This window comes from Stigmatopora nigra, chromosome 19, assembly GCF_051989575.1.
Source record: "Stigmatopora nigra isolate UIUO_SnigA chromosome 19, RoL_Snig_1.1, whole genome shotgun sequence".
Classification (NCBI taxonomy): Eukaryota; Metazoa; Chordata; class Actinopteri; order Syngnathiformes; family Syngnathidae; genus Stigmatopora; species Stigmatopora nigra.
In genome coordinates, this window is record NC_135526.1 from 4046144 (window position 1) to 4156550 (window position 110407).

Genomic DNA, 110407 nt, shown 5'->3' on the forward strand with positions numbered 1-110407 from the left:
CTATTGAGCTAATAAATCATTCATTTTATAAAGAATATCAGATTGCAAACATGGAATTGAGCATCTCCTTCTGAATGCATTATGCACCAGTTGCCCGCAACTGCTTGGTTTAATTTCGAAAAATGTCAAGGACAAACTTGTGCACGAATAGAAACTACTTTTTAAGAGACTATTTTTCTCTTTGTGTAAGCCACAAAAATCATTTATTTCCAACCAATACATGTTGTATTTTTTCCCCTTCCTTTTATGCCCACATAATTTAATACAGTCTTTGTGCAATCCTGTGAGATTTTGAAATAATGGAAAGCAAAACAAGGTCTGATCTACACCATTCCCATTAATTTCCTTGCTTTTTTTTTAGGCTGCTGCATAATCGGCCTTCAGAGATAAAGAGTAAAATCATTTTCAGGTCATTGAACACAGTACTGCAATGGTAATCATAATTTGGAGCACATTGTTTTCTGGTCATTAGAAAGTCACGTAATTACCTATACTATTTTTTTTTTAAAAACATGCACAGTTTAATCGCAAAAGAAAATACAAAATAAAGCTACTCTTAGTTCAAAATGACCAAGAGAGTAAGTCAACCTTCACTTAAATGCAAAACAGTTAGGTAACCCTGTCTGGGCAAGATTTACAAAATCCTTTCATAAGCACACTGTTTATAAAATGTATTCAATTTCTGATTGCCTTTTGTAAAATTCCGCTACTATCCTTGCCTTCAGTTCAAACTTCCACAAGGCTATAGCGGTATTGAGGGCCAATGTATAATTTGTCTTTTCAGATGATTTAAATAGCCAAATCGTCTTGTCCAATTTCAAATCTGAAGAGCTACCACTTTAATGTCTCTAACTCCTTTTGTTTGGCCAAAAAATAAAATAAAATACACATAAATCTCAAGAAAACAGCAAACCCAATTAAAAAAAGAACTATGATTTCAATCATGTATACGCTCATATTTGTATACATTTCTTGCATCATTATTTTTCTATATTTATAATTAATGAACTTCTAACCCAAATTTTTGGTCTGTTGTTTCAAATATGGACTGCTGTTAATTTTATGCAGGGTGAACTACTTAAATCCTAAAGTTGGGAGGGGTAGACTCCAAAAAAATGAATGGGAAATGAATAAATACAAATGCATATGATAAAACACTGTCTGGAAATACTAAGTGAAACTTCTCTATAGTTTCTTATATTTTTACTGTCCATTCTTTAATACCCCAAGTTACAAAACATGTTGATGTCTGATCCATTTTAACTGCGAGAGCAGGCAGTGAATGCTCACGTGTCAGTGCCACTAATGGCAATTAATGTCAAATCCCATTTGACTATCCTTCCCATTAAGCCATTTTTGTATTGTATTTAGAAAATCAATACAGTTTTTAGTTTGACAAAATGCAAAAAAAAAATGGTTTCCTTCTAAATATCGGGGTCATTGTGTTTTAAATCCATCAGCATAAGGAAGTCTGTTGCATATTAATATAAAATATTCTTAATTGCTCATATTTTGAAAAACATTATTACATAGTAGAGAAAGACCAAATGAAGTAAGAATCATGAATTAGATATACATAAAATCAAATTATTTTCATCTCAACTAGACAGCTGACACAGAAAGTGAGGCTTGGGCACACTGAAAAGACAACAAGAACAAGCCTATTAATCATTTAGACTACTCGGACACAAAAAAAAAAAACAGCAGCGTGCCAGCTCATTTCAACAAGACTGAACAAGAACATGCCTTTTTTTTGAGGGGGAGGGGGGTGAACTTGTCATCTTTGATCATTTTTTCGATTAATGTAGCTTCGACCTAGACTGAGCCACAGTGACATAGACCAATAGCAATAATCAGAGTCTGAAAATGTTATTCAAGCACAACATTTTTAGTTTGGCTTACCACAAGTTCTGTTTATATTGATTTAAATAAGTATAACATGGAAGTATATACAGTTACCCAACTGAACATAAGTGTCATTCTTTTTAAACAATAGAAATAAAACACAAAGAAGAAAAGTGAAAAGGTATTGGAAAAGAGAAAGTCCTTTCAGCCTCTTAATTTAGTAGAACAATAAATTTTCCATAATTTCCCCAATGAGTCACAATAAGTGAAAGACATTTTTAAAAGAGAAAAGTGGAACATTCCAATCACCAAGTCAAGTATGTTAGGAAGGTGAATAATAGGTAATTTCCATTTAATGACTATTATTTTCCTTGCTAATGTTTAGGCTTGGTGATTGGAGATTTTAACGTTATATTTACACTGAGTGAGCCAGCGAGGATTATTCCAAGTAGTGAAATGAAAATGGATATTTGGTTGATTTCTGTAGTTGCTCAAATTGGCTTTTTCAGAAGAATTCAATCCTAAAATCTATTCAAAATGGACAAAGCCAAAACATACGCAGGATTTTAACACTGATCAACAGCCGTACGGAAACCGTCAAACATCTTGAAAGTGGCATTCTAATGTTTGAATTCCAAAAAGAAATTTTGACTTATTGTTTGGTTTGATCACTTGATCTGAAATCCCCAAATGTTGCATAAAAAACACAAGCCACAGTCACACATGAAACACAGCAGAAAATAAAATATAGTTTTATCATTTTTGCGGAATCAACAACAAAGTGGTGCCCCAGACCAAAAAAGGAGAAAAAAAAAAACAGAAAACATTTGGCAGTAATGTGAGGAGGCCTTTTACTCTGTCACATCTACCACGTCTGTGATCACTTCTTGTTAGACTCAGTGTAACATGTAATACCAATGTTGTCACTGTGCACTGGCGCCCAAGTTATTTTCAGCCCGATAATTGACAAATTAAAACCAAAAATACGACCCCCTCCTCCCAAAAACCTCAAACCAAAAGGGAGCCAAGCCATGTTATTTTGTGCACTTGTCTTTTGTGAGTGAGTTTAGAAGATGAGAAGCTTTTGGCACAATGTTTAATATCTCGGGTTTACTTGCTATTTTAACTTTAATGTCTCTCAAAAACAAAACTACAAATACAACTACATGTTATTGTCCTTACATTAGGGAGTGCTTCTTTGTGAATGTAACAGTTGGCACATACAGTGGAGTATTGCAGATGGTTTTCCGGTTAGAGAAACTGTGGTTAAACATCCTTTAATGTTAAGTGCATTGCTGCAGGGACAGAGAATTCAAATTGAATCTATTATTAAGCCATTCATCTTCAGTATTGCTTATCCTGTTCAGGGTCACAAACGGCACTACTAAACCCTGAACCGCTTGCCATAGACATAAACTAACAAACAAGTTCTTCCATGTACATCCACACTGACAGTGTGTGGAAGTGAAATGAATTCAGGTGAGTGCACCATTGTTGACAATGAAATGTGTCTGGACCAGGATTGAGGTAATACTGTCATCAAAGGCTATCAAAATGTCATTCCAGATGCGGAGAAGGACTATTTCATTGTAATACGCAAAATTCAGTCATTCCTTTCAGCTGTGTGACTAACTGTCTAAGGGGAAAATGGGTGTATGACGATGTACCCAGAGATATGCATGAGAGAGACCGGCACTTCCACGTAAACTACATGCAGTTGTGAGGGTTAAACACCCAGAATAAAAAACTAAACAAAACAAAAAATAATGAATGGAGGAGGTTATGGCAGAGAACCACCCAATTGGGGGTGAAACAAGTGTGGTTCAGGCAGAGATATAATACAACTGAAAAACTAGATCTAGCTAAAACTAGCTCTGCACATGATCTAAACATGAATATTGGACCCAAATTGGTTTCTTTTGAGGCAAGAGGGAGACCAGGTCTGAGCTTCAAGCAGGATTATTTGCCTCTTTTATTCTGATAGTGAATATCCTAATTTAACCCTATTCTTAGGTAAAGAAAAAAAACTAAGGGAAGGAAAGTCCAATACGTGAATGGAAAAATAAGATTCAACATAATCTTTATCAATGCAGCTCAACGATCCATGATCCAGGGCCCCCAAGGACGAAGCCATCAGAGTTGTGAAGTCCCATTCATTGGCATGGTTCGTCGACGGATACTCACAATTGTGGTCGTGTGCCTTACTTTTGAAGTGATTGAGCTAATTTTCCAATTGTCATCATTTTCAGAAATTTCTGGAATCTGTTGCCTTTGGAATCACATCTTCAAGTAATTTCTTGTTAGCTTTTAACAGCTCGACAATTAGCTTTGACAATTCTTATCCCAATCAAAAATCTAATTAAGGATGCGGGTGGCATTTAATATTTAAATTTGACTAAACATTTGAAAAGTACAGATTGTTGCAGTCCTCTGAAAAATAAGTGCATTTTTCCGCATGAATATTCCCTTTCAATTTAAACCTGTTGCATTTTTAAAAACAAAATAATTGCGCAGGCGGAACTAGACACTGAAAGTCTAATTCCACCATTAATTGAATAAAAACTAATCTCATTTGTTCCAAACAAGTTTGAACATTGCAGGTTGGAATCTAGCTTTTGATGAGTTATATTGACCTTGTAAAATTAAAAAGCTTGTGGCCACTTTATTTAAAAGAGAAACAAGCAAAACAATCAGTCAACGGACATTGACAATAACACTGTGACACTTAGTATTAACAAGTTCAAGGGACTTCAATATTTTTCCATCTATTTAAAATATTCTGGACAAATTAATAGTGAAATAATGAGCATGTTTTTCATATTTTAACGAAAAGGCCAGAGGTCACCAGATTGAATGCAGAAATACGGAAAACAAAACTCCTAACAAGTTGGTTTCCTTATCTGTATTTACGGATGTGAAAATAGGCTTGACCTGCCAAAAACTTTCAGCTCATACATATGGGTGAGTCAGTGTTTGTGTACACGTGTGTGGAAGACGTTTCAAGGGTTATTTTTTTAATTTCATTTATTCATTTAGTACTTTGGTATTTAATGATGATCTGAATTAATGAGGAATTCATCAGGCGTAATTTATTCTTTATTTTTTCTTCAACTTTTGGTGTTTATTTTAACACTGGTAAAAAAAGTATGGACTAATACAATGAAGGGTCCAGGTTTCAAGGTTTGATAGATTGATTTTTTTTCTTTTGAGCATTTAGAGAAACATTGAAGCAATAGTGTGGCAACTTTGCAGTATTGTATTGTTAACATTTCAATGATGGCAAAAAAAACCTTGGAAGTTGCCAGATACTTGGCTTTTTTTTCTTTCAAAATCAATCACACCAAGATCCCCAGTGACCCTTGTTAGGGTAAGAGGTTCAAAAATTAATGAATTAATGAATGTAAGATTACTCTAATATCTCCAACTTTGAAAAATAAAATAAAAAATCTGCATATACCATAGCAAATTTCTGTGCTATTTCCTATGTTCAAGGGGAAGCAATGTTCATTTATTTTGATACAGTTGCAACAATTTGCATTGAGTGGAATTGTGAGTGTAAATATTTGTTTGTCTACACGTGCCCTTCTATTATCGGTCAACACACACTCGCAAACTTTAAAATTACATTTACATTTAAAATCTCTGTAATTAATTCCCAAGCTGGAGAAAATCAACATTAATTTACAATAAGGCAGAGAGATCATGTTTTTAAAAAACACAATTGTTTGAAGGGGTTGGAATTTTTTTTTATTGATTAAAAAGCCATGTAAATTGCTGCAAGTTGGTTCATTTTTAATATTTTCTATTATATGCTCTGCTTATTCATGCTTAAACACAACTAAGCTAAACATTTTAAGTGTGGGACAAATCCCTTTTGAAGTATAGTTCAGTTGAATTTAATTTTAAAAGATAGAATGCATTACATTTAAAATCTTACAAATTGTTTTTCTGAAACATTTTCAAGTTTTATTTATCCTATATGTATAATTTAGTATTCTCCAGGTGTAATACGTACTGGTAGCCCCTGCTGTACTTGGACTCATGTCACTGTTTTCTTTTTTAATGAATTTCTGTCTATGTACAGGTGGAGGGTTGTAGGAATGAAACATTTCCAAATCAAAAGAAGAGAACCATGTTTCCAAACGCTGCAAGTGAAGAGTTCAAACTGTGAATATTTTGGTGTCTTAAAATAGCGTGTATCATTACTTTTGAAAAAGATGATAGTGTGATATGTTTGTGATGGATACTAAATTAATCTATTAAAAATATGTGTCATTGTGGTTGTACTCGAGCAACCATGCGATTTTTCAACACATTGCCAATCATTGGTGGCCCGGCAGATAAGTGGTGAGAGCGTTATTGACTAGCCACCAATTTAGGGTGTCCCTCCCAGATGTTGGTAATTAGCTGGAATAGGCTCCCGCACCCCCGCGACCTTTGTGAAAATAGGCGGTTCAGAAAAGAAAAAAAAAATATATATATATATTTATAAACATATATACATATATACATGTATGCATGTATACATATATACATATATACATATATACATATATACATATATACATATATACATATATACATATATACATATATACATATATACATATATACATATATACATATATACATATATACATATATACATATATACATATATACATATATACATATATACATATATACATATATACATGTATACATATAAAGAGACATGCATTCCAGTGAGTTCAAAAGTGACAAAAGGTCAAACACAAATACTATAGACGTAAAACCAAATTGAGCACAGTATTTTTCTATGGAAGGGATCGCTTGACAAAAGGAAGTATTTTTTATGGAACGGACAGCTTGACAAAAGGAGACTGAGGGAGTGAAGTGAAATTTAGGAGGGCGTTCCTCGTGCATGTAATGATGTAGGTCAAAGCAGTGGTGGGAGGCCTGTCCTCCGTTGAACCCGTGCCGTGGAGCCACTTTGGAGGCCTGCAGAGGGCGCGCACATCCAACCCACACCAGCATGCACACGCAACCCCTATCCCGAATTGAGGGCTCCTCACGCTCCTAACACATCTCGTAGATGGCGATTGTCTGACATTTTTTTACCTCCCGGTGTTACCCGTTAAAGTTTTAAGACTTTGGTTCGTGACGGGTGGATGATGGCTTAGCCACCATGAACCCAAAACCCACGATGCTTCGCATTGAAGCAGTCGTAACCTTAGCTGACCTCTCCGTCAGGAAATGCTTTTTTTTTCCAGTCATGCTTTTTCTAAGACGTGTCAATCCTTCGTTTGAAATGTTCTCCGTGTGTATCCAAAGCACGCTTTTCACACACGAATAATACACGAACATTAATTATCACGACCCACCGCGTGCTTCATTATTCTGATGTGGACTACAAACACGCGTGTGTGCGCACACACGCACACCTGTCACTGTCTAGACAGCGAGGGAGGGGGGACATTAAGGCGGGGAGTGGGGGTCCGGGGGGGTTGGTCCCACATGACCCATTTGCTTCATTCTATGCCAGCCAAAATCTATCTGAAGGCGCCTGAAGAAGAGAAGAAAAATCAACAACAAGACGATCGGGCGAGAGAAAAAAGCAATCTCTCAACTAAATCTGATTGGCCCGACGAACCGGCACCGTTTTCCCCCCTGCTCCCAAACTCGAGGTCAGTTCGGGACGTTAAAAAATAAATAAATGCGAAAATAGAAATGCGTAGAAAGTGGAAGACAAGGCAGACAATCTAGCATGTTTGGTGCCCGGTGCTCGACTGACGGCGTAGTCAGCCAATCGGGAGACGAGTTGCTGCTGCTTTCTTTGAGTGACGGGCTCGGCGTCCAATTGGAAGTTTGTTCGTGTGATGGACACATGGCTGATTCCTCCACCGTCCTTGTGATACAGACGAGGAAGAGAGCGAGGAGGGGGCAAAAGTGAGAGTTCATTCACATTTGTGTACGAGCTTCATTCTATTAGTCTGCCTTCCTTCTGTTACGATCACAAATCCAGATTTTGGTCCTGTTTCTAACACACGTTTAATAGCAATCACACCGAGCGATCGCCGTGTCACCATCGCTCCTTATAGTTTTAAATATTGTCGCTCCTCAGCGAGTAGGAGGCACATTATTACTACTAGTAGTAGTACTATAACAACTCCCACTGCTTGGACATAATGAAGCCTCTCTCATTTCCCTCTCTCTCTTCCATGGGGGGGCTCAGAAAGTGACGAGGAACCCAAGACGGTGCACTGTTCTCCCCCAATGGCAGCTTTAAGTGAAAAGGCGTGCCTGTACCCTCTCACACCCCCCCTCCACCCCTCTCAAAGTACCCGATGTATAGTTAAAAAATGGGAGGGCACATTTGAAGCTAGCGGCTTCTATGAAGGTAGGCTGCAGCGTGTGTTTATTGATGAGATGAAAAGAAGATGGAAGTGAGAAATGAAACAAAGTAAGAGGTACACGTTAGACATACTCTCGTTCCGACGTCGTCTATGCCACTTTTTGTGACGGGCAGCGAGCTTCGAAGTGGAGGTAAGAAATGGGTGTTTTTCTAAGTAAGTATAAATGGAGTGGATGGGTATTTGCAGTAGGGAAGGGATTTTCCAATATGTGTGGAGTTTTTGTTTAAGGGGGGGCACTTGCGTGCACTCTCGTCCTTTTTTTTGGTTAGATCGCGGACTTAATTATGTTAATGAAATAATGTCAGATGGCGACACCGAAGCTTGCGCCGATCGCGCTCAGTCCACGCTGTCACCGCGCTTGCATGTCCATTTATATTCAGTGATAAGAAGCGAAAAAAAAAACAAGCTGGACATGACGCAAGTTTCCCCATCTGTCACTATTCGCAACCTGCCCACCTACCTAACATGACCCAACCTAACGTAACCCTCTTTACTTTTTATTTATTTATTTATTTATTTATTTGAAATCTTTTGAGAACAATGGTGCGTTCAAGTGTCCGTCAGTCTTGCTTTCGTTTTACACGCTGGTGCGCGTTTCGTGTTTTAGGTCACTGTAGATTGGTTTTCTCGAGCATAGCACGAAAGGTCCCACTTCTTCTCCACGCGATATCACTTTGTGGAACTTAGCCTCGATCCCAACCAAGCACATGCCCGGCCCACATTTTTTTGGGAACATGAATTAATATCAATAGAGCTCGTGGAGATGGTGATACACCAAGACGTGCTCATCGGAGCGGAGAAGGAAGGCTGGCTTAAGATCCAACAATACAGTTAAGCTTCGAATCGCTTGTGTGTGTCACCAATTGACTTGTGTACCTTTTATTATCTGCCAGCGATATGTGAAAATGTTTTTTGGGTGACGGCTGGCCTAGATTTTGGAGCCGTGCATGCTGTAGTGTAATTAAAGTTGCAAGAGGAGATTTTCAGTGCGCCTTTAGGGCGTTTTGTTGAAGGGAGGTAGATCACAAGCTTCTACCCCCCTACACCTCCCATGCATATATATCTATATATATCTGTATCTATATATATCTATATTTAAAAAAACCTAAAAAAAAAAAAAAATATATATATATATATATATATATATATATATATATATATATATATATATATATATATATATATATATATGTATATATATATATATATATATATATATATATATATATATATATATATATATATATATATATATATATATATATATATATATATATATATATATATATATATATATATATATATATATACACTGCATGCATGGGGGGGTGTAGGGGGGTAGAAGCTAAGTATAAATAAATATATATAAATAAATATATATGTATGTATGTGTGTGTGGATGCAGGCGGGGCCTAAATTGGAGCAACATGTCAGTTATTACGGCTTTATGCGTTCGAGCTCCTAAATTCATGTATATCCGTGTGTACTAAAAGGGACGAAGCAGAGGGTGCGTGTGTGTGACTTGCTCACAGATGTTGTCTCACAGTCCATGTTTTGGTCAGATTCAGAAAGAATGATACAGCATGTTGTTGTATTAACACGGTACAGGCTGCAGCAAGATCCAGGTTGGGATCATTGTGGGTCAATGCCAGAGGTCGATCCTGGTTTCGTTGCTAAAGTAAGAGCACTTCTGATTATTTTGTCATTTTAGTGCTCTTGTTTCATTTTTTTTATACATGTATTTCCACCCTAGCAGGAATGAGTTTAAGTCTCTTAATGGAATGAATGGCTCTTATGTGAGTTGACACATGCGTAGGGAGACTATTGCTGCCTGATGTAGCACATGTTATGTGAGATCACTCCAAATGTGATCGTATTGATCGACTGGCTGGCATGAGGGGGAGTGCAGTAAAATGTGCATGTGGGATTGAGTCCTTTTATCTGTAAAGCCTAAACTCAACACCTGTATTTTTGGACATTTTATTATTTGATGAATAGAAGAGGTCTTGTCTTTTGTGAGAGTGTGTATGTGTGCAAATGTGTGTGAGCTCTCACCACAGCTTGATGTCCAAAAGTGATTTCATCAACCCAGAGGAAGCGAGATAAGGCCTCAGTGTGACTTGTTTCATCTCAGTGGAATCACTATTTATTATATGCATATATTCCACATGTACATTAATATGCACAGTGTTTGTGCATCAACGTGCGTCTGCTTTTTGTGTCACTGCTTAAAATCCTACCCATGACTAATGAATATTTAAGAGCATGTCTGCAGACCAAGGAAGCTCATTATTATATGAAGGAGAAACTGTAGAGGTAGGGCTGTGTGCGGCTGTGTGTGAATAGGGTGATAATCCACACCCAGCAATCAATCCCAATTTTCTTTTGGTGTCACTATTCTTCCCTTCTTATCTGTTTCCATAAAAGTATTTTTTACACAAACAAAAAAAATGCAGATGTTTACTTGTATTGGACACAAAATATGTGAACATTCCCTTAGTAGCACATGGATTATTGCAAATATTTTACAAATATTCATTTGGTACAGTGCACCAAAATTCTGTTTTTACTAGATGTGAACACAGACGGCGGGTTGATGCCAAATGAAGTTAAATCACTGTGGCCCCAGGAGGAGACCCTGCAGTGTTGCCTCTCAGTAGTATTTTTTTTCCTCTTTCGTAAATATTTTCAAGATAGCAACAGGGTCAAAGGGCATTTAATACTGTATTATGTGCTCCCGATTTCAGTTCCCACTGACAAAAAAAAAAGTGCGTGATTACAGTTGTTAAATTAAGTTTCAAAATTTTGCTTTATTGTGGATTTGGCTGCAAAATTTAGCCGTGCCACATGTATTTTAACATGATCATTTTATTACGTTGTGTGTTTAAAAAGGAACAGTGAAATCATGCACTAGAGTCCTTTCCTGGCTGAGCCACTGCCTTAACAACCATTTTGGCAATGGAGTTTGTATTTGCTGTTGAAACAAATGATACACACCAAAATGCATTTCTTGTCCTTTCGGTGAGTCTTTATGGACAATTGCTGTATTCTTCCAATATACTATTTGATAGAATATTCTTCACTCTTGAAGAAAAGTAGCATTTAGTCAGACGGAAAATTGTAGCACATTAAAAGGCATGAATTTGGTAACGTAACTTTTCATTGAGATTAAAAAAGAAAAAATACACTACTAATGTCTTGTATAACACACCACTAATAAAGATGGATTTTCCTTGTATGATAAGTACTACCCTGTATGTGTATGAGCTACTGAATTTTTAAAAAATAATATTTTTACATACTGTAAAAAGAACAAAAATGTAAGTGTTGTTAACAAAAAAAGAGTATGAATGTTTTTATGTGCACATAAAAACAGACGGATTTACCAGACATGCACTCATTGTATGGTTGTCAGATTTGAAAAAAATAATTGATAAATGCCCAAATCCTTTTTTATCTTTTGGTAAGAGATAAGCCAAAAGCTTGCAGTAGTTGTTTGACCGCAAGGAAATATTTAGGGCTGAAAATATAATCTTTTTTACTCATAGATTTATTCTTTTACCCCACCAGTAACACTATAGAATGTACTATTGTGTATTATTATTATTGTATAAGTCAAATTATAGATGGTGCTGCCTATCAGGATGAAAACAACATTGGTTCAATGTTAATTAACAAAAATAATGATATCACTAATTATTTGCACATAGATTTAGAAAAAAAAAGAAATGACTGCAAAATACTGGTAATCCTCCCAAATATTGTGCCAAATGGGAATGTTAGATTGCTGCCATTGCAAAACACACAATTTTAGCCGTACCAAAAAAAAAAAAAAAAAAGAAAAAAAAAAAAACGTGGCCCATACTAGTAACAACAGGCAAATGTGCTGCTGGTGCATGTTATTAATGAGAGTTGTCTCCTGTGAATGCTCATTGCTTTCATGCAATTGAAAAATGCTGCTACATGAATTTTGGTGATTTTCCTCTCAGCAGCAAGACAAGGAAAGAAAGTAATCTGGCTGGTTTGGGATTGTGTGTGTGTTGGGAGGGGTTGGAGGGGGGATCTTTTGTAATGTGGTGGTGATTTTTTTTTTTCTCCAATCAAGGTCAAGCATGGAATAAACAAAATGTTTCCAACCACTTTAATTCAATCATGTGATGCCAATTTCGTATAACAGTTCTTTATTTTTTTTTTAAATTTAGTAGCCTCAGCTGCTCCCAACTTTAACAGAATATGCTTCAGATTCTTAGAATTTGTTGGGTTGTAGAACAAAATTTGGAAGCTTTTCAAAACCTTTGAATGCCATAGTGAAAATGTCAGGGAAAACTTGAAGGCGTATTTTTACTTTTTCAGAAGACTTCAGCTTTGGAATCTCTGCTCTCTGCCATTATCATGGAAACATATTGAGGGTCAGAATTTGATTTTTTTGGGTCATAACTGTCTAAAAGTCAGTCTAATGAAGCACAATGTAATTTCCGTCAATCGGTGTGATAATAAATGCAGCATTTCTTAGATTGTATATTTTAATATTGTCTACACTCTGAATACAAAACAAACATTCCAGCAAACTTTTAAAACTGACATTAATGTATTTTCCTTTTAAATGTATAATAACAGCAAAGCAATATCATTTCAAGATTGACCCATTAAAGCTTTCACGTCAAACCATTTCAATATTTCCCAGGCTTTTGCAGTTATTTTTAAATCCATGCACCGTAAACCATTCTAATGTAATTACTATACAGTGTTTATCAGATTCTTATGCTGCATGGGTCTTTGAGTTTCCAGTACCTTGACTCAACTGCTGCGATTCTCTTTTCATTTGTGACTCTCAAAGCCTCTTTTGTTTTCTATAAAAATAAGACAATGTCCAAAAGCTTTTTGGTGTCAACGAGTAAAGGTCTTTATAACACAGAGAGAGCACTGCTAAACTATTCAAATCTGTGGTGTTAGTTTGGAGAGAAAAAAAAACCCTCCATTTGTGTGTGTGTCTGTGTGTGTGTGTGTGTGTGTGTGTGTGTGTGTGTGGCTGCACAAAAGATATAAGCATTGAAACTGATTTTGCATTCTGTTGCTTTGAACACACAAGCAGGTCCTGGCATTCAAATCATGTGAAAAATGTATCCTGGATTCTAATAGTGAAGATGTGAGTTTGCCAAGAGGCATGTGTGTCCTCAGTTCACCCTGCTACCCATATGGTTTGCTACAAGTCATGGTGAGCTGGGCCTGGCTGCATGGGAAAATAATCTAAGCAGAGGTTGAACATTTTGGTATGTTGCTTTGTTTTATTTATTTTTTTCTAAGACTAGTTGCTGACTTTTCAAACTAAGATCCTGACACTTTTGTATTTTTTTACTTCTATCTTTGCTCAGAAAATATTCCTTCTTTTTCAATGCCTTCAGCCAGCAAATAGAGTGCACAGCGGCCAAAACTGTTAAAGTTGCACACGGCCTCTCCCCAGGTTTGTCTGGGCACTAGGCTTAATTTAAACTCACGATGCTGTTTACATTGTGGCTGTATCTTAGAACGAAGGCATTTTGGAAGTGTTTACATTGAATTTATAGCATTTTTCTTACCCCTCCCCACCTTCCTTTTGATGCCTCCAGAAGAATTTGCATTGTGTTGAAAGAAGCTCTTTGGCAGACATGTTTCTTTTTGAATTCTCATTTTTATTGGAAGTCTGATATAATCGTTCTCCAAATATTTCTTGGATACTGTCTCCATTGTTTATTGCCTGAAAGTCAACCTTGATAAAAAGGCAAGAAGATCGAGATTCCCCCTCCTTCTGGAGACTCGTTATTAATTTGGCCAGTTTTAACGGTAAACTGCAAACTGAAACTTCCTCGTGTTTGTTGCCAACACTTTAAGCTCATGATAAAAGGATGGGTATGCAGTACCTGTTTCTCAACTACCAAATGGCTAATACTATTTTAGGATCTGGTAAAGTTAATGCGACTGTTTCAAAGTTGACGTTTAGGATAGGACTAACAAAGCAAATAGCTTCCTGTTTGTGGAATGTATTGAATTGTTGCCAAACATTATTTTCTCTTTAAGTAAACACCGCAATACTAGTTTTGACAGTTTTTGAGATATATTTAATCACAAATTCATTCAACTTCTGAACAAAATTGTTTCCGCAAAGGGTAGCCTACAAATTTTAATACATGTATCATTTTGAATTATTGACTTAAATTCAAAGGTTGTCGGGATAATTCTTGCCAAACTAGCTATCGAGAGAGTAAAAAAATCTTCATTCAATTATTTTTCTGTCTTTCACGGATGAGGGTGAGTGGATTTAAAAGTCTATACATTTATGTTCAAAGTCTTGTTCTTGTGGGGTAAAAAAAACTGATAACTTGATTTAATTGAAAAAAAAGTGAATTTAAATGAGTAAAAATAGGAAATGAATGAATGAATGTAGTTGCACTACTGTACACACCATATAATAATTTGGATGTAATTCTGGTCAGCATTTACCAATCACGTTAAAAATTGTATTCAACGAGAGTCTGTATAATTTTGACACTATCTAAACTGCAGTTGGTTAACCCTCATGTTACATTTCAATGTACATAGCCAGTACAGTTCATTTCATTTTCAAAAAGCAGCTAAGTAGTATTGGTAGTCTTTCCTTGCATATGCTTTTGAACCTGATAGTTTTTTCAACATTTTGGAAAGTTTGGGACTTTTTGGATAAGTCAAGCACAGTAAAGTCGGGTTTAATTTCAAAAGAAACTAAAACACTTCTGCTAGCACATTATTCGTCTCTTACCTAACCTTTCTCTGTTATTTTTATTTTTTTTTAGGAATCAGTTGAGATGTTGAGTTAATAGGTCACAGAATTCTGAAGCTATATGGATGGCATTCTGTCCCATTTGAGCAGGGGTGATTATACTTTTTAATCTCCACTGTACACGGTTGTTTTTTTAAAACACATTTTTTTCAGCTGAGGTTTGGGAAAAAAAAATCTGTCTCTACACAAAGATGCATTTGCCAGCTGTCAAGCGCTGTTAAAAAAGCACGAGCAACTGCTATGGTCATGCATTCTAATTTGTCAATGTACTGAGACATTTGCTTTCAAATTTGTGTGACATTGATTGCTTATTCAGCATTTACTATGTACAGATTTAACTTTTTGCTTTTCAAAACGTCTCATGTACAACATGTGTGTGTATATATATACACGTATACATGTATACATATATATACATATATACATATATATACATGTATCCATATATATACATATATACATATATATATACATGTATCCATATATATACATATATACATATATATACATGTATCCATATATATACATATATACATATATATACATATATACATATATATACATATATATACATATATACATATATACATATGTATACATATACATATATATACATATATACATATATATACATATATATACATATATACATATATAGACATGTATATATACACACAAACAAACAAAGGATAACTTCAATAGTTTGGAATCTTTTTGTACATGAGTTGAAGTGACCAAATATGGTTCTTTTTTCAGGAACGTGCGAAGCATCCGATCCAGATGCTCTGATGTAAGCCCCATTTGCCATATGTCCGGAGATTGTTATTATATGTTGTGACATGCTGCATTTACTAGCATTATCGTCAATGTATTTCTTGCTCTTCCCAAGAGAAGCACCTTTTAACATTTTTGCTCAATATCCTTCTTTCAAATTAAACAATTCCTGCCTCCATACAGGATTAGGTCTTGTGTATTGCAAAACACATTCAAAAGAAACCAGCGTAAACAGCTTGGCAGGTCAAATGATTGACACCTACAGTAATTTCAGAAACACTCCTATTGATGTGGCAGAAAGTAGTCATTAAAAGGTTGTTTCTAACTTTAGCCTCATTTTGGACAAAATAAAAATCAGCGTTTAAAAGTGAGGCTGAAACTCGCCTTAACCGCAAGTGTTGCGAAAAACATTCAAATAGCAAAGCAATGCCAATGGTCATGTGGCACGATCTTTAACGGAATGTTACCAGAACCAGCTGACTTGTTTGGGTTGCATTATGTCTGTGTGGGGGGGACGACACTACTGTTCAAAGAGAAGAATTCGTCCACATCCAAAGCGACCACACTGGATAGCCATTCATGTGCATTAGCAAGGCTGGTGATTACCATCGGCCGAGCTGAAGGGTGATCATGTGCTATGAGGCGTATCTGTAGTGACTCAGATATGAGACAACAACCATACACCAGTAAATAGTAAATGACAGTAAATCTGTGAAGTGTAGCGCTGAGGAAGGCAGTGTTCTGTTTTGCTGCTAAGATCCAAAATCCATTGCATCTCTTAGCAACAAACAGTACTCAAGTAAGATGTTGGAAATACATGCAAACAAAGTGGGATTTACAGCTCGACTGGCTTTTCTGGTTAGAAACTGTAAACATCTAAGTATCATGTACATATGCAGCTTCATTTGATACATTACTGCTAGTACTTTGAAAGGCTTACAGCTTGAGGCATGTATGACAGTAAACAATCACCCTCCCCTTTTTCAAATTATTCAAATATAAATTATTTTTTTTTTAAAACAGTCTATAAACGAAAGCTTGAATGATTTGGCAGCAAACCATACCGTGTGATAGTATAATGCAGAGTTGTTTGCAGTGTAATTTATAAGCAATACAACTTGTAAAACCACCTTAACATTTTGTTCCGGGAGTCATTCCTGAGCATGACCAAATATTAAGTAATTACAAAGTTACACATAGGAAATGAAGGCCAACTATGGAACTTTACTGAGCCAAACTTCTGTATAGGGTATTTCCATACAATCAGCTGGGATAGGCTCCAGAACCCCCCTTGACCCTTGTGATGATAAAGTGGTTCATAAAATGAATAAAAGCTCTTTTTGTTGGATATTAGAATTTTCTTTCCAACCTTAATAAAAAAAATCTTAAACGGTATTAATCATTTGACCATTTTACAGAATGTCCAATTGCGAAATAGATTTTATTTTTGGAAACTTTGTGACCGAGCTTGCTTAAGAGATCTGCCTTGTAACAGTATTGTATGGCTGTTTTTTTTTTAAATACTTGCACAATGCAGCTCTACACTGCTATGTTGAGCAATAGCTATACCTTTGCATTAGTAATTCTAACATGTTTTAGTGTATGGTAGAAGTTGCATTACATAAGACTAAATTGTTTAGCTGGTCCACAGAGCACTTGGCTAGAGTGCATAAGGTGTCACGTGGTTGAGCACGTTTCAATGTGTCAGCATGACACTTTTGGATAGGTCATATAGTATGTCAAGTGAGCTGATGAGGTATGTATTATATACATGTATTTACGACACAAAGCCCATCCAAACTATAAATACATACACACGTTCTTGTATCTTATACATATGACCTACATGTGTAAATGGTGATCAATGATGACCTAAGAAACAGCATTCAGTGTTGTACATCATTATTTGTATGCACCCCATTTCTTTGTTATATTCGTGTATTTTTCACTGGCGGTTTTTCCCAAAGTGTGTTGTTGAGCTGGCCACAGTTTACAAGAGGAGCTCAATTGTAGCCCTTTGAAGCACAGGCCAACTGACAAAAAGTGCACGGTCAAGTTGAACAGCTTAAAGCACCCTAGTACATACTGTATGCCAAATTTGTAGATGCTCACCTCAAAAATCCTGCAAAATCAGTCTATGTCATTCTATTTATCAGGATAATCACTGCCTGTTTATTATTGTGGTTGCATCGTTCATGAACTTTAATGCATGAGACAAACAGTGTCCATTATATACACCGCTCCAGATTGCGCCAATAGCTTTTAAAATGGCACGTTATTAACTTTTGAAATTTCTGACTCGGCCCCCCGGTCTCATTGGGTTGTGCTTTCCTATCTAATTTTGTGTCCAATAAATGTATCATCATGATGAGATCCAAGTATTCTATGCCAAAAAAGCTCAAACCCAAAGGATTTAGTGTCCATGTAGGGAAGAAGAAGCTTGCTTTTGTGTGTTTCAATGCACAGATGGATGTAACATGTAGGTCACCGAGCTGGAAGTGTTTAAACCATTCAGGAACACACGCACATGTCCCTACATATGTCCATACACTTACACATACACAACACGATAACCTTAAGTGATGAAATACTCTCACTGCTACAACTGCAGATTTTTTTTTTAAGACAAGGCTATAGTGAAGAACATTCCGGCCAATTTTTGTCCATGACAAAAGCCTTGCTTTTATTTGTTCCAAATATATTTTTTTTTATGTTACTGTGAAGTTTTTCTTCCCGGCAAATGTCTGTTCTCTTTTCTATGGATACTCAAGGCATAAAATAGTAATTTCATTAAGACCTATATTCGATCATGAACAAAGGACATTTGTTTTTAACACATAGCACATTATTATATTACTGAGTTTTTGTAGTTTACTTTGTTAGGCATATGCTGAGCATAATGGATCAGAACACATAGTTAACTACTTTTTAATGTTGGGACATTTTTGTAATATTTATAAATGCTGATTTTATTTATTTTTCTTACAAATTGTCCTTGACATAGCTATGGAGAGGCTGCTACTGATGCTTGCCTCCAAATGAAGACTCTTGAAATGAGCATTACCTGCTTTAGAGTGAAGGGGGTAAGGACTTCAGGAGACGATCATGTGAGTTGTCAGATGGTTCTTTTGGGTCAAATGCTCTTTAACAAAAGCACAGCTCATTGACAATTTTTGCCATTTTTAATGAGGACATGCAGCGTGTGATTTTGCCATGGAATTGAATATGCTGGGTACAATACACTCACATAAAATGTCTGTGATAACTTTGCCTGACCAAAAAAAAAAAATGAGCGAGAAAAGATATTTAGTGTAGAATTTGCTCCCATCTGTAACTGGACAATGGATCTGCTGTGGTTAACGGGTGGTGGTGGGTGTGTTTTTTGACAGAAAGTTGAGCAAGCTGTCCTGTCAAAAAAAAATTTAGACTGTCCTGCAATTGTGTTTATTGTATGTTGTTCTCTGCAGGGATTTATTTCATTTCACCACATTCGATTTTTTTCCCTGTTGTTGGACTAAATGTCTTAACACATTCATCTTCTTTGTTATTTTTCAGCCCGAACTTGTACTTAGTGCTGCGTGCACATTATTAGGTCCATTTCCTTGACCAAATATAATAATGTAGTTATTCAAGATATCTCAAATACTTTTCATGTTACTATACAATGTGATTGACTAAATAAGCAATCCTTTTGAACTGAAATGTTATTTTCTGTAATTGAACGAGTGGCATTTTAAAAGGGGGGATTTATTTCGGTTATTTTTTTGGGGAAACAGCGGTTAAGGAAAAGAGTGTCTCTCGATTAAATTGTAAAAGCAAAGCAACCGTGCCTCCGATGTATTTCAAACATTCCATAATAATCAAACGTCATGACTTACTAGAAAAACATGAATTGGTGAGGATCCGGTACGCCTATCAAAGTCTTACTTGAAGAGACGAAAACTGTTTTTAGCAGTGGGCTTCCCGACACATACCTGTTAATTTCCATGCAACGCTATAGACAAATACCTAATGAATTCTTTAATGCCTTAATGAGCGGCTCAGTGAGGAAAGAGAAGAAAACAGGGCCTCTTCTATTGAGGTCATTTTCACCTGTCTGATCAATGCTCTTTTATTTTCCATTGTTCTTGCTACACATTTACATTGTGTGTTTAATTAAAGGCAACATATCAACGCATGCACGGCGCAGTGGTTTTCAAATAAATAATTACACCGATGAATGGTATTCATCAATCAGTCAGGGTTTCAAACAAACCCATAAATGATCCCTTAAAATCAGAGCGATGTAGATACTGTAGTATGGCGTGCACGTGCGTGGTCCACAAATCTCTGTGGCCTTTTGTCTCCAGATGTAAATGTGGCAAATGTAGCAAAGGCCTTGAATGCACGGTGTAAGCACTATTAGCATATCTATATTATTCACATGGCTGATACTGCTCCTTTCATACGCGTGCCTCTTGTGTCTGTTCTCAACCCCCATCCCCCAGTCTCGCCACTTCACCCCCTTCCACCCTCACCCCAAGCACCACAGCCTTATTAACTGATGTCCAATTTGATGCAGCATATTACATGAGCTTGTCACGTAATACAGGCAGCTGATTAACCTGAAGTCTGCCTGCCTGGTGGAGTTACAGCCCAATTTTTTTAGTAAGCCCCCCCAGCCCCGGTACCCTCCACCACCACCCTCCTCAGTCTTTGTTGTGGCGGTTGCAATAGAGCATGCATCGCATTGGCGGTCTGAAGCATTGTGTCTGATTTCCAGCAGACAAACTGACCTCTGGGGATTTATTGACAGCAAACTCCACAGAGGCAGACACAGAGCTCGGAGCACGGAGGCAGGCGGCGAGGGGCGGGCTGTGGTGGGGTGGGGCGCTAGGAGAGACGAGGAGTGGTGGGTGATTGTTTCAGACAGGGAGACAGACAGATGGAGGGGGGTAGGCGGCGAGGGGGGGGGGGTGATGAAACAGGAAACAGGTAGAGATACAGAGAACGAGATCAACGCGCTGGGTTGGGTAGCGGGGGCCAAAATTTGGTTGGATTTTCAGAAAGATTTTTTGGGGTGGAGCGTGGCGGATGTGGGAAAGAAAATGGCTGCCACCTAGGATGATCTAATTAATTTTGAAGGATCATCAGGCCCTTTAGTGTGAGGCAGGGTACAGGAGGTAGGGGAGGGGGTGGCAGGCAGACCCCTGGACTGATTAGAATTCACTGCAGGTAGGCGCTGGCTGCTGCTCACCCACTGTGTCACGGCTAAAATGGAATCACTGTTGTGAGTGGCAGTCTGGGCAAGTGGATCCTGCCTTCCTTGGCCTGCTCCCCTTTGTTGGCACAATTCACATGAGTCTGCCCCTAAGGCAGGTGGATTTCCATGTCTGCATGAACTGGAGATATATGTACAGTAGGTTTGCTTTGCCTAACTGTAGCGCCCCTGGCAACAGGATAACCTGGCAGACAATATTTGCCGTGACAAATAGAATTTTGGCACAAGCGTGGATGTTATTCTGTTATTAATTTGACTAGTCAAATTGGAATAAGCAGGGAGGCAGGTTAGCTATGTTCCACCTATATTTTCGGTTCCAGAGTTGGGGGAAGGTCAGTAGAATTTTTTTTCAAGAAGTAGTCACGCTTTTCTATAGCAGTGGTTGTTCAGTGAACTTTTAGTCTTAGATTTTGCATTTCATTTCATTTTGCAGTTTGACTAGGCATTAGGTGGCGTGACCATTGAATGCAACATAATGTAACTTCAGACAGGACGTTTGTATATTGGAAGATCCTTTTACGTAATGTTTCACTATAGTCTTTAGTGTGGGGATACTCAGGGTTTTGTGCTTGGCCCAGTTATGTTCATCATTCGCATGCTGCCACTGGGAAATCTCTTTAAAGTTAACAATTTCCATCTAACGCAGATGATACCCAAATTACCCATTGTGGCTTACAGTGCCCTAAGGACATTTTTACGTTGTTGGCCTAAATTTGTCACAATTCAAATTCAAAAAGACCAGCTCAATGTAAGCTTGAGGTTGTGTAACTTTGATATACTCTCATTCATTCATTTTCTTTACCACTTATGCCAGTGGTCTCCAAACTATTCCACAAAGGGCCGCAGTGGGTGCGAGTTTCATTCCAACCCAGAAAGAGGACACATTTTTTTCACCAATCTGGTGTACTATAAGTGCAATCAGTGAATTGTAGTCGGGTGCTTCTTGTTTTCTGCAGAAATCTAATTGGTCAAAGTGTCTGTGCTGGATCAGTTGGAACAAAAACCTACACCCACAGGGGCCCTCGAGTTTGGGGACCCCTCGCTTATGCTCACAAGGGCCGCGGGGGCTGCTGGAGCCTATACTAGCCAACTATGCACAGCAGGTAGAAGACACCTTGATTTGGTTGCCAGCCAATCGCAGGCCACACTTGGTACTTGAAATTAAAAATCATTATTATTAAAATCTGATTTTAGGTGGTGCCTATCACTTTCAATTTCCCTACCCCCGTCCACAGTTTAAAAAAAAAAAAACAGTGCATATCAGTACAATTACCCCAAAATGAAGCAGCCAGGATTTTAATGGCCACTTGAAAACTAGAGCAAATGACACCTTTGCTTTCGACACTGCACCAACTAACTGCCTGTTCATTTTACAGTCATTTTAAATGTGTATTATTTCAAACTGCCCAAAATGTGTCGACCCAACTTATCTTAAAGCCGTTTATAACTTGTTACCTCCTATCAATGTGTGTGCCTGAGTGGCAAAGGTGCTTCTAAATAGGATCACCTCTTAATATATTAAAAAGGCAATTTTCCGCCAAACATGAAAAGTGCTAAATGAATATTTGTTTTTTACCAAATGAATACATGACCTTCTTTTTAGTTGTAGAAATATTTGGCATGCTCCGGACTTGCTCAGTTGGAGGGGCTTTGTGGAACAGGGAACGGGGGGTGGGCATCCCATGAATTAAGCTTACACTCATAACATGCAAACTGACAAAGGCATTATAAGTGCTGCTTTTGCCTCCATTTACCAGAAGGCTAGAGATATGTGATGCAACTGTAAAGTGTGGAAAATTTGATTGAGACATGCCCATTGAGTGCTTCTCATTGCTTCAAATGATTTTCTCTTTCTGAGTGACCTGAAAGGACACGATATCACTTATTATTTTTTCATTTAAATTCACCTTGTTTTTTTTTTTTTTTGGTTTTACAGCTATTTTATTTTAACTCTCTTATAAAGTCAGATTTTTTTTTTACATTAAAAAAAGCTTGAGTATAAAAAACTTGCCTTAGCCTCTTCCATAGGAAGTCACATGCTTAATGATTTTGAATGGCGTGCTTGTGTTTTGCAATGAATGTCTTGTGTGTTGAAGATTGCAATTCATTTTTTTTATTATTACAACTTGTAAGAACTGCAGGACGTCTTTGTCTTATTTGAGCGGTCGGAGATGAGAAAATAGCGCGCACGCACACGCTCACTCACCCACCCACCCACATACACACACACACACACGAACACACACACTGTGAGTGCATTAATTAATGTGGAATCAAGATCGTTTTTTTAAAGGGTGTGGTTTTGTTGCCCAGTGACTCAGATAACTGCTGGGAGATTCGCTTTCTCCAGTATAATTTTCACTCTTGTTGCGGGATTGCATGGAGGACCATCCTTTTTTGTTTTCTGTTTTAATTTGGCATTGAAAACTCTTCACACATCTGTTGCAGCATGTCAGAGGTAGACGTTCGTGTTGCTTCGGGTCTATCAAGGGAGTGGTTATTGGTGTGATTCTAAAGATTTGTTTTTGTCTTTTTTTTTTTCCCTCCCTATTCTTTCCACTGAAAACACCTTGGCAGAGCAACACATGATTTGGGAAGAGAGGACTGACAGCCTTGCCTAGTGCCCGGCCTCTGTTCAGCCATCTCCACCAGCAAACTGAAGCTTGACCCGCATTTCATCACCAGCCGCTCGTCATCTAACTGTGAGTTTCTTTTACGGTATTTTAATTCAGCAGTTAAAATGCTTGGAATTATGCACCATCACATCATCTCATTGATTCTGGATTTTACGATATTAGTGCTTTTATATATTGTACCCTCACTAATGTAATCTTAAATCTGTATGCAAGTACACACTTTAAGCATTACCCAAAAATGATTTCCTTCGCTCCATGTGGTTATTCTTTTTTTTTTCCCCCCTGTGTAATGTTTCACTGGAAACTCATTTCTATAATTATTGTAACATTTTGCTTAGTGTCATCTAAATATCTTTTCATAAAAAGCTTTGCATTCTAGCAAACGGGGGCCAATGATTTTTGGTTGAAATTATGCATTTATATAAAATATTTTATTTGAAATACTCACCACACTCCCACAGAATAATAAATTCAGGATAAACTAGTGAGTAGTGGAGATGATCAAAAGTGAAGTAATTCAATATTGATGGAGAAATTCCTATTATTTAATAGCGAAATTATGAACCCACCTATAAAGATTTATCTAATCATACTTATCTGCTGCGGCTCTTCCAGTGTTTCTTGTCCTGAGTTTAAGAAGCAACATCATAGTAAGCACATGACCAACAAAAGAGCCCGTTTGTCCTCTGAGCCCTGTGCGCCACCCACTGGCGATTTAAGGTGTTCCAAAAAAACATTGTCTTCGTTAAACCGTGTAAAAAAACATTTAAAACTTTCAGTTTAATAAATATATACAGTTTTATTAGTAGTATTATTATCATTACTGTTACTATCACTTTACATCTTAAATGCAATGAGATATGAAATGCATTTAATGGGCTTTTTTTTAATGAAATAAAGATGACATTTAGTTCTGTTCACCGTCAGTGTTAGTTTAATGTTATCCTGGAATGGGGGCTATATCCTTTAGGTAGAACATTGATAAAAGGACAAATTTAAAAATGCAGCTATTGTATTATGCACTGCACCTCTGAAATTAAGATGATTTATTAATGGACTTTACTCATTTTAAAAAATCGTTTAGAAAATCAAAATGAATTCACGGACATTTTTTTTTAAAACAAGTAATTATAATCATTGGTTCAGAAAATGTCGGACTATTCCTCTCCTTTCTGTGCCATCAAAAGTAACATTTTTATGCCCACCGGTGTTCCTGTCGTTTCTTTTAATAACGCGCTCAAGAAAGGCACTGAAACTACTTTGGCTTATGGCGATGAGCAATTCCAGTATGGTAGCGAGACAAGCGAGGCAAGTGCAGCGTAACTAACGAGGCTAAATAATTCAACGTCTCTGAATGAGGTGTGTTGCTGCCTCGTTTTCAGGTCACATCAGTTGCAAGGGGATGACCGAGCGCATTCATAACATCAATCTCCACAACTTCAGCAATTCTGTACTTGAGACCCTCAACGAGCAGCGCAACCGTGGGCACTTTTGTGATGTGACTGTTCGGATCCATGGAAGTATGCTGCGAGCTCACCGCTGCGTGCTGGCTGCTGGAAGCCCCTTCTTTCAGGACAAGCTGCTTTTGGGCTACAGCGACATCGAGATCCCCTCGGTGGTCTCGGTACAATCCATCCAAAAGTTGATTGACTTTATGTACAGCGGGATTCTGCGAGTTTCTCAGTCTGAGGCCCTGCAGATCCTAACTGCCGCCAGCATCTTGCAGATCAAGACCGTCATCGATGAGTGCACTCGCATCGTATCGCAGAATGTGGGCCTGGCGGGCCCGGGAGGCTTCCCCGTCATATCCGGAGACTCCGGTCAGGACACCCCCCGCGGCACGCCGGAGTCCGGCACTTCCGGGCCGAGCAGCGACGCAGAGTCGGGCTGTATGCAAACGTCCTCGCAGCAGAATGCCGATCGACAGTACACCTATCCCTACTCTGGCCTGTCCAACGGCACCCGCGAGCGCTCCCTTTACATCAACCCCTTGGCCAGCAATTACGATCCGAGTGCCGGCGCTCAGAAAGACCAGCAGTCGCAGGATCCCCCGTGGATGAACCGCATCCAGGAGAGGTCCCAGCAGGTGGATCGCTTCATGTCCCAGGCCGAGTCCACGCACTGCCGTAAGCAGCCCCGACCGGTGCGCCTGCAGCCGGGCGGCGTTCACATCAAGCAGGAGGCCGAAGACGAATACGGCTGCTTCGACGGCGTGAGCGACTGCCAAGTGGAAAACGACCACGTCGTGGGTATGGTGAGCGAGTCCAAGGTAGAAAGCATTGACTCCGGCGTCAGCTCTTCCATCAGCACCGAGCCGGATGCCGCGGAGCAGCAGCCATACTTGAGCTACAACCGGGAAGTGGGCGGCGAAGGCCAGCAAGGGGAAGGCGGGCCGATGCAGATCGAGGTCAACGACTCGTCCCCGGAGCAAGCGCAGGAGCCCGACGAGGTCGACCACGGCCACATCATCAACGATGGTCTCATGATGCAGTCCCTGACCAACCCTATCATGTCCCAGTCCCTGGCCGGCGCTACACACTACCTGCGGCAGGTGGAATCCCACACCAGCAATCTCCGGATGGCGCACGCAGTGACCAGCAATTCCCAAGTGATCGGCGGCGCCGCCGGGGGCACCTTCTTACCCACGCTCTTCCCCCCGCAGCCGACCAGAGATAGCAAGTCGTTCATTTACCTTCCGGGCCAGCAGACCAGCCAGTATGTGGGTGTGCCCCCCAATGCCTTGCCGTCATTCCCCAACGCCATGGGCGTGCCCCCGGTGTCATCACAGCAGCAACAGGCAATGGGTCAGGGGGAGAAGAAACCCTATTCATGCACTCTCTGCTGTAAAACCTTTACTGCAAAACAGAACTACGTCAAACATATGTTTGTGCATACGGGTAAGTCACATTTTCTTATTATCTCTTCAAATACATGAGTTGAACAGATGCTTTGCCAAACAGAATTAGTATAACAAGCATAGACAATCATCATGTCATTTTAGTTCCAACTTTAGAATGCAGCATTTGGCCAAAATCCTCTTCCAGAGGATGTATAAAAAGCAAAATAGTACAGTAGTGTAAAAGTGACTATACATTAATTGAGGGACTTTTTAGTCGTTGGATCACAATGCTTCGACAAATTGTATATTTTACAAAAATATGTGACAATTAAGCTTGCTTGAGGTTCTAATGTATCATTTCTATTCAATGATAGGCAATCATTTGCATTGACAATGCAATTTCATTTAACATATAAAGTAGTTGCTTGGTGAAGCGCTAATGCCAAACATTTCAATACTATTTCATCATTTACAGTTTGATTCCAGCAGAGATAATAGTAGCAATTAAATATTGCATGCTTGCTGCAAATTTTATGAATTACTGATGGAAATGAATTCCAATTGTAGGAAGATTAAATACATTCTTGGAATATTGAAATTTCCCTTTTGGGATAGCTGCGCAATGATACAGCATAAGCTACGTTACAACTTGTAGAAATGAAAAATTAGACAGCTACTGGATTAAAGTGGTTTAGACTTCAATAAAAATCCTTCTTTCTACTATAATGCACTAATATGCAGGACCTTTGTAGACATCACTACATAATCAATGTTTCATCAAATGGTAGACTTAAAGAAATGTGCTTTTTAAAATATATGTTGGGCAAAAAATGACAAATTTAGTCAGTAAAAAAAACATAATCTTGTACTTTTTATTTATTATACTTGAAAACACTTTAGGCGAATTGGTGGATTGAGTGGTTAGTGCGTCTGCCTCACAGCTCTGGGGTGCTGGGTTCAAATCCAGGTCGTTCCACCTGTGTGGAGTCTGCATCTTCTCCCTGGGGTTGTGTGGGTTTTCTCCGGTTTTTTTTTTTTTTAAATTCCCCTGATCCTATTTAATATACACTAGTGTCAAGTGACAAATGACTTAACAGACGTGGGGAAAGATTTTTCCGTCATTTAACCAGACCAAACAAGTCTCAATGTAATAGAATTTTGAGTGCCCATCATTTCAATTTAGGTAAAGTAAGTCTAGCTATAGTGAATGTGTCTCTAGCCAGACACAAAGTGAGTTTTAATGCTTCCCCGGCAGTGGCCTTGAGGCGTCCACGAGATAAAGGCAGCAGGAGCAGTTAACTTTGAATTGTCAGCTGCTGACGAGCTCATATTCTTTAATGAAATGGGGACCGGACACCTTCTGTTCGATTCCTACTGCCTAACACGCGCGCGTAGTGTCACAGATTTGCGGGAATGACCAATGTTGGCTTCTACATGTGTTTGTTGATGCCTTTAACAGATGGAGCAGCTTCAGCCTCAGATAAGGAAAGGGAAAACATTTTTTACATTCATGAGTTTTTTTTTTCTCTTCCTCTGCGGATGAGAACACGGTGAGACGTGGTCTCGTGCGCGGCCGTTCAGAATCGGTATTTGCACATCCTGTGCATGTGAGGGTTTACCGCAGGATGAAAGTTTGGTATAATTGTATTGTCTCCCCGATTTTGTTCCTTTCGCCCACGCAGGAGAGAAGCCTCACCAGTGCAGCATCTGCTGGCGCTCGTTCTCCTTGAAGGATTACTTAATCAAACACATGGTAACCCACACCGGAGTGCGGGCCTACCAGTGCAGCATTTGCAACAAGCGCTTCACCCAAAAGAGCTCTCTCAACGTTCACATGCGGCTGCACCGCGGCGAGAAGTCCTATGAGTGCGTCATCTGCAAGAAAAAGTTCTCCCACAAAACCTTGCTGGAGCGCCACATGGCCTTGCATAGCACCGGCAGCGCCATCGTGGGGCTGACGGGGGCCGGCGGTCCTCCCGGCCCCGTCTCCATCCCCATCACCCTCCCCATGGCCGTTCCCGAGCCCGGCGCCGGAGTGGTGGCCCTGGCCATGCCCGTGAGTGGAGGCGCAGGCGAGGGCCCCGTTGTTGGCACGGGAGTGGGCGTGGCCGCCGAGGCGGGCTGCCAAGAAGGGACCACCTACATGTGTTCTGTCTGCCCCGTCAAGTTCGACCAAATGGAGCACTTCAACGACCACATGCGGATGCATGTCTCTGACGGATAAGTACAACTCGATGAACTTCTCCAAAAGAATGACAAACAAATGGCACTAGATTTTCCTTTTTCTTCTTTTAAGGTATGGAGAGTAATGAGTATAGACACTGGCACATTAAGTTTCCCAAAAAAACAAAACAAAACAAAAAAACAACAGATTTTCTTTTTTTTGTTATTCTAAAACAAAAAGATGGTGGCCTTAAGGCTTAGTAGTTTGATATTGATCTACTGGATGGATCCTAACTACAGGCCTCTAAATGTATGATTTCCTAAAATACTGATTTATGTGTTGAACACTACCAAAAGGCCTACGAAAGAAACACATACACACAAACACACTCTGAGTGTAGATTTAGATGAGCGAATATAAGTGTGCGTTGTGCGTGGATCTGCTTGTTCCCCAGTGTGTGTGTGTGTGCGTGAATGCGTGTGTGTGTGTGTCTGTGTGTGTGTGTGAGTGAGATGCCATTTAAAATGGCTCTTGTGAACGCATACTGACCAGTTTGGAAACGATCAATGTCCAAACTTACTGTGGTATAATTTAAAACAACAATAACAACAACAACAAAATTTTCTAAGGTCTTGTTGCATGCTCCCTCAAAAATACTGAGTCACAAGATTGCCTTCTAAAGTCAATTTAAAACAAAGAAAGTACTAAATTTGACACTGGGTTTTATTTATTCTTTTGGTATTAAAAGATTGTAATGCAGCTGTTGTCAAGGTACAAATTTCAATCAGTTCCCGTCAAACGTGGCAGGAACAATATTTCGTATGTTTTGTATTTGTCCATGCATTTTTGATTATTCAGTTTATTAAATTAGATTTTATTGATGAGACAAAGCGACAAAAAAAGAAACAAACGAATAACAAAAAAACAAACGCTTTTTCTGAACTCATTTGCATACACTGCCACTAATCTCCTAAAAGACTGTTAGTCAAGGCTGTGTCAATCACAAAAATAATTTATTTCCTTTCTTTTTAAATATACTCTTTTATTTCTCAGCCATTTTTTCAGTCCCTGTTCGAGCAGCCCGAATAGAATACAAAAATGTCCTTCCTATTTGCTGCTCCTGCCATTCACATCAGACGGTTAAAGGCTGTAGATTTTAAAATAAGATTTATCTCTGAAACTATTGTTGTTAATGATTATCCTACATGGTATTTCCTTTTCTAATTAGTCTGTTCTTTATTGAGGCTTGGAAGTTGGCTGTGGATTTTAACAGTGCACAAGCAATACTAATCAAGCAATTTCAATCCTATTTTTAAGTAACTGAACCTGATCAGGATTTTAGCAAAAACACTCAAAAAAAAAAGCCTGTGACATTTTGATCGGTAGGATTGGAGAAAAGTAAATAGCTCTCTCACACACATACAACCACAATTTGTGGATGTGCTTTCTTCTACATGGTAGTATACATTCCAGTTTTTTTCTTCTAAAAGCTTGGACACACATTTACATTTATTAGATTTGGAATTTACTTTAGATGAGATTTCATACATGAATCATTACAGCATTTAAGACAGATATACTGATTTTAACAATTTCACCAGAAATAGGACAAACACCAATACACACACCAACATATACTGCATGTGTGTGTATATATGTGTGTATATAAATATATACATACAGACACACACACACACATACAGAACTACAGATCACAAGTAGCTGTGTGCAACTGCAATTTTAAGGATATGCTTCCTTATAATGATGTTGCTCACAACTGCTGCAGATATTAAATACAACACAAGAACGTGCTATTTTGCACATTTTCTTAAAATGCCCGTGCTTAATATTTAATCGTATTCGTTAAGAAAAAAACAACAACTATGATTTGATTTTTTTTTGAAAGACTTTTTTTTTTAAATCTTAGTAAGTGGACTGCGTTATTTTCTTGCGTATATGTTGCACTGCTTAAACCAATAAGTGCACTACTGTTAACAGAGATATAGTTTTAGAAAAGAGGATTTTTAAAAAAATCTAACATTTGGTTATAGAGTTCACGTGTTAGCATAGCTTTGTTTCAATTTAAAGTAATTGAGCGGTTCTTGGCTTTCGTTATTGTTTGCGGTTACCTACAGTATATTAACACATACTGTTTGTACAGTACTTGTGCCGTTTTGATGCAAGCATTTATTTAAATGTATAACACGACGTGTGCTCATCAATGTTTTATCTTTCTTTTTAAGTTCATGTTTTATGGAGTCACTTGCCTGTAACTCGATGAATCAATTGCATTTCTTTCGGAGACAGAATTTTCTTTAGAGCCAAACAATGAAATGGCAACAATAATAATAACAGCAATTTCTGTCCAATTTGGTAATCGTGATAAAAACAGCCAATATCACGCTACTAATAGTAATGAGAAAACATTTATCGTGTGTGTGTGTGTGTGCGTGTGTATGTATGTAACATAGATGATATATGTGTCCTAGTACAACTTTTGGGCAGGCGCGGAAAGGTGATGGAATGCAGCTTCTTTGATAATACTGTATGTGTCTGTGGGTTGTGCACCGTTGTGTCCTTTCCTTCCTTTAGTGAGTGTCGTCGTGTCTGTGTGCTTTTCTAGCCGAATCAAACTGTTGATAAGAGAAATATCTTGACCTTGTAGGGCTTCCTTTGCAATACGCAGCGCAGGTACAACACACGGAGCAGCTCCTTGCCACACCTTTTTTTTGGGCTTGTCAAACACCTTGAAAACTGAGTCAAAAGTCAGTTTGCTTTCCCAAATTTCATCGTGGAGATTCTACTGTAGTTTCTCCCCACGTAAAACATCGATATTCGTGTCACCAGTACCCGTCTCATTCTCGGTGTGCGTATCAGCCTCAAAAAAAATGAAAAGAATAAGCGGTGCAGTCCCTGTTTTGTAACTGTTGCTGCCAGGATGGCAAATGTGCTGCATGCTAGTGTTCTATTTGTCTCGACACAGCACGTGGAGGGTCATCTCTTGCCTTAACAGACAATGCACTAAATAGTCTATGTAAGCAAACTGCCGAGTTCTCTTTTCCAACAGTATTGCCACTTTTTTTGGCGCACAGCTTACGGCGCCTCGCCAGTCGAGCGCCGACACTGCCAAACTAATGTCATCTTTCAGCGCAGAGGCAGACATGTTTTAGTGTAATGTACGTATTCAGTGATTTAGCATTCCTTCATGGCACCCGCTTTTTGCATAGTTTGTATAAACACATATATCTAATGCACTATAGACTGTAGCTAGATGAGTAAAACCAGCTTTGTGTTATCAATGGTCTGAATGGTAGGTTAAAGTAGCTTGTCGTTGGCTTTGGACAAAAATTTTCATTTCAGAATTACACTATAAGAGTGTCTCGCTATCATTTTAATGTTGTTGTTGTTGTTGTGGTGGTGGTGGTGGTGGTGGTTTTCTGGAATAACAAGTAGCCAATTTCTCCGGGTGAGGGTAATACCTCCTCCCATCATCAGTTGACTTTTTTGTATGAAAAGATTGGAAGGAAAGGAGCCTTCTTCTTCTACTTTTTCTTCTCCCTGGTGTGCATTAGCTTCCCTCCACTGTTCACAGTTATATAGTACAGTATATATTCTTTATTCTGCTTCAGATACTCGTGGTGGTGCGTCACAATATTTTCTCGCTCTTGCAAAAAGGTAAATCATAAAAACAGGCTTAGAGAGTTTTGAGCCTTTTTCTTGTCGTTTTTTGGTGAAGGGAGATTTGGGGTTTGTTTCTTAGCAATGTGTTGGTGTATTTCCCAGAACAAACCCTTTTGGATACCAACCTTGCAGCTCTGTGCATTGTGCTCTCCAACAATATGACTCTTTTTTTGTTCATTTGTTTGTTTCTTTGTTTATCTTAGTGTAGCGATTCGGGATTCTACAGTACATTGTTCGTCCGTCTCACACTACATTTTGAGTCTTCATTTATTTATACATGAGGCTCCTTTAGTTCATCCCGTTCACTTCATCTGGTGACCACCCCGTATGGTGGTTTTGTTAATACATGCATATAGTTTTCATTTAGCTGGGTTGAGGGTAGTTAAGTAATGGAGTAATATTTACGGTGTATTATACATGTGCATACAGTACAGTACAGGCTTTGCGATGAGGTGAAAACACAGGACTGGAAAGATGAGGATTTGATTGTAGTGTTTGTCTTCCTGGTTGTCTCCATCAGTTGTTTTTTTTTTTTTTTTGTCCATGCTTGAAATAAGTCACAGTAAAGAATTAAGAAAAAAAAAACACTCAGATTATACATAACAGCTTTTTATTTGCTCTTCTACAACACGCATCCGTGTGAAACAGATACTTTCTGACAAAGATATTTATATATACAGACAGTATATATATATAGAAATAGAAATGTAAATAAAATAATCACCATCTCCACACAGTTGAATGCATTTTCCCTCGTGGGATATCGGGAATATGCCTATCAAGTGCCTATCAGTATGTTCAGCAACTATACAGAATAGTTCCCTTCATAGTTTTTGTCTCCTACATTGCACAGATACAATATATACAGTACACGATGGTCTATTTAGTTTAAAATATACTACAGTATTTATAAGAGTGAAACCAGGTGGTTGTGTGAGAGCATCCAAACCCTTTAAAATACCTGAGATGACCTATTCATATACAGTAAAAGCAGTAGTTGTGTTATTTTATATTTACGCTCTATGGAGGATTCAAAGATATCAAAGATGTGCAATCGCTTCCAAATGTCGAACTCATTTACTGCAGTTTTTTTTTCAATTAAATCTTAACAAATTGAAGATGTACTTCATGTGGGATTGTAAACCTTCTATGTATGTAGATTACCAGGCCCCATAGTTCAGAGTGTCAAAGTACACTGGGTGCCCTATGAACCTGATAATAGAATGTTATTGCATTTAAAATCCTTTATTGAGGAATACTTTATCTCATTTGGCAGCCTTACCTTACTATGTCGCTGTACTGAATGTGCCAAAAGAAACTATAGCAAAGATATTTATTCGCAATAACAGATCTTAAGGGAAATGGTTTTGTCATCAAGAATAGAAATTGGAGTGAAAATAACAGGATTATTACACAAAGGTCTGTAAAAAGCGCTTTGTGTCGGACATGAAGTTTTAGGATGGCGATGACGGTGTGGCTGTCAGATTAAAGGTTTTGGACAGGCTCATTATGGTATCCCCTGCGGACTAATTACCACAATTTCATTCTCTTGCCTGGTCAATGTGCCAAATTGAAAATTTTTAAGGGGGTGGGAACAATTCACATTAAAACTACTATTGTTAATTTCTCCAAAGGACTATTAGGGCTAGACTGAAAGGAAAAGAACAATAATTGCACAGTACGGATGAAGTCCTTTCATTTTTTCAAAAGTGAAAGATGCAATCTTATGAGGAAAGAAAGGTCCTCGTAGGATTACTTTTTTTTTTTACTTTTTACTTTGATGAGTTAAAAAAAAATCCCCCCTAAAAAAATGAAAACAACAACAGAACAAGAGTCAAAATGTTGACTTTTTTTGTTCAATGGAAGCTTGTTAAGATTGTTAGTCTTGTAAAAACACTAACAGGTCATAACTAATGAAGTGATTGCCCTCACTTTGGTTCTTGAAGTCCTCCAAGCGTAATAATTACTAGGAGAAAACAGCTATGACTATAAACAGATACTTTTTCGGAAAGCTTAATTCCATTGACTCGCAAAATAAGCATCACTGATATAGGCAACGTGATAGCTCGTCCCTGTCATCCATTATCCACACACACACACACACACACACACTCTTCTTCCACTCACAATTTAATGTCAGTCTTATTTTTATGTCCCCTTTTCTCCTCGAATACACAACTTTTTTTGTTTTAAAGCAGCAGTTACCACCGTCCGATTACCATGTCGTCCCTACAGCAGTGGTTTTCAACCGTACCACCTCCAAAAAATAATTATATTTTCAGTTGAAATTGCCTAAAATCTTAGGCCACACTCCACAGTTTGAACACTAACACTGTATTTATTATAGGAAATCAAAAAACTGTACCTAAAGAAGGATTCTATACAAAAAAAAAAATAAACACTTCAGAGGAAAGCTTTCAGATACAATTGTAATTTAACAAAGCATTTCTGAAAAGCTCAGTTACATTTAATTCAGTGAATTTTAGCAATAGTTGTACTTCTTTCTAGCACACTTTTGAGAATCATTGTTCTGTTTTACTTTCATTTTGGCTCTGCTCACCTCTTTGGCAGCAACATGGCATTCCTGACCCATATCGAACATTCCAGCCAGCATTCACATAAATAAAAATAAGCGAATTAACATACATTTCAGTGAATCGGTCATTTATTTTCCAGCCAGAAAAAGACAAAAGCTGTGAGATTGTGTCGCTAACATTCACAACTGCAAACAGTTAAAAAGCAGACGTGGAGATATAAAGGAAAGATTGGCATGTCTTTGTGATTTGAAGTTCAATTGGCGAGGGAAGGCTGAAATAGACATTGTCGGTTCACATAAACCAAAGAAGGGTTGAGATTAGGGAGTATTTGGGAGAATCGTTTTTTTAAAATCTGGTAATTCTTTGTGTTTTTGGGCAGAAATTTTATGTTGGTAGTTTTGTGCTTGTCTAAATTAGATTTTATGTCAAATATAAAAACAAATCTTCAATTGAAAAAGTACCCCCTGCTATTTGAACATTTGTATCTGTGGTCTTCCCACTTTTAACTCAACGTAGACCCCCTGCCTTGACGTTGAATTTTTTTTAAAATTCCTTTTAGTGTACTCTTTGTATTTGCTTCTATTTTTCCTCTACATTTTTTGAATCAATCCAGTTTGAAGAAAAATCCCTTCAAAATTAAAACTAACATCACAACATGTGAACAAAAGAAAAAACACATTTAGCCGTTTATACTTGAGATGGACCAAGTCATTAAGTTTGCACATATTTGTAGGTTGTAAAGCCAAAAAAAAAAAAAAAAAGGGAGTGGGAGAATAACGACACGGATTATCTTAAAGCTCACGGTAGCAACAATGAAAAAAAAAAAGATTCAATTGAAACCTGCTCCAAATCCTGTGCTCAATATGAAATAATGTATTTTTGTATTAAATAAAAAAAACACCATCAGTCAAGGTCTTTCTCGCAATTTGTAAGGATAAGCGGTTCAAAAAATGAATGAATGAATGTTGGCAAGAATTTGATGTTTATTTAAGTTCAGTCTATGCTGGCTAAATAGGAAATTAAATTATAAACTGTGGTCTAAATACTGAAAACACACAAATTGCTTCAATTCACATGGATGGGCGTCTTTTTGCCCCCTTTTTTTCAACAAAAAAAATATTTGCTGCACTATCTTTTTTTTTGTAGATGTGATGCTATTTTGTAAACTAAGATGTTGCTTATGTGTATATTTTGGTAAACTTTGTTCTTGGCTAAATTAGCTTTCTTAAGAAATGCCCCCCAACCCAAAAAAAAACCCCTCTGAAAGAAACAAAACTTGGCAGAAGTTGAGCTGTTGTAGTAAATTGTAGTTAACATCAAACTAAACAAACCCTGAGATAAATGCTGCAGTAATATGTTTTGACGTTTATTTTAGGTAATTTATCCTCCCTTCAAGGTTGTATTTTATTATTATTCATGTGAGGAAACGAGCTCGTTTAAATTTTTTTTGACTGCTGTTCCGAAATAGGAGGAAAAAAATATTTTTTAATGTAGTAGTATGTGCACGGACGTTGGATTTGTTTTTTTTAATATATACTAATATGATTTGTCAAACACTGGACTGGAGTGAGATTTGCAAGATTTCTAGGTTGAGCAATGTATCGGATAGACATGACTGCACAGGATGTGGGATGGAGAATGTTGTTGTTAAAATACATTGGCTGCCATTGACAGGTATAGACATTCTGTTTTGTGCAGGTAGTGATTTATCTGGCAACCAAGTCATTTGGAATTCACAGCAGAAGTGTGAAAGGAGCCGCATGTGGCTCGGGAGCCACAGTTTGCAATAGTCTATCGATGTCAATGGTACTGAAAGCGTTGAAGTGAGATGTCAAAACATTTTTTTTTATTTTATGATTGGGGTGAGGGTGTTTACTCGCAGATGCGACCCACTCGACCAAATTGTTGCTCGGTAACGGAATAATAATGAATGAAATTTGTTTATTTTCGACAAATATGAGGAATTCCAATTTAGTCCAACTCTTGCATGTATTTTATTGATTATTTATAATGTTTCCATTAGTTTGGTGCCCATCTTATGACTGACCGCATTGACAAAATATAAAGGGAAATTCCTCCATGTGAGAAATATACAAATAGGACGCCGTTTTGCCATGGTACTACGGTAATTGTCATCGTTCCACTTTCTCAAACCAGAAAAGAAATTTGCACTATAGACTCGTTTTGGTCTTCTTCTATCAAAAAGCAATATAGTTCACTAAACACCTTGTTGAAAACCATTGTTGTTCGTAGGCGTCCATGCGCGGTACACCCTATTTTTCCCACATTTTTAGGGGCATTAAAATGTCGTTTGCTCCTGTGGTCGTTTATTATTATTTTTTTTGGACACATCAAAGCAGATGTTGAGGGGAATGAGATGGGATGTCAGTGAATTAAGGGATCCATTTTGAGTCAAAATCAAATATTTTTGTGTACACAAACAAAAACATTGCATATTTGGTCTATTTGGTTATTTGTATGTTATTTTTTTTTTGTTTGTTTTTAATCTAGAATGTTCCAAAAAAAATGAAATGCACCTTTTTTTGTGATATTACCTTCATTGGCTGTATCCACCAAATCAACTTTTTTCTGTCCCATCATCAAAGTCGCAAATTATCATCACCATCGTACGCGGCATAGTAGCTTTTCTTCCTGTTGCCATCACTTTTTTCTGGTGTAGCAGTTTGTCTAAATATCTTGCGTGTCCGAGGAAGCATAAGTACGTGCCTTCTTGTAATCTCCTTGTTATTATTGAAAAGCTGAAGCCAGCCAATTGTGTTTGCACTAAAAACCAAATTGCTTTTTTTTGTGATGTGGACTATTTTTAGTGGTCTTGTCACTTTAAAGCGTACAGTATGCATGAGGGTAGATTGGCTCATCTGTCCACCTATAAAAAAACAAATCCAGTGCAGCTTCTTGAGGATGTTGTGAATATAATCACGGCTTTCGTCGTCTCCCATCTCCTTTTTCTCATCCAGTTTGTGACAATTTCACTTGTAAAAAAAAAAAAGATGAGGAAAATGTGTTCTAAACAAAACAAAAAACAAACACATACAAACGCCATAACTACAATATAGCTTTTTATTTTCAGAAGCCACAAGAAAAGAGTTACTAGCAATTTTTTTTTCTCAATCCATCGGAAAACATGAGGTCGCCTCAAGACTATTGGTCAATTTTATTTAATTTGACTTGTATTTATTACCGATTTTGTCAAAATTCAAGGAAAAAAATGTGTAGTCTTAAAATGCACCTTATCCATGTTAGTCCATATGGGGGGGGAAACAAAAGAATAATGGCTTTTTTTTCTAGAAAAAAAAACAAAGAAGAAAGGCTGGCAAGTGTTATATCTCTAATTTAGCACCTTACTACACAGCATGTTTTCACTTTATGCCAGTTTAGCTTTTCTTTCATTTGGAATCTGATATTTGTGTGACTTGTTTATTCGTGGGATGTGCCAAAGTTTGGAGGCGATCTCCCCCAACTGTTGACACTTATCATTTTCTTTTTTATTTTCCTCCTCCTGCTTCAGTTATTGCAAACTTTCCTATAATAAGTGTGTGGAATCATTTTATCTCAGCAAAACAGTATCATAACTTGCCATTTTACAATAAGCCCTGTATTTCACATATATTTACCAGTGATGTGTATTCGTTATTATAAAAGAAAAATAGCCGTAAAAGCTTCATTATGTTACACAATATTGTGACTTTTTTCGAAAAACTGTGAAGACTTATCTTGCATATACTTTATACAGAAGTATTAAGCCTTAATACAAAAGACTAAAAAAAGTGTGGAAGAATAAACTGATTGTTGCTAAGTAAGGATGATTTTTGTAAATGTTACCAGCACTTTTTTTGTAATTTTCACTCTCTGAGGTATTGTACAAGTTCAAGCTGTTTGTGAAGTTTGATTATGAAGGAATAAAAAAAAAAACTAGTACGTTCCTGTACTTCACACAATGTCCTAAAGGCTTTTCATTTCCCACCCCTTTCTTTCGAACTCCAAATACGATGAAACCTTGAAGAATGATCCACTCCATTCTGACTCATTTTCTCCCATAGGATGTCATGGAAATAGAAATGATCAGATAAAACAAACCATTCTTAACACCATTGACTTTAATGACAAGCGGGGGTGTAATAACAGTAAATAAGAAACACTTGTTTCTTTTTTTTTTTACCGCAACTGTCGCACTAGTACTTCTACACTAATCTAAGATCAATAAAACACTACTACAATTGTACCTCAGAGGTGTTTGAAATCTGAGTTGTATTTTATTTTTTCCACTAAAGCCTCAGCTCGTGACCTCTTGCATAGCTGTATAACAGTAAGCCTGTAACTCATTATACTAAACAAAAGAACAGCCATAAATAATATGCCTCATACAGTTGGGTGTTGTCCCAGAATGCATTTGGCAGCAAAAGTCTCCGGAAGAACCGCCAATGTTTTATCACACATTCATAAATAAGCATATAGTCTTTCTTTGCTTCACACATATGCACATTTGGGATTGGTTTGTTCATTCAAATGCAAGTTCAAATCGACTCTTGAGTATGAATGAAACTGGCTGTTGGAATAAGCCAGGAAGAAAATTTCAGGACCAGTGTCAAAACGATTTAGAGGTTGGGTGAGAAGGTTAGGGTTGCTCTGGCAGCCGTCCAAATCAAGAGATTGGACGTTAAACCCCGTCAATGGTAGACAATGACTTTAATAGGAAGTCATGCATGCATGCAAGTTCTTGCACAAATCACACACCCACGCACGTATCTTGGCCATAAAAGGAAAATAAGGAAACAATTTCCGGACATAAATTGCATTCAAACTTAACTCAATTTATGGCAGCGTTTTGTTTTAATCTTTAACATTATTTTTAAACACTTGAACCATTAATATATAATTTACGTTAGAATTGCTTTAACGTGCATTTTAGTGATCCTAAGTCGGTTTTTGCTATAATATTAAAATGGGTACCTTGAGGTTACTCTAGCTTATTGAAAGTGTTTAACTGCTCCTTAAAAAATAAAATCATCTTTAATCTGAATAATACAAAAAGAACCAGGAAATGTTAATGGGATAGCAAGGAGTTCGTTTGCGATACTTTGTCGCCACCTAGCGTCATGTTCCTAAATTGCCAGTGATACTTAAAAATCCATACATGGCTCTGGTTTGTTCTAATTTCAATAGCTTTCCTATTAGAAGTCCGATCTGATGTAACCGTCTAAAATTAAACTAAAAATGCCCCCCTGCTCGAAATTTAGGATTTAATATTCACCAGAAATGATTTTGTAAACTAAATGAAACTTATCTATTTATCATCATGAAGAAAATAGACATTTGTATGAGACATGACTTTAATGTTCCAAAAAGCAAGTGAAATGCCAAAGGTTTATTATTTATAGTGGTACCAAAACTATCACTGAACATATTTTAAGTATCCACCCCAACAAAACTGAACCATTAATGCAGTCTGCCAACTAAAAAGAACCATTGCTTAACCATTTAAGAATAAAAAGTGACAGAGATCTACTGTGCCTAACTAGCTAGATAGATGTAAGCCTAACAGTGAACACAGAAAGGGAAGCTCAAGAGGAGATAAGCACAGGTAAATATAGCAGTTGAGTGTAATCCACTTTTTCATGAACCAGTGTACTCATGCTACTGCAGTGGAGGAAAGAGAATGGACATTCATACTTGTAGTTTGTTCCCCAGAATGATTTATTGGGTTTGGGACCATACAAACCTATTGAATAACAGGAGGCATTATACTTTTAGGAATGACAAATGGTTGAGAGAGGGGGTGCAGAACGCTTAAAATCAAGATGCACAACTTACAGCCATTTACCCACAGCTAAGTGGACAGGACACTATAGTTTTGTTCCCATAAATAAGGCAGAATGCAGAGTCCATAAGAAATGGAAAGTTATTACATTTAGCCGAATTGGACAGTGAGGTGACGATGTGACGCGTTATTTAGAGGACCTTTTTCAGCTCGTCGTACAAGACCAGCACAAAGGCGCCGCCCATGCCTCGCAGCACGTTGGACCAGGCGCCCTTGAAGAAGGCCTTGCCGCCCTCATCGCGGGCGATCTTACGCCAGCAGTCGATGGTGCCGGTGTACATGATGTCGGCTGTGCAATGAGACAGAGCAGAGTTAATAAGTAGTCCCAGTCGACGGGTTCCTAACCCGCAATAAGTCAAATCGACTCACCTCCTTTGCGTCCGGACTGCATCATCATACGTCTACGGACAGTGTCGAAGGGGTATGAGGTCAGGCCGGCGACGGCCGTCACGCTCTGGGCAATCATCCAGCTCACCAGAATGCTAGTGTTCTTGGAGTCGGGCAACATACCTGCCAATGACATTATACGCTCAAGTCACGTGGCCTTTGGTCAGGATGGAAAAAAAATAGGATCCGAGTGAGTGCGCCTACCTTTGGCGGTGTCGTACATGCCGAAGTAAGCGGCCCTGTAAATGATGATGCCTTGCACGGACACGTTGAAACCCTGATACAAGCCACGCAGACCATCAGACTTGAAGATCTTGACCAGGCAGTCACCGAGACCGTTGAATTCCCTCCCGGCGCCGGCCTTGCCGACATCGGCCGCCAGACGGGTACGGGCGAAATCCAGGGGGTACACGAAGCACAGGGAGGTGGCTCCGGCGGCGCCACCTGAGGCCAGGTTGCCGGCGAAGTACCTCCAGAACTGAGCGCGCTTGTCAACGCCATCCAGGAAGATCTTCTTGTACTTGTCCTTGAAGGCGAAGTTGAGGGCCTGGGTGGGGAAATACCTGATGACATTGGCAAGGTTACCTCTCCAGAAGGAAAGGAAGCCCTGCTCCTTGGGAATACGGGTCACACAGTCCATGATTCCCTTATACTGCTTATCTGCTGTGATCTGCTTGCTGGCATGTTGCACCTGAATGGAGGGAAAGTGAAAAGAAATGAGTTATGTAAGAGTAAAACCAATTAGACTATGAGCATGCGACACATTACAAGGTTATGACCTTGGGACCCATTAAATCTTAACCTTTCACATTTTGCAACTAATTATTCACCACTATCAGCTCACGAGCAAACTAAGGCGGCACGCAGTTAAGAGTCTTAATTGTTGACAAGCATTGATATCCATAACAAAATTCACAATCGTGAGCAAAAATGCACAAAACGTGACACGTATAAAGGAGACATTAGAAAGAGGGGGATAATTAAGTTAAACTTGTCAACCCAGTCGTGAGTATAACAGGACTAGCAGCCATTTCATGAGTCGACTTCCATATTAGCATTAAGCTGTCGGGTGATTTGCAATAAGGTGGAAATGCATAAATGTCAGTCTAACTCAAGTGTGACGAAAAAGGCTGGTAATTATCAAGTTATTAGGTGTTACGTCCATTAGTACACGATGTCCCGATGCCGCTGGAGTGTGTTTGTCCTTTGTTAGCAACGCCTGCTAAGGTTAACGTGGAGTAGAGGGGAAGGAAGCTAGCATTAGCAGCCGGCTCGTGTAGGTCATTGCAATCCCGTGATGACCTTAATGGTTTTAAACGACATTTTCCTGGTCCACACGCTTCAAACACATAAAAAAAGAATCGCATTGATTTACAAGGGACAAACACTTAGATGTCAGTAGTTTATAGATTAGAAACGTGATGTGCCGCATTAAGCAAGTTGCCACAAGCTAGCAAACTAGCGGAGGAAAGACAGCTTTTTCCGGAAGACGTTTTTCACCTGAAGGAGAAGCTTCACTCTCTCAATGGGTGCGACGGCTGTTTTGGAGATAGCGGCAGAAATGCCGCCGGCCAAGAAGTCCTTGGCGAAAGAGATAGCTGTCTCACTCATGGTTCGATGTTCTTGTTGTGCCTTTCAGATAATCAGTACTGCGGATTTCCCCGTTGCCCTGTACGGCTTTGGCCTGAACCGACGAAATGGCCGATTGGAAAGCCGCGTTGCGGATTTATCTGGGCGATAGCTCGCGATATGAAGCGAGAAGTGAGGTTGGCGTCACACACGAGATTGCATATTCAATTCTTTCTACGTCAAATCTGTCGCAGGCAAATGTAGATCAAGAGCTAAATTTGGCCACTCGTTCGTTCAGGATAATACGTTCGCTTAGCCGCCCTAATGCATGTGGCAGTCCTATCTAGAAACCAATTCAAACTTAATAGCAACGTCATTTTGACAACTGAGCTGTAATAAATTGATGTCGATCCAGTAGCAACAAGGGACTACAAATGATAAAAAATAAATGATACTTATGACTGAATTAAGTATTTACGTATTTAGCAATGAAGTGTGGTAAGAACCAGAGGCGTAGCAACAAATTTGAGGGCCTTTGTACAATTCAATCTCAGTGGGCCACCTATCCACCAGTCTATGTTTCAAACTGGTTAATGCTGACAACTACTAATGTTAGCTCACCCAAAATTGTCTTGATATAGGACGCACACAAACAGTTACTTTTAACAATAATCTCATTGTGGATTACGATGAAGTGAAATCAGGATGAGATGGTAAGTCAACATTGATTCTATCTATATATATTTTAATATAGCTCTGCAACTGCCAAAATAAAATAAGATATTCTCACAAACATGAGCAATAGAACCTGTGATCGTGACATGATTGATCTAATTTTGAAAGGAGGATTTAAATGTTTCATTTGAAGCTGCCTCATGCATTAAAGAATATCTTGGGGGAAATGATGTGTTGCATTCAATATATTATTGTGTTGCTATTTTTCACCGTGTCATTTATAGTGCTGGTTTTCTTTGGCTTTGTCTTCAACAATATATTCTCTCAGCCTTATTCAACCTGTCTGATTGTGAAAGTACTAGCTATACCAACGAATGAAAGGCACCTCTATTCCACATCCAATATGGTGCCGATGTCAGCTTATCAAGTAGGACGCAAGATGGCTTCTATTTGCAACTCTGTCTTTGGGGGTTGGACACTTTGTGTGACTACTAATCTGCATAGTATGACCATGGAAATGGCATCCCTTTTTATTCAATATGGTAGTTTGGTGCTGGTCTTGTTTGTGACATCCATTTTTAGACTTGTCAAACATCACTCTTAAACATAGCAGCCATTAAGGTTAGACTTACTGTATGCGTCATTACGTTGCAGCATGTGACTCTCACAGCATTAGGTTACTGAATGTCAGAAAGGTGTCACCTTCACAGTATTCTTATGTACCACTCTGCTAGTTGAAACACATCTACAGACATTTTGTCTTGAGGAATATGGTTTTAAAGCCACTGAAGTGCTCATATTAAAAATGCAACATTAATAAGGCCTGCAGATGAGTGGAATAATTAAAAATGTGTTTGATAATCAGGCCTAGTGCAGTTTCACTGGTATGTGTCCTTGTGGAAAGAAAGCCCACTAGCTCACCACCTTGACAGGTCAACTTATTTTTTGCTTGAAAAAAATAATTATAGAGACAAGATTGTATGTTGCTACCCTATCTGCGTGTTTCATCTTGGATGTTCAAATTCCTGCTTCATTTGTGCCAAAAGCGATGTTGATTACATACAACGTACCACTATTTGACACTCTATGTGTAAAGATGTCTTGTCTTTGGTGTTGACTCCTACAGATGTAATACAATATGGTTCCTCACCCACCACCGGGGGCTACTTTTGTTCTAAATTTAGTCATAAACACAAGACATTTGACTCTACACATATATGTAGTGTATGTACCGTACATTTTATTTGTCTTTGTTTGTTTTGTTTGTTTGGTTACATTATTTATGCGGCTGAAATGAATGTGTCCCTTTGAGATTGCCGTCATTGGCCTACGTCAATGACAAAAATATTGGCAATGCTTAAGACAAGGCAACAACAATAATTCTGGAATCCCCTGCAGAACACCTATTTGCCAGCTGTTGCTGGCTTGCAGTTTTGTGGAATATTCTGGTCGCATATGGAAATATACTAGATATACATCTTCATGTTTGTGTATATATATGCTATGTGTCTCAAGTAGTATGAACATTTAGGCCTACGTGTTACTAATGAGTAAAAAATTATAGAATATTTTTGGTGCCAATAGTCCAGGAGCGTGCCATAGACACTCCTTAAAAACAGTGGGGCCTGTATAACAGTGGTGCAATGTACAAATATAACCACCTGAGGGCAGTGCTGCAACGTAATAGAGTAAAACTTTTAAAAAGAATCTGTTGAATTTTTGAGCGATTTGAACGAAGTATACAAATTAGAGGGTTTAGTGGAAGTGAGGTTTCATAACTTTAATTTGTTTGTGTGTCTTATTTTTTCATGCCATTTCCTGCTAAGATAATATATTGCCACTTAACCAACCAGTTCAATGAGATATGCATATAGATCTCCCTTTTATCTACAGTCAGGCCACATTCTAGTTTAGAATTAAATTAACAGCAATTTTATACTAAAGAAATTACTGGAACATTCATGCTTTATCTTTTTTTTAAGTTAATAAATGCCCTTTTTTTCTTCTGCAAATAGATCATCCAACCAAATCTGTTAATGGCGTTTATTTGCTCCGCTCAACCCTTGATAAATTATCTCATCTGCTTCAATTCCATGTGGCTGCACAATCATTGTCTGAGGTGAGCAAAATGAAAAATAAGTCAATATTTACCGCGCAGTGCAATTCTCTTTGCGTGTCATTCCCTGATGACAAAAAAGCACCCCATCCCACAGGCTAGTTGCAGCAGTGCAGAAAGTCAAAATTTCACAGTCTCAATCCTGCTGCAAGCTGATATGAAAGCGCTCCGTCTGCAGGGTAAACAGTGAGCCAGGAACACGTTTCATTAACATTTAACCACAAAGACTTCTCTGAATGTATTTTATTTCAACATGTGAAACATCTGCATATGACTAAATGTGGCACAATTAGATTAGATTAGATAACTTTATTCATACCTTATTCGGAAAATGTCACTGTAGAACAAGAGGGTGAGAATACAGGCACAAGAAAAGACATTCTAGACATAAATAAATAAATTCATAAGTATACCTACATGCACATACATACACATTCATATACCTACATATATTTTTGCTTATTTAATTGTTTTTATTTATTTTTTGACACTTAAGGTATTTGAATATTTTACCAGGAAAATGACTGTTTTGGTTGTTAAGATTAAACTCCACTATTAGCAGCTATGATTCTACCTATTATATCCAGGGGCAACCCTCCCAGTCAAAATGGATTGGACATCTTGCACGATCAATGGCAATCAATGAGTTAAGAATGCCCAGGGAGAGTTTAAATAAACAAATATTTGTAATTCGTGCATGAAATGACACATGCACTGGGTAGGAAAAGCACATCAACCCACACCAACATAGTTCCTCAGCACAATTCACAAATGTTGCACCCATAAACTTTGCCTGGCTGCAATTATGAGCGCATTAGGGTCATAGCCTAAGAAAAAAAAACGGGTAGTTCAATATCACTCCCCATCTAAGCCCCCTTCCCGTCACTGCTGTCCATCATGCCATGTCCGCTCACAGCTGTTCCCCCCTAGGAAACATTCACAGCCCCTCAGGATTTTCCAGGAGCAGATCACGTGCCCCTTATAATAACAGTAGACGCGATCGGGGCCAATTCCCACTCTCCTCCGAGCGGAGCCACACACCGAGGGATCTCTCTTCTTTTTTTGACATCGCAATTCATCCAAGCGTGGATGGAAGAGACGGAGATGGAGCGGCAAAGATCGCGAGAACTTGCGCTTGTCCTCCTCCAGTAGCGCGCGCGTCCGTGGTGTTGTTGGCCAACTTTTTCAGCCAGCATTTCTCACCTGGCCCTCGGAGTCGGATCGGGGTTTACTGCGTGCGTGTGGGCGCCTCCTCATCGTCACCTTCCTCTCACGACAGGAGGATTGTATGTGGAAGCAGCAGACGGCTTACTAAACTACGGTTCTCCGTGTGCCACTTTGACACTTTCCCTTCACCAAAAGTCTCCGATGTCAACGCACATGATGATGTTAATCGGACTCCTGCTTCAAGTCTTCTCCCACGGTAGGCACTTTTATTATTATTATTATTATTCATCAGAGCTTTTGCACTCTTTGAAATAGACCATGGGTCAAGTCCCCTTTTATTGCACTTAGGTGCATGCCAGTGCAAATATGTCATTTCTGAACTGCTTCATCCTCATTAAGGGTCGCGGGGGGTGCTGGAGACTATCCCAGCTGACTGAAGGGGCCAGAGGCTGGGGACACTCTGAGACGGTGGTCAGCCGATTGCAGGGCACTAGGAGACAGACAACAATTCACACTCACATTCATATCTAGGGGCAATTTAGAGTGTCCAATCAGCCTACCATACATGTTGTTGGAATGTGGGAGGAAAACGGAGGACCCGGAGGAAACCCACGCAGGAGAACAGGCAAACTGGACCGACTTGGACTTGAACCCAGAACTCGGAGCCCGACGCGCTAACCACTCGGGCCACCGGGCCCCCTCATTGCAAATATATCGAGTAATTTAAAAATACAGAACAAACAACAACTAAATGTCTCTTTTTGAAGCTATTTATAGTGATGAAAATGTACTTTCTGCATCACATTACAAAACAACGTATCGCATGTCCGTTGTGTAATATTTTGGGTTTGACACATTCAGGATCATTTAAAGAGAATTTAGAAAACTGGCTGGCCAACAGTACTAAAATGATAGTCGTGTCCACTTTAAAGTAGAATTTTTCGGTCCTGACTGATTTTTTTTTAATGCATTATGTGAACGAGGTGGATAAAACATGCTTTTATTTTAGGGTTGTCTGTTCTGAAGCACCTGTAAAAAGCAAACAGAATTGATAAAAACATAATTAATTACATCTGACCATCTATTTATACGTATAAAACCTAATCTATGCAAATCCAGTGCAGCCCAGGTCGGAACAGAACCTTTGAACTGACTAAATTATCTCATTAAGGCCACTTGCTATCAATTTCAAAGGCAGTTTAAATGTGGATGACATCATGCATGGGATAAAGTCTTTCTTCTTTCTTTGGACATGTTCCAAAGGGGCATGGGTGGGGGTCTTACCCAGCATATATTGATTAGACTGTCCCACATTATGGAGACATTTCACTTATCTGGTATTCCCGTTTAAGAGGAGGATTTTTTTCCCCATTAGCACATGCGTAAATCAGCGACAAGGTACATAACGTGCATTAGATGGTGATTGCAAAGTGCTTTTCATATGATGTCAGGAGTTGCAGGATTCGCCATTTTATGGCAGCAAAATAAAAAGCCACTTTATGGCATGTCATCATTTGGGACACTTGGCTTGATTAAATTAGACAAATACTCTGGGATAAAAAAAAAAATTAAAAAATGATTCAGGATATCTTTTTTCTATCCAAACAGAATTTGGAAAGAAAATGTGTTTGTGTGCCACCATTGCGGAAAAAAAACCCAGTCATCAATTCAATGAAATTGTTGAAGCTGAAAAACAATTCTCCAGTGGGCCATTAATGTTAGCTGATCTGCAATATCAATACAAAAAAAATGGGGTTATTTATTTATTTTGCTTTATGAGTATTCTTCATTGCTCAAGGCAGATCATCAATTTGATGAGTTTATTCATGTGTGTGTGTGTGTGTGTGTGTGTGTCTCATCCTCAGGCTGTCCATTCATTCCTCTGACAAAACCACACGGATTCGAGAATGTCATTTTATTGACCATATGCATATCAATGTAAATGTGAGATATTACATTTCTCTTTACCGGGATGCTGAATATATCATTTATTCATAACCGCCTAGAACCAGAGTTCACGTGAAGTCACAATAACAAAAAAAATTCCAGAACTTTTTAAAGGTTAACTAAAAATTATAAATACTGATACTGTGAGAAAGTACACCCCCCCCCCCCCCCCCCAATTCCTTTCATCTCTGATCTATTTCAACGGGAACGCAAATTGTCAGCGATAGACTTTCATGGCTGTTTTAAAAAGAAATCATCACATTTGAAATTTCCTTCACAGGTATTAGAGAAAACAATGGAAGAGATGGAGCAGTGAAATCACATTTCATGCAATGTTATTTTTAGATTCGAATACATTTGGCCGTGTACATTCCTGTCACCTTAACGCTAGCAGTGTGGCACTTTAGAAGAAGCCTTTCCCCAAAAAAATGTCTGTCAGTGGTGACAAGCCACAGAGCTTGCGGGCGGAAGCTCGCCAAAGTCGTCATTAAAGTGTGTATTCAAGATCGAAGGAGGCGGCGGAGGAGGAGGATTGCACCTGTCTTTGCGTCCTCCCCTATAGAAACAGCATTTGAATTTCACAATAGAAGCAAGCCTGTATTTTTATGCAGCAAGAAAAACACAATGCACAGCAGATTGAAGAATTGGTCAACTGTTTCCTTCAAGGTTTTTTTTTTCTCCACATTTACAATGGAAAAGCATGAATGTGCTCCCATTGGCTAGAAAATCGATTGGGAAAAAGTCATTGCTAAATGACATTAAAGCTAACATTGACCTCTGTATTATTCACATGAGCTGACTGTGACTGTTTTGCTTTTTTATTTAGAGGATGTTGACTGCAGTGTGACATGAATTTGCAAAGGTCCATTTAAAGTTATATTTAAGCTGTATTGCAAATGACCAATTGCAGTTTTTATAGATATATAGGTATATTTGACTATATAACATTTGCTTCTTCACTTTTCCAACAAGACCACCTGTCGTGGATACTTTTTCTACATTGTCTGCTCGCAACTCTGTTATGTTTTGGCCGACTGCACGCAAAGATTGAACTGGCAACAAGCCCATTGGAAATCATGGAGATGAGAGAAAATATTAGAGAGATTTTTCATTTCTAGCATCTGATATTGTAAAAATATTTATAGATTAACACGCGTTTGGCAATTGTGTTTTTTCTTGATACGAGTACATTTTTGGACAGTCCTTGGTCAATGCATTTGAGAGCATTTATATAGTGTTTTGGATGGTGAAACTGTTCTGTGGATCGCAAAAAATGAGTAAGATCAGTTTTGTAAAAAAAGATGATTGTGTAGTTAAAAATTAAGTAGTAAACCTGATAATTGTTCTGAGAAGTTTGGAGTGTGAACAGATGATTTCCAAATTTCACGAGCAGAGTGAAATACTCATTCTTCCATTCACTATTACACTCGCTTATCCTTACAACGATGATGGGGGTGCCGGAGCCTATCTCAGCCAACAACTACGGGCATTAGCCAGGGAGGGTACCTCCAGAATTGTTTGCCAGCCAATCGCAGTGCTAAAACAGTGTTTGAAAGTGATTCAAGAGAGGACATTTGGTTGAGTGGTGGTGACTGATGGTTTAGTGGTTCACCTGCCTGATTTTGGTGTGGGAAAGTGTGGGATTGATTCCCACTGAATGGCGATGTGATTGTGAGTGCGAGTGATTGTCTGTCTTCTTGTGTGCCCTACGGTCGCCTGGTGACCAGCTGAGGGTATTGTCCGTCTTTTGTCTGAAGTCACCTGGGATAGGCTCCAGTACCCCCATGAAGCAGTTTTGAAGATGAATGAATGACATTTGATTGATGGGATACAGTTGCATAGTGCAAAGGGGTTATAGTATAACACTGTTGATGGAACTACCGTATTTACTCGCATTTTAGCCATCTTCGCGTATAAGCGGGAGCCTGCCTTAAAATCGTTGAATGGTAGAATTTCTCTCATGTAAGACATCCATTGATTCACTATTTTCACCTCTACTTCACCCTACTTGACCTTCAATCATCTTGTTTGGAGTTTTTCACTCTCTCATTGAACAAAAACAAAATACTAGAAGAATAAAAGGAAAACGATAGCTTGACCCATATCCTTATATTATCATTTTAAATGTCATTTTGACATATATTGAACAATTAACTGGTTTCCAACTCTATTTGATACAAATGTAAGTCTTTATTCTTGCAAAGACCTCTGCATTTTGATTGCAAGCTGCACAAGCAGAAGCATTTTGCCAAGAAACCATATGGCACATCATAGTTTGGCACTGCACAGTGCAGGAACATGAAATATTGACAATGCTGCAGGAGAAAAGCCCGAGCGCTTCAACGCGACCTCGAGGCTGGCGGTCTGTATACCAGAGGAGGAGTGATGATGTGACGTTGCTACGCTACATTCCAGGGTTCCAGTTCATTAAAACCATACACAGGTCCATGTAGTGCTCTTGTGTGGCAATTGTTGACGTGAAAGCGGTCTCTCGTGGCTTGCCAGGCGGCTCCACTCTGCCTATTCTATCTCTAGCAGGGCTGTCTCTGTTGGCTTTGTGCATGAAAACCGATTAGAGCGAGTGCAACTGTGCTTTACCTCTCACCGCTTTTTCTTTGCTTGATCAAATTAAGGCTCAATCTCAAATCATTTCTCCATTAGAGATGAGGACTTGGGGGTGGTGGGGTGGAACAAACAAATGTAAGTTTGTCTATTGGCAATAGAGTTCTCTCAATGCTTTTGTTGCAATAATTTGAAAGTCCTTTTGGAAAAGAGAGTGCTATTATTTTCGACATATGCAATACAATTGGCCACTTAGTAGTAGGATTTGTTGATATTTTCTTGGAAAAATTGTAAGACTAATTGTACTATTTATCAAAATCCATTTTGTCTATTTAGAATAAGCACATCAACATTAGGATGATTCGGAATGTTTTGAAATGCAGACTATGATTATATCCTTTGTTGTAAGAAACATTACTTCAATATTGATGGGACGTGTGTATGGTATATTAAAATTATGCTTATACTTATGAATTTCCACAAAAAGACTGCAGCAGGATTTTGTGTGTATCATTAACTCAATAGTTGCCACTGTTGCCAAATAGATGTCCATTTTTGAGTGGTTGAAAGGTCACTACCAGTCTCTTAAATATAAAATATGTATTTAATTTAAACATAATTATAATAGACTATACACAGAATGGATCATGTTACTGTCTTTTTGGAGTTTGATAAGATTTGATCCGTTTTTGTTTTTAAATGCATGCATTAGTACTGTAGAGTGACAACCCAGGACAACAATGGTAGACATGTTTTTTGTGTTTATCACTTCCCTTCCATCTAGCTAGACGCATTAATCATTAAAGTTATATAGGAGCATACACGCTGACAGAAATGATTCAAAATAGATCTGGGGAAGACAAGCTGAGAATCTACCACCCCCCTCCCCAAAACTCCCCCAACTTTTGTCATGTGGCGCACGTAAACAAGGATTTAAAAAGTTGCTATCTAGATCTCTGAAAAATATAACCTCCGGAATTTACTCTTTGGTTTTTGTTTTGCCTTCAAATGCCTTGGGAAGAATATAGTCCATAGTCTAATAGTCCATGGTGATGTTCATGATTAGTATTTGTAAAACAAACAAAAAAAGCCCTCAAGCTAAAGAAAATGTCAGAACTTAATGAAGAACTTAAAGTCATGATGACACTCATGGAAATGAGCGCTATGGTTCAAGGTGGGGGCAACGAGGGGCAGCAATAATGGCCCGCCGCATGGGGTTAGTGGTTAAAAGACAAAAATGGACATGGTTGCTGACGGATGGTGATCACAGGATTGCCCCCCCACCCCAAATGAGATTGCTTGTCCCTGGCAGATGGGTCGATTTCAGTATCTATAGCTTTGACCTAATTGTCTCCAAAATCAATTTGGCCACAATGTCCTTCTCTCAGGTGTTATGTTAGAGGGCAGTCAGGCAATCCACAGCATTAAGAACCTCATTACATCCTCTTCTGTACACCGGGCTCATGCTGGGCTCTTTGTTCTGTCAAGGCTGACGGCTCAAAACATCAAGCGAACTCAAACAAAGGCAGACTCTCAAACAGGGTGATGGCCAAAGTCTTTTTAAAAAAAATGAATTCATTTATTTTTGCAAAAAGGCAAAAATAATTGGAGGGCATGATATTTCTTGCCTAGTTTCCCGAGAAAGGATTGATTTTGAAACCTATACGACTCTTTGACTTTGACTGCCCAGCTCCATATGATTGGTGAATTAGACACATTGTCATGGCCATTTATTGATTGTTGGATTTCAATTTGTGGCATTGAAGTCACAGCAGTGACAAATAAATAAATGAATGCATTTAAAGTATAGAGCTAGTCTTCCAATTCATTTGGACTGGGAGTCACAATTCAAATGATTTGGACGTCTGGAGCGGTTCCATCTTAAATCTGTCGTCTGTTTTTTGCTCAAAATAAAATGACTTTATCACAGTTCCCATATATTTGAAGTGTTTTAACCTATAACTCCTCGAGGTGGCAATCTGTACGACAGCCCACTCTAACCATATCCAATTATCTGATAATAATCCCTACTATAGTTCGACATGGTCTGTTATAATTAACAATATATTGCCTACCTAATTTGCTATGATGTAGAAATGCACAGCATGGTAATGAGTTGTTTGTAAATCATCTTGAAACGCTATTTGAATTGGCGCAATGGCAAATGAGATCATGTATAAGCTTTTTACGATGAAAAAAAAAACCCAAAACAAAACAAAAAATTTAGATTCCACTGGTGTAACGATGCCCAGGGCTTTCACTGCAGTCTTCCTGCTTAAGCATATGTTTAATTTTAAAAGATGTTGGATGACAACAAGCTGATTGGTGGAGAAAGTAGGGGAAAAGAAAGGGCTGCATCAGCAAGGACTAACACCAGCCTTAATTATGGCCGATTAACCAACTGTGTCCTTCTTAAGGAAACAACTCTGTCCAGGGGCGAGTGCAGCACACAAGCCAGAATACACAATTAATTCATTCATTAATTCACTCACGGCTTTTAACACAAAGTGAAAAGCCTTCACACACTCCAAAAGTGATGGTGCCATGTTTTTAATCCTTAATTCGGGAGGGAATAAATGCATTTTAAATGTTGGCATGACTCGGGGGTCACTCATGTGCTGATTGGAGAGAGTTTGGACATCTACTAGAGCTTGCTGTTATTTGCCATCTGCTCAGCCCATTTTCTTTCTGAATGTCTTTTAGTTGACTGTGTTGAATGGCATCCAAGAGGCGCACTTTTGGCAGAAAAAATAATCATTACACATTGTAGCCATGCCTTTTTGCTATTTTCCAGTTTGGCTATTTTGCTTGCAGGTCAATTGATTGTCTTTACATTAAAGTACCACTTTCCCTGAGTTTTGACACACTAATTAAATGATATAATCTTGTCAAAGAGTACGCACGGATCAACGACTATAGAAACTGTGCAATAAAAAATAATTTATGTAATGGTTTGCCTCAAAATGAGTTGAAACCAATGGCGTGTTTGCAGGCAAGGATTTCAGTAATCGAAAGTCGTTTTATCAGAAGATGAAGCTGCGTCCCAAAAATTATTTTAATGTCATTTGCTGACATACCCTCATATGTTGTATGTGCCAGTAATCAAAGACTGTAGCAAATGATTGTATTTATACAAAGTCAGCTCACAAAATTATATATTTTTCACATGATACATAAAAGGTATGCATTTTTTTCTCTTGTATAAAAAAAGAAGGGCTTTCTTGATGAAAATTTCAAGCAGAAAAATGAGGGCTTCAGCCCAACTGATCTACTGAAAATGGTTATGACTATCAATGAAAAAAAACGACCATTTTAGTGGCAAAATACAGGCTTTTTCAAAGGCACCTTATACAGGTGTTCCTAATGTTTTGTCCAGCTGTCTAGTTTCATCTTCAGTGTTGTGGGTACCACGCGGGAATTTCTTTCCGTCACACTCCCCGTCTCCCGAGTCCCTCCAGACTTCTCCGCCACACTCTCTCCTCTCATCTCCAATTACTGGCCGCCAGCGTGGATGGCCGGCCATCCATCCATCCCACGCCTTTGAATGGCTAGGAGATAAATTGGCCGCAGCCAATCACTTCCCTGTGAACGTTGGCGTGTGGTCTCCCATGAACGGTGTGAACCTTCATCATCTTTTCCTGCACACACCGTATTAATCACCCCAGTGAGAAATCAATAGAGTTCGTTATGACGCACATATCACAATAATTCAACCCCCGATCTTCTTCTCACTTGCCCCGAAGTCTTAAGAGATCTTAAGTTAATCAATGAGTGAAACTCTGTACTCTGTGAAGCTTTTATGTTTGTCAGATAAACGCTGTGTGTTCATAGATTTAACACTGACGCTCCGCGTGTGTTGTAATGATTTCGGAAGCCAAGCGTTTGGATTAGCGTCGCTTTTCACGAGCCCGTTTCGGTCCGTGGCGTCGTGGCAGGAGCTATGGCGGCTTTCCTGCAGCGGCAATAAAGCTTCGCCTCTGTTTATGATATATTTCATGCGTGAGTGAAACGTGGACCTCGTGCGGCGTCCGAGATTGCCAAAAAACGCGGCAGCAGAACGGGAATGGCGGCACTGCTTGGCCCTGCCGCTCGCCAGCAGTTAATCAAAGCGTGTGACCAATCTCAACACAATGCTGCGTATTTGAGTGTGTCTGCGCGTAATCTATATGTTAATGTACGTGAGCCGACAAACACCCACAGGCCTGTGCGGTTTGTCCAAGCATGTATTCTTATCAACTTTTTTTCCAAACTTGCTTTTATAGTTCGTATTTTCCTTTTACCTGTTCAGGAGAACGGGCAATCTGTGGGTTATCTAAGATTGAACTGTTTTAATGGGCCACCTGGGAGTTTATTTTTACTCTAATTGTGGTTGTTCATATTGTTTTGTTTATTAGAAGAAAGTTACAGACAGGGAGAGGTTTTGGGTGGAAAATAATCTTAACTATTATATACATTGTAATGCCTTTTTTTTCAAGCCCCACAAAATATTTTGTTCTTTGGCTTGATGACCACCAATTTGACAAAAAAAAAAAACAGATTCCCATCTTTTCTCACTGAAGATAAAATGTATTTGTATTAGAAAATCCTTCATTTAGCAGATGCAACATTTCATTGACATAGGCAAGTTTGTTTTCTTAGAGAAACACAATTTGTCACTTTTTCATTGCAATTGACAATAATAGCTGTCTAATCATGGACCTACAAAGTGTGCCTCCAGAGCCACATTTGGTGCTTTTCATCCTCCCTTAATTGTCACTTGCTTTACATCCAGTGCATTTGAACTGGGATTTTGGCATTGGATCAAGAGATCTAATAATAGTTCAATACACAATAATGAGTAGTTTTAAGCATTAAATGGAGTCACAAATAGAATTATGCACTTTTAAAACTGTCTTATCATTTGAGCCCCCCCTTGATGATTTTTAAGAAATTAGTTAGGTGGCAAAATGTAATTAACAATCACATTGAATTTGATTGATTCCCACTCATGTGTTAAATCAAATATACCCACACATAACAGCAAAAAGAAAATGATCATTTATTCCTTTAAACCGGTTGTCACTTGTAAAGATGTCCCCGCAAATATTTCAGTATTCCTTTCTTGAAATATCAAGTATTTTTACGTTTTTTAGGATGCAGAAAGGCCTTTTTCAACTTAGAATTGTTACATGCTTCATTATAATGTGTTGTTTGAACACACCTGTCTGCAGATGACATGATTGAAGCAGAATCAACAAAAGAAGAACAAAAAAAAAGAATTTTCAACGGTTGTTAAATTCCAAACTAAAAAATTTGGCTAAGCGGTGCTTCAGATTTGGCTGTGAAACAACATCCTTTTCCATGCAAGCCAATGTTCTACCTAAGGAATGTGACTCTATTCAACAACCTACACACAAAAAGGTATCTAATATGCACTCTAGGGAGTGACATGAGGAAGGCTTTGCAACTGAAAGCAGAGGTTTAAAAAGAGAAACAATTTAGATGGGAATATATTTTGCTATGCGAGATGTGTGTTTCAACCCTGATAAGAATGAGCTCATACAATGCATTATTGTCAGAGGATTCTGTGGTTGGACAGTGCTTACATTTTAGCTGACTGTTTACTTGGAGGGTGTCCAAAAAAAGATGAATGCCCTCCTTCCCCCCACGACTGTCAATCAATCTAATCAACCCACCCGCTGCGGTGTTTTATGACCATATTGCGAACGAGGAACACTTGCGGGCATTCAATTGAATCTTCCTGCGGGTTATGATAATGAGTACGGTCGTTCTCCGGTGTGTTCACGGAGCACAATTAATTTGATGTGTTGTCTCAATTACAAGCTATTTAGCCTAACGGCAAACGGCGGGACAATTAAGCCTGCAGCTAAGCACCTTCCATTAAGACCAGGTGTCACTGTGTCTCCATCAGGTAGCACTCCGGCGTCAGCCTCCTTTGATTGTCTGCTGGCAGAGCAGGGCTGCGTCCAGGAGCAGTCTTGCATGGTCCTCTACCGACTGCTGGAGTACTGCGCTGCCGAGGAGGCGGTCTCGCCGCTCGGACCAAACGCTCGAGCCGAGTGCCTGGAGGCTCAGAACACCTTGCAGCGCCACCGCCCCCTCCAAGTCTGCAAATGTCAGCGCGGCTCTCGGAGGGAGGAACACTGCCTCAGGGTCTACTGGACTGTGAGGTTTGGAGGTGGGATTGAAGCACGGCCAGCTTTGTAGATGTTTGGCGCTTACCTACAAAACACTTACAGACCATACCAGTAGGCAGCGGCACCAATATAGTATACTGCAATAATATTACGCTTGCATCAAGCACTCTAAACACTAAACTCAACTTTAGATCATTGTTGACATTTCATTCATAGGTTTACAGCAAATGAACGGACAATAGAAAACTGTTGCCGACATCCAGTGGGAAGTATTTTTCAGGGGGTAAAAAAACACATACATGGACAAAAAATGGACAAAATCTATAGTAGAGTGTGGCTACAGTTTATTTAGTACCATTAAGATGACATATCCATTTTGTTCAGCGTAAATTTCAATGAAAAGGAAGAATCAGAAAATAATACATAGAATATTTTAATTTAATGTTCTTATACACTCTAAAATATAGAACAGCCAAAATCTATTCTTTTAAAATATATAGACTCTATATACTTTAAAAGACTAGATTTTTGGCTGTTTTATTACGGTTTGGCACACGGCAAACTTCAAAACATACATTTATGTTTTTTTTTTTGTGCCCTGGCAACCAATGCAGTGTGCACAGTAAACTAGAAGAGACGATAGCTCAAACGTTAATGAGGAGAAGTGATAGAGAAAACAGAAATAATCTGTTTCTAGTTGTTTTAAATTAAATGACCCCGAATGTACGTATTCTGATTTTATACAGCAATGACGCTTTCTATAAATGTAACCAAGCTTTTGCTTCTATTTTTTTAGCTTATGATGAATATGAAGTGTCTCCATATGAAGAACTAGAATTTAGCCTGGTGAGAAACATTGAGATGTCACACATGGCCTCCATCATGGCAGGTACAGCCTTTTGAAATAAACAAATCAATGAAAGGTTGTCTTCTCGCAAGAGACCTGACACATTTCCTTTCCCATCAGCTTCATCTGTCTCCATGGACGGTCACAATCAGTGTCTCAAGGCGGCACAGGACTGCGGCCTGTATGAGAAATGCGGCTCCCTACGCTCTGAGTACGTAGTGGCGTGCACCAAACGAGCGGCGGCTTCCGACAACGGTTGCAATCGGCAAAAATGCCACCGGGCCCTGCGGCGCTTCCTGGAGCGTGTCCCGGAAGAGTACAGCTTTGGCCTGCTCTTCTGCCCGTGCTCCGATACCCTTTGCGGGGAGCGGCGTAGGAAGACTATCGTGCCCTCGTGTTCCTACGAGGAGAACAACAAGGGGGAGGACCGAGTGGGCAAGCCCAATTGCCTCAGCCTGCAAAACTATTGCACTCGGGATGAGCTTTGTAGGTAAGAACAGAGGAAGACAACTTGAGCCATAATAATGACATTAGATTATCTTTAAGCCAAGGGTGTCGGACTCGGGTTGGTTCGCGAGTCGCTTTAACATCAAATTGATTTCACGTGGGCCGGACCATTTTAGACATAATATTTAGATTTTTTTTATTTTTTATAAATGGATTAAAAGAACTGGATTAAAAGCCCTGAATATTCAGATTTTTATAGATGTTAAACAATGTTTATTTTAGATTTCTTTTTAATATATATTTATAGATTTTACAAAATGATTTTTGAACTAAAAAAACTGAAATAATTGTTTAAAAAATTACAATTATTGATTTAAAAGGAGCAGAATCAGTACAATTCATTGGCTTGGTTTCACTGCTGTGGTAGCCAGCGTTTTGACTTTTTTTATTTATTTTTTTCCTCCAAGAAAATCAATTGGTAGATCCTACGTCTTATGTGGAAAATTGCAATTGTAGGGAATTGAGGACATATAAATTGACCAACTCGTATTTATTCTGATGTTTTGATCAAAACATTTTAATGAGGAGACTTTTGACCAAGTGACAAAGATGGCAATGAAAAGTTGTTAATAACGAAATAAGAACCGTACAAAAAGGCTTTTGCGGTTATTGTTGCCCCGACCAACGTCGTCAAACTGCACTGGTAGTAAATCCTGGGTGTAATATTTTCAGATAACAAGTTATTAGTTTTTCAATCACTCTTTTATGCTTGTAAGACATTTACTATTCAGTAAATTCAATGTTAATGGAGCCAGAAATGCTTCCGTGGCTCTCTCTCTTGCGTCGTGTTATGAAGATTTTGCCTCCGTTTTGAACTTATATCGTAAAAACTATTTTTTTACATTCTTCTTTGACCCACTCTCAATTCCGTATTCTGATTTGTTGCACGATAAAGAGAATAAGTCTCGACCCCTGTTTTCCGATAGTCTGCTTATCTCTGAAAATCTCATTGGTTTCAACTATGCAGTGGCAAACCCACTAATGATCATCAATAAGACTTCTTTCAAGTGAAAAATTTAAAAATAATTGCAGGCAACACTGTAAAACAATTGAAAATGAACTTCCAACCTTGCAGGCATAACTGATCAACTCATGATTAATCTTTTCCAGTTTGCTTTGGCAATAAAACTGTCATGAATGTACAGGCAGGGCACAACATATCATGGCTTGGGACTGTTTATTGATGACCAAATAACACAATTTCCACTTGAGAAAGTGCTTCTTTGCGATAGTACTGCTGGGATGCTTTGTCATTGTCTTTAGCTTGGCAAAGGAGAGGGAATTTTTACCCGCAGGTACCTTTAAAATTCTGAAATCCTGTGTTTTTTGTGTGTGTGTGTGTGTGTGTGTATGACAGATCCCGGTTTGCTGATTTCCAACACAACTGTCAGCCAGCTCCTCTGTCTGCTTCTGGCTGCATGCGTGAAAGCAGAGCAATGTGCCTCAAGGCCTATGCTGGACTCATAGGTGAGAAAAAGTGGAGAAGGTGTTGAGAAATTGAATCATTTTGGGGAAAATGGCAGAACACGGATTGAAGGATTATTTAGAAGTCATCAGCAGGTGTCATGCACTGATATTTGACTTTTAGAATCCTTCTTGGGAAAGAGACACCTGTTTTCAAAGAAATCTTTGGTTTTATGGGGCTTTTGGCAATGTTTGTCAGTCATTTTTTGGGGGTTTTAATATCAATGTATGTCCCTGATGGTCTAGTGGCTAGGATTTGGTGCTCTCACCAACACGGGAAATTTCCCTTTAATTTAATTTCATTTCAAGTATAGAAAAGCACAAATTTTGTTATACGCAGTGGTTTATGATGACAATAAATGCTTTTGATTTTTTTATTTGAATTGAATGAATTTCATACAAAAATTACAGTCTTACAAAGACCATACATAAGAACCTCCCATTTTTTAATATCCATTAAGCAAACTAATTCATTATCTTTCTTTTATATTAAAAAGTGCATTCTTAACATTTATTTATTTAACCCTTTTATTGTACCATGAATACGTTCACCAGTGTTTGCAACAGAGACACTGGGTATTATTAATTTCTTAGCCTACTTGTAGCTGATGTTCACCATGTTTTGCAGGCACCATCATGACTCCAAACTATGTGAGCAACAGCAGTACAGAGGTGTCCCAGTGGTGCACTTGCGATGGCAGCGGCAACGAATGGCAGGGTTGTCAGCGCATCCTGCACATGTTCAAAAACAACATCTGTCTGCGTGAGTATCATTTCCTAGACACAGAAATGCATCTCTTGGCTCCACTCTAACCATTTCAAGAGGAAAAAATACCTACATATCGTAATGCAAACTTTTAAACCGGGGGTAGGGAACCTATGGCTCGGGAGCCATATGTGGCTCTTTTGATGGGTACATGAGGCTCTCCACTAACCAGTGAGATAAAATATGGAAACACCTGAGTCCTAAGCACACCAATAGCAGAGTTACGTAGATTTTTCTATATGTCCAGAGCGTGATGTCTGAATTAGAATACATTTCCATTTTTAAGAGGGTTTTCTGGACTGATTACCAATCCATCACCAATATATTCTCATCCTAAAAAGACCAGTTTTGCACGTAGAATAGTCAGGAAAAAGTTCACTTCCTCCATCAAATCCCAGTTTTATAACCCTAACAAATGTACTCATCCAATGTATTCAAATATAGGACCGAGTGCCCAAGTCAGAGTGACTTGCTATAATGATGAATAATGAAGCTTGCAAAGACACCCCCTGCTGATTCTGCCTCAGGTGCCGCTATCAGCTCCATGGGAATTTCCGTGGCACCCCCCACTGAGACCAGCCCCGTCCCAGCTCCCGAGCCTTCCCCGAGGGTCGAAGAGGAGGAGAGTGTCCACGCCGTCAACTCTCTCCCGGAATTCACCACCGTAAGCGATCCCTCGGTGCACCATCATCGTTTAACACACACCACAACCTCAGTGCAATGAGTTGAAGGTGTTTGAGACGTCAGACTCAACCCTCAACTTTTAATATTCATGTATGCACACCCCTACACTCTATATTCTCTTTCTTTTCTCCTAATCCTCCCACAACAACCCGCTGCTGCAAAATCTGCCACCAGTGGGCTGCCTTCAACATTGATAAGCATAGTTTATTTAACAATAAGCTCTGTTGGAGTTCTTTTAATTTTTATTTGACATTGCGGGATAAGATTAGGTGAGCTACATAGCGATAGTGTATCAAATCCGTCAGTACGTCCGGCGTTATTGACAGTTCGTTACGGCCGGCCGGGGCGGTGCAACGGTAGCCATATGTTTTAGCCATATGAACCTTTGCATGCATCAATTCACTTAATTAATCATTAGCGGAGAAAAGTGCACATCTTCGGCTTTCGGGCATAAGTAGGCATCGTGACATAGGTCGACAGCTGGGTGAGTGACTTTCCGTGCTGACAGCTGTTTCCTGCTCACATCACAGAGCAGCAAATGTGTTTGCAGTGTACACACTGTAGAGCCCATCCGCTACAGCTGCAAATAGAACCTTTTAAGTCAAGTAGCCAATAGAACTTGTGAAAAAAAAAAAGATTTTTCTCGCATTTTGTACGTGTAAAAAAAGTTTTGAGGTTAAGTCTTGTGGAGAAAAATGACTTTTTGCTACTTCTTTTTGTCAGTCTAAACTTTCTTTATTGTTCCCATATGGTACAAACAATCATTTTAATAACATTTAAAAAAAATACATATTAAACTTAAATGCATACATCGATCAAAAGCAGAAGAGACCTATTTTGGTCAGTCTAACTTTGGTATAATAATAATAATAATTAATGATATTAATGTAGAATCCTAACCTGATTAAAGATGTGTTTAGCACAGAATGAATATGTACATGTGATGGATAATATCCTTTCAGACATCCTCATATAAAGCTGTTTCCAAACCGATTTGAGGGTTTTTTGAAGGGAAATCTGAAAATCTGTCAATATTAGAGTAAACACTTTAAGGGTGGAAAAGACCCTACTGCCATCAAAATATCTCTTTTGTTCAACATTCTTAAACAATTACAACATTTATGCATAAAAAAAAAAACATTATACACAGTTAAGAGGAGAAAAACAAAATTAAAAGATTGCTAAAACTTATTTTAGCCCTTGTTATGATTACATGAAATGTCCGAAAACATAAGTAAAGAACAATTCCGTTCTTAATTCATAAGAAACAACTCTAAACATTTTTTTGTTCTCCTCAATTGGCCATATTTTTTTGTTTTGGACAAAAAAAGTAGACGTTGGCATCACATTAGCATCACTTTGTGTCCAAATTGCATAAAGGGTTTTCTGTACTGCTTATAGAAAACAATATGTTCCCTAACATCTTACAATTGAAGTGAAGCATCAACCTGTTGTTGTTCCACCTCAGCACCAGCCAGAGATGGAAAAATTGTGTTTCCAAGTTGTTCATTCATCCATAGCATTTTTATGATTGCCGTCTCAGTATTGCCGGAGGCCAATTTCTTCCCATTTGATACGAATGTTCATTTGAACTCAAGGATGAGCTGATTGTTTTCTGCTGTCAAGGTCAATATGACCACACAATGAACCGTTTCCCTTTACCATGAGATTCTTTTTTTTACTTCAGGGAATTCCTTAATATTGGATGCCAACTGACTAATGGAAGGATATTTTTTTGTGATGAAAAGACAGTATGTCCATAGATAAATTCAAAATTCTGAATTCATCAAGAAATACCGTATTTTCCCAACTTTACGCTGTATTGGATTAAAAGTTGTACCAGCCAAAATATAAATAAAGTAGGATAAAACAAGACCAAATGTTAAAAATTGTAACCATCATTAGAAAATAGTGAATAGCAGGCTCAATAGTGCAAAACATTGACTGGTGTGCAGTTAACTAAAGCTTGGACAAAGCCATATAACTTTACTTTTTAATTTATCATTATGACTTTTAAACAACTTTCGAAATGGAAGGCAACTTGAGAATTCAAATTTAATTGAAAAAAAGAGAAAAAAATATGTAGTGAAGGAGTTCTAAAAAAAAATGTATCAGGTATCTACTATAATTATTATTGACTTTTATCTCCTCCAATTTGAACCCTTTCCATTTCCAGATTGAGACCAGTGAAGAAGTGGAGCAAGAAGAGGTTAAAAATGAAGAATTCAACATCATCCCACCGTATTCTGAGAAAGACTCCAACAGTGAGTCGAGGGCCACAGAGAGGCAGCACGGGGCGGCTAGCGCAGTGGCGCCAGTCTTCCCGTTATTCCTGCTGTCTATACTGGTATTGGACTGGGATTGTTGGAGCAACTAAAACGTGAATCGTCTGCTCATTTCTCTGTCATTTCCACACTCCGACACACAGGCCCACCTTTGAGAGAAGTTGCTAGAAAGAACTGCAAACCAGGCTTTCATTGAAAACGAAAACTCCTCTCCCTCCTAAGAGTTCAAAGATATCAATTGTGCGGCAGTATCTGTGTCTTAGCTCCGGTGCAGATAGCGGTGCATGGCTGAACTGAGAAGTGCTGTCTGGGCAAATAGTCCTTCCAGAGACTGCTTCACACTCTAAAGTACATCCCCTCTTTTAACAAGAAGCACATTGCCAAAGGCCACTCTCGCTGTACGTGCTCGCCGAGACAAAACCGCCGGAGAAGTCGTGTCGCGTGCTCTGCTGCGCCCGCGACAGAGTACTCCTTCTGACTTCTTTTACCGGGCCGCATTTGTTACTCCTTCTATATTCCCCCCTCCATGCTCTCGATGAGTGTGTTTCTTTTATCGGTTTATCGGAAAAGTGGCGCTTTGCGAAAAAAAACACATTTGCGTCAAAGTATTTTCTTGAGCTTCAAGTGAAGAGATGCAATAGAAAAGAAAATTCAATCTTGCTTTTGCACCGCCCGTTTGATTACCGTATTTTCTCGCATATTAGCTGCCTCCACGTATAAGCCCTACCCTTAAAATTGCCTTTAAATCGTTGAATTTTCACAATTTGTCTCGTATAAGACACCCCCTGATTCACAATTTTCCCCTCAATATTCATGGTTTTAATAGGGAGTTTAATGTGTTACTTTGAGGGGAAGATCTTTTAAAAAAACATCCCATGTGTGTCTGTAGCAGTCTGGTTTGTCATCCCTAAGTAAGATGGCGGCGGCACCTTGAGCAAGAAATGGCAGGAACAAGTAAGTGAGTTTTTTCACGTTTTATGCAAGATAAGGTTGATCTTTTTTCTTGAATTTCATTCATAGACGTCAAAAATAATTTGCATTTCTTACTGGTCATTTTGCAGTTTCGTGCATGTCTATTTTGTGCGCATATAAGCCGTACCTTCGATTCGGTCATCTTTTTTTTTGCGACAAATACGGCATATATGCGAGAAAATATGGTAAATGTAGCGGTGGCCAAAAAATGTGCAGGTATCATGTTGACTTTTACGAACCATTTGACAGCAATCTTTTCCGGCAGACTGCTTAACCTTGAAGGAAGATTTTGAGTTCATTTCCCCTAAAGCAAGGATGCAAATCTGTTCTTGCCATGAATATTTTCTCATTATTTCAGGGCAGATAAATTATCCAATCATCGGCTGCCATTAACAGCCGTAGATAAAAAAAAAAAATCTTTTTGAACAGAGATTCCGTGATTATTGAACAGCATTCAGTGATTATGTTTCAGTGCCATTGATGACGATAGACATCCGATCCATTGACTGGGAGGGGCTGGCGTCTGGTACGGGATGGCAGCTAATTCAAGAAAAACCATTAAGGCAGGTAGTAAAATTGAAAGGTTGTTACGTTTCCATAATTTGAGTGTCATAAGTGGTCATTTGTTACTATGTGCTCATCATGAAAAAAGTGTTCCCTTTTAGAGCAGATAAAGGCAGCCTATAACATTATCGTAACATGTGGGCACTTTTTCCGGCCCTGAAAAAGTAACATTTAGCCATTTAGTCCGACAATTATCCCTATGAGGTACATTAGGGTAGATGAAAAACTTGTATGTCCTGGCGTGCATGTGCCAAAGAGAAAACACATCAAGCACTCCCCATGAGTAACAGAAAATGAAATGGTGGTGACAAAAGCAAGGAGGGCCTTCGGTCAAGTCGGTACCACGCGGCGGCTTTTATGCCTAAGCGAATTTCGTCTTCGCAACCTTTGTTCCTCTCACAGGGAGCTCTTCTAGTCACTTGGAATTATTCTGAGCAGGATGAGTAATGAGAGAAGGGCAAAGGCAATGAGGTAAACCTCCACAGCAGAAATGAAGGGGGTGAGAGTGGTGGTGGTGGGGGGGCTTAAAGCAATTACGGCACAATTCAAAGAAGTCAACATTTGGTGGAAATGTGGAAGGACTGCTCATGGGAGGAAATTGGCAATTTATAGCTGTCATAGTCGCCCCCTTTTTTTTAATCCTGAGGTGATGTGTTTTGGTGGCACTTCCCTGTCATGTAGTGCAGATGTTGCGGAATGAAGATACGGAGATAGGCACGGACACTGGAGGCTGCAAAGGCTGCCGCCTGCTCCGCTCATTGAGCAGCACATCGAGCCATTCTCCCTGGCTGGAATAACTTTTGCTGATGTTAATGATTTTTTCCCATGGCTCATTTTCTTGGGAAATGACACCGTTGCAGGGTTGTAGGTAAAGATGAGCATATGGAGCTTTTAACTGTTATTTCGGAGCAAACCTGACAATGACTTTTCATCAAATAAGAGCTGTAATTGGCTTCGGAAAAGAAGGCATACAAGTTAAATGTTTTGATTACTATTCTAAAGGTAAGATTTCACTAAGCACTTAAGCAGGCTGGGCCTTTTCCAAAGATGTATCATAAAAATAGGTACATAAAAACAAGTTTGCGTGTTGTAAATGTCAAGGGAGGAGCACTGCTATACATTCTCATTTACTGTAAATATGATTATATGTAATCAGTCAACAAGGCAGCATGGCCCAATACTTATTTGACTGGTTTGCATTGGCATTGGTGGTTTTTGAGGATTAATAAAGGGGTATATTGGTGGGGGCTGTTCTGCAGTCTGACCCTTATTGACACTGTGAGGTGGCAGATTTCTTTAGAATATAAAATGACACATGAAGAATCAAACAAACAAAAAAAGTACCTGACGTTTTAGTGTTGTAGCAATAATGCTACTTATTTGCCGTTCTGTGGCGCTGGCCTTCTGTATCTTCACATTTCAAATTGTGCATTTATATTTGGTAAGTATGTTGGAAAAATTTTACCATTCCGTAGCTTGCATATTGATGTATTAATGATTTAATTACTCATTCAAATCATGCAAAATGATGTACAGAAATGTGTTTCACGTGTATAAAAAAAAGCGACATATCAATTACGCCAACCAATGTGACTGCTGTGTGGGAAAAAAAAACTAAAAGAAAACAAAGTGTAATTTTTGTGACATTACCAAACCGTGTGCCAGTTTGTTAAAAAAAAAAGACTAATAAAAGCCACATTGGCAGCTTTTGCCATTCGTATACTGTTGGATGGAAATTAAATGACTACTTTGTGTTGCTGATGTTTTTTGTGACGTTCCGACAACTGCAAATTGACTAACCAGCTAATTGTCATTATAATGGTCATACAATTATAGTACCATTATGGCATACATGCATGTCCGAACTTATTCTTAAAATTTAAAATACTAAAAAAACAATTACAAAACATTATGACATAGAAGAAAATCAGCAGGATGCTGAGAAAACCGTTTTCTAAGCCATGTAACATGGTTGTATGGCCACTTGTTGCCAGGCAAACTTGGTGGCCTAAAGGAGAGTGCTAAAACACACGTGTACACTCACAGGGCGCACAGCCTAATTTCATTATCGGGTAAAAGGAACTGAGAACAAAGAAAGCAAAGGGAATCCGCAACGGTAAGAGGAAATTGGCCCCATGCTAAAGGAAGGATGTTAAAACGACTCCATGCGTAGTATAACCTGATTTAAAGTGAATGTATGAGTATTTTTGAAGAAAGATCTCTATATTAGATGGAAAGGAAATGAGGACAAATCTTTCTTTGCCACAATTTGATATATATATATATATATATATATATATATATATATATATATATATATATATATATATATATATATATATATATATATATATATATATATATATATATATATATATATATATATATATATATATATATATATATATATATATATATATATATATATATATATATATATATATATATATATATATTTTTTTTTTTTTTTTTTTTTTTTTTCAAATAGTGCAAGAAATAAACAAATTCCAAATACAAAACATTCTAACCTGTTTTTTTCTAGATTTTTTAAAAAGATTTTTACCATATTCTAAAATATTTTTCAGATATGTTTTGCTATTATTTTATGGTGTAATGAAACCAAAGCAGGTTTTGTTGCAAAAATGGTAAGTAAGTGTATACATGTTTTTCCTTTATGCCTAGTATTTAATATACAGTGAGACTAACCAATCACAGGGGACAACATGAGGAGGTTAAAACAAAACAAATACGTTTAATACTGCTTCTTGGAAAAATAAATGACAAGCCAGACGTTCCTTCTCCCCTTTTAATTTGAGAGCTCATGCCACCTTTTGCATGAAGTCACTGTGATCAAATGTGCCGCAAGGTTTTCACTCTGAAATGATTTTTTTTCCTGTTGCGACTCTCACATTGGCTTTTTCTTCAAGTCACTTTGTCTTTGGATCCCCTGTGCTCTGCAGCTGACAAGTTTCTTTTGCAAAAACTTCCACATAGTGCCACGTTCCCGAACAAAACGTCTAAGAAGTCAAATGAATGACGCTTGGATCTATTTAGTTGCTTCGGTGTTCTGTTGTCAATGATTTCCCTGTCACGCTATAATGGTGCTCTCGACAAGAAAATTTTTAATGATGTTTACCATATACCTGAACGTTGCTTCCAATTAGGGATTAAAGACAGCACCAGTGGTTCTAATTTTTCTTTTTTTCAACCAATCAACTATTTTTGTAGCTAGGCTAATTGTTTTTAATAATCTTCCTTTTTCTTTGGTTATTTGTTCTTGTTTTTTTAGTGCTCATAAAACTGTCACCCCATGTTTTTGTTTTAATTTCCTTTTTTTAATGAATCAGATTTGGGATTTATTAAAGGGTTTAGTTTAGTAGTTATTAAAACTGGGAAAGACGAAAGAAACTCTAAAATCAAGCACAACAGGGTTCAAATTAAAAACATTTTAACTGTCAAGACTCGGCTTTGATCATGAGGTACTTGAGTATATATTTTATTACCATCACTTGAAGTATCTAATAAAACCCAGCATATGAACTTTGCCTTTTAGATAAAGCTCCATTTTGTTTTCCTGACATGTTTTCTCAGCTTTTTATCTTTAAGGCTAAAGTTCAAAATCTACAACAATAATAACCAACATAATATTTTGCAAAGTCAATACAAACTAGGATTTCTTTTGGTAGTACACCCATGTATTAAATCTCATTAGATTGAGAAGGTGTGCTTGTTTGTCTCCTCATTTGTTCTAAATTACTTTGTAAAACACTCTCAAGGGTAATTACTGTCGAGTAGTGCAAATGTAAGCAAAGGTAGTCATCATTTGCCTATCAAGGCTTCCCTGTGAGTCATTGTTTCAGTAATCTGTCTTGTCAGAGGTGTTTGCTTCGGACCGTTACTTCTCGGCATCATGGCTCATTCTTTGCTATTGATGCTTTGCCCCCCCCCCCACCCCCACATTTGCCATCTTTAACTCAAGGGGCCTCTAAAATGCAATGAACATTGGCACTTATTATCATAGTGCTGAATTTAAAGTGGCCTATGTAAAGGAGTAAAAATTGATTTGTGCTTGTTTCTTCCTTTAAGTTCACAACACAGAAGATGTGATAAGATGATAACTATATGCATGAAACTTTATGGATTATATGATATTAGTCTATGCAATATTAATCAATTAAAAGAGTAGGAAATTCTGCCTAGTGCACATATCTAGTATCTGATACTTGGGGTAAAAAAAAAAGCGTAAAGTTGAGTCTCTATGGAATTACAGGCCCATTAAAACAATAAAAACTTTTATCATAGTTTGTGGTCTTCATATTAGCATGATTAAAAACTATTTAGTATCTTTTAAATGTAAATAAATGGAAAAACAGCATTGTTCGTTCAAAGGGGTATTTTTTTAAGTATAAATTGAAAGTACATATATTTATGGAAATTGTTGTATTAAATAATATTCAACCGTGACCACATTTGTGAGGACGCAATATCAGTCACATGGCAACATAAACAGAAATGTTTTTATCTTCATTATATAGATAAACTACAATTTCAAACAAGTCTTATCCTTAGTTCTTTCAGTACTTGATGGAATGAAAGAAACATGGTAGACATTGTGTGTACAATATCAGGTAGATCGGTTGATTTTTCTTTGTTTCATCACAATACTTAGCCTTCATTTGAAGGGGTAAACAAACACCTGTAGAACTTGTCTATATTTTCTTTAGTCCATCCATCATAAAAGGTGGTCTTTTGAACTCTTCATTATCTGTACGCAACTCCCACACTTTACTGACAGTCGACACGGTCATCACTTTGAGTAAAGCCTCTTGGGCCATAGCACTACAGACCTTTGTGACAGTTTTATCATCTCCAAGTCATCCCTCTTGGCTTACCAGAGCTTTAGTTTAATATCATTTGTTGTTTGGCGCGGACAAATTGAAACATTCTGTTGTCGTAAAACAAGAAGAGAAGCAGTTCGAGTCTGGCCTTGAATAAACCCGGTTTATTCTACCTAATTCCTATTACTCGGTATTGAATTAACTGCCGGGTCCTGTTTCTTAGTTGTTGTTTTTTTTAAAGTGACAAAAAGGCCGCAAGGGTAAGAATCAATCCCTATCACCCAAATCAATGCGTTTCACGCATTTTGACTCTCCAAAATGCCAGTGAGCTTTCCTTCCACCTGTGTGGCTTTAATCTCTCCTCCTCCTCCCTTCCTTATTTGTCAAAATGAATAACATCGGTGGTAATGTCGCCTCTTCTTATTTGCTCAAATTTGAGTGGGTTCGCAAAGCTGTCATAAAAGGCCTGCCAGACCGCATCTGACAAAATAGCAATTTGCACAATTTCCCCCATACGGACACTTGCAGCCCCCACTGCAGCAATTGCGCATATAAACAATGCCCCGCAGTGCTACCTAGGCAGCCCTCACACAAGCGCCAGGCTGTATTGAAAGAGTGTGCGCGACACCTGCCAGGCTGAATTACACTGCTGCCAACGTCTGCACATTTGGTAAAATGCAGATTTTGTTTTGGGGACATCGATTTATGGGAACATTTGTGCTCATCCCACCGTGAACGTATTATATGATAATGCTATAAATTGGACAGTTTGACAATTGTACATTTATAAGCTGAAGGCAATCTGATTTTATTGACCATATAGGCAGGAGCTGCAATGACGCGGGTCATTGAGCAAGTGGCGTTGGAGATTTTCCACCGAGAACAAAGTTGGCTCTTTTCTGTGAGGAATTTAGAATTTCATCTTCGGAGAGGAAAATGATGATGATAGAGTAGCTTCTAGCGTTGTCGGTTGGAACAGATAACAAAAGATAGTAAGTGATGATGTCCAACACTTTAATTTAAAGATCCTTTTTCCAGGGAGGGATTTACAACCCATAAAACATAACGTGCCCGACAATGAATTGCATTCTGGCCTTCAGTTTAGATGCAACTCTGCACCTTTCTCCCTTCAGTTAGATTACACATCGGCATCTAAAATCATTGCCTTGTTTTTTGCAGCATTCGTAAAGATGAACCACTGCCTTACGTGAACATTAACCTTGCCTGTTTTTCATATACAGTACGAACTTAGTCAATAAATATCGTAAATCACAGTTTGTCCCAAGTCAGAGGTTCCATTCTATTCCCCATTGCCATGCTATGCTTTCCAGCGATATCTGTCATAAAAATCTACCATTTTAAAAATGGAACGTGCCCTAAAATGTGTGTACGAAACATCTGAAGCTTCTTCTTAAAGCTCTGCAAGATGGCAACTGTGCGTTTCCACTCAGTGAAAATTACAGCATGTATATACACCAGTCCTACTGTCAAGGTTTGAACTTTCCAATTACTTTGAAATAAGTTTATTTCCCCTGATGACATAGAGTTCTCGCAGAAAATCATGCAGTCGAGAAATCCAATCAACTGCAAACAGCCATGCTATGTATTTTGCTTAAAAACCTAAACACGCATTGTCCCCAAGTTTCATTTAAAATGGAAAATGTATTGACAGCAAAAAAGCCATACTTTCTGCCTTATTGTTATGGAAAATCCATACTTCCGCCAAAAAGTGTTGTGTTTTGATAGCACATCTGTCCTTCTATTATATATTCTTATCTGTGTGGGCTGACTAGACCAGACTATGCTCTCCAGTTGTCACATTGGTAATGGGGGCAGATGTCCACCCACAGAGATGCACTCTATGCAACAGACATTTTGACATAAGTGAATGTTTGATGTGTAGCCTGCAGACCAGGGATGTCCAAACTAAAGCCTGGGGGCTAACTACGGCTCATGATGAAAAGATCATTGAATATGGTCCGCACAGAAAGCTTCATTCTAACCCACCGTGCCGCTAATAGGCGTCTAATTGAATGATTTCACTTTATATAGTAGCAACTCTCCCGAATATATTGGATGTACTTCAATGACAGCCAATGAGTCAATACTGTAAAATAAATATACATTTTATATAACGATTCTATTTATGAACAAAGCTATTGACCCTTATTGTTAAATGAAGAGGTATCAGTCACTCTCATAATTTGTTTTTTGCAGAGCGTGGTATTAAAAGAAATCTAAGATCTGATCAGTGGAAGACTGCTTATATCATGGCGCTGTAGAATGATTTATTCTCATTTAAATATGATAAAAGGATAAGGGCATTAAGATACAACACAATTAGCAAGGATAACTACCTCTATCACTGATCTTTCATCTGTCAACAATATAATTTGGCCCATTCTTTATTGAAGTTCTGAAAGGATTTTATTTCCAAGGCTCTTCTTTCCAGTGTAAACATTGAATCATTCTGTATGCTTTGGCTATCAATTCCATTCATCTTTTCCAATGATAACATAGCTTATACTTGGGCTTCATTTTGTTGACGTAAAGACACGATAAATATTTCATTTTTATGTTGTCTGGACCCCTTTTCTATTTTCTGTTGCGGTTGTCCTCATTTTTTGGTCCGAGTTTAGCTGGAGTCCATCCCAGCTGACTTTGGGGCAAGAGAAGGCTTTCCAGCTAATCATAGGTTTTCTCCCTCCACAGAACATTTCCCCAGATGGACTCTGGTTTGTCCAGACTGATTTTGGCAAAGATCACGGGTGCCAACACTGTTGGCCACGAATGTATAAATCCACTATGAATGGGTTGGTGGATGTAACTGTGACCTGAAAACAACCATGAAATCCAATGTAAAACTGTTGCCTCTAAAACGTCCCCATCAAAACGTGTCTGTCATCTGCCTTCTATTTGTTCCACCTTCGATGTGGCGACAAAACGGCAGGTGTCTTGCACAGAAAAATGGACAGATCAAAAGAGGAAGTGATGATGAAGTGTTGTGTTGATGTGTGTCTTCCAGAACAAGCGTGGCCTTAATGATAAAACACGGGCAATGAATAAGTCTGGCAGTGGACATAGCGAGCCTGTCAGCGTAAGCATAAAACCGTGATGGGTGGGTGAGAGCGTCGCACTGTTAAACCTTCACGCACCACGATGAACGGCTCTGAAGACACAGATGAGGGTTGAGAACGTAAAACATAGTCGTAATTAAAAGGTGCACTCAGTGATTGTTTTTTTTGCTGAAAGTCAGCAAATATCGGCCTGTTTGCGTCGGCTGTTCATTCACAGGTGTTTCCCTGTAAGCTCAGAACAAAACCCGCCTCGGGATAGATATTCAATTTTTTCTTCTCAGGGCATCTCATAAAAAAAGCCATCAGGGTGGAATTTAGAACTTTAGGGCTTACTTAAACTCCTACTATCACAAGTTTAGGCTCACTATTTAGATTAAGGAATCTTGTCAAAGACTATTTATATGTAAATGATCAAGGCTTCATCATCATATTGTAGAATAAAATTCATTTTTTGTAGTGTTTTGCCTCTGCATAGTCGACACCATTGACGTAATCAACTGATTGAATTACAGTAGTTGAGACTCGGTGTCTTTATCATGCAAAAGGTTGGAGTACAAAATGTAAAGTGGGTCAGTGGAGGATGAACATTTCGGAGAACTTAGGAGATTTTATTCTAAAAATCCAACTTTTCATTGGCCCTACGTCATTTGTTTATTTAAGATGTGTTTTGTGCTTATTTTACAAAGAAAAACACTATTGGTTGTCAAATTTGGTAGTTTATCCCCCTCATTTTCTCATCATGAATAGGTGAAGCAACCTTAATAGTCTGATTGGTGGAAAGGACTATGAAAGATCATCTTACAGGTGAAAAAATCCCAAGGACATTGAGAGACAATTTTGAAATTTAATTAGTTAAAGATACACTGTCTTTGCTAATATATTTTAAATTACATTACCTGGCTTTAGACTGATTCGTATCCTGCGCAGATAACGCTGACCAATGCCCGGAAGATGATATCTGACTAAACTAAGATGCTTCTAAAAGAAGCATGTTGAAATCAATAGAAAAGACTGTCAGGAATAGAGTTTTACAGGTCAAATGTGGAATCTCAGGTCAGCGCTTTTGATAGTAAAAGACGATTGCTCATATCAGAAAAGAATTGTACACAACATTCTAATGCGGAAAACCTATTCCTTTTTTATGAATGAAGCAATCCATGACGGCAGTTTGAAGATCTAGCCACCTTGCTTGTCATTAAAATTCAATCGTGTTCTTCCCTATAAGTCAATAATATATGAAAGCTTTGATTAAAAAGTACATCAAAGGGAGTTTGGATTTACACAAACCCACCTTTTTCGCCACCTTTCACATGTAGAAATAAAGGCCTAATTACCTGCCTGAATAGATGTGATGAAAAAAAAGAGCTTGTGTGAGTCTGTTGAGCCTTTTTTTCCAATCCATCTGCTGCGTTTGGAAGAATAGAAGGCACACTTTCAGGGCTTGTATGTATTCTCATGCCTGTCAAGCACATGGCAGCTGAGCTGAGCTGAGTTGAGCCTGTTCCCTGGATTCCCTATTTTTTTCCCCTTCTATAATCCACCTTGAGTTTTAAGTTGCTTCTATTTGCACATTAGCATTTCTCAGTGCACACACACACACACACACACTTCCCTTGAGTCACATTACTTTGTTAGAGACCACTTGTCATCATCTCCTCCATCCCGACCTTTACTCTGGCCTTAACTTCACCTTCGGGAAAGACTTCTTACCCGAGACTTTGCTGATTTACTGTATGGGGGGGCTTGGTTGTTGGCCTCGTAAGGGAGGAGGGTCCCCCTATATGTTGATATACTGCATGTCCCCGTAACGTGAATTACACACGCAGGGTGTAAATGTTACTACGCCGTAAATGTCAGTCGGCGTGCGAAAACGATGATGTCACTACATGCTTTTCTTACTGTCGTATCCATACGGCCGCTTTGGGGGAGAGTAAACTATTACTCAAAAGCGGGGTTTTTGCTTTTCAGGTCAGACGAGGCCAGTCTGTGGGCTGATTTTGGCCCTTTGATTGTAACAGGGAGAGTGTCCAAACAGCAGGATGTGCTTTACACAAAGCGCTCTCCTCTTTTGAAAGACGCACAATAGCAGAGGCGCTTTCTGAGACTTTTGCTTTGCGGGAAAATTATTCCACTTAATGGATTCATCTCTGCTCCCTTCTGCCGCGACAGATAGGACGGAGAGTACACTGCCAAATCTGCAGGAATGTTGAGAAATACGGTGGGATGAAGCACTGCAAGAATGGAATGGAGAGAGGAAGGAGAAGTGCAGATGGGATATCTCAAAGGTTAAGATGCAGCCACAAGCTTTAAAGCTGTAAATCCTCCTTTCTTTAAAAGATCACTTATTCCCCCCCACCAGCACCCCGACCCCCCTTCATCTTCTTACAGTCCTCTTTTCCATCCTCCCTCAAATAAACACACACAACACTTACATAAATGCACAAACATACTCGGGTGCTATACTCCACCTATCACAAAGGGGAGCCTTTCTCACAATAGCTCTGTATGTTTGTGCACAGCCCTTTTTTTAATAGAAATAAATAATCTGGAGAAATGTCCATGAACCACAGCATTTTAGTTCAATCTGTTTCATAAGGTACTCAGTGAAAAATTCATTGGAAATAAGTGAATTCATGAATGCATTCACTTGTTATTGTGTAAATATATTCTTATGTTATGTTGAAATGGGGTACTTGCATAAAGTTTTTAAAAATGTATTTGGAATTTTACTTTTGTGTTAATGTTTAATTCCCGTCTTGTGAATTTTTACATGGTCCAAAAAAAAAAAAGAAAACAATCACGTCTTCTGAATTGTCTAAAATGTCCCAAGCTAATTGATTTCCCTCTAATTTCCCATTAAAGTGAGTTCAGCATGTTTTATTGTATAAATATTGCAGTGCTGAACTACTTGTGTATGACACTATCGGTAATGTCATTTGTATTCTTATTATTCAACTCCAAACCCTGAGAAATGTGATGCTCGACTCAAAAATAACCTTGACAGCAATAAAAAAGAGAGTCTGTGTCTTTATAACAAAGACCCTATCATTCAAAACACTGTTAGAGTCAAATAAATGAAGAACTTAAATGATAAATGAAGCGTTAAAAAACAAAACAGCAGCCAGTGGGAAATGTGACAGAAATCATTTAACATCCAGATATTAATGACATTTTGTCGGGGAGTGGAAATCCTCGGGCTCAGACGTGGAGTGAAGAGCCCTGAGGAGTGTGCTGGGTGATAGGACAGGATGCAGAACGGGGAGGGGGGGATAAATAGGCGGAATATCTTGTGTGCATGAAACCAAACAGGCAATGGATCTGGACAGAGAGGCAGGTGGGTGAGAGTAGATAGAGTGGAGTTGGAGCGCCGTGTATACAGATTAAGAGTAGTGTTAATGCTGACCCATAATCTCCGCCTCTGTAATTGAGGTCGTCTGCCAGGGGAGGCAGCAGGAGTTTGGAGCGTGTCTCGCCTTTGCTTAGCTCCAAGAATGAGCAAGCACATGCAAGAATATCACTCCAGGCACCTTTGGACTGGAGAGTGCAACGTTCATAAAGTAGACAGATAGAAGCCAATGTTAAAGACTACAGCTGATACATCATGTGATCGAGTCTGACATGAATATTTATTTTGCGTGATGCCAATTGACATGGAAATTATTCCCAATTAGGGAAAAAGGAAGAGCTTAATTATTAAAATAATATTTTGAAAAGCTTGGAGTAGCACCACCAATTTCGGTATATGCATAAAGGCTTTTGAATTGAATTTTGAATTGAATTGTACGGTGAAAATCGCTGTTAAAAAAGTTTCAAAAAAATACTTTTTTTAAAAAGTACATGTCTTTTAATTGGAAAATTACCCCAAAAAAGAATTTCTTGCTTCTTCTGAATCTTTGAGGTCTCTTCATGGTATGTCATACAAGTGGAAAAAAAGGCAAACATACTCACTGAATACCAAACATAAAATGCATTAAAATAATACAATCACGGCATTAAAAAAAACAAATTAAATTAAAACCACTCAGCTCGTTCAAAATGTCTGACTGTATGTCATACGCTGTGTAACACTGCATCAAGTTTATTGTAAGTAATGCTATAATATATAGAGGTTATTTCCATCAGCATCTTATGGCTGAAATTAATTAGTGTAATGTCATTGCTATTTCATTGATTGAATTACTTTTAATGTGCTAAGCGACAAAGCCTTTCCTATGCTCCAGTTCTGTTTTAATGGTAATCATCATGCCATAACTGGTAGGTACACTTAATTAGTGGCAAGACAAAAAAAAAGATGAAAATGTTCTCGTAAAGGCAGAAGAGAGGCTCATAAATTAATCTCATAAAACTAAAACCGACAATGAATTATTCATTCACATAGAAAAGGAAATGGGGCAAAAATGCTGCCTAAAACCTCTTGTATACAGTGTGTAAAAAAAAAAACCTAATGGATGATTTTTTTTTTCATTTATTCCCACCAAAGTGAACCAACTAACAGGACAAGCAATTCCAAGAGTGCCCTTCAAGAGATGACATAATATTCAATATATTTCCACCTATGTGAGTATAGAATCTTTACAAAAGAAAATGGTAAGAATCCACATTTAACAGCTCTTGTATTGCATCTATATAATGTCAAGGTTGATGAATGAATAAACAGTCAACAATATCTATGTGGCAAAATTGACTGACTTTTTCAAAGGCGAGATTAACCCACTAAATAAATCAACAATCTCCCCACCACCCAAAAAAAAATGAAGCCATCAATTGATCAAACTGTGTCACAACCATTTGGCATTTACCTTGTTGGTTTTTGTTTAACTGAATCCAAAATTCATTCAGGCCTCTATACACTCTAGGCTCCTATACATCAGTGTGAGAGATCAATATTGTAATAACCGAAGAAGAGAGCGCCTCATCATAATCAATATCTTCAACGTATGACACAATGCAGAGGTAGACAGAAAGAAATCATTGTGCCCGAAAGCCGGGCCGAATGTTTCTGGCACCTCATTCATTACACTATTGAATAATCCATCTGTCACAGCCACACAAGAGCAGAGGGACACAGTAAGCTGTGATGCAAATACGTGTGCAGGCGGTTGCACGATGGAGGAAGACCCACACATGGCTTTCCGCATTTGCTTAGTGTAAACAAAACACACAAAAGACTATAGTGACGGATCCGAGGAGAGCCTTGAAAGTAAACACAGTTTCAGCGCTGTTAGAGTCACTTGTCACATCACACGTTTTCATTTAGGAGGTCAATTCAGACGCAGCGTGATGTTTATATTCAGCCGGAATGACATTTTTATCAGCATTTGTTTCCTGGCCGTATGAAAAGAACAAAAAAAAGGAGATATGTGATTTTGAAAGGGACCTTAGATTTAAAAGGCGAGGTTCTAAGATAGTTTTCTGTAGAGTTGTGATGCACTCAATGTTTATTCAGGATGTAAAAAAAAATAGAAGTCATTCTTTTCAGTGAGAAATTTAATTAGTGGGCTTATTGTAATATTTCAAATGATTGCTTACTTCTGCCAAGGACGATTACGCCGTCATCGCCATTGTCGGTTAATAAGATTACATTTAAACTATGAGTGATTTTGAGGAAGGGTGGAGGTATGGTGCCAGTAAAAAAAATAAAAAAATCAATTCTGGTATAAAGATAGAGCTGGATTCATGTGGATGGATGAAGAATCATGATTTTTTCTTCGTATATGTCGAACATTTTACCATTAAGCATCTTTTAAATTTTAGATCTTCACTAGCTCTCAATATCTTGCTCAAAGACACAGTACATGAATCTCATTACAAAATAGCATATTGCATATTATACAACGGGAACACCATTGGCTGTTTTCCAGCCAATCACAGGAGGATTATAGATAACGCTTTCCCACTCACGTTTATTGTTTTCCAATTCAACAATGTAAGACGAATAAGGGGGAATTATATAGAATTTGCTCTTTCTTTATAAAATGGATGTAAAAGTTGCTATGGTTTTGATTCTGTGTTTGCAATGGATGTTTTTACATCAGCCAATTACTATAAGTAGTATAGTAGTCTTTGTGGGTTATATAAAGCATAGTTGCTACCACATTCACAGTCAGAATAAACAATGTTGTGTACCAATAGAGCAAAAACAAAAAGACTCCTAAGTGTCAAATAAGATGTGACAGCTTTAGAAACAATATCAGAATATGCATTGAAGGTGCCTTTGAAAAGTGGAGAAAAGCTGAGAGAGAAAGTAGTAGTTAGATCAAAATCATTTTTGCCGTTTGCATCAATAATTTGATTGTAGTTGCAATCCTAGTTTTGGACACCAGTCTTATATATATATATATATATATATATATATATATATATATATATATATATATATATATATATATATATATATATATATATATATATATATATATATATATATATATATATATATATATATATATATATATATATATATATATATATATATATATATATATATATATATATATATATATATTGCTCCTTTAAGCACTGAAGTTGCTTTTAACCTCGGGAACTCTAAGTTTTTAAAATGTAATATTAAAAGATGCAGTATCATTTATGTCACCTGTTGGCGTTTTCGGCAGATTCATCGGAGCAGAAAACTTTTACATTGAAGAAAGCATCTTCCTATTTGGTGTTTGTCCATGACAGCGACATCAGTTCACTGAAGCCCAGGGTGAGAAAAAAAATCTATAAACATTAGTGGCTCCAATGTGGTTTAAGATCCCAGGGACAAGTGAAGTATTTACTGATGTTAATTTAGTTTGAATATCTTTTCATCTTGGCACACAATCAATGCACTTAAATCATTGAAGTGGTACCTTTTTTTTCGGCCTAAAATGAGTCGATTTAGCTAAAGAGAAGTGGTAAAATATAACAACTAAACAGCTGACCCTTGATTGGCCATATATATCACAGTAGTACCATAATCTATTGGCTATAAATTACCTATTTTTGCCTTTTTTAAAACTTGTGGCTCATAGTCCATTTGCTGCTAAAATATACCTTTTTATTTGCATTTTTTTATTCTTAATGTAGTTATTGTTCATGTTGATTTAAGATGTCTTTTTCCCCCTAAAATAAATAAATAAGGCTGACAGAAGTACATCATTCTTCGAAGCGGCTCATGATAAAATTTGTTATGTTTCAATATTTGTGCACCCTTCAAAAAATACAATAACACAGAATTGATGACCTTGAGGTTCTGCTTTGTGTAAAAAAAGAGAATACTAGTGGGAAAGGTACAGGTTATTAAATTACCTCAATCTCAATTTTTTTTTTTGATATTGTCGGAAATCTTGTAAATAAGGAAAGCTCATTTTTTCCCTCTCCTTAGCTCCATATCTAGACGAGAGCAAACCTAGCTTTTATTCCTGCCACCTTGGGTGCACGCTCTTTACATCTCAAGTGAAGTGAGTCTGATGTGGGAGGAGTCGTCTCCTCAGATGTTCAGACGAGCGGACAAAAGCAAGTACATTTTAGGAATAGCTCTTGGCTGGAGGTCTTGTCAGTAGACTTGAAACTGGAGGCTAATAAGAAGGCGCTGTTGGGAGTTTGTGTGCATGACTGATATGCCGAAAAGCACACTTTGATTAGCTGCTGGATGCATGCAGTGAAAAGTACAGCACAGAGAGCAGATGCAAACCTGAACCCGAGTGGATTAAAAACATAGAAGCTTACGAGTGTCATCCTCCAGGACTACACTCAGTGCATTTTGAGGTCAAAGCGATATTAAATTAAAACCCAGTTCACTACCAACAAAATGTGCTCCATATATATTTTTTTTTGCATGTCTTTGAATCATTGGAACGATATAATGCAATTGTTGTTTCATCCTATCATATTTTTCTGCCCCCCGCCCAAAAAAAATGACACTTGCAGCTCTGTAGGAAATAAAATAATCTGCTTAGTTTATTCATTGCTGTCATGTTTGCAAACCAATGTGTGTGTGCATTTTACCCGTTCAAACAACAATCTCTGTATGGTTGAATTGCTTATAATCTGTTGTCATTCTAGTGTAAACATCTGTTGCTTGCTTCTAAGATTTTTCAATTTTTCCATTTTTTTCATTTATTTTTGGCTCTGAAGGTTTGAGTCTTCTCTTATTTATGTCTATGAACACAACTCCCACAATGATTGACCATTTTTTCCCAGTGCAACAGACCAAACATCTCATTCACTTTCACACACGTCACCCCTTAGCTTTCTGACATTAAAACTGGTAGGGTTGCAGAATTATTTATGAAGACAAGAGTCTGGAGAAAGTCAAGGTGTGGAACATTTCATTAATAGGTAAGCCAAAAGTTCTGAATTGATTTTTTTTTACTCTTTTAAGAATTTCAGTTTTTATTTACAAAAACATTCTCATTGTAAGATTGTTATTTGGAAGATATATTGTATATGACTTTGTTTCTGCTTTGTTGTCTAGTTGAACTTTGTCTTGCTTTGCTGTCTGCAGGCGACTAAAAGAATTGTTGACACATTCAGTACAGCTGTTTTTAAAGGCCTCTTTTACACCTCAGGAGCCACCAGTGACCACTGAAACTCCTAAAATGGAGCAAAAATATTCCCGGAATATCATTTTGACAGAAGCAATGAACTTGTAGTGAATGTAATATGAAATAAATGGAACACACATAGAAAAGAAAGGCAAATGTAAAGTCAATGTAAGGCAAAGTAAATTGAAAAATACACCAACTGGAAAGTGAAGGTAAAATTTGGGAGTCTTTGTTTTTAGTAAACTTAAATTGAAGAAAGCCTCCTTCCCTGATGTAGGTTATTTCAGAGCCTAAGGGCGCTGACCCTTTTTTTTCCTCGGTCCAGACTCTGATACAAACAAAAATCACAGCCAAGCAACCTTTACAAAAGGAAGAAATGTCCGTGAAAAGTCAAATTATGAATGATGTAAAACTAATTCCCATTGATCATAGATGTAGAGTTTTCCATTTGTAATCCTTCTGACGTCAAATTAGCACAGGATGCCTTATCATACAAGACATTATCACCGGACACAATTACAGGCTTAATGGACAAACATGTTGTTAATCCTTGACAAAGAAAGATGATGTTTTAAAGCTATCATACAGAAACTAAAATAACTTAATCACAAGAAGAAAAAATGACAATCTCATGCAAACTTGAATGAAACTACTTCTCTAGAAGAATGCACTCTGCTAATTTGTATGTTAATTTAGGCCCACAGGACTGTATCAACCAGAATTTGCAGGGTTATCTAAATTTCTCTTTTCAGTTAAAATCATAGAAGCAATTTTAACGCCAAGGTCAAGACAAACACATTGACGGGCAATTGTGTAGACCAATAAAGGTCATTTTTTTCCCCCCACATTTCTTGCACCTGCTTTGTTGGGTCTCTTTTCTTCCTTTTTCCATCAGTGACAATTAATCTTAGTGAAGAAAAGGTAATTTGTTTTTTATTTCATGCACCCTTGCGTGCGTGATTTAAGAGTTCCTGACAGAGCGAATGACAAGATGACGGTGCGGGGAAAGGAGCGCAAAGACAGTGGGAGATTAATCTCGACAGCTCCGCTTGGTATTGCTGGCGAGTCTTCTAATGCATAATGATAGCGAGGCTGTTTACTCCTTGAACTTTAATTGCCGAAGCTGGTGTCGATGTGCTGTGATTTACAATGGGATCAAGACATAACAATGCGATATGACTATCTCTATTGACATGGGAGATAATCCAGGGGCATCGATTGGTCAAAAAACCAGGACTGAGAATCTGTCATCTGATCCGTTAAAGCTCATCGTAGGATACGCATGACGGGGAAATTACGACCACGCAACAGAAAGGAATGCAGTGATTTGTGGTTTTAAAATAAAACAAGAACAGCAACGCTTGTGCCGCCGTAGACAGATGGCAAACATCTCAAGGCAGCCCAAAATGAGAAGAAGATATACGATGGCAAGCGCGGCAAAGAAAGATGATGCAATAAAGCACTGACACAACAGAAAAAGGATGGCCCTGGAAGGAAGTGATGGATGGAGGGAGGGCAAAATAAGCTAAAAGACGACGGCAATGCTTTGGAGCAAGAGAGAGGAAAAAAAAAATGTTTGATAGCACGCTTGGCAACCATGCATTCACAGAAGATAAAGATAGAGACACGCTGCAATAGGAGATGAGAGGTGGAGACGGCCAAATGGGTGGCCGGCCATCAGCGTGCAAGCCCCAAGCAATGAAACATTGCACTAGGATAATGAAGATGGTTCTGCTTGGTCACACTCCGCATTAGCCCAGAGTCAGGCCGACCCCAAAATGTCAACAAGTTAATAGACTGGGCATCACTGACTCTTTCACACTGCTGCTCCTCTTTGCAATCAGCAATTATTTGCCCAAAATTTTGTCTGTAAACAAAAAACAGATATCTCGACACTGAGTTTCTTTCAGATGTGCCACGCGGCGTTGATGAATGCAAACGTTTGATAGTCGAAATGCCGTTCGAGGCTGCTGGCATTGCTGCACACGATCTTTCGAGGGAAGAAAAACACTCACGGGTTTAAAATTTGATTGGTTTAGGCGTGTGAACCATGGTTTGCACATAGAGTAGTATGATATAGATTATAGACCGTTTTGCAAGCTTGTGTATGCGACAATGAAAATGCAGTGATCCTTATTACCGTGAGAAAATCAAGATTGGCGCTTCCTGATGAGAAATGTAAATTCATGCTGTATAACTCTAAAGCGCAGTTAAGTTTGATGATGATGTAGTAAACATTTAAGAGGTCAGCCAAGCATCTTGTGTTTCAAGCACAATTAAATCAAGGGAGACTTTCTCAATTAAGATGGGTTTGATAGACAAGAATGTTGACAGTCAGCTATTGCCGTATTCCCGATGCTCATAATACTTTGGCTCGTACATAACTTTACATATCAGCCATGATTATGTCAATTAGCATTTCGATCATACCAATCCAAGTGTCTTCTCTTTTATTAAACCAGTCTTTCGGGGAGCATTTTCGTAAAGGCAGATAAGATTACACCAATGTTAAGATTGAAATAATATAGAAGATAATTTTGGCAAAATGTTTGGTTTGAGTAAGCATGAAAAAGCTATGAAAAGATGAAGTAAAAAAATATAGAAAGTAATAAGAAAGTGACAATGTATCTATTTGGCATTCCTATGACTGTCGGCAGAGGATATGAAAGAAAAGGATGGCTAATTTCCTAATTTGCATTTTTGCCATTTAAAGTAGTGCTTTGCCCCTCTGTGGCGCCTTATTAAGCTTTCAGTCCAACGCAGACTTCACTTTAGCCTTCCTTTCATATATAATACATTTTAACAACTTTGTCTTTGATTTATTTGCAACATCTCACTCAGAGCTATTCGAAATCTTAAAAGTATAATTGAATGGTAATTAAATCAGCTTCATGAGGCCCACGGCTCAGTTTGGCTCCAGTAATGCATTTATATCTCGAGCTTGTGTCTTGTGTTTTGCTGCACATTAGAAAGATATCGTAATTATATCACAGCTGCCTCATAAAATGACATCAACATGCACCATACATGTCATATCTTTCGTGGCTAATGTTTTGCCATTGGATTTTTTTTAATTATCTCTATACCAATGCAGTCCCACGGTTGATGTTTGCTATAGGCAATGTGAGCAACTGTCTAGGGTGCAATCTACTTGGGGTGCATGAGAGACCTCTGCCAATTAAAAAGCATAAATAAATACATAAATACAAAAATATATTGTATAAATACATACATACACATATATACACATATACACATATATATACACATACACATACATATACACATACATATACATATACACATACATGTACATATACACATACATATATATATATATATATATATATATATATATATATATATATATATATATATATATATATATATATATATATATATATATATATATATATATATATATATATATATATATATATATATATATATATATATATATATATATATATATATATATATATATATATATATATATATATATATATATATATATATATATATATATATATATATATATATTTATTTATTTATTTGATGACATTTATACATAGTGTTGTCTTTTGTTTTAATGCTAGATGTGATAAAAAAATTAACCTTTCAAAAAATTAAGATGTTGAAGTTTACTACAGTGTTACCTTGCCTTTAACGAAGTTTAGTAGCTTTTGGGTATTAAGACGAATTATTAAAGCATTGGAAGTCTTTCCCATTTTGGCTCCAAGTCAAGCTCGATTGTTGGAATTTCTCCCATTCTTGCTCAAAGCACGTACAACTTCAGTTGCTCAAGAGTCCAGGTATTTGGTGAGCTGCCCCTTAGCCCAAATATCAACCTAATATCAATTTTGACCCTGAATATCCAGTCAGGAAATAAAGGAACAAGCAAGTATTGTTCATCCTTTGTGCCCTACTCTTTGATTGACAGGTAAGTCCCTTCCACTCTTAAATTTAATCATCCACTCCCGGGACCACCAATATCCAGAGCCTGCAAATCTCTAATGTACAATAATTAAATCAGGAATTAAAACAAAGACTGGGTTGTGTGCTGTTGTTTGAGCTTGGTTAACCACAATAGATTGTGACAGGAAATATAGACAAGAGGTTTGGCATCTCCCCTCTCGACAGTATACCTTAGTGACTATACTTGGAATTTACCATGTGTGTTTTAGAAATGTCAGTCAAACTCCTCTTTTACAACTTGAAAATGAAGATAAAAGTCACAAAGCCTTAAGTCTGTTTTTACATCAGCTGCTGACTGCTCTTTTGTCCTCATCCATTTGATTACTTTTTGGTTTCTTTTTAATTAACTGTGCTTTAAAAGGCAAGTGTGTTTAAAGGTAAATCAGAGAGAACGAGGAAGAGGTGATTTTTTTTTAATTTTCCAAATGAATATAGCGCCGTTCTCTTCAGAAGCTTTATGCTTGGCGGGTACGAGCATGAATAATGTGTAAAGTAGTCTGAATGGAAAGGATAAAACGTGGCACAATGGGGACTCGCTGATGTTTCGCTTTCCTTCAAGTCTTTATGTGATTTCCAGCACGTTGTGTCTTTTGGACCTTGATCTCAAACAGAGCAGTCCACGTTATAGTATCCTCGCGCACTCTAGCTTCATCTGCATGTCAGCAAGTTCATCAAATGTGTCTCTGGAGAGAACAGTTTGAACGGCTGCCTCGACAAAGTCACACGGTCTCGCCGAAGAACAGGCGGTGAGCGTCGACATTTGACGTAAAACTCCAGTGTCGTGTTTCTCCCGTGAGGTCGGGTCAACTGTTGCCTGTCGACAGGCCGCTCCGAGGCCAGTTTGTATGTACCCTACATGTTACTAAACAATAACTGGGAACCGGAAATGTTCACCCATTCTAATCCAGCCCGGAAAGCAAATTTCCTAAAGCACAAAGTGGTTAGTTAAAAAGAAATTGTGGTTCACTCAAGTGTCAGAATGAAAAAATGCTATTCAACCTGGAGGTTAAACATTTTATCGCTTAATAAATTGACCCCTTTTGGCCTTCTAAGCCTTGGGGCGGTGAAAGAAATGGTAATTTTTGTCCAGTCCTTTCCATACATATACATTCTGTGTCAGCTGGTTAGGTATCCATTGATTGTTTCCGCTTAAAATGATTTTAACACACGTTTTGGAACCTGTACCGTTCCACTCAAATGGTCATATATAGTGCAGGACATGCTGTATATTGCAGGTATCAAGTTGAATTTGCGTGAATTAAAAAATGCTACCCGTGACAGTGGGTGCCTTCCATACTTAATCCTGCAGTTTCGCTGAGAATGCGTATCCAATTTTGATTCAATAAACCATGGTAAACATAGTGCCGTTTTTAAATGACTAGCCTTTTTTTTTCCAGGGTTTATTTCTGCAGAAACTCTCATCAACCCGCTACCTGAAATACTCCAATCAAATGTAATCACTTCACTAATCAATCACTCTATGAAACTAATTAGATAAATACTTTGAAACTGCATTTGGTTTGATTTCTTAAGAGATTTGGAGGATTTTTTCTTCCAATTTAGCCATAAATTCCATCGCTGAAGTGTTTTTCCACATTCACAGTAGTTTACACGTCACACGATGTCCCGATTTCAATGAAATGGTAAAATTCCATATTAAATTGATGATTTTGTTCAGTGTGTGCTGAAACTGTGGCATCACACCTGGTATACCCACACATTACACAAAAGACAAAAGAATGAAAAGGACAATCTGCATATACTGCAATTTTCAGACACTAAAATGACTACTTTTCAGTGATATCTGACACTAATACATACAGAGCTGTAAAGTATGCTCATGATGTTCAAATAACTACTTGCAGTGGTTTCTCTTGAAAGATTTAATCATTCATTTCTCTCACGTTTGCGGGGGTTGCCGGAGCCTATCACAGGCAAAAGACAGACTACACCCTAGACTGGTCACCAGTCAGCCAGACAAACGACAAAACGCACTTAGAATCCAACCTGCGGGAATTGGTCCATTATTGCAACGAGAGTATTTATCATAGCAAAAAAAAAAATCTTTCAAATTTACACGAAGCACAATTTTAAGTAGAAAAAGCACTGATTAAAAGGTAATTAGAAGGTCCAAGAATAGCACAAAATCAAGCTGATAATGATATGATCATTTAAAGAGGGTACTTTAGCAAATTCCATAAATTAGTCTGCACTGAGTCATAACCCGTGGTCTTTTTCTATGTAAAATAAAACACAGTATATATAATACAATGATGTTTTCTATCATAATACTGAGAAAATCCTTATTAGTCAAAGGAGACAAGTCTCACATTACAGGAGATAATAGTGGTGCTGTAAAAGTGTCTCGCTGAAAGAGAATTTCCATATGAATTTGTTGGCTTTATGCTCCTAGTGTCCCATGAACTTAAAGTGGAGCGCGGGGAGGGGGGGTCACGTAACATTAGATTCATTGTGTCTGCACCCGCTTCTCTCGGCACCTGTCTCAAAGGGCAAATTAATCCTGTAGCCAAAGCATCCAAGCTTCCCCTCCCCTGCAGTGTGTACAGACGAGACACATCTGTCTGAGCGCTAACCCGCGGCCCGACGTCTTTTCTGGTATGCATCACAAGCCACCTTGACACGAGGGAAAGCGTATTGCAGCATCCAATGCAATTTGTTCTTCTCCTTTCTGCCCATTTAACCTTAATCAAATATTATCTTTGCAGGCAAAACATGTGAGCCAAGAAATGTCACACTATGCCACAGGAGACAACCTGTATTCACGTTGTTTGTGGTTGTTTTTTAAAGTAGGCCAACAGAAGTACAGTGTTGGGTAGAGACCCTGTGCAGCTCAACTCTCTATTTGTCTAATAAAAATGTGTTCATTATTTTTTGTGAGACTAGAAAATGCATTTTTTTATTGAGAAATTGTGATGGTAACTTTGCAAATGTAGGTAAATGACCTTAGACATATTTTGTTGATTTGGGACATTTTCAAGGTCACTTCCCGTCATTGTGACTGTAGCTTTGTGTTCAATTTGAATGGAAGTCAACTGAGTTTTTTTGCATCCATTTACATTGATCTTGGTGTCAAATTTCTCGTAAAAATCCAGAGAAGTGATTAAAACAGTTTAAAGTCGGAACTGTTGAAACATACTAAGTCTTTGCATCAGTTTATCGTGGATAAAATGTGCTGTATAACTATTACATTTTTGTATAGATGGAAGGAAAAAGTTTTAGGAGTAGTCTAAATGTGCAACCAAAAAAAAAGAAGAGTTTGGTCTAAATATTATTATTATTATTATCATCATCATAGCTTAGAATGGTGTCGTTCCATTTCGGAGAATTTTTTTCTGACCATACCGTTCTTGCTAAATTTCTCAGCAAATTCTGTCGTGGAATTCTAGTATATTGCTACGAGTAAATCCAACAAATACGTCACGTATTCATTCAAGGCTTTCGGTAGTAGTGGCATGCATATAAAGCACTAAAAGCATGAGTGGGTCCAGTGCTCAGGTGGTGGCTTTCCCTAATGAGACATGGCCATTGGCTCCTCTTCGCTTAGGCTCAACAACATAAGTAACCAATCACACAACTCGATGCCGGGCCCTCAAGATTGAAACCCTAGGGACTGTGCATGCCTGTTAAGCGGCTTTTTCATGCTTACTTACACAAATGCAACAGATGTACCGAAGTGTTTTGCTCACAAATCTGTTTATTTTTATGGCCTCAGACATTTCGGCTGCTATTTTTCAAGTTATGATCTCGCCATATTGCCACACAGCTGCAGAGCATGCGAGATTTCATGTTTTTTTTCCTGACGCAAATATGTTTGCCTCGACATCAGATTTCAGACCGATGAAATGAGTAGCTTTAAAGTTCAAATTCGAAACAAAAAATGGAGACACCCTGTCGTCTAGGTGATACGGACAGCTGTAAAATGTACACATTTGTATTTCCCATTCAATAACAGTCTTAAAATCCATTTTTTTCGCCTTTGTTTTTGGTATATATTTATTTTTCCACTGCTCATACCTGCAGCATATACACATGGGGCATGTAGGTGCAGTATTAGAGAGGTAAAGAGAAGGAAAAGTGGCTGTGTAATAGAATGAGAGCAAGAAATGGAAACAAGATGAGGACAAGAAAGTGAGGAAGGGCCGAGTGAAAAGGATGGTTTCTCTGGCCTGTCTCTGCACCCCTTTCAACCTGCTCAGTGAGCCGTGCGCTCGGCCTTGTAAACTGCAGTCTGACTTGATTACTTTGTCAGTCTTGGATGTAAGTGGCTTTTGCTTGCTGTGCGAAATAGGCAAACATGACCGACCCAGAGTAAGAAGTGAGTTGAGGAGAGGGTAGACTCTCCAATTAAATGAAGGGAAATGGTATTCTGCAATACGTGTGAATAAAAGGAACAATGCTGTCACCATAAACCATTCAAACAGAAGAAACATACCTGGTGTTGTCTTGCCCTCTTGGCTATAAAGTGTACGTTTTGATTGGTGGGTTGGAGTAGGAGGTGATGTCTCTATTTTCAATATGCTTTTCTTATTATTTGATTAACGTTGTGAGCTGTCCAAGATGATGATGTACATCGAGAGAGGTCGATCCCTTCTTCCCATCCATGGCCCACACTAATAATATGATGCGCGCCTCAGGTATACCTTGTATTTGTTTTTTTTTTTATCTTTTGTAAAATTTACCCACATCCAAATGTAGTGATTTTAACTCATTGATTATTATTCTCTTATGTACAAAGTGCCATTCCAAGAAAAGATCCAAGAGATCAAATGGTTATCATCATATTTACCTGTGGTTAGAAGCAACAATTTGACATTGATTGAATTTTCTATCCCCTTAGGGGCCGCCTCAACAAACCAGTCGATCATCCCAATAGATTTAGCACAAATTTTAATGACAGATGCCCTTCCTGACACAACCCACACATATAAATACTGAAAATACCTCAATTATACCTCTGACAATTAAATCCTTATAAACATCGCTTTAATGGTAACTCTGTACATTAATCTTTAACATATGCTCATAATATTTTGCTACAAAGATGAAATTGGTTGGTTTCTGCTATCACATTGCTCTCTACTGGTCAAAAATAGTACTAACGTATTTACAAAGTACATTTCTATTTTTGACGCAGGGTTCATTGTGCAATATTATTAGCAGAATAGACCTTTATTTTATAATATTGGTAAAAAAAATATATGCACCATTACAATTATAACTATATTAAATCCGTTTATGTTAGTTATGTATATTAATATTAGTGACTTATGGACTTATTTCTTGTTGGCAGCAGTGTTTCCATATTTTAAAATTGTGCATGTGATGTGTGTTGATGTCCATTGGTTCTAAACTAAACATTTCCCATGCTCATTTCTCTTCTTACATAACAATATATCATTGTTTTAATTAAAGTAATGCAGCCCTGTTTTCCAGGCTGAAAGATGTTGAGTAATTCAATATGATGTTTTCCTTCTCACAGACTTTCAACATAAACATTTGGACCCCACACTATTTTGAGAGTGGCTTTTGACCCTCGCTAAAATGCACGAGGCAGCTGTCACGGGAGGATTTTTGCTAGGGATGTGCACCTGTGCAAAGTACTTTTAAGGTACTGACTAGGGAATCGTTTTTATTTTTTTTATTATACATCATAGATCTACTATGAAGATGAATATGCCATACAAAGGCTGTGATGAGCCTGATGTTGAAAGACAGGAACATGATGAGCTCCACTGCAAAGAAGCAAGGCTATGTGGAGGCCAATGACAGCAGCTGGACAGGTCATTAAAAAAATACAAGTTCTTGGTACAAGCATGAGTCAAAATGTGCATGTTCCTTCAAAATTCAGTGCTGGGTTATTGATCATAAGTCACTGTAAGAGAATGGACATAATGGTGTGGCTGTAAATGAAGTTTAAGTTGACTCTATTGCTTCAATCCTTGGATGTATCGTTAAATGTGAAAAGCCATGGTAGTATTAAATTCGCTTGGCAAAAACAATGCATTGGCTCTTCTATTGTAACAAGATATTACACACATGTGTTAGTGGTGTACACATTCTTGGCAGTAAACATGTTTTGGAAGCCAAGTATAGGTTAAAAACAATGGCTGAAATCCATCCAAATGTGCAAGTTCAATGAGATTCCCTTAGCATTCAAAATAAACTATTATTAAGATATTAGAAGTCTAGTTCTGTTAAGAAAAAAATACCACAAAAAATATATGCACAATACAATGTTTGCTCTTTAAATGAATAACATTTATTTATATATATTAAATTGATAGACAAACGCATGAAGACAAAGAGTAATTAATATTATAGCCTTAAAAATATACAAATAATTATTATATAAAGTTCATATTTGCTGCATTGCTCATAAATATTCTGCAGTGCATGAAATTGACAGCAGGAAACGAAGTCGAAACAACGGAAGTGACGTAGAGTGTGCGCGACTAAAAATTTTTAAGTCCACCAATAGTGACGCTTCTTTGTCGAATGCAAACATGGCGGCGCTCCACTGTGAGTTTGGGGATCTGGTGCAAATAAAAAAGCAACTACTGTCTGTAACATGGCTATGCAAAGAAAGAGGACTTTTACATAGCGCCAAATGGTAAGACGCACATTTTGCATGTGACTTTTTTTTCCTGTAACGAACTGATTCCTCAATAAGTAGCTTACTTGTTAGGTGGAAAATCATAACATTAGTAATGCAGTTATTTGGCCATTCACATAGTGCATTGGAATCGTCTTTAATGAAATAATGGAAATGATCGAATTTGGTTTTAAAGTACGACGCGAGTTTTCATTCAGTTGCACGTTTGCACTCATTGATGGAAGATCGCTGCCTGCTGCCCTGCACAAATTGATTGGACGTCCATAGCCTTCAGTGTCAGTCAACGAGTGATGCAAAATTGTAAACAACTGGTACGTTTCTATCTTTAGGGCTTCTGAGTTGGCCTTTGCTTTGGATCCTCTTCCCAAAGATGCCTTGCCACTCCCGAGTCCCTTTTCAGAGGTCTGTACAGCCCCTTTCTCTGTAGTTAATAAAGCTGTGCAATCTTATATTATTATACTCTGTGTGTTACTCCCCATTCACCAGTTTAAATATGAAATGATGCCCAAAAAATTGACCTAAAACGTATATCCTTATATCTCTATCCATACAGGAGGACATACAAGACCTTGATGCACTCACGTTGGCGAAATCCTACTTTGATTTGAAGGAGTATGACCGTGCTGCTTACTTTTTGAAGGGTTCCACCAGTCCGAAGGCTTATTTCCTCTACATGTATTCACGTTACCTGGTAAATCTCATTGGAATTACATTTTTTTTTAACTTACCTACTTTGTCCACATTCGAGTATCCATTTTTCGTTTGCAGTCTGGAGAGAAAAAGAAGGATGATGAAACAGTTGACAGCCTAGGTGAGGATAAAGTAGTAGAGAAGTAGGTTTTTTTCCATGTTTTGATTGATTTAGGTTAAAATACTTGTCATTTTAGGTCCTTTAGAGAAGGGTCAAGTGCGAAATGAAGCTTTACGGGAATTGAGGGTGGAGCTTAGTAAAAAGCACAATGCTGGAGAGCTGGATGGATTTGCCTTATACCTGTAAGTACTAGCCTTGCACCTTTTCTGCAAAAAATATGGAAACAATAACGTATGTGAATTGGCAGGTATGGAGTGGTGCTTCGAAAGCTTGATCTGCTAAAGGAGGCAGTGGAAGTTTTTGTCGAGGCCATACAAGCACTCCCACTTCACTGGGGCGCCTGGCTGGAACTGAGCAACCTCGTCACCAACATTGAAATGGTTCAAAGATAACTTTAAAATTAATGTGTACCACTTAAGTGCAAATCATCAAAAAAATACAATCTATTCCTCTTTTAGTTGAAGTCGCTGTCTTTGACTGACTGCTGGATGAAGGACTTCTTCCTGGCCCACATGTACACGGAACTTCAAATGATAAAAGAGGCGCTGCAGAAGTACCAGAACCTCATGGACGCCGGTTTCACCAAGAGCACATATATTATCTCGCAGATGGCTGTCGCCTACCACAACATCCGAGGTGTCGTATCATTGAATTTAAATTTGATGTGTTCGATATTTCAATTTCAGGTGTAACCCCATTCATGATGTCTTTGCAGATATTGACCAAGCAGTTGCTCTGTTCAATAAATTGAGAATAGAAGATCCTTATCGGATTGACAACATGGATACCTTTTCCAACCTCCTCTATGTTAAAGTAAGGACATTTTTTTGGACTGAAATGAATGAAAATGTGACATTTTGTGGATTTCAAGGTCAAAGTATCATGTCTCCCCACAGATTATGAAACCAGAGTTGAGTTATTTGGCTCACACGTTGGTGGAAATTGACAAGTACAGAGTGGAAACGTGCTGTGTCATTGGTAGGTACAGGACGAAGAATCACAGCATGAGTCTTTCCCAATTTTTGTCTGTCTTTCTCCTTTCTCCCGTTCTTTTGTGAAGTTTGTTTTAAGTTAAGCTTTAGCTAACAGAATCCATGGCACTAAGGACTAAATTCAATTCACTAAGGACTGATTCAGGCTGTTTAATTTTAACCATGTGAAAAACTATAACTCCCTGACCATTATTTAACCAAATTTAAACAGAAAGGAACAATGTGGCAGTCATAGACATTTAGGGAAATCACCTTTATAAGACATAATATATGAACCCTTTGTCTCCAAAGTGTGGTAATTCATCTACTAATGTTGTAGGTAACTACTACAGCCTGCGCTCACAACACGAAAAAGCCGCCCTGTATTTTCAACGGGCCCTCAAACTAAATCCTCGCTGCCTGAGCGCCTGGACTCTCATGGGCCACGAGTACATGGAGTTAAAGAACACGTCGGCAGCCATCCAAGCTTACAGGTCAGTCCCTGGCTGTCTTAACAATGGTAATGATCACGCTGGGCAAAAGTGTCATTATGCTTTTTCTTTTGCTGTCAGACACGCGATTGAAGTAAACAAGCGGGACTATCGGGCCTGGTACGGCTTAGGGCAAACTTATGAAATTCTCAAGATGCCCTTCTATTGTCTGTACTATTATCGAAAGGCTCATCAACTCAGGTTTGTATCTTACTATGGTATATTTTTGAATAGGTGGGGGGGTATACAGTCCTCCTAATTCTGGTATTTTGCTTGCAGGCCAAATGACTCACGCATGTTGGTTGCTCTGGGTGAAAACTATGAGAAGCTGTCCCAGACAGCTGAAGCCAAAAAGGTAATATTTGACTTTTTAAACGTATGTCTATATGCCATGTTAATGATTTTTTTTTTATAGTGTTACTGGAGGGCATACTCGGTTGGAGATGTAGAGAAAATGGCATTACTCAAACTGGCAAAGTAGGTAACATTGTTTCAGAATATATATTACCAGACATTAAATACAATTTTATAGAATGTTAAAAAAAGATCCATTAAGCTGGTATGGTTCAGAACTAAAAAAATATTTCAGATAAAGCATAAAAATTCTATTGGTACCATTATCTTAAAACTGATTTCTTTTTTTTTTTCTATACAGTCGTACCACTACTTTTAAAATTTATAAAATTTGCATCATGTGCTATTGGAAAAAGGCTAAATGTGAATTTTTGTCTCATTAAGGCTTCATGAACAACTGAATGAACATGACGACGCTGCCCAGAGTTACATGCTTTACACAGAAGACGTTTTCTCCTGCCGAGTGAGTACTTTTTAAATTTAATTTTTACATACACTATTGCAGATAGAAATTTGTTCATATTTCTCCCTTCGAATCGCCTTGAGCTCCCTGGCTTACATTTACTGTTTTTAACACAGGAACAGTTAGAACACACTGAAGTGAGTACAGCCCTCAAATACCTCGGCCAGTATTATTTCAAGAACAAACTCTATGACGAGGCGTCCCTCTGTGCCCAGCGCTGTTGTGACTTTAACGATGTGAGTATTAGAATGTTTTTTTTTTGAACAGCCTGCCAATGTTCTGCGATTCATGGGGGTACTCTCAATACTTTTATAGGCACGAGAAGAAGGGAAAGCTCTATTGAGGCAAATTTCTCAGTTGAGAGATCAGGCGGAGACACCATCGTGTGACCTTTTTGCCCCTCTCTCTAACAACAATAACACGACGCCTGTCAGGAGAGACTCGCCACTCAATCTCATCTCCTTCACACCCTGACCTTTGACAAATGACTTTGGTGTTTCAGAATATGATCAGTCATATCATCAAACCCTGTTCAAAACGTTAACTTGATTTTGCTTAAAATTTTTTATATGAAAAAAAAACAAGTTCTTCTAGCAATCATTCATTTATTGGAATAACAAAAACCTTGTGATGAATACTGAACATGTTCCTGCAATCAAGCACAGTGAGTGAATCAGAACTATATTTAAAACAGAGGGTTATTTTATATGATAAAAAATGCTTGGACCATATTTCAAAAATGAGCTGAAATATGAGGTAGGCAACCTTTCTCATACAAAAAAAAACTTAAACAGTATACTAAGATGGATGCTTTGTTATGTAAAATGTATAGCGCACAGCAATCCAAAAAAATAACAACTACCCGGATCACAAATTTTACTGTGTAAAAACGCACCACCTTTAAAGTTTTAAATTGCTTTAACATGACAGTATATATAAAAGTGTGAAGGAAAAAAAAGGCATAGGTTTAGCCAAAACTGCTCCTGCTAAAAGACTAACAAACTCAATACTTGGCACGTCGTGTGTGAGGGGTGAGCCTTGGGCTTGGCGGTGGAGACTGCTGACGTGACCTCAGGATTCGAGAGTAAGGGGTGAGGTTAGGTTCTCCGGCATTGCGTGTGTTGTATTTCCGAGTCGGTGTGCAAGTAGGGAACAAAGAATGATAAAAGGGCTTCTTCTGAGGAACCCTATTTTCAGAGTCATTGGCTGCCATTTTGCCGCATTCCCGCTTCTTGCAAGAACTTGGTGTGGCGAAGCCAAGGCGGGGAAGAGATTGACCTGTTGGCACCTGACCCATAGTCTCAGCCTTCCGCCTCAAGTCGGCCTTGACGAGCGTCAAGCCGTTCTGCAGCTCCACCAGGATCTGGTCCTAAGAGGAAGTGAGTCATCAACAGGGTTAAATGCAGCCAAGAGCACAGTGCAGTGAAGCTGTGATCATCCCAAGGTGTGAGGACGGGAAAGCTTTTAAATCACCCCGTGTAAGTATACAGTGTTCCCTCGGTCATCGCGGTTAATGAGGACTGGGACCACCAGCGATAAGTGAATTTCCGCAAAGTAGGGATTCCCCTTCAAAAATGCTTAAATAATTTGAATTTAATTTAAAAAATATATATATTTTTTTTACCCCGTATACAGTACACCATATAGAATACGGGTAGAGAGAGTGAAATTCATGTTATAACAAAAAAAAAACCAGTAAAATATTTTGTCTCTGCTTTGTAATTTGACCTAACTTTTCCCACTTGAAGGTACAGTAAAGCACTAAGTATAATCTGGGTGTGAAAAGAGACAAAACAACAAATACTACAGTTGAATCTTGAAGAGTGGTGGTCCAGTGGGTAAGTCATCAGTCTCCTGCTTCTTTGGTCCTGGGTTCAAATCCAAGTGCTTGCAAAGATTTTCCCAATTGTATTCAGGTAAATGAATGAGATAAAATTACAAGTACCACTGCTTTCTATCACAGGGTGGTGGCCCAGTGGATAAGTCATCAGTCTCCCACATCTGTGGTCCTGGGTTCAAATCCAAGTGCCAGCAAAGATTTTCCAAATATTGTTCAGGTAAAAGAATAAGTATTAATGCCTAAGTGTTTAATTGAATAAGTCTTCAGTTGTGGATGAAGCATTTTGTCCAAAAAATGCCTAAGTGTTTCACCCCATTTCCTTGAATAAAATATTTCAGTACAAGTACTACTGATTTCTCTCACAGGGTGGTGGCCCAGTGGCTAAGTCATCAGTCTCCCACATCTGTGGTCCTGGGTTCAATTCCCAGTGCAGGCAAAGATTTTCCCACAATTGTTCAGGTAAAACAATAAGTACAATTGCCTAAGTGTTTAACTGAATAAGTGTTTAAGTGTATAAGTATTCAGTGGTGGATGAAGCATTTTGTCCAAAAAATGACTAAGTGTTTCACCCCATTTCCTAGGATAAAACGTTTCAACACCCATGTATAAGTGGGGCACGAGTTGGTGTAGTGGGTTGCACACTCGCCTTTGCACCGAGAGAACGTGAGTTCGCTTCCCGGTGTCGGCGGTTCACTGACCAAGCAAGCGGTCGAGGGTCGGCCGAAGGCCGACCCGAGAACGCCTTTCGCACAGACAGGTCCTTCAACTGTCTTCCGAACTGCCGAAGGCAGTTCGGAATATAACCTTTTGCTGAAAAGTATGACTAAGTGTTTAATATAAATAAAAAAGTTTTTTCTTTTTTTTTTTCCCTTCTTCTTATTCCATTGACCATTTCTTCTTTCCAAGTATTTTCAGCCAAACGACGGCAGCGAGAATCGAACCCAGGTCTCCCACACGGGAGTCCAGTGATCTAACCTCTGCGCCAACCAAGTGACTACACTTTTCTTTGTAATCATTTGAGTATTTTTAGAAGAAGTCCACAGAAACAACTAAGTGAAAAAGTGTCCCAACCGGGAATCGAACCCAGGTCCCCTGGACGGGAGTTCAGTGAACTAACCTCTGTGCCAACCAAGTGACTACACTTTCCTTAGTAATGATTTGAGTGTCTTTCCAAGAAATCCACAGAAACAACTAAGTGAAAAAATGTCGCAACCGGGAATCGAACCCAGGTCCCCCGGATGGGAGTCCAGTGAGCTAACCTCTGCGCCATCCAAGTGACCACAGTTTCCTTTGTAATCATTTAAGTGTCTTGACAAGAAGTCCATAGAAACAACTAAGTGAAAAAGTGTCACAACCGGGATTCGAACCCAGGTCTCCCCGACAAAAGACAAGTGAGTTGACCACTAGGCTACAATTTTGCTAGACTTTTCTTTGTAATCATTTGAGTGTCTTGAGAAGAAGTCCACAGAAACAACTAAGTCAAAAAGTGTCACAACAGGGAATCGAACCAAAGTCTCCCAAACAAGAGACAGGTGTGTTAACCACTACGCCACCAAGTGACTAAACCGCGAATATATATATAAATATTTATATACATCCATATATATGTATATGTGTATATATGTGGATATATATATTTCTTTTTTTCCACATCTTGTAAAATGATGTAATTTATAATTTTAATTTAATATCTTTAATTTTTTCTTTCCCTGAAAAAAATCTACGACGCCCCAAGTCCGCGGTAGCTGAAGTGCGAAGTATCGAGGGAACACTTTATTTGATTTGATAAATCCATATTAAAGCTGGATGTGCAGGTGAAAGTGTTAATGAAAATGAGAGGGAAAGAAAGGAAAAATAAAAACAAATATTACTCAAATATACATCCACTTATATCATTCCAAAAACGGATCAACTTAAAAATGTGTAGACTGACTTTATATAGACCAAGGATCACCAACTGCAGTCCTTGAGGGCACTTATCCAGTTTGTTTTTTTGTATTTCCCGTCTCTAACCCACCTGATACAAATATCCAGGATCTTTATCAGGCTTTTGGAGAGATTGCGGAGGAGTTGACCATTGTTTTCAGGTGAGTTTTGAGAGGGCGACATGGAAAATAGACTGAATAGGTGCCATCGAGGACCGGAGTTAGTGACCCTTGCTTTAGACAGTCAGGTAAATGTGACTATAGTTACCAATGTTTTCAACATGGTGCATTTTCTCATCACTAAATATTAAACTGAACCAAACGTATTCTGCAATGCAGTATGACTGTAGTAGCGAATGATGACTTAAGGTATGAAGGCGACAGAAAAGTACCTGTTTGATTAGAGTCTCATCTGCTGCAGCCAAAGCCTGCCGCAACCTCTCGCCTCCCGTGTTCCGGCAGCAGGCTCGCTCGCCAGACTGCAGTTCCGAGCCGAGCTTCTGTAAATCCAAGCGCAATTGACGCAGATTCTGTTGGAGAGACATACAAAAATGAACGGTGTTGATCGACCACGGATCAACGAGACGCTGACGGCCGACTCTTTACTCTTTGTCCTTCTTCCAACTTGCGGTTGGCAGCGTATGTACCAGCTGAGCCTGCCGCCTCCAACTGGATCTTCATCTGCAACATCTCTGGAAAAGCGAGCGGAAAGGATGACATTTTCTTTAAAAACAAAATGTCTTCATTCACACAAGCGTACCCTGCGTCTTGCTTGTCATCTGGGCGCGGTTCAATCTCTGGTCAATCTCCGAGCGCATAGTGTGTTCTTTCTGAGTGCTGAGGCGTTGAGACCGCCGAGGCCCTTCTGGGTCTTCGTGGGGTGCAGAGCTGGCGCACGCTTCGTCAGTAGCCATTTTCTTCTTCAGGGCAGCAGCCAGTTCTTCAATTTCTTCATCTCGCTCCTATTATTACGGCATACATGAATTTCCCCCTCAGATGGCTTGAGGCGAGAGATGTTCATATCTTAAGTTTACAACATTCACCTTTAGTTCTTGTATGTAGTATTGCTTCAAATGTTTCTGCAGGTTGTTTATTTTGTCCTCGCAGCGTTCTTCAATGAGAGCCTTTTGAACCTCCAAGGTCTCACTACACATAGGAAGGGTTTGATTAATTTTTTTTAATTGAACAAAAATGTATTGAGGACCAACAGGTCTTGCTGGAATGCCATCAGCTCACCTGAAATCGTCTTGCATTTTGGTAATAACTGCCATCATCTCAGAGATGACTTGCTCCCTCACGTTAGCCTCCAGCATTTCTTTTTCTTCCTTTTGGCGCTTCACTTCTTGCTCCAGGATGTCAATGGCCTGTAGTAAAGACTTTCCAAAAAAAAAAAAAAAGCTTACACTCAGTCACAATTGTTAAATGTCCACCTATCTAAAAGAAAACTTCAAGAAGCTGCGGCAGTAAATTCCTGCATAGAAATTGTGCTTAAACTCGACAACTGTGATGGGAATAAATTGCTAAAGGATTGCAAAATAAAAATAGCCATTTTTTTCTAATTGCCACAGTTACTAAACTGATACCAATTTTCATTAACAACCCTCTAAGAAATTCTGTCTTTCTGCCTCTAGCAAATGACCAACCTCTTTATTCAACATGGTGATATCGCCATCTTCAACATCGCTGTCATCGGCATCCTCTTCCAACACTGTGCTTTCATTCCTGGTGGCCGGCTCACGCAGCAGAGACAGGATGTAGGCTACTCGAGTTTTTGTGGAGGGTGCGTGCACCAGCTAGAAGGAAAAAAATATATATGCCTTTGGTGAAATAGGCATGTACTAATGTTACTATTAATGTAAAATATTACTTGGGAAGCAATGGCCGAGAACTTGAGGGCTTGGAGAGTCTCGTCATAAACGGAGGCACACGTGTTGATGTTGACCACCATGCAGGATATTCCTCGGCCACAGAAGAACCCTTGAAGCACCCGCGTCAACTTGCTGTCCCTGAAGGGGACTACTTCAGGGAGACGTGACCTGGGGATGTCATTTCAACGTTGGAACTGTGCCTTGCCAGAAATGTATACTTTCCAACTTTTTTTTTTATGTCTAAAGTAGCGAGTGAATGCAAATTGTAGTAGAAGACCTACTTGCTAGTTTGGTTGTTCCTAAGAGCAGAAATACAGCGCCCCAAAGTAAGGAGGGAGGTGTTGATGTTGTTAGCTTCTTTCATCCGTTCAACATTTCGTTGCTCTTTGCAGCGTTCCGACCCAGCCAGATCGCAAACAGTTAGTCTACAAATGTACAAAAGCAATTAAATGTCTGAGTTTGACCGTATATTTTTTTGTCACCCGGACCAATAGCTTGTTATGTTTTTTTAGACTACCATACTTATATGTATCAAAAAACTACTACTGCTAATATATTATATATATATATATATATATATATATATATATATTATTTTTTCGATCACATTGTATATTGTTTGGCTAGAGCATCCAATATTAAGTTTTAGCTTATAGTCTAAAAAATATGGTTAATCATTTGGAAAAGAGAATCAAGTATAATTTTAGTAAGTGTATTTACTCGCTGATGCGCATGTTCTGGCCAGTTTCAGCTTCAGGGCGGATGTGCAGGACACGAATGGAAAAAATGCTGTGACTGAAAAGGATTTAAAAAAAAAAAAAAAAAAAAGGTTTGTAAGATTCAAAGAAATGGGAAACAGCTCGTAGTAAATTGAAAATGTTCTTACCTACGACTGGAGTTTTGATTGAGGTGTGTCCTTGCAAAACTTTGGTTACGACGTCCGATTCTCGCAATCTTCCATGCTTCCTCTGCACTGCGCACTTGGACCCACGTGAGGTCTGACACAAGCAAAGGTTTATAAACAACATTATTCATAGAACAGCAATTAAAAAAAACATTTGTCTCTGCAGATTTGTATATCTTGAAAAATAGATTTGAAAAAAATCAAATGACCATTACCTTTTACGTAGGGATTGCCGTGCTTATCGTCACTCAGTCTAAGCGTGACTCTCTTTCTGGGCTGTGTGGAGGGCGTGGCATCCAGCAAGTCATAGAGGAACTCGTTGTAGATCTCATAGAAGGATACCCAGATGGAGAACTGCAATCCTGTCTCTAGGTTGTCTCCACTGCTGTGTGACAGGCTGTTGGGCTCCAGACATACACTGTCACAGTCTGCAAAATTCACAATGTTGTCAGATGAAGGTGGAATGTTAACGACAGTTAGGTGAATGCCACATTAGAACTTTAGGATCGCTGACATTTTGACGATCTCATGAACTCAAGATCTGAAGCCGAAACTAATTACTCCCGCCCGTGCCATATCCGCATATCAAATGTTTTAGTTTTCATGTCATAATGTTCCTCACCTTCTAGTTGTGTAGCAATGTGACTGGTAGCAGAGAGTCCTCCAATACCGCTGTCCCATGTTGATGTGTTGTTACCAGCTCGGTAAGACCTCATGTTTTCATCCTTTAATGCACGGAAGGATTAGGCTTTTTTTTTTTTTTTTTTTTTAAATCAACAACTAGTGATATTTTTCCTAATTGGAGATATTTTGCTTACATCTTTGAGGAGAGAGTTTCTGCGTATTTCCTCCACTCTGATCTCAGCTGGCTCCAAATGTCTGACATCATGGCACAAGACAGGCTTCAGATCCATGGCGCCGTAGAGACGATCTTGCAGTTTTGAGAACAGGGACACTAAGGCACGGGGTAGAAGGCCTGCATCACGGCCAGTACCTGGAAAAAAAGAGGAAAAAAAGTATATATAAATTGTATGTTTTCAATTCCAACAAACTTAACATTGTCACTGAGATCTGGTAATTTCATCTCACCTTGAATGGTGTAAGTCTTCCCAGAATTTGTGACCCCATAAGTGTAAAGGAGTCTATTTTCTCCTTGTAGAACATTTTTGACCATCTCCCTCATGGTGCAGTCATAAAATTCTTGCTGTGTTGTCTCTTGTCCGCAAATCTTAACAAGGGAGAAAAACTTTAGCTCAAAATCTAATTCTCACCAGCTTTTCCTGGTAAAGTTATGTCATATTTCTTTAAGACAAACATAACACTCATCTCAATTGAAACTACATAATGTATATTTCACAAAAGCACACTACCTTAGAAAATGTGAACTTGTGCAAGCTCTGAGAGATGCCCTTCTCTGCCATTTTCATGTTTTGCGAGCACTTGGGAGCTTTGAGCAGTAAAGTTTCTTCATCTTGTATGCTTACACATGACTGCAAGAGAAACTCAATTTAAAAAGACAGTACAGACAATTGAGAGGAAAGGCATCGAACAACAAAGGCACCTGATCTTCGCCTCTCTCTTTTTCCACCTCGGTAAGAGGACGGATACGAAGGAAGACTTTCACCTTCTCTGTATCGCCTTTGTCATCACCAACTTGAGTCATCACTGTAGGATTCCCAGCCACTTTCTAAAAGGATTAGATTTTTTTTACAATGTTTAGGATTTTTCAAAAGGTTGGTGAACTATGCATTGATCATTCGAGTTTAAATCTAAGAAGTGAGAGACTTGTTCTAACAACATGCACCTGAACTATGGTAGAAGGCCGAGGTTCAATTCCTGGTGAAATGACCGAGAGTTCGGGCAAACGTGTTATTCCTGATCCTCTGAAGTCTGCTGCTGTAGACTCAAAAACAGCCATCTCTTCTCCTTCGTCAAAGGGGGATGCACACGGCGAGGACAAAGAAAACGCCATTGACCTGTCAGAAAGTCGACAACCTTCAAAATTCAAGAACAAAATCAGCACAATTGAGTGATCGTCATAAATTTTAAAACACATTTCTGATTAAATGCCGTTTAGTAATCCATGCTATTAAACTGACATGATTGGCAGAAAATGATCACGTTTCTTTGATATTGACTGTGATAGACGTCCAATTCATATTAAAGAAAAGGGGTCACTGCCACCCCTCCTAGTTCAAACGTCCATCGTCATAAATGGCAATGAAATAATTAATAATTGAGTTTTTCACAGTACCTAGATCACTACATAAATAAACAGTTGATGATGTGTCAAAAGATAGAAAGCAAGCCTTTCATAGTGGGATTGGTTTCGGTTGTTAAACAGAACAGATCTCTTCAGTTAGTCCATCGCGACGTAAAATCAAAGTATCATTATACCATCTACATCACAATCATGGAGATATATATTCTTAAATTTTAATTCAACGCCATGCCATATGCACAATGAATGATGTTTAAGGCTATCTTGCTGAGCGATTGTGTTGATCTTACCTCAGTTTGCAAAAAGTTCAACGATGTTGGTTTTCCTGACGCCAATCAAAATCAGTAATTCCGAATGAAGTGGAAAAATACTTAAGGATTTAAGTTAAAGCTAAAACTAATTACAGCCTTTATGGGCTTCGAGTAAACACTTTAATTCTATACGATCGTTCTGACTTCGAACAATGCGCCAAGGACGGTAAAGCTCATGGAACCGCTTGAAATTTGAATAGGAATTCACTCCATGCTCCTCCGTGATTGGCTGCAAAATTGCGCACAAGGTTCTGGTTGGCTATTACAAATTCATAACATGCGCCACGTAAAAACATTCCCTCCTAAACAAGTCACAATGTTTAAAGTTCTGGTTCCCTTTACTCAGAAGCGCACCATCCCAATTATTTACACTGTTTTGATGATGCAATAATCCTGATAAATTCTGATAAAATCATGAGACTTTGGATGTTGGACCAAAACTTCCCTGAAACCACTCTTAAGCGTTAATTGCCTGCGACAATTGATTAAGTGATCCACTTTGGATTTTCTTTTTCCTACACTCCAAATTTGTGACTTTCTCACACCATATTAATGCACTTTCACATCAAGTCTGTCTTGGCAATTGAAATATTTATTTTTAAAAAACATACAGATGGACAAATTCTATAATATTTAATACAATAACAATGATAATAAACGTTTCTCATCTAGAACATTTGAATATGCCTGTCACAATATGTCACATTTTCATCCAGTGAAATGAGAATTTGGTTGTTTATTTATTTTTCCAAAATTTTTTAATAATACTGGCCATTGTTGATCATCAGATTGTCATTTCATTAAAAAACAAAAACAAATTTAATTTAAGTCTTGTGCAGGAGTCATGTTATCATCCTCATTCGAGACCATTCTGTTAATATTGACTTGGTTGTTTGAATTTTGGAGCCTTTGCTTCTGCACACTGTGGTGAACACCATAAGAAAAGTAGATGATCAAACCTGTTAATAAGAAAAAGAAATCTGTTATTTGTGTCAACCCATTTAGTTGAAGCATGTTATTTTATATTCTACATGTATACCTATTGCCATCCACACAGCATAACGTGTCCATGTGTCTGATCCCAGTTGAACCATTAAATAAATATTGATCAAAGTGCTCAGGATTGGGAGCACTGGCACAAAAGGAACCTGTTTATGTAGAATAGAAACATAGTGAAAGATTAAATTATAGTAAAAAGGACATTGATGTGAAAACAAATTATAGAAATGTATGGGAAGTGTTTGGAAACCTTGCTCATTTAAAAAAAGGAGAAAACTAAGATGTAAAACAATAGTTCAACCTTTTGAGCTCCACTATATCTGCATCAAAGATGGTGAACATTGTCTATTCATCCAAAATCAGACCTGGTTTACACTCTCATTTCTAATTTATTTCAATGGTTGAGGTAGATTATTTAAGTCCTAAAAGGCCTACAGAAAATCTCCTTAAAAACACCTGAAAATGCTTCTTTAGAATCAAAGACTGTCTGTCCAAACAAGAGACAAGAATTGTGGATTATGTGTTAAATTTGAATAGAGTGGAGCATTAATCGTAAGAAGTTAAGTGAATGAAGGTAACGTGCCATAAAAGCAGCTCTGGTCATGTTCTGCGGTTGTCTCCAGATGGCGAGGATTGTGAGGCTGAGAATCGCTGTGACTAAAACAACACAAACTATGCTCCACCATTCTGAAGACTGCAGGGAGGTCGCAGCTTGGGATATGAGGAGACTCAGAATGGTTGCCAAAATGACTGAGGGATAACCACAAATATTTTTAGATCCAAGTAATGACGAATAACAGAAAGCATATTGAAAATCTGATTAGAATATTCCATTAAGAGCACTTACTGATACAAACAGTCAAAGCAGATACATTTTTTGACGTCCGTAAAGTGCAATGTGAATGAGGAAAAAATAGTCCACCGACTGTAAATGGTTCTTCTTTGTTATCAGCATTGACATCTGTTTGATATCTGCAAAGGTGAGGACACAATAGACTGTAAATATAAAACTAACATGGTTCAATTTATCCAAATTTTGAATGCAATGCCACAGAAAAGCCACAGTTAGGTAAGGTAGAACAAACATAGTGTCCGAAGACTTATCAGCAATTTTTCTCAGGCTTGGAAAAACTACAAAGCCTAAAAAATATATCAGATGATGATGGCATTGGTTGTGTCCAAATTATGTCTAAATTTTCCAGTGACTGTTATTGTAACCTGTATTTAAACAACTCATTACACGACTACAGTTAAAGTCTACTATGTATATATGCCATGAAAAATGCATTCTTAAATCAGAACAATGATCATGAGATTAAAGCATTAAATAGCGTTATTTTACACATTCCACATTTGCAAAAACTGAAATTACCTTAATATGAGAATACATATTGCAACAAGAGTGTAGGCAAACAGGGTCCCAATAGACATCATGTCAACCAGCGCCTTCAGATCAAATAACAATGCCATGATGGCTGTTGAATTCATGAGCAAAATGTAAGTCATAACATGAAGTCACACATTTGTAAAGTTTTAAAAAATATATACCATCCCTCTTAATGTATAGTGCATTTTACCTGCGACAACACCTGAAGCCAGAGTAGCAATAACAGGACTTTGTCTCTCACTTAATTTGCTGAGGGGGCTGAAAAGAAGGCCATCCCTCGCCATGGCAAAAAGCACTCGAGGCATTGGAAACATTGATCCCAGTAGGCTGAAGTCATGCATTTAAAAAAAGTTTAATTAACTAATTTAAAAAAAGGAAATCTACTCATAAAATATATAAGTGGACCCATGTGCTCCTACCTTGTTGACAGTGCACAGAGGGATCCAACAGCTACGACATATTTTGCAGGGCCCCAGCCCACGTAGGTAAAAGCCACAGGCAATGGGCTGTGAACACTCAACAAATAGTATGGCATCATTAATGTCAAGGCAGCAGATACACCAAAATAAGCCAGGAAGCAAATGAAGAGGGACACCACAATTCCCAGTGGGATAGATTTCTGAGGATTCTGAACCTCCTCCCCTAAGTGGAAAAGGAAAAGATATATTTGTCTGGGACTGTCTTACAGTGTATTCTATCAGTGCTTGTAGTTTACCTGTCGTAGCAATGCAATCAAAGCCGACAAATGCATAAAAACAAGTGGCCGCTCCTGCCAGTGTTCCGTCGAAGCCAAATGGGAAAAATCCACCAGTTCCAAAAGCTGTGGTTTCATTCAGCGATGATATGTTTCTGAAGTGAACAAATATGACAGTCTAGATCTCATTCTAATTGTTAAACATAGGAAATCAAACTATCCAGAGAAGACTTGAGGGATATTAAAAAAAGGGGTGCTGCTTCCATGACAACTCAGCATATTAGAATAGGAGAAAAAATATAGCGTACTTGTATGAATTTTGGAGAGTTTCTTCATCAATATACCAATTGTTGAGATCTCCTTTTATGAAGCCAGTGAGGATAACAAATAGCAACACTACAATATTAATTGCTGTAAAAACTTTGTTCACGATGGCTGATTCTTTAACACCAAATGCAAGAATACCTAGAAAGGAAATAGACATGGTTAAAAGTATGATTCAAATATATTGTTTTATGATACCTGGTCCTGTGCACGATTAAAAACATGCCTGCCAAGAGAATAATAAGGCCAGCTGCAAAGAAATCTGGGTAGGGAGCTAATCCTGGCATGTCCATGGACGCTTGTTTTCCGAGGGAATTGGCAATGAGATTTCCAATGAGGTCGTCAAAGGTTCCACTCCACGCTCTGGCGACACTTGAAGTACCTGAATACAAAAAAAAGGGCACTAATATACCAATCTTATACTTGTTAAAACGTATTTTAATACAATAAAAGTTGTGAGGCAGTAACAGGGCAAGTCAATATGATGTTAAAATGATTCCAAAAACTCTCATGTGATAAACATAAAGGGCTTATTTTGTGTATTTACCTATAACATAAGACAGTAGAAGGTTCCAGCCTGTGATGAAAGCCCAAATCTCTCCCACTGTCACATAGCTGTAGAGGTAGGCTGAACCCGTTTTGGGAACCCGAGCTCCAAATTCAGCATAGCATAATCCTGCAAAAACTGAAGCTACGGCGGCAATCAAGAAGGAGACCATGATACTGGGGCCGGCTACAGTTCTGGCTACTTCTCCCGACAGCACATAGACGCCAGCCCCCAATGTGCTGCCCACCCCTAAAGCCACAAGGTCAAGAGTGGTCAAGCAGCGGCGGAAATTGGACACCTCGCCTTCGGGCTCCAGGGGTTTTCTGCGTGAAAGGCTCTGTAGGAATTGCAGAATCTTTGCACCAGACATCCTGGTGAGACACTATAACATAAGATTTGATAGTGTCATTATTTTTAAAATACACAAAACAACCAGTCTAACATGATGCTTGATTATATTGGCGTGATATAAAATATGAGCAAAATGTTTTACATTATTGCGTGCTCCCCTTTCTCGTATCATAATGATATTCGGAATGAATTAGGAGGCTTTGATCAATGTTTAGATCAAGCAATATGCATGGTTTGACACATTCTGGTTTAAAGTGGAGTGTCTGCTTATAAATAATTAAAGACTTTCTAATTTACTGAGAGACAGCACATTTTCTCAAGGCTGTAAAGTTGGATACTGTGACCTTGCCCATTTTTTTTTTTTTTTGAAGAGAAGGTCTTTAACTCTGAAATGGGATAATCAATAAAAAAAAAACCTGAAAATGTCATTCAAAAAAAGGCAGATTTTGTTGGACCAATCTATTTCTTATTTTGGGCACAATGGGTTGAATTATCATTAATTATGGATCGGCCTTGGGAGATGCAAATCCTGAAAAAATTAACATTTGTCTGTTAACTTTTGTTATACTTTAACAGTTCTGTGATGAAAATATCTGTTCGCACACAGACAGAAAATAATTTGCTGAATAGCTGCATGTATTTCAAAATTTCCCAGAATATGGCCTATAAAATAAATTTACATAAAAAAAAAAACTTGATTTTGGGTTCTGGTTGTCCCTTTAAAAGTAAGAACCTTTAAAATGATTGCTACTTTTTAAAATCAACATTTAACAGTTGATTTTGTATCCTTTCTATGTTAATTTACAGATTAAATTAAACTATTTGGTAGTCCTTAGTGGGCTCTAAATTATTATTTGTGGAAACATAAAATCATATTGAATTCCTCTAATGAAAAGATTGTCTCTTACCTTTGCAAGATGTGAGTAACTTTCAATGTGTTTCACTTGTGAGGATATGTCAAACCCTTCACTGTGAACTCTTCATAGCAGTGAATTTTTGATGCATTATGTTACATTTCAGACATACGTGCCATTTCTGGGGGGAAAAGACGAGAGAAAAGTTCAGAATTATTTGCTACTAGTATATCAAACATTTAACTATTAAATTAACTGAATATTAATAAAGTACAATATTTTGGGAGTGGTGAAAAAGAGGCGTGTCTCTGTTTCAGTGCTGTCGTTAGTTACAAAAAAGCCTGTCAAATATTAGCTCTTTTTGTTTAGAGCCTTTGGAAATTTACTCTTGGTGTATAAAAAAAAAACATTCATAATCCCTAGAGGGTAAATGCATATGATTAGGAAGATGTAAATGAGAGCAATTGGAATATAAAAACCATAGAAAATGAAAACTTGTTAAGCAAGTTTATTCTTTGGTTTAATCACTGTCAGCATTCCAAATATGTTCAAATGCTTTTTGGTCCAACTTTTTTACCAACTAAACCATAAATTCTTTAAGAGATTCTCATTATGTCATTGAAGCTGA

General features: G+C 38.3%; 6 protein-coding genes across 12 annotated transcripts in view; 3 read left to right on the forward strand and 3 right to left on the reverse strand.

Moving 5' to 3' along the window:
* The first annotated feature begins 8088 nt into the window (after positions 1–8088).
* zbtb20 (zinc finger and BTB domain containing 20) lies at positions 8089–38200 on the forward strand. 2 transcript variants are annotated; one of them, XM_077740867.1, is made up of 4 exons: positions 8089–8370; positions 23645–23769; positions 25086–26600; positions 28225–38200. In XM_077740867.1, exons 3-4 carry the CDS (start codon positions 25106–25108, stop codon positions 28764–28766), a joined length of 2037 nt encoding a protein of 678 aa, XP_077596993.1. In that variant the 5' UTR covers positions 8089–8370; positions 23645–23769; positions 25086–25105; the 3' UTR covers positions 28767–38200. The 2 variants fall into 2 exon arrangements, with proteins under 2 accessions (XP_077596993.1, XP_077596994.1); XM_077740868.1 differs by lacking the exon at positions 8089–8370 and adding an exon at positions 23437–23525.
* Positions 38201–40615: 2415 nt separating this feature from the next.
* Positions 40616–42874, reverse strand: LOC144212754 (ADP/ATP translocase 2). The gene is made up of 4 exons (XM_077740870.1): positions 42651–42874; positions 41355–41841; positions 41133–41273; positions 40616–41052 (listed from the first exon to the last, which is right to left on the reverse strand). The coding sequence occupies exons 1-4, from the start codon at positions 42759–42761 to the stop codon at positions 40895–40897; spliced, it is 897 nt and encodes a 298-aa protein (XP_077596996.1). The 5' UTR covers positions 42762–42874; the 3' UTR covers positions 40616–40894.
* Positions 42875–42996: 122 nt separating this feature from the next.
* gfra3 (GDNF family receptor alpha 3) lies at positions 42997–67152 on the forward strand. The gene is made up of 10 exons (XM_077740869.1): positions 42997–43432; positions 45410–45513; positions 46790–46933; positions 57098–57364; positions 58120–58212; positions 58291–58660; positions 60035–60144; positions 60770–60904; positions 61435–61571; positions 63768–67152. Exons 3-10 carry the CDS (start codon positions 46879–46881, stop codon positions 63966–63968), a joined length of 1368 nt encoding a protein of 455 aa, XP_077596995.1. The 5' UTR covers positions 42997–43432; positions 45410–45513; positions 46790–46878; the 3' UTR covers positions 63969–67152.
* A 25150-nt stretch (positions 67153–92302) lies between these two features.
* cdc23 (CDC23 (cell division cycle 23, yeast, homolog)) lies at positions 92303–96263 on the forward strand. The gene is made up of 16 exons (XM_077740428.1): positions 92303–92461; positions 92794–92866; positions 93018–93155; positions 93233–93275; positions 93352–93457; positions 93523–93655; positions 93734–93911; positions 93991–94088; positions 94172–94253; positions 94587–94740; positions 94819–94938; positions 95017–95092; positions 95153–95214; positions 95476–95554; positions 95671–95790; positions 95870–96263. Exons 1-16 carry the CDS (start codon positions 92355–92357, stop codon positions 96026–96028), a joined length of 1728 nt encoding a protein of 575 aa, XP_077596554.1. The 5' UTR covers positions 92303–92354; the 3' UTR covers positions 96029–96263.
* kif20a (kinesin family member 20A) lies at positions 96146–104822 on the reverse strand. Of its 6 annotated transcripts, none has more exons than XM_077740421.1 (19): positions 104603–104822; positions 103896–104067; positions 103653–103778; positions 103462–103581; positions 103181–103319; positions 102910–103085; positions 102714–102816; positions 102307–102519; positions 102074–102185; positions 101908–101982; positions 101469–101612; positions 101187–101355; positions 100963–101112; positions 100556–100695; positions 100363–100465; positions 100080–100281; positions 99926–100011; positions 99712–99849; positions 96146–96923 (listed from the first exon to the last, which is right to left on the reverse strand). In XM_077740421.1, exons 2-19 carry the CDS (start codon positions 104061–104063, stop codon positions 96558–96560), a joined length of 2730 nt encoding a protein of 909 aa, XP_077596547.1. In that variant the 5' UTR covers positions 104064–104067; positions 104603–104822; the 3' UTR covers positions 96146–96557. The 6 variants fall into 6 exon arrangements, with proteins under 6 accessions (XP_077596547.1, XP_077596548.1, XP_077596546.1 ...); XM_077740422.1 differs by having other exon boundaries at positions 103896–104086; XM_077740420.1 differs by lacking the exon at positions 104603–104822 and adding an exon at positions 104191–104291.
* Positions 104823–105367: 545 nt separating this feature from the next.
* Positions 105368–110407, reverse strand: part of LOC144212494 (cationic amino acid transporter 2) — an 8334-nt gene continuing 3294 nt past the window's right edge. The window contains exons 2-13 of the mRNA XM_077740429.1: positions 109834–109960; positions 108575–108956; positions 108254–108409; positions 108012–108168; positions 107725–107858; positions 107429–107651; positions 107200–107336; positions 106995–107097; positions 106470–106594; positions 106206–106372; positions 105663–105771; positions 105368–105582 (exon numbers count right to left, since the gene is read on the reverse strand). Of these exons, the coding sequence (XP_077596555.1) occupies positions 105443–105582; positions 105663–105771; positions 106206–106372; positions 106470–106594; positions 106995–107097; positions 107200–107336; positions 107429–107651; positions 107725–107858; positions 108012–108168; positions 108254–108409; positions 108575–108944 (1821 nt within the window). The 5' untranslated portion in view covers positions 108945–108956; positions 109834–109960 and the 3' untranslated portion in view covers positions 105368–105442. The remainder of the gene's footprint in view (positions 105583–105662; positions 105772–106205; positions 106373–106469; positions 106595–106994; positions 107098–107199; positions 107337–107428; positions 107652–107724; positions 107859–108011; positions 108169–108253; positions 108410–108574; positions 108957–109833; positions 109961–110407) is intronic.

Coding starts and splice junctions, on each gene's coding strand:
- gfra3 (XM_077740869.1), top strand. CDS start 46,879: ATGTCAACGCACATGATGATGTTAATCGGACTCCTGCTTCAAGTCTTC. Junction 58,661..60,034: donor ACTCGGGATGAGCTTTGTAG/GTAAGAACAGAG, acceptor TGTGTATGACAG/ATCCCGGTTTGCTGATTTCC. Junction 61,572..63,767: donor CTCTCCCGGAATTCACCACC/GTAAGCGATCCC, acceptor TTCCATTTCCAG/ATTGAGACCAGTGAAGAAGT.
- cdc23 (XM_077740428.1), top strand. CDS start 92,355: ATGGCGGCGCTCCACTGTGAGTTTGGGGATCTGGTGCAAATAAAAAAG. Junction 93,156..93,232: donor ACATGTATTCACGTTACCTG/GTAAATCTCATT, acceptor TTTCGTTTGCAG/TCTGGAGAGAAAAAGAAGGA. Junction 95,093..95,152: donor AGACAGCTGAAGCCAAAAAG/GTAATATTTGAC, acceptor TTTTTTTTATAG/TGTTACTGGAGGGCATACTC.
- LOC144212754 (XM_077740870.1), bottom strand. CDS start 42,761: ATGAGTGAGACAGCTATCTCTTTCGCCAAGGACTTCTTGGCCGGCGGC. Junction 41,842..42,650: donor GAGTGAAGCTTCTCCTTCAG/GTGAAAAACGTC, acceptor CCCTCCATTCAG/GTGCAACATGCCAGCAAGCA. Junction 41,053..41,132: donor GCAGTCCGGACGCAAAGGAG/GTGAGTCGATTT, acceptor CTCATTGCACAG/CCGACATCATGTACACCGGC.
- zbtb20 (XM_077740867.1), top strand. CDS start 25,106: ATGACCGAGCGCATTCATAACATCAATCTCCACAACTTCAGCAATTCT. Junction 26,601..28,224: donor ACATATGTTTGTGCATACGG/GTAAGTCACATT, acceptor TCGCCCACGCAG/GAGAGAAGCCTCACCAGTGC.
- kif20a (XM_077740419.1), bottom strand. CDS start 104,147: ATGTGTTTTAAAATTTATGACGATCACTCAATTGTGCTGATTTTGTTC. Junction 102,520..102,713: donor CATTGCTACACAACTAGAAG/GTGAGGAACATT, acceptor TGAATTTTGCAG/ACTGTGACAGTGTATGTCTG. Junction 100,282..100,362: donor ACTACATACAAGAACTAAAG/GTGAATGTTGTA, acceptor CCGTAATAATAG/GAGCGAGATGAAGAAATTGA.